Source organism: Crocuta crocuta, unplaced genomic scaffold, assembly GCF_008692635.1.
Source record: "Crocuta crocuta isolate KB4526 unplaced genomic scaffold, BGI_CrCroc_1.0 scaffold1293, whole genome shotgun sequence".
Taxonomy (NCBI): Eukaryota; Metazoa; Chordata; class Mammalia; order Carnivora; family Hyaenidae; genus Crocuta; species Crocuta crocuta.
The window spans coordinates 519,591-663,769 of NW_027531937.1; the positions used below are offsets into that span (position 1 = coordinate 519,591).

General features: G+C 40.7%; 1 protein-coding gene and 1 long non-coding RNA gene across 7 annotated transcripts; one reads left to right on the forward strand and one right to left on the reverse strand.

Annotated features, from left to right (window-relative positions):
• Nucleotides 1-15,110: 15,110 nt before the first annotated feature.
• On the reverse strand, nt 15,111-90,895 carry SESN3 (sestrin 3). 6 transcript variants are annotated; one of them, XM_077775039.1, is made up of 11 exons: nt 90,860-90,895; nt 45,725-45,790; nt 42,748-42,945; nt 41,078-41,260; nt 37,015-37,251; nt 36,296-36,470; nt 30,125-30,243; nt 29,096-29,286; nt 26,215-26,359; nt 24,437-24,576; nt 15,111-15,342 (listed from the first exon to the last, which is right to left on the reverse strand). In XM_077775039.1, the coding sequence occupies exons 3-11, from the start codon at nt 42,853-42,855 to the stop codon at nt 15,201-15,203; spliced, it is 1,440 nt and encodes a 479-aa protein (XP_077631165.1). In that variant the 5' UTR covers nt 42,856-42,945; nt 45,725-45,790; nt 90,860-90,895; the 3' UTR covers nt 15,111-15,200. The 6 variants fall into 6 exon arrangements, 4 of the variants coding, with proteins under 4 accessions (XP_077631165.1, XP_077631161.1, XP_077631163.1 ...); XM_077775035.1 differs by lacking the exon at nt 90,860-90,895 and adding an exon at nt 89,481-89,645; XR_013337790.1 differs by lacking the exons at nt 24,437-24,576; nt 90,860-90,895 and adding exons at nt 21,959-24,379; nt 89,481-89,645 and having other exon boundaries at nt 15,269-15,342.
• Nucleotides 90,280-92,925, forward strand: LOC144240661 (uncharacterized). Its single transcript, XR_013337792.1, has 2 exons — nt 90,280-90,623; nt 92,711-92,925. It is a non-coding gene; the product is annotated as an uncharacterized LOC144240661 (long non-coding RNA).
• The last annotated feature ends 51,254 nt before the right edge of the window (nt 92,926-144,179 follow it).

Here is a 144,179-nt window from a genome sequence, read left to right on the forward strand (position 1 = left end):
AAGCGGGCCAGGGAGGGCGGGGTGCGTGCGGTTAGCTGGCAGGCTCTGACAGAGGCTGAGGGAAGACCTTCCCCGTTTTCCGAAATCCCCTCAGATTCCAATTCAGGTAGCATATGAAAGCGCCTACTGTGTGCCAGGCACTCCACCGCACAGCGCCTTGGTGGAGGAAGCCCTAGCTTGGGAGCTATTACCTCCCACTGGAATTCCCCCTCTCTCCCTGTGGATTTCCTCTTACCAAAGTGCATCTTCTTTATAGCACTTGCCACTCTACGATTCAATGCTTGAACAGTCACTTTGGCCATTCAACACATATTTATAGAGTGCCCACTATGTGCCGGTAAATGATTCCTTGCTGAGCTTGTAGTCAGACAATAGGCAATACATATGACAGCGAAATCCTATCTGTTGGAAGGGGGCCGATTATATAGGGCTTGGCAGGCATTCTGCAACATAGGCCTTCATGTGAGTGAAATGGGGAGCCATTCCTGGGTTTTGAGCAGCAGGTGGACATCTGCCTTTCACAAGGTTCACATTGGTTGCTATGTTGAGAATGGACAGTGGGAGATAATGAAGCAAAATGGAGGCCCCAGTAATGAGCCAGGTGAGAAGGGTGTTCTCTCAGGCCAGTGGGGAGTGCTGGAGGTGGAGAGAAGTGGTCACACAGTGGGTGTGCATTTCAAACTAGAGTAAAAAGGATTCTTGGGGCTCCTGAGTGGCTCAGTCAGTTGAACCTCCAACTCTTTCTTGATTTCACCTCAGGTCATGATCCGAGGGTCGTGGGATCGAGCCCTGTGATGGACTCTGCACTGGGCATGGAGCCTGCTTGGGATTCTCTCTTGAGCTCTCTGCCCCTCTCCCCTACTCACTCTCTTTCTCTAAAATAAGGGTTGTTGGTGTTTTTTTTTTAATCTTTAAAAAAAAAGATTCTTGTCTGATGGTGGACATAGAGCTGCCACTGACCGAGACTGGAAGACTGTGGAGAAAGGCACAGAAGAGCTAAAGTTTGAGACACATCCAGTTTGAGGTGTCTTCTAGAAGATCTAGTGGAGAGGTTGTCTAGAGAAGGCTGGGCTGGAGATAGGAATGTGGGCTGTCAGGGTACATAGAGGTGGCACTGAGAGGCATGGGTCTGGAGAGATCCAGAAAGAGTGACTAGGATGCGGGAGTGTAAGCACTGAGCCCGGGGCTGCCGACAGGCACGGCTGTTCCCTTTGCTTGTTGTAGTTCCCATGATCCTCTCTTCTTCACAGCTCCATCAGTATCTATCTGCTTACAGAGCATCTGATTCTTACATGTAAGACCCACCCAAACATGATTCCTACTTTATAAGATTGCTGTCTGGAAAAGTTAAATGAGGTGACAAAAGTGAAAATGCCTTACAAAATAGTAGGCACTTAGTATATGTTTTTAAACGTAGGCTTGATTATCTCATTCTTATTTATAACTTGGGTTTTTATGAACGTCACAGTCTGTTACTTGATGGTATCTTCACAATTCCTGATGCCTGCAGGGAAAACATTGTTACTCTCAGTTTATAGATGAGGAAAGTGGGCTTGGTGAGGTTAAAGAACTTCCTAAAGGTGAACATCTAATAGTAACACCAGTGGCTAATGTATTTGAGCACGTCTGGGGGTGGGGTGGGGGGGGGCACTGTGTTAACTCTCTTGCTTGTGTCTTGCAAAGGCGCTCTTAGGAGGATATTATTATCCTTGTTTGCAAATGAGGAACCTAAGCATAGAAAGGGTGGTTAACTTAGCCAAGGTCACATGCTGAGTGGGTGGCAGAGCCTGGGTCGTGAAGCAGACCTCCCTCTGATCCTGACCTGAATGTTCTTTTTCCAACCTTGTGGTTTCCCTTCCTCCACATCCTAGACTCCTGCCGGGGCTGAGCCTCACCACAGGCAAAGTGAGTGGCTACCTTCTAGCTTTGAAGCTAGCAAGATTTTCTCTCCTTACACTTCTCTCCTACCAAGCCCACTGCAGGATCTGAAAGTTCAGTCACTCTTTGGGAACTTTCTAGAGCAAGAGGGGTCAAAGCATTTTGGTTCATGGCTCCCTCTCTCTGGAATGCCCTTTCCCTTGCTCTCTTCACGGTGAGCATTTCCTACGTGTTCTTGCAAATTCTGGTGCACTCCTATGTGCTTTCCCAAACCCAGCGCATATGTCTCTTCCACCGAGAGGTCTTCCCTGCTTGCAGCAGACAGAGTTAGTCACTACTTAGTTCATACGACACTTTGTTCATACCTCTGTTGTAGCAAGGGTCACAACAAATGGACAGTGTCCTGTGGATTTGACTGATGCCACTGTATAAGATGACGATTTCCTCCAGGAAAACTTATTTTTCATGTCTTCATATCTACGTGGTGTTTGCTTCATGAATACATAAGTGAATACATATGTCACTATCAAATAATAACCAATAATCACTATTAAAGCAATTTTATGGGTATTAAATACTGTTTTAGAGATGAGGAGAAGCTCAAAGAAGTGACTTGCCCAAAGTCACTCAGCTAATTACGTATTGAAGGCTGAGCTCCAGAGAGATGATGACGTTAGGTTGTGCCTCACGAAGTCTCTGATACCTGGGGACCTGCTTTTTCCACTGCCATCCAAGGTCACTGAATTCTCCCCCAAATGATCCTGCAGGTGGCAACAGAGGCCAAGGAAAGGTGTGGTGTCTTGGAGGGAACCCCTTGTTTAGGGGTGTGTGTGAGGAAGGCAGAGCCCCCACCCCCCACGCCAAAGGCAGGGGCGAGGTGACCTGAAGAAGTCCAGGCAAGGGAGAGCATCTTATGCCTCCATCACTTGTAACTCGGAGAGAAATTGTTTAGACTCATAAAATTGACATGAAGAAAAAGAACTATTAAAATAAAAGGATATCAAAAGGCGAAATGAAACTTTGTCTCTGGATGGAACAGCCACGTGATCTGTCCCGAGTGACAGAGGTGGAAAGTGGCAGCGAGGAGGGTCGGTCTCTGCACCCGTTGCCATTTGTCATCTGCAGAGCAGGCTTCTGCCTGATGGCTGAGCAGAGAAGCTAGGTGTGTGTACAGGGCCAGAATTTATAGTGCGCTCTGTCCCCAACTCTGCCCTAAGAAATATTTTTACCAAGGCTCACTAAAAAGCAGAGGAAACCTCATCAGGTTTGCCAGGGAAACGAACCTCTGATCAATTGCGAGAGCCCACGTGGGGTAGCGGGGAATTGTACAAGTCCAAGCAGTGTGGGCCAGTGGGGGAAATGGAACAAGGTGACATTTCACCCTTGTGTTCAAAATAATCGAGCAAGTGACACGGCTTTAGCAGCCGTGAATGTGGAAAAGAACAGGGCTGGGGCCTTGTGATAACAACTCATGTTTGTCCAGCACCTGTCGGGCCTTTCCACCATCTCTTTACCCCTCACGACACATTATGAGGTGCTGATGGGGAAACTGAGGCTGGGAGAATCCTGCCTAATTAAGTGGTGGAGCTACAGTGTGAATTGTCTTTCTCTAACTCTTGGGTAACTTTTTTGTCTTTGCTCCACATGTCTAACCAGGCTGTGGGTTCTTCTTCTTCTTCTTAAGCATTTATTTTGAGATCGTGTGTACGTGCACACACAAGCAGGGGAGGGGCAGAGAAGGGGAGAGAATCCCAAGCAGATCTACCTGAGCCAAAGCCAAGAGTCGAACCCTGAACCCACCCAGCCACCCAGGCGCCTCTGGGTGTTCTGCCCGTTCCTTCTTCAGAACCTCTGTCCCTCCTGTCCAGCCATCTGCCCAGTGAGGGGAGCCGATTATCGATCTCTTTTGGGGGATCTTCTACAGCCTCCACATTTGATCTCATCCTCTCTTTCCTCCCAATAATTGGATATACACCACATGAGTACGGTGGCCAGATTTAGCCAAAACCACAACCACGATCCTTGGCTAAGTTTGAATTATAGAAAAGCAGTGACTACTTTTATTGTATGGGGCATACTTGCATTAAAAATATTTTTGTTGTACACCTGAAATTCAAATTTTACTAGGCCTCGGTATTTGATCTGCCAACCGTACATGTGAGTGAGAGTTCTGAAACACCGTTTCCATCATTCTGAAAACACCCAATTTTCCTGTTACCCATTGGGTGAGGACCACAAACTCAAGTTCCTACAGGGCCTGGGAGAGGGGAACAGAAATGTATGAATTTGGTGCTCAATAGGAGGAATGGGGTCTGGAGTGAAATTGAAAATTGAAGAGCAAAAATTTCCCCACCCCAAATATTCAAATTCAGATTTTGAAAATATATAATAAATCCCTATTAAAGCAAAAAGCAAACACACACACACACATCCACGGCTTTCAGAGTCTGGCATCCCATCTGGAACCCGGGCTAATCCAAACCACTCGGCGTGGTGTTGGGGGCCCCTGGTTGAGCATTCTGTGCCCCTCCCCCACCTCCCCTCTGTGCCCCCTCGTCACGGCTCACCTCACCCCTTGCCATCTCACCCTTGCTGGTCCTGCTGGCCACCCAGGCCCACTGAGGTCTTTCCCTTTTCATGGTCAAAGGGACCATGGTTAAGGGGACCATGAAAAGGACCCCTCTCTGCCCACGGACATCTTTAGCGGCCACCTCACTTTCTCTCCAACACCCCAAAGAAAAGACAGGAAGTGACTTTGAAAGGCCCATACCCTGTGCCAAGTCCTTTCTGTGCCGATCTTTGCTTGTTTTGGGCCCCCTCTCCGTGGCGAGATGATGAATCACTCAAAGGGCGGCACCCCGCGGCAGACCCCTTCAGATCCCACACTCAGTTTTAGTACAACGATGTGCTCAGCGTATAGCTGCCAGTGGGGCCAGGAGTGTGCGCGCTGGTGAACCCAGTCATTGCAGATGGAAGCCAAAGCCCACACCAGTGTTTCCCCCGCCCCCACACTTCCTTACCGCCTCCCATGTCCTCTCCCGGTTGTGGTTGTAAACAGTTTTCAAATCTGGGGCTTCAGCACATGTTTAAGCTTTGGCTGAAAAATCCATTTTTTGCAGAGCTGATGAGGACGTGAATCTGAAAGGTGTCTGGTTTTCTGGGCCTCGGTCCTGCTGGATAGTTTTGCTTTATTAGAAAATAAGCCATAGCACCTTCAAAGGTGTCTGCTTGTGTGCACTGAACTGAGCCAGGCATGGAGTTTTGAAAGGAATGCCACTTAATCTTGGCAAAGCCACACCTTTTGTTTCTAAGGCAGAGTGGGGGCAGGGGGGGAGGCGCCCAGGAACGTGGATGACTCAGGGCAAAAGACCAGTTGGCCCCATTTCTGAGGAGAAAGGAAAGAATCCTGGAGATATGCAATTTAGACCCTAAACTGGGGGGCAAGAAAAGGGACAAGCACCCTCATGGCAGCCTTTCCGTCTTGCTAACTGCAAGGATTTTACCCAAGTCCTCTCTCTCAGGACTGCTTGTCTTCACCACTACATTCTGTCTGAGGAGCGAGCATGGGGCTATACCCCAGAGAGAGACCTTTCTGGAAGCCCCATTGCCTTTTGAATTTTGTCATTACTCTTTTCTTTAAAAACAGAATCCCTGGGTGCCTGGGTGGCTCAGTTGGTTAAGCATCCAACTTCGGCTCAGGTCATGATCTCATAGTTCAAGAGTTCGAGCCCCACAATGGGCTCTGTGCTGACAGCTCAGAGCCTAGAGTCTGCTTCAGATTCTGTCTCCCTCTCTCTCTCTCTCTCTCTGCCCTTACCCCCCTGATGCTCTGTCTCTCTCTCTCTCAAAAATAAATAAATGTTTAAAAATAAAATAAAATAAAAACCGAATCCCTTCCTTTCAATGGGAAAAGGTGTCACTGCAAATACTATGTCTCTGTTTATAATTAGGCTCCAGACTTCTCTCCATGGGGAAAAAGAAAAGCTTTTTTTTAAAAAAAAAATTGGATGAACTAGAAGTTCTTTATTATACATCAACTTCAAAGAGACTGTACTTGGTCCCTTGGACAGGACTCAGAGTGGAATTTCCCAATCAGAAATCAGGGACAGAAAGAAAAAGAGACCAGGACACATGGGTGAATTTTCTTGGATTAGTGGTTTTTCCTTTAGTATTCTATTTTTGTCTTGCNGAGCCTGGGGTGGGGGTGGGGAGCACAAATGAATGGAACACAGTCCCCTCCCCCACCCCTCCTGACACGGAAGAGAAGGGCCCAGGCACCCTGCACCAGGGAGAAGCAGCATAGTGTGGTGGCCATGGCCCCCACTCTGCAGTCAGAAGGCCAGGGTTTGTGCGCTGGCTTTGCGGCCTCTAGGCTGCGTGGCACTGGGCAAGTTAATGAACATTTCTGTGCCTCACATTTTGTATCTAAAACAGAGTTAATTATAAAACCTACATTATAGGGTTCCTGAGGTTATTTGATGGGTTTACAAAGTTAAGGGACTTAAGCACATTGCTGGGGCTTGGGCTTATTACTCTCAGTCAGGTGTGGAGGAAGTGTGTGGGAGGGCGGAGGAAGGTGCAGCTAGCTGACTGCTGGCCTGAAGCTCTGGAGGCTTCAAAGACCTGGGGACATTTGATTTGCACCTGAAAAGCAAGTAGGAGCTGGGGAGACAAAGGTGAAGGGCGGGAGACCAGTTGGTCTCTGTGGTCAGAGGCAGGGGAGAAGGTGGGGGCTGTAAGAAGAAGGGGAGGCCAGTGTGGCTACAGTCAAGGCCTTGTGCCCGGCTTGGGGAGGTGGGAAGTGCACAAGGAGGAAGGTGGAGAGGCGGGACCAGGCAAAAAGGCCAGGAGTTCTAGTTAATAGGGCATTCATTCATTCAGGTAAACCACATTGACCAGATGCGGTGTACTCTTAAGTGTTGAGTCAACACTGGCATCATAATTCTTACTATTAGCATCAAGTCCTTTACAGGCGTTATCTTACTGAATCCTCAAAACATCCCTGGGTCCTAAGTTCTCTCATGCCCCCACTCAAGAAGACCTTGAAGGAAGGTGGAAGTTGTGGAATCGGCCCAAGGTCACCGAAGTGGGGGCAGAGCCAGTAGGTGGCAGAGCTGGGCTTTGAATTTGGGTCTGGGGGTGGGGGCTGGTGGCTCAGTCAGGTCAGCATCCAACTTGGGCTCAGGTCATAATACTGCAGTTGGAGAGTTCGAGCCCCGCATTGGGCTTGCTGCTGTCAGGGGGGGAGGCTATGGATCCTCCGTCCCTTCTCTCTCTGCTCCTCCCTGCTCTCTTTCTCTCAAAAATAAATAAACATTTGAATCTGGGTTTGAGGTCAGAGCCTAAGGACTCCCTTCTCTGTGACTTGGTACTTTCTCATAGTGTTTAAAGTTGCTGCCTTACAAGGGTGCCTCTCGTTTGCCTTGGTTAAGTGGGATTGTATATGACTACTACTGTACCATTTACTTTGCAAAGAATTAGATTAAAGGAATCTAATAAAGCAGTCTGACAGAGACCTTGGGTGAAGAAATATACCTTTAGTCTGGGGTGTATTTCGGGCAGCCTGGGCAGGGGAAGTCTTGGGCTGTATCACCAAGGCCATCCGAATGCGCTCACCACCAAAATCACCATGGCAACCCCAGTTAGCATTTCTTCGCTGACTGCTTGGCAGGGCTGAGTGGTACCTGATACCCTCTCGGTCACATTACTCTGAACAAGGGCTTGACTCCCTCAGGGGTCAGTGTGGGCCAGGTTGTACATGTCCCCAGGCTGTGGACAAGAGCCCAATCATCTTCCACCAGGAGCAGGGCCTGTGGTACCTTCTCTCCACCCATTTATGGCCGGCCAGGCATTTATTCTGGGTCAAATCTGCCAGTTCTGTACCCTTCTTTTGGGAGACACTGGTCAAAGACAATCAGTGGGTTCCCATGGGTCCTCAGCTCCTCCTGGCAGTTGCTGGGGAGGAAAGAATGGGTTCCAGTGGGGAAGCAGACAATGGGCACCAGGGAGCACCCCCCGTTCCCTGTTCCCTGTGCACTGGTATCTTCAATCCAGGAGTTTCAGAAATCAACGTGAATCCTGGGGCATATTTACCCCAGACCAGCGGGCCCCCATTAGCATCTAGCATCCCGGTGGAGAGGAGCTGATCTGTAGAATGTCCCCTCCTCCAGCAACCTTTCCCTGCCCCACGATTCACCTTTATTCCCTGTCTTTCCCTTTACAACACTTATTGCAATTTGTAGTTCTATCATTTTGTGGACTGTGAAGTCCCTGTGGGCAGGGAGAGTATCTATTTATCCCCTGTTTTGTGGCTCCCACTAAGAACAGGTGGCCCACGTGGCCTTTCTGCCTGCGTCTCTGAGAGTTCCTTTGCTACCTCCTTCCCTGGCACAGTGTCTTCTCGCCCTGGGCTCCAGGCTGGCTTTCAGGTCACCTTCATCCCTCCCTCTTCTTCCTAAGCCATCCCACCTAGGAGCAGAGCTTCAGCTCACCCACGTGACATCTTTGTGTGCCTTAAAGGCACCCCAGATCCCCAGTGACCAAGGCAAAGACACATGGTCTCTTCCCTAGGACTCAGCCCCTTTCCGGTGTTGTCTGAGTGAGTGGCTCCATCAGGCGGCATCTGGGTCCAGGCAAAGACCTGGGAGTCATCCTGACACCGTCTTATTGTTTATCCCTGTGCCCCTCTCTGTCTGATCGCTGCTCCTCCTCACGTGTCCCGAATTGCATCTATTTGTCATCCTCTCTGCAACGCCCACCCCACTGGGTGCTACCTGCTCCTCGTACTGCTCTGCCTGCCTCCTTAACCAGGCTTCACACTTCTATTCTGGGCCCCTCCATGCTCCGTGCTCCCGCCAGAATGTTCCTGAAATGCAAATCCAATAATGTTGCTATCATTCCTCCCTCCTCCACACACATAGTTTAAAACTCTGCTGTAGCTTTTGTTGCTCTTATAATTAAAGGCAACAGCTCAGGCCATAGCAGATGGACTCGGAAGATGTACTCTGGGAGTGGTCTCTTGTGGACCCTCTCCCCAGCCTGGCCTTAGTGTGTGTGTGGCGAGTAGGGGGTGGGAACCGCGCTCTGGCAGATCCTCTTCTTCTTCTTTTATTTTTTTAATGTATACATTTTATTTTTGAGAGAGCATGAGTAGGGGGAGGGGTGGAGAGAGACGGGGCAGAGGATCTGAGGCAGGTGCAGTACTGACAGCAGTGAGCAGAAGCAGGGCTCGAACTCAAGAACCACCTGAACTGAAGTCAGACGCTCAATCCACTGAGCTACCCAGGCGTCCCTGGCAGGTGCCTCCCCTAGACGGTGTCCCGTCGAATGCTGCAGCCTGGTTACCCCTCCTGGCCTCCATAAGGACAGTGCACCTCCTGGCTACGGCAGGGGTGGGGCGGGAAGGTGTGCCTGCTCCTTCCCTTCCTCCCTCCAGCGCTGGCCTGCCCACCAGGGAAGCCCGGGCCACAGTTTAGCTGTGTGCTCTCTTTTAGAGCGGAGTTGAATAGCAATCTGTAAGTTTCCCTAAACTCCACAAGACAAGTATAAATTCCTCCGAGTGGTCTCTGTGAAGGGAGCTGGGACTCAAGCCCAGTCCTTTCTAAAGAAAGAACCCTCCCTCTCGGCTCTTTCACAGCCCGTAGCAGGGCTGGAGGGAGGGTCACAAAGAAGACTGGGGTCACCCCTGTTGCCAGTCCTGAATACATGGGGCATCCTTTCACTTTGGGATACGGGGTCACTTTACCTTCTCCTGAGTCCTTTTCGGGGCTACAGGCAGAATTGATAGAAGGAGTTACAGAATCCTGTTTTGCATAGCAGGGGCTCAGTGGAAGGTGTCAGTTAGAATCTACTATTCTACGATGAGAAGGGGCATATTCCTTTTGGGGAAGTCAGGCTGGTACAGCTCTGAGCAGCTAGAGGCTCCACAGAACCCAGGAAGCAGACAGGCTGTACCAGCTACCTCGCCTCCATCACCACCACTTCTGGTGCCTGAAGTCAGGGTGCAGGAGACCTTTGAAGCCCCAAACCTCCCCCTCCCCTGCTCACCTCCCAGCATCTCAGTCAGCTCCTGGACCCCATCTGGTTTCCCAGTCCTATACTGAGCACAGAGAGTATAGGCAATCAGGGTGGATTTAAGGCCTTGTAACTCTGTGGATAATATTGTCTAAGGGGACTTGCTCCCAAGAGCTACATGATTCTCAAAAGGAGGATTTTGAGGGATGGTGTTGAGTGCATAAAAATTTGTGTGCAGAGCTCATCAAAAGGGAAACTATATGTGCTCTTACCTTCCAGTCTAATCCAGAAAATCTGGGTGTTTCCAGGAATGTTTATTTTTAAGGCACTTGCCTGTAGATTTTGATGCTCCGAGGGAAGGTTTGGGAACCACAGTTTAGACTGCAATCTAGCATAGTCCATTTAATTTTTAAAGGTTCCCCCTATGTCTTATTTTCATGGGTGTATTTCATTCTTACCACAAAGTTACAGGAAGAAGGGCGATGACAGAGGACACTATGTACCTGATGCCCGATCCGTGTAAATACACATATAGACACAGAAATTTAGATACATAGAAATACAGTTATAAAAATGTGGAGAACTCTAGAGTGACTTCAATATGCAATAGCACTCTGCTCGGAAATGAGCTGGGCACTTGCCTTCTTTACCTAGGGGTCCCATGAGATGGGTGTGTGTTTCCCTGTTCACCTTCCCAGCGCTTCTGAGATCTCACCGGAAGGATGTGGTCTTAGAAGCAGCTGGGAATTCCTTTCCACCTGCAGGTCGATGCGGTACATCGAGGCTGCAAGTTTTTCCCCCATTAGGAAGAAATCTATTCGGTGGGACGTGTTATAATTCCGCCCACTGGTTCTCAAAATGTGCCGGACACTGGAATCACCAGGAGAGATGTCAAAGCCAAATGTCCTGGATGCAACTCAAACCAATTCCATCAAAATCTCAGGGTGGGGGATCGTTCTCACATACCAGTATTTTCCAAGTCCCCAGGTGGTTCTTGGTACATCAGAATTGAGAACTATTAATTTGGCCTACACTCCACCGGAGAGAGGAATAAAAGCATAGCAGGAACCTTCACTGCAATGCCAGGAGAAGAAGATTTCTTTTCCTTGTACCTACCCCCATTCATGATTTCATGATTACTTTGTATCCACTTCTTCTTCTGTGGTCGATTTCCTTTCTTCTTTCTCTGTAGTGTGTACCTGTATTGTAGTTTTAGTACATTTGGAACTGTAAAGTTCTAAAATTTTTTAATTTTTTTTTTGAGAGTGAGAGAGAAGAGAGAGCACAAGCAGGGGAGGGGAGAGAGAGAGAGAGAGAGAAAGAGAGAGAGAGGAGAGAGAGAGAGAGGAGAGAGAGAGAGAGGAGAGAGAGAGAGAGAGAGAGAGGAGAGAATCTCAAGCAGGCTCCATGCTGTCAGCACCGAGCCCAACATGGGGCTCCATCCCATGACCCTGGGATCATGACCTGACCTGAAATCAAGAGTCAGATGCTTAACTGACTGGGCATTATGGGCGCCCTACAACTGTAAAATTCTTATAACACAACCATTTTCTTTCCAGGTGTATGTGGCCCCCGGTTACCTGAGATTTTAAAAACGGAGGTTCCTGGTCTCTGGCGCATACTCACTGAATCAGAATTGCTGGGAGTGGTTCCATGAATCTGGATTTTTAAAAAGCTCCTCAGTGATTCTTATCCTCTGAAGTTTGGACATCTCTGCCCTGAACTCACCAGTCCAGGTATGAGTGCAGTCATGCTTAAGGGCCCAAAATATTGAGGGTGAGGACCTAAGAACAAGCTTAATAGGAATGTAATATATTTCAGTCTCGCAAAGATAGACATTCTGAGGACAGGGATGAGCAAAGGGCTGATTATTAAGTTTCTAACTACATTGACTCTAGAGATCTAAATGAAAATCCCTAAGACTTTTCTCAAGGGAGTCTCTCCTAATAAACTGAGATCTGAGAAAGAAATATCCCAATGCGGATTCTGTATGGAATGCAGTACTGACCGCATCCAGCATTTACATGACACCAGTTACCTATCTCCACAACAGTGCTATCTAACATTCAACCATAGAACCTCAGTAGTGCAACAAGAAATAGTGAGTTATGCTCATGTGTCTGGGCCACCTGGGTGATTCTGCTTATCTGGACTGAGCTCGGTGATCAGTTGTAGGTCGGCTACTGACTACTGATCTTGGGTGAGTTTCTCTACCCAAGGACTTGGCCAGAGCATCTGGAAGGAGTCACCTTGCTGCAGGTGTCTCATCCCCCAGCAGGCTGGCCCCAGGCACAGCAGGATTCTGAGAGAGAGCAGAAGCATGCAAGGTTTCTTAGAACCTAGGTCTGCAACTTGTACAATGTCACTTCTGCCACACTGTTGGCCAAGTCAAGTCACAAGAGGAACCCAGATTTAAGAAAAATAGGCTCTACCCCTTGATGAGAGAAGGTGTCAAGTCACATTTCAAAGGTTGTGGCTGCTGGAAGGACATTCATTGTTGCATTTATGCAAACAACCTACCTAAACTTTGTTTAGCTAATACATAGCCGGAAGGCACAAAGTTCCCTTCTGACAGCTCTTGGGTGGGTCCCCGGCATCAGAAAGGTCTTGCGTGGGAAGGGAAGGCCTTGCATGTCCACAGTGTGGTTTCCAGTGTCTCTTTCCAGTACAGTGAGAGTCTGCTGTACATCACCGTGCGGGATGTGCAAAAATATTCAGGAATTATTCAAGATCCTCAGGAAACCTCCCAAAGATGGCATCCCAGCTACCTGCTTCCACGAGGCCCTGAAATTCTGGTCAGGCTCTGGTTGTTAAGGAGATGCGTGGTTTCGAAGTGGGACACGTCCATTCCTGCGCTAAAGACCTACTGAAAACGGCTTTCATCTCCTTTTCCAAATAAGTAAATACATTTTAAGACTAACCTTTAAGACCCTGCACAGTCTGAGCAAATGACACTTTCCAAATTCATCTTCTAATGCAAAGCCCTACCCTCACGGCCCGAACCTGGCGCTCAGGGGCTCTCTCTGTCCTCCCGGCCTGAAGGTGCCATTCTGCAATCTGCAAATCCAAATCTTAGCAATTCTACAAGTGCCTATTAGACCTTCACTCCTAACACCAAGTGGAATGTGATACTTTCCCCTTTACTTGGCGTAGAAGAAACAGAAGAGCGACTCAAGCTAGACAAACCTGAGTGTGGTTCCATCATTCACCTCTTTGGCCTTACACAAGTCACTTCATTTTCCTCAGCCTATTTTTTAATTTTTTTAAATTCTTTAAACTGGGGGAAATACCAGTTGCAGAGTGATTATAATAAAAATTAAGTCTTCTAAGTTCCTAACATTTAGAGGAGGTTCTTGGTAAATGATAGCTATTTTTATGACCCCATGCGACAAACTATGACCTTATTCTTTTCCATGATGTCTAATGTCGCTATCTTACCTTCTTCCTACCCACACTTCCCCTTTCTTAAGGACAGCGGCTATGTCCTTCTTAATACGGTGATCTGCATTCTACAGTTGAGCAAACAGAGAACCCACGGAATTAAGTTACCTGTTCAAGGCCAGATAGCCAGCAACGGTGGCATTGAGATTTGAATTTATTCTGGGATGTTTTCTAAATTCCTGTCTCGTACAGCCTTGTATGTGTAGTGGTCACTACTGGTTGTACGCACCTACTGCAAAGGCGGATCGTTCTGGGATCCTGCCACGAGCACTCGGAGCGGCCCCAGAGTCAGAAGCTGGAAGCCAGCAGTCCAGGGCCCCGAGTCACTCTCCCCCATTGCACCTGGCCAGTACTTGCATGCAACCGGCCGCAGCAGCAGGGCGGGAGGGAGTGAGCAAGAGACCACCGTGACTGTGCAATGGTGTAGAAGAGGCGTGCACTAATCCTCTATGCAAGGGAAGGAGAGAGTCCGTGGGTGGTGGAAGGTTGTGTAACCCAGGGCCGTTTTCCTAAATTTCCCCCTGAATCGAAGATGAAAGATTTGTTAGTGTTCATTTTAGGAGCACGCTGGTGCCAAAGAGGGAGTATTAACAAGTCCGGCCTCAACTTCCTTTGAAAGAGTTCTGTGGACAGGTTTGGCTCACCTGGGTTTTGACACAGGTCAAGGATGTGAGATTAGGGAGAAGAGACATTTTCTGCCACGGCCTCTTTTCTCCATCCATAGTGGGAAAGGTGCATTAGAAACTATGAGTTTGAAATGGTAACTTCCACCAAATAGAATAGTCCTAAGAGTAAAAATGCAATACATTAAAAACATTTTTTTTTAAGCTTATTTATTTATTTACAGAGAGAGACAGAGAGAGCAAGCAGGAGAGGGGCAGACAGAGAGGGGGAGAGAGAAGCCCAAGCAGGCTCCACACTGTCAGCATGAAGCCTGATGTGGGGCTTGAAGACACGAACTGTGAGATCACGACTGGAGCTGAAACCACGAGTTGGACGCTTAATGGACTGAGCCACCCAGGAGCCCCCAAAATGCAATACATTCTTAAGCTTTCCTGAGTCTTTTTTAGGATTAGGCTTGCGGGTCTCTTGGGAGAAATTTTTAGCTTTTAAATTTACAGCTACTGATTTGATATAATTGGTCTGAGAACCTTCTCCTTGGGGACTATCTTTTAAATAGAAGTGCCCCTACAGGACTGGAGAGGAAAAAAAAAAAACACCTTATTTTTTTAAAACTAAAAAAAGTTGCAAGTTACCAGGAGAGGAAAGTTCTCTAACCTCTTGTTTGGAACATGGACTATCCTTTCACTTTTCAGTAAAATCTCATGGTGATGGTACTTCCATCATCAAGCAAGAAGTACAGGCTGAATAAAAGGTGGGGAAGGTCAGTATAAAAAGCGTTATTAGAGGGGCGCCTGGGTGGCTCAGTCCGTTGAGCGTCTGACTTTGGCTCAGGTCATGATCTCATGGTTCGTGGGTCTGAGCCCTGCGCTGGGCTCTGTGCTGACAGCTCAGAGTCTGCAGCCTGCTTCAGATGCTGTGTCTCCCCGTCTCTCTGCCCCTCCCCCACTCATGCTCTGTCTCTCAAAAAAAAAAAAATTTAAAAAGTGATTATTAGAAAGATGACTTCAGATCCTCACTGTGCCTTTTCCAGGTGCCAACTCTTGGGCAGGCAAAACTGAGGCCCAACTTCCTCATCTGCAAAATGGACACAACGGCTCTTTCCAAAGTTACCTGGAGACATAAATGAGATCGTGTATGTGAAAGGACCAAGCGCACACAGGAACATCGACTTTTATTTCACTTTTAAAAATGGTTCAGGGGCGCCTGGGTGGCTTAGTTGGTTAAGTGTCCGACTTTCGCTTGGGTCATGATCTCGCCGTTCGTGGGTTCGAGCCCCGCGTCGGGCTCTGTGCTGGCTGCCAGCTCAAAGCCTGGAGCCTGTTTCGGAGTCTGTATCTCCCTCTCTCTGGCCCTCCCCTGCTCACGCTGTCTCTCTCTCGCTCTCTCCTAGAAATAAATAAAAATATTTTTTAAAAAATGGTTCAGGGTTGTTAATAAATTCTCAGGAAACCAGCGTCCAAAGGGGGGATTTTTGAGTTGAGGGAGGCCATGGGGGAGGGCCAGGCTGCTGGCTGAGTTGGCCGGATGTGCCCTCCCCGTGCCCTCCCCCGGAGGTTGCATATTACTGAAAGAGACAGACTCTAATCAGCAAGGAGGTGGTTTCTGCCCAACTTCCCTTACAGCTGGACACGAGGCACAAAGGGAGAGCTCTCGCCTTTGATACGGATTTTTATGTAATCAGCATAAATCAAAATTAGGACTTGCCTTGGGAAAACCTTACATGAAAGACTTTACGCGTCCTCTGTATCTTTCCAAAAGCCTATCTTACATTTCTACTTGGGACCTTACCATCAATTCCCGTTACACATTATAACCTCCCCTTCCCCATCTCTTCTCCTCCTCATTTCGCTGTTCAAACTCACTACTGTACGTATATTTCAAATACGTGGCTACATTCCACCTACTTCTCAAATAACCATGTCAAGAAGGTATTATTCCCCTCAGACTGTGGTGTGGAAATCACGGATCACAGAGATTAAATTACTTCTAGGGCCACAAAGCTAGTATTGGAATGTGAAGAAAAAGTTCCGAAGCCGGGCTCTGACCCCAGGTTCAATGCTCTGTTCTCATTCTACATTACTGTTTTGGCTCATAAGAGACAATGGTGAAATTAATTTGCCTCCTGCTGCGATCACAACTGATATTTTATACTTTTTCAGGAGTGGGGAGGGACAGGAAGGGCAAGGCAACGGATCTGAAGTGGGCTCACTGCAAGAACCATGATGGGGTTCTTGAAGTCATGAACTGGGAGATCATGGCCTGAGCCGAAGACAGACGGTCAACTGACTGAGCCACCCAGGTGCCCTTCTCCAATGACATTTTAAAAGGCAACAGGAATTATATATTTTGCACAAAGTACGCTATTGCAATATTCCATTAATACAGTATCAAGTGATAATAACTGTCACCAGAAATCTGTGGGTCAGGAATTAGGGGAAAAAATGACTCACTGTTGTGATGTCTTTTTGAATGCACGTCTTAATAATTGAGCAGAAACAAACCTAGGCAAGAATGCTACTCCAATATAAATGTAAATATATATAAAAGCAAATAATCAGGGATCGGTTTTGCCAATTTTATTGAACCAATAAAATTCCTACTAATAACAATGAAATAAATTTCTGCAAGTATAAATGTGATACAGTTTAACAAAACCCATTGTTCTGTACCTATAAATAGATTTTCAAAATGTCATAAAAAGTGCAGTTATGAATTGTTGTTAACATGTTAATACACAGTTCCTTTATTTCAAACGTGTTTGTCTTGACTCACTAACAGTTCCTTCTGCATCTGTTCAAATAATATTACCCATCCCTCCAAAAAAAAAAAGCCATTAAAGCACTAGAATATTACACATAAACTGATCCATTCAGGTCAGCTTTAGTCAGAATTGTAAAATCAGCAACATAAGAAAAATAAAACCTACTTATACATACAAAAAGCTTTCATGGGTTCTATAATCTCCTTAACTGCTGACTCTGTGGAGGGCATAATAGTTGAAAAGGCTTATATGGTTAACTACCTTAGACTACTACATCTAGAGCAGGATCTGGGTTGCCGGAACAAGTTTAAAGTGGCTGTTTATCAAGTTTGCTATCTTCAGAATTGAAACTATAAATATGAGACCGCTGTTGGACGCTGAAAACTGCGTGAATCCTAAATTGCATCAATGATCTATTTGATAAAAGCTTATTCTAATTGAAAACCTTATATAGTAAGAGACTGATATATATAGCAGTCTTAAAGATCATGTCATCTGCCTCACATTAGTCCAAAGTCACGTGCTTTGTAAAAAAAAAAAAAATTACAGTAACAAAGCACAGGACTACAAAGGCAAAACATCACAGCTTCTGATTACACTGAATAAAAAGTACCAAAGAACGCAAAAGATAATTCTGTATTAATACTGATGAATTAAAGAACTATAATAGACGTTTCACAGCATGCTACATATATCGCTCACAACTTAAGGATAAAATGATGTCTAAAATTGAAAGTCAAGAAGTTGGCAATCTGATTTCATGTGCAATTCAGCTACAAAGTCTTAATATATACATTCACTATGTAGCTGCCCTGCAGAATCAGGATTTAAAAAAAAAAGAGAGATTTCAAGTTCAAATCCTATTTCATAAGCTAAAGGATACATCCAGTTCTTCCATGACCAGGAAAGTTATTTTCAGGTTCGAAGGAGCTAATCCAAGAAGCAAGGCCATGTTCCAAGTTGACCTGACAAGGTTCTTCTTCACCTTGCTCAAACTGTGCATGTGGATGGGACTATTCTATTAGCATGGAGCAGATGCCGAACTGGCTTGGTTTGCTTCCTGTGTCTGTATTATTTTGAGTTGAAAAGAGTACATACGAAGAGAAAGAGGAAGGGAAAAATCGTGTTTTCTTTCCAGAGAAGATATATGGATGCAAAGAAAATATGTGCACTAGATAGAGTTTGGATCACTTTCCTTGACAAACAAGTACCAGTGAACTCTTGCCTTTTATTTTAGAGAACCAGTGAAATTCAGAAAGGAGAAAATAGTCTCTCAACATTGCAAAGGAAACGACTTGGCTACCTAACTGATAGGTTTCCTTTATCCTACCTTTGGATCCTTCCTAAGAAGATTTGAAAGTCAGTGGAAAAATCTGTAAAGACTGATTAAGAAAGAGATCTGCTAAATGTCATAATGCGTACACTTGGATAATCAGAATTCATGAACAATACTTTAGCATTAAATACCAGAGATTCTCTCTCCCTTTGATAATCTTTCTGTGGAAATTATACATTCATTTCTAAGAGGTTAAGCTGAGGGGTGCAAGAAAATAGACTGTCTTAGCAAAATTTATATACCAAAAATTGTATTTATCATACTTAGACTCACTAATGTTTGATGCTGTCCTGTAAGCTATAAGTAACATGGGGTGTTTGTTCTAAAGGCTATTTTATAATATGCATATCATTATTTCCAACATTTCCACAAGCACTAAAAAAAATCAGATCTTCCTTCTCCCCACCCCCCACCCCCGTCCCTGTATTTTCTCTTTGTCAGTTCTGTAGTTCATGGTGGTGCAGTCAGAATTCATTTAAGCTAGAATGACCACTTCATGACATATGATTTAGTAAGAACCATCCCTTCGGTGTCTATTATTAAGTCTTATTTCTCAATGAGGCATCGATTCACTCCTAGGAACTTTAAAGGCATTTACTAGACTCTGCCATCAGGTCGGCTTGTTTATGAACGGAATGTAGAGCATTCCAATGCCAAACGCCACCACAGACTGTATTAGTCTACACCTCCAAACAGGGTGGCTCGCTGCCGGGTCAGACAGCCATCTGTAGATGAACATGCCCCATGTTAGATACCGGACAGAGTTGTCAGCCGTGAACAGAGTGCACACTGGCTGGAGAGGAAGAACGGCCACTTCACCCTCTTCTGCGCACTTGTGCCTTAAGGACACGGTCTGGAAATAACCTGAACTGCAGCCAAGGGGATAAAGACTACAAAGGCAGTGTGCTCCCTTTTCACCCCATAGTACCTTTCTCCCCCATGGGGAGCAGGGTAGGAATGGGGACTAGAAGCCTAGTCTAATCCAGGAAAGCTTGTTCAAACCCTTATGTACCCAACTGTGGTATTTTATCTATATAATATATCAAATGGGCTTCTGCAATCCAATGGGACCACCTAAACGCCCTTTATCATACGTTCTTCTCTTAGAAATGTGTTTCAAGGCCCAAGTAACAACAATAAAACAAATATCTGAAACACCACCCAAGGATGTGCCAGAAGTTTCCTGTTCCCCCGAGGGGTTACACATGAATCTGGATTGCTAGAGAATTTTAAATTTACATTCAAATGACTTGGACTAACACCAGTATTTATTACCTACTATAGATCCAGGTTAGGGTGGTAGCTCAATCAATCACTTTACAGTCCTGCTAAATGCTAAATTCTGCATGGTAGAAATAGTTCCATTTCTGTATCATGTATAAATATAAAGACTTCTACTTTGATAGAAGGCTAAAATCTTCTAAGACTTATTAAAATATGGAAGTAGCATTACTGAACAGCAGAGAGTGAATCCATGAAAAGGTTGGATACTCTGAATTTACAGGCTCTTTGGGGATGAGGTAGAGGCAGCTGGGACAGGGTAGAGGAGTATGGGGTGGACAGGATTACACTCGGTGCTGCATAATATCTGCTAGGGTGTCTAGGGCGAAGGTTAGCCAACATGTAGCTGGATGACTGAGGGATTTAGGGGAGCGGGGACAAAGTCCTGTTCTGAATGAGTGGAGAAAAAGGAACTCAGAAAAGTAAATGCTGGTGACTATCAGCAGGTGGCTGGTGATGTTTGGTTTGGATTGTGAAAAGGCCTTCAGACAAGATGGGCCGAGGGAAGAGGAAGACGGCAAGCATGTAGAGGTTGAGGCACTTGGGGGAAAGAAAGCAGGCAGGAGAGGGTGGACTGAATGCAGATGGGAACTCCCACACGGGAATGTTCCCTTATATTAGGTGTGCGATGCTGAGGATGGCCACACTCAAATGTTCCCCGCGTTCACTGGAAACCTTCTCCTTCCTCACAGGGCTCTGCCTCCACCTCTAGGATCCATTTCACCCCAGCGATTTTTGTTCTAGGTCTCATCTGAGCAGACAGTGCTAACTAAGCCAAATTAGCGTGGAAATAGGCTCCACACACAGGGGACATTTCAGTTCTGCAGACTGAGGGGGATATAGTCATGTTACAGTACTGCTTTGAGGAAAGACAACGTCCTTTGATTCTCGGTCTCCGGAGGGATACGAGAGAAACAGATTAAAATGACGGCCACGGAGAATAGGTTCTGATTATACAAAGTAGGTAACTTAACACTCAAGCCGAACTGAGGGGCCCCGTGTCTTTCAGGGTGCTGCTGCATATACTAAAAAAATTTCATACACTATTCACACAACATTACTGTTGCACGCTTTTTACTCCATGCAAGACTGTCTATTTGCATAAAAGAAGAAAAAGAAGAGAAGAGCTTAAGGTTTTGCTTTCCAGAGGGAAGGTTTAGAATTGTCTCCAAAACACAACACAACACAACACAAAAACCTCATTTTACTACCACAGTGCAAATCATTCTCATAACATGCACTGAAATTAATTTTTGTCCCTGATGAACCAGATTTACGAGTTTAAAAAATCTTACCTTCACACATGCATGCACTCTGCACTAAAGTGGTGAACTATTTTTAAGTATAGATCTTTAACTTTTTTGCTGATCATTTTATTTTGCTGCGGCCTAATAATCTAGGATTTGGGATTAAAAAGAAAAAAGCCACCAAAACTCTGTAAGGTGGAAAAGGAAAAAGTTGCTCTGGAATAATGTGGTTTAGTTTTTAGAAGAATTTAAAATCCATACAGGACTTCATAACACAATGAAAATAGGGGCTCTGGTTCAAATATGATTTTAATATAAAGCTTCCACTGAGTTCACTGTTTTAAAACAGCCCTGTGTTGCTCTGCCATTGTTTGGGTTTAAAGCCATTACGAAAGGCCAAGGCCATGGCCCAGATTCCACATTAGCCATCTTTTATTGTGAAAGTACCCTGGATGGGACAAAGATTCTTCCTGAGACTGAGACAACATGCTTGGTTCAAAAAGGTAAAGAAGGTAAGGAGTGGTGTCATCTCAGCAAGCCTCGTTTCCTCTGATTATCAAGGGTCCATCTGAGGAGACCTAAGCTTGAGGGGGCAGCTGCCTGGCCACCTCCATGGTCAAGGGATGGGTTTACAGATCAGATTGATGTTCAGTTGGTAGAATATTTTAAGGTATTTCCTAAGGTGATCTGAGAAATTAAGAATCACAAGTGAAGCCGGGAAGTAAATAGACATCACCAGGCAGATCATCAGTGGCGTGTTAGACGGATTTCAACATAATAAGCAAGGAAGTTAGAGAATTCACAGTCACATGTGCTGTTTTTCCAAGTACACTTGCACATTTTAAGTTTGGCACAACGTGAGCCCCAAGGTGGAGGTTAGCGTATCGTATAATCACATCGTTACACTAATTGAACCAGATATCTCTTTGAAAAATATCACATTTTAATATAAAAAGCTATACTATAAATTACTACATAGTAAATTCAATACTCTGAAAAAACACCACCCTGGAAAACCGCATCAGAATTTCAAGTCTGCATTAGACAAAGTTCACAGCAAACTTGCTGTAAAATGGTACTCGTGTTGTGCGTGCTGCATCTCAGTAGGTGCTCCAGCACCTTCGGAAGTCAATTTTTCTAGGCTGGTTCACTGAGGTTCATAAATACACTGTTTTGTTTTTGTTTATCGTTCCAAGTCGACTTATGTTCCTGATTACTGATGAGAGAGGCCAATGCTGAGCTAAAAAGAAACTCTGCTAGAAAAGAGATCTAGTAAAGGCACTAATATTTCCAAACCCCAAACTCCAACTACTTCCATTTCTGGAGTAAAAAAAAAAAAAAAAAGACAAAAACTAAGTGGCCATTTTCATTACTTACACCTTGTTCCCCTTTTGGTCTAAAGCTCATATGGTTTTTGTGTGAGAATTTCTCCTCCTTTTCCATTTATAAAGATCCTTTTTTATCCTGCAATACAGGTCACCTGCGCAACAGTAGAGGGTTATTAACTGAAAGGAATGTAGTTAAAAAACAAAACAAAACAAAACAAAAAACCACAAACGTCAAGAATAAAAGATATCCTCAACTCAGAAGTTCTAAGGTTAGGGAAGTCAAATGAGCATTTATGTTATCACCTGTGTTTTGTCACTTTCCTAAATACCTTCCTTGCAGTCAATAGACATACCTGTATGATGTGATGCTGAATAAAGTCAACATATGGTATATGCAATAAACAGAAGAGATCTGGCATGGATTCTTTGAATGGTTATCTTTAAATAAACCACCCTGTCTTAAAAAATATTAGTAATTTTTTCCTCACATGGAAGATTTCAAACAAGATCCTGGAACCTAAAAAGGCAGAACCACCTTATGTTAGTAGGTTTGCAGTCATCTTTCTATTGTCTTATCTGGGACAAACTCTAAAAGAAAGCAACCTAATGGATTGTACCAGAAAAGGATAGTGAACGGGAAGAGAAAGTGACTTAACAAAACAATCACCCAAGATCCTTTCATGAGAGAAAAAGTCCTATATAACAATTCAGTCAGTCTTCAATGAAATCTTTGTGGGAACTCTAGCAGAGAATTTTGACTCTATTATCTACCATGAGAAAATGGAGTCGTTTTTTAAAAAATTAGCAGATGTGTGAAAATTCAAGTCACCCTTAATTAACCAAAAAGTGTTTAAGCTGTGCGGTCGTGTCCTACTGGGTAGTTGTAAGCATCTCTTAGGCACTTCACTGGTTCATTAACACAATACAAATTAAAGCTAGAAACACATAATGTTGTGCTCTGTAAAGATAGTCTAATCAGGCAACACAGACCAATGCAAAAATGTGACTTTTTGGATGCTTCTTCCTCCCCTAAGACTTGATAGCTTTTTTAAACCAGTTGTCCAAAGAGATTCTTTTTTTTTCTGGGGAAGGGGGTGCTTTGGCATTAGGAAAAGAACATTGTTCAACCCCAGTAAGGCAAAAGCCTTGTGCAATAAAGAAATTCGAACAAAATTTCTTTATGGCTCTGTTTACAAGGACACTTCTGCAATGACATAATGGGGGGAAAGTTCAGCTGAGTATTTTTTCCCAACATATTGCACTTTTTTTGTTGTTGCTGTTCAATCACATTAATGCATAGAAACACACTTGTTACCTCTGAATATTCAACTGCTCAGCCTATTAGAAGAAAAATCATGGGAAAGAAGTTCTAAAAGCCTACCAGGAAAAAATACAAGTATATTAACCTTCCTCTGCTTACTGCGATATAGAAAGCGCTATGAGAAAAGAAAAATGTGCAAAGAAACTTTTTTGGTCAGTCCTGTGTGGGTACAGGCTTGCATGTGCCAACTGAATGAGCGGTGAGCAGCTCTGTGAGCGCTGAGGACTTAGATGAGTTAGGACTGTCAGTGACAGAAAGGATTGTGCATAATTCTGCTTTTAATATACACATCTGATATGGAAAACAGAAACTTCTGTTTCAGAAGAGAAAGAAAAGAGCTGAATTTGGCATTTCAGTAGCATGCTTTAGAATTCATCATGATTAATTTCACATTAAATTATGGACAATGGCTGTATCACATTTCACGTTATCGCCAATAGCAGTAAAAAAAAAAAAAACAAACCCAAACAAACAAACAAACAAAACCACAAACAGTGCCTGACAAATAATCTCCTGGGGACACAGATAATGTGTCCTGTGAGCAGCTTAGTTCAACAGCGCATGCTTTTCCTCCACCAGATTTAGGACACAACGTTAAAAGTTTAGAATGGCCAGAAGAGGTCATTCTTTGCTGAATTCCAATATCTGAAAAACAACTGCTTGAGCAGATTGTAAGCGCTTTTCCTTATTACAAAAAAAAAAATAATAAAAGAAACAAAAAGACAAAAAACAGGAAAGAAAAGAATACACATACATACAAACCCAAAAGCACTGAAGTTAAGCATTAATAAACCAGGTTCGTGATTTATGATCAGTATCCAAAACTCCAACTATAAAACAATGCCAAGTAGTGCTCCTCAGTATTATCTTTGCAATCGTTAGTAATGTTAAGCATCAAGAAAAATAAAACACATCATTGCACATTACAGCCGCCAGAGAGAACGGCTAGACTTTGACACTAGAGAACTGATTAACTTTGATGCTCATCACAAACAGCTTCTGATGGATACTCTTGTGTGAAAAGGTCTTTACACACAGGTGATGTTTTCGCTGGGTGATACTTCAGGTCAAATGCCGAGTTATGGCACGAAGGGCGTAAAGGAGTTCAGCTTGCATCCGTGCTTCCATTAAAAGCAAATTTACGTGAACCTAGAAATGACAATGCTAGCAACTTAGTGGCCATTACAAACAACTGAAAAAACTTACATTTTCTTTCTTTTTTTTTTTTCTTTTAAACATATGGGACATTCACAAAGGTTTGTCCTGTGTATACAGACACATGTACGAACACACGTCTCGGCAGATCTATGCATGTAAACGATGTAACATTCATAACAAAACTGTGTCTACGGAAAAGAAACGGATCTTGTGAGTGGCAAAAATGACCTCTACAAGTCTTTGCAATACCAAGCATTATGTCAGAATGTACATGATGTGTAAAGCTAAACAGTCTCCTGGATTACCAAATAACATAGTGTTCAATTTTTTAACAAACTGCAACTTTCCTGTAAGTTATACCTTTCCTCCAGTTTTATGTGGCTAAAAATCAGCTCTACTGTTCTTAGAGTCTATGTTCGGTCCTTGGAAGGCCTTTAAAAACGTTTCTTCCTGTGTACTTGGAAAGATACTGAAGTGAAAACCTGAAGCTTAAGGCAGTTTGTGATAACTGTCTGGTCTTTGTTAGATATGGGTAGCATCCCTGGAATCTTTCAGATACAAGCCCCTAAGTTTTGGGGGAGATATACCTTAACTGATCGATTAAAATTAATACCTATGTATTTTTCGAAACGTACTACAGAGAAATGTGTTTTGATATTATATTTATTATGATAACATTCTACAGTTTAGATATACTGTTAGATAGATTCTCTTGACCAGTAAAGGGAATTTCTAGATACAACCTAGTAAAGTAATGCAAATATATAAATAGGACATAAAGATCTATGAAGAAGACATGCTGGCAGTAAAATGGGTTATTTATCCTATGTATGACTGACTCTTAAGACTTCATAGAATCTGTTAGGTATGGAGGCCATAACATTCTCTGTCAAGGTCACAGAATTCATTAGCGAATCAGAACCCTAAATGGATTTTTTGACTTGCAAAAGCTTGGAAATTGTGGTGTAAATGGAAAATCCACGGACTTAAAGGTCAAAAAGACCTAGGATTTAAGGCCAGCTCTATTACAGTGTTGTTAAAGATCCTAACATTTATTAGGCCTTACATAATGATTCCTATATATTTCATCCAAAGAAATATTCTTACATCAGGGTATATATATTTGGCTCAAAGGTCCTGCATTATTGTCAAAATACAAAATTACCAAGTTGGAATAAGAAACTATTGCCTAAGAGGTTAACTCTAATGGCCGGAGTTACTCTCTAAATGGATAAACCTCTGGGTGTGGCACAATCATACCTGACACATCTCAGTAGTTTTGATTTTTATTAGTCACTAGACTGGTAGACATCTTCCTAAATGTACTTCAAAACTATCAATATTCATGGGGCACCTGGGTGGCTCAGTCAGTTAAGCATCTGACTTCAGCTCAGATCATGATATCGAGTTCGAGCCCTGCATCAGGCTCTGTGTGACAGCTCAGAGCCTGGAGCCTACTTCGGATTCTGGGTCTCCCTCTCTTTCTACCCCTATCCTGCTCACACTCCGTCTCTCTCTTTTTCTCTCTCTCCCTCAAAAATAAACAAACATTCAAAAAATTAAAAAAAAAAAACCTATCAATATTCAGATCCAATCTTTCAAAGGCTGATGCTACACTTTTACTGCACATACCACACTGGATAAAACATACCACAAAAATTTGGTTAATATTCAATAAACCTGATTTAAAAACATTGTTAAAGTATAGCCACATGACACCACTTCCTTTTCTTTAATGGCACTGATTTATTAACTTTTTCATAATCATTCCTAATTATATTGGACACGTGTCTAAGGTATATAGAATGTTTAGTCATGAAACACACCTTTTCTGAGTGCTTGAACTGACGCCAGTAACTATCATACATGCGCTTGGTAGTTCTCTCAGGATAGCAGGTCACGGTCTTAATGTAAACCTTCAGGCTTCGTTCAAGTAGTTGATTAACTTCTCCATAATCATAGTCATCATACCTATGAGCAGGAAGACAACAATTTTAGAATGACAAAATCAAAACTTCTGATTTCTCGGTTTGTCTCAAGAGACGTTTATTGTCTAGCAGTTAAATACCAAACCCTCATCAGCTAATTGTTCTAACAAATATTTACTGAGCGCCTATTATGTGCCATGTACTTCGCGTGTTCTCTTCTAGGTACTGGAGAGACACTGATGAATAGAATAAACAAAAAAAAAATCCCTGGTCTCATGGAAATGAAGTCCTATTGGAGAAAAAAGAGGAAAAAAAAAAAAAAAGACAAGCATATAATGTCAGGTGGTGATAACTGCTATGGAGAGAAAAGAAAATTGGAGGCTGTGATAGGAGGAGCTGCTGATTTTGGGGAGGGTGGCCGACATCTGAGCAAAGGCCAGGAGGAACAGGAGCACATGTAAAGCCGCAAGGCAGGAGCCAGGATCAGATAGGAAACGAGCACCGAGCATGAGAAGCAGCTGTCCAGAGATCACAGGGAACCTCGCCAAGAGTGGTTTTGTTGGTGTGGTACCCAAGTGCGTTCGAGGGGGAATGGGGGAGGAGAAAATGGTGACAGTAGATATACAACGCTTTTTGAAAGAGATGTGCTGTGCATGGGAGCAGAAAAATGAGGCAGCAGCCAGAAGGAAAAGAAGGATGTAGAAAGGATTTTGTTTTTAAAGGTCAGAGAAGTAACAGCATTGTTTATTTATACTGGTGGGAACGATCCAATAAACAGGGTAAAGAGGATGTGCAGGAGAGAGAAGGAAGAATTTTTACTTTTTAAAAAACATGTTTATATGTTTATTTATTTCTGAGAGACAGAGCATGAGCAGGGGAGGGGCAGAGAGAGAGGGAGACATAGAATCCAAGGCAGGCTCCAGGCTCTGAGCTCTCCGCACAGAGCCAGATGCGGGGCTCACACCCACAAACCATGAGACCATGACCTGAGCTAAAGTCAGATGGTTAACCGACTGAGCCACCCAGGCACCCTGAATTTTTACTATTGGTTACAGTTGACATACAATACTGTATTAGTTATAGGTGTATGACACAGTGATTCAACATTAACATATTTCCCAAAACGCTCGCCACAAATGTAGTTACCATCTGCCACCATACAGGTTATTACGATCCTACTGACTGGATTCCTTGTGCTGAACATTACATCATCATGACTTACTGACTCTAGAACTGCAAGTTTTACCTCTTCATTCCCTTCACCTATTCTGTCCTTCCCTCCAACCCCACCCCCCAGCCCCCCTCCCACCATCAGTTTGTTTTCTGTAGCAGTCCGTTTCTGGTTCTTTGCTTTGTTTTTTAGATTCCACATGTAAGTGAAATCATATGGTATTTGTTTTTCTCTGACTTATTTCACTTAGTAGCATACCCTCTGAGTCCATCCCTGTGGTCACAAATGGCAAGACCTTATTTTTTATGGCTGAGTAATATTTCATTGTGTGTATATACCGCATCTCCTTTATCCTAGGATAGGGATGCTAAATGAGAGGAGATGGGATTTCGTGGCCAAGTGCACAGGGCCACAGACAGTTCATCCATAATATGAGAGAAGAGACAGCAGAGTAAATGGGCACAGAGGCAGACAGGAGGGTAAATGCAGTAGTGGGAGGTTGTGGGATTTCTCTTCTATGTTTTCAGCTCATTTTTAACTCAAACATATGCTTAGTTAAAAATAAGTATTCAAAAATGTTATATGAGCCTTTTTTGGTAGCACCCAACAGATAAATATAATCACCATAAGATTTGTTATTTATTGTCTTCAATATAATATATCATAATTGAATTGTTAGTATTTGTGTTTCTTAATTAGGTAGGTACAATATATGTGTTTCAAAATGTGATGGTTCTGTGATAATTTATTGCCTGGAATGATAAGTGAGCAAACAGCACAGCTATTATTTACCATCCTAATAGTGTCTTCTAGGTAGAATGCTTTCCTATTAGGAGATGTTTCAGGAAATTTTTTTTTTTTTAAATTAAAACTATAGAAGACACTTTGCTTAACAAACTGAATTCTAATTCCACACCATAAAGGCTTTCTGATACTGTATCAGAAAGGATATAGTAGAGTCAAATTGAGTGTATTCATGACTGCGAATCTTCTCTTTCTGCAAATCTATCTCCATAAACGCCTTCAAAACTCAGCTCAAAAAGGCACATTCTCCCAAAAAAGCTTTCCTGATTAGACCATTCAGTCTCACTTGCTCATTTACTCACTGTTCTCTCCATGCCAATTTTCCAAATTTAGAGGCCATTAATTTATACTGACTGATACTTTCATTTCAGTGTTCTCATGTGAGCTTTATGAGGATACAATCTATCCTAGTTTTATTTAGACCCTAATTACACCTCCTTTAAAAATAAATAAACAAACCAACATTTATTACACTGAGCTAAAGGGACACAATAGATGGTTTTTTAACTGTCTAATTCTTACAGGAAGGACTCTTAAATTGAGTCTGATCCTATCCTAGCCCCCAATGATTACTGATCTTTTTCCCTCCTCAATACATTCTTATTACTGTATTTACAGGTATATGCTAAAATTCCCAACAAAGAAAACAGTTTTTCTCTAAGATGAAGGCAATTTTTAAAAATCAGATGTCTACAGGTAATATTTTCTCCCCAGTACTGTATAACATTGAAGAGGACCGAAGCAAGACTCAGGTCAGAATTTTCACTTAGGAATGGTTAAAACTGTCTTTGAGAACGAACATACCTGATTCCAAACATACAGTGAACATAGTTAAACAAAGCTCTGCGCAGCATGGTGGTGTCAACATCCTCGTGGGTGGCCATAGTGTTATAGGTGAGACTGTAGACCATGCGGAACTTCTCATCAAGAAGGTGTCCAATGTCAGAATAAAGTCTGTTCACCAGGGAGAACCCATGATTTTCCCAGGTATAGTCCTAAAGGAGGAAGTCATATCCAGTTACAAAACGGTCATTCTGTGTTTAAACTCTGTATGTTTATTAAATATAATTACCGATGCAAGGACATGAAAACATTTTACATCTAATTCTAAGTTGATAGCTTTCCTGAGAACCTTTCATAGCAGTCTGTAGATGAGACTGCCAGGTAGTCTCCTCAGTGGGGACCACAGTCAGACATGTTGGGATGAACTCTGGCCACCTCCTGGGGTCAGCTAGTACGCAAGCTACACCCGTACCTGGAAGAACGCCTTCCAGAATATTGGAATATTCCTATGTGACTAAAGCTGCTCGGTGACACGCACGATCAGCAGATCACGTGGACAGGTGCTACGGAGTCTGTCTTAATTCAAACTTACACTCTCGTTAGGAGCCACATCACTACGGTGGCTCCATTTTCTAGGGATGGGAGCAGGCTGGCGCTGGAGCCCAGAGCTACCAGTGTGTGATCTTATTACGAAATGCCATTTTATTATAAATGGAACTTTATCACTTGATTTCCTCCCTGCTCCTCTCCAAGAAAAAAAAAGTGGTATGAACATTATACAATTACCATGTAACAATGCAAGTAACTGAAGACAGATTCCTTCTGCTTTCTTAGAGGGGGAAATTTTATTATTTCAATAATAAAATAATAATCTGTCTACTGGGAGATCAAATTAGACTAGGCTAAAAACTAGGTTACGTGAAAAGATTTACAGACTCTATCAAAATGACCATTAATTTCTTTAGAAGTCAATGGATTTACGTTTCAGCATTTCACAGTTAAGAGGACAGTGTTTATTCTCTAGTTCCTCTGAATGAAGGCATCTTCTACCTGAGCTCGGAATGTTGGCAAATGCTCTTCTCCTCGTCTGGCAAAGTCCTCATACCCAAAACCGGGATCTTCAATATATCGGGAGACATCAGATGTTATAATCATGTCATCTTCAAAATCTAAGGGCAATAATGAACATTTTAGTATAAAGGAAACTGTGTATAGAACAATGGAACTGCTCCATTTCCCTCCACTTTTTAGTTTTTCCATGGATTTCTGAAGTGACAATATTGGCTTTATGGCTTAAGTTTTGAATACAATTTCATTACCACACAGTGGCAATTAACATGTAAGTGTAGTTGTCTGGGCAAGAAAATGGCCACAGTAAAATATCTAAGCAATAGTTAGCAAAGGATCAATACACTGGTTTTGCTAGCGCAGGCCTTTGAGTATAAAGCTTAAACATTATTTGAACTTGTGCAGGATGAAATGGGAAAGAGAGGAGATAAAGGTAAAAGACCAGTTCAGTGGAGTTTAAAGTTAAGGCAGACATTGTTAAAATTCAATGGTGCTTCATCTGCATGTGTTCATAGTGAAAATTAGTGCAATGTAGTTCATTTTCAGCTCACCGGCCGGCATTCAGGGAGAGGGGCTGGGAAGGGAACTCAGCAGGGAGGAAAGTGGCCTTTTGGGTACCACTGTTGTCATTCTTAGTTGACTTGGGTGCTAAAATAGGAAGGTTCAGTTTGGGAAAATCCACTGAGTTTTAAAAAGGCATACAACATAGGAAGTAAACAATGTGTTGAGAAGACTGTGATTAGAATATGATAAACGTGGCATGGAGGAAGATAGGAAGACTATAATAATCATTAAGACAGCTGGCTGCCGCATACTTGATAAGAGTAAAAATTTACCAGTGAAAAATTTTTATTTTATTTTTTAAAGTTGACTTATTTTGAGAGAGAGAGGAGGGGGGCAAGAGAGAAGCCCAAGCAATCTCCACACCATCAGCACGGAGCCTGATGCAGGGCTTGAACCCACAGACCAGGAGATCATGACCTGAACCAAAGTCAAGAGCTGGACGCCCAACCGAGTGGTTGGAGCCCAGGAGCCCACTGCTGAAAAATTTTAAATGCCCAATGTTAATTTGGTTTAAAAAGAATTCTCTCCTAACTCACCTTTTTTTTAAGTTAGTCCATCTTTATAATTACTTTTTTTCTGATTTCAACCACTGAAAGAGAATGACCTCCCTTTATTTACTACCTTCTACTCTTGAAAGTGAACATATTGTTTTCAAAATAAGAGAAAAAATACTCCTTCTATGCAAAGACCAATATTTTCTTACTAAGTTATTTTAATCAGTATCAAAGAAGTCTAATAAGTAATTAATAAACAAATATTAAATAGCTCCTAAAATAATTTGATGTCATAAAAAACTAATTCTTAACTGGACGGTCTCAAGAAATTTAAATAAACAAGTGCAATTATAGCAATTCATCCAGAAGACATGGTAAATTAGTAGTGCCTTCATTATTTATAATCTCTGTTGCTTTGTAAAAATCCTAGCAATAATGGCACGAGAGATCAAGCACCCAGGCTACCCAACTTTGGAAATGTTACAATTCTTACCTAATTTCTTTAAAAAATTTTTTTAATGTTTATTTATTTTGAGGGAGACAGAGCGTGAACAGAGGAGGAGCAGAGAGAGAGGGAGACACAGAATCTGAAGCAGGCTCCAGGCTCTGAGCTGTCAGCACAGAGCCCAACACGGGGCTTGAACCCACAAACCATGAAATCATGACCTGAGCCCACGTCAGATACTTAACGGATTGAGCCACCCAGGTGCCCATTACCTAACTTCTTTATTATACCTAATGAGAAGAGACTGGCATTTGCTGAGGATCTATTATAAACCGGGTACTATGCTATGTACTTAATATCTATTTTTTTTTTGTTTCATTAATGCAAAAAGAAAGATCTCCAATATCTCCTTAAGAAACAAGTAAACTAACTGTTAAGTTACTAATACCACTGTCAGTACTGAGTATCAATAAGAAATACCATGTGGATTCATTTAGGAGGATGTGGAAAACTTGGAAACACTGTACTACTTAATCTGATCTGAAGCTTTTAAGTGACTGTCTGTTTTCTAAAGCGCAATCTCAGGCTTATCCTTAGCCTAACCCACAACTACTGCGTTGTCTCCTCCCGTTGCACAATTCTGTTTGGGTAAATGGAAACACTTTGAAAATGGCATTTTTGATTCTTTATCTCATAACATTTATGAACGGCATTATCAGGCTTTCCTTAATTCAGCCCATCACATACTAATCAATAGAAATGAAGCAAAAAATTGAAAATGCGGCAGTTATCACTGCAGTGCTAAGAAAATGAGGTATTTTGTGGGTTGTGAAGTAAAATCAAACCAAGAGCAGTGAGTGATAACTAAAGTCTGTAAAACAGTTTCTCTCTTGACGTGATCTTTCTACCCACGCTGGGTAGAAACCAGTTGGGTTTCATTTGGCAAATACCGATACTGAAGTTGACTATTAAACAGCTGGCTCGTTTGATGCTGATGTTAGTTCTTGTTCTGTTCATACGCATTTTTAAGTTGTCGTATGACTTTTAAATTTCTTTAAATAAACAACAATGAGTAACTAACCAAATACGATAGAATCTATCCTACAATCAATATTCACTTACTCATTTTAAAATTGGGAGTCGGGGCACCTGGGTGGCTCAGTCAGTTAAATGTCTCTTGACTTCGGCTCCGGTCATGATCTCATGGTTCGTGGGTTCAAGACCTGTGTCAGGCTCTTCAGTGACCGTGTGGAGCCTGCTTGGGGTTCTCTCTCTCTGGGTCTCTCCCTCTCTGTCCCTCCCCTGCTCTCTCTCTCTCTCAAAATAAATAAATAAACTTAAAACAGTAAATAAATAGATAAAATTAGAGTCAATCAAAACCTGTTTTCTAGACGATTTCATCCACAGAAAGAAATGTACAAAGGTCTTCGAACTACAAATGCTTTTTTCTAAATTTATTTCAGGAAGTTAAAATTAGTACTCTGATCAACAAATCTAAAACTCCCAATTTTAACTCTATCTAAAAAAATATTTCAAGGTCTAGACTCAAAGGAAACATGTTGCACATGGGCTACATTCATCTGCCCCTAGCAGAACAGAAAACAGTAGCAGGATGGCTTTCTAACTTGAGAAACGAAAAAAGAATAAAAGCTAGTTAACTCGGTTACCAAGCTATAGAATACTACCTCTGTAGAACATTTTAAACATTTTCTTCAAAAGGCTTGAAAAGCTGTTCTTAGAATTTCCACATGGGAGTCTGGAATGCTTTATCACATTGGTCAAACCAAGAAATTCATTATAGAAAAAATATAAATTTCTATTTCCATTGTAAAACATGGTTAAGGTTATAAAAATGACTCAGTGAGCCACCGTATGGAGTCCCTTTGCTGTTCCATTTGTGGGACCAGCAAATGTAGTATTGGGAATGGTTAAGAGTAAATGGCAAACTGATTTCTTTCCCTGAATGATTTACAAAGGATACAGCCTCTCCTGTCAAAATTAGAACATAATCTCTGGCTAGGATTTAAGACTTGCTAGTTAAAATTCACTGTAGAAGGCAGGAGTCCCTGCTCAAGGGTCCAAGAAGGTAGAGGCTGGGGTCCAAAATATATTTTCAATATTAAAAACAAAACTGACTAAAAGAAATAAAATATTTTTATCCTTCAAGCTCTAGTGATGTTAAGAGAAGCTCTTAAAAATTAATGTCTATTAATTAATAATTAATTAATAATAATAATTAATAAAAATGTTTACATTTTAAAATATTGGTTTACCCAGAAAGTTCACCCTAGGCTTATGATTTTCCTTTATCCCATGTATTCTCTCTGGATGGTTTTTATAAACAACTCTTTAAACTCCCAGTTACATGCCTATAATTTCCAAAATTTCATCCTGAGTTTAAAACCCTCTCCTTGGGGCGCCTGAGTGGCGCAGTCGGTTAAGCATCTGACTCTTGATTTCTACTCAGGTCATGATCTCATGGTTCATGGGTTCAAACCTTGCCTTGGGCTCTGTGCTGACAGTATGAGCCTGCTTGGGATTCTCTTCTCTCTCTCTCTCTCTCTGCCCCTCCCCTACTTGTGTGTGCACACACGCTCTATCTCAAAATAAATAAATAAACTTGAAAAAATTTTTAAAAATACAAATAAAACCCTTTCCCGACCTTCAGACTATCTGCCAGCCCCTTGTTACTCCAGGTGTGGTTTGCAGACTGGTAGCACTGAGGTCACTTGAGGGGATGATAGAAATATGGCCTGCTCAGGTCCTAGACCAGACTGACTGAATCAAAATCTCATTTCAACAAGATTCCCCCAGGGACTCACATGCAGTGAAGGTCTGAGAAGCAGTGTACTAGACATCTCTAGACCTCTTAGCTCAAAATGTCCTAAATATGGCAGATTGCATGCTCCTGAAGGTTAGAAAGGTCATCGTGATTAAGGCTCTGTTTACGTAACAAGCTTATGTGATTACCTACATCATCATCTATGCCCGAACACCACAGAACCACTTGTTCCTGTGCCCGGCATCCTGTTTCCTTACCATCATGCCCTGGCACAGTTGACGGTTTGCCACTAACCCCCTTGCACTCAGGTCTCTAAGTCTTAGAGCCAAGTGGCTGGAGGAAGTCTCGAAGAGCCCCAATCTGTGCACATTCCTCTCCCACCAACACTGGATTCAGGGTCCTCTTCTAGGCTCCTATACTGTTCACGTTCTGCTACATAATGAATTTGTTTCTCTCCCATGAGCACTGAGAGCGCCCAAGGGCAGGAATCGTGTCCTATTTGGCCTGAAAGCCTTAGCGTCCAGTACCATGCGGAGATCATCTAGGAAGCTCAAGGCATGTTTGTAGAATGGCTATTAAGCTAATAACCAAAACACCAAGTTTCTTTACTTGGGATTTCCTGCTGCTTAGAAGCTCTAAGAAACCAGAACTTAATATACTCAATTTGGTGGATAAAATCTTTCATAAAAAAGATCATCAGGGGAGATGATAAAAAGGGGTTTTTGCTCTTCCTGGCAAAACTTCTGAGGACTACTGGTCGGTGCCATGTTAATATTAACAAACAAGTTATGGCCAAATCAGTTACCCTTGGAATTTATGAGACTGGCCTAAAGACTAAAAATTTTTTGAGGTACCTGGGTGGCTCAGTTGGTTAAGCGTCCGACTTCAGCTCAGGTCATGATCCCATGGTTCGTGGGTTCAAGCCCTGCGTCAGGCTGTGTGCTGACAGCTAGCTCAGAGCCTGGAGCCTGTTTCAGATTCTATATCTCCCTTTGTCTGACCCTCCCCTGCCTACGCTCTCTCTCTCAGAAATAAATAAAACATTAAAAAATTTTTTTAAAAAGACCAAAAATTTTCTAAATCAATGGAACTCTATTTTTAAAGGGTTAGGTAGATTGATGACTCTGAACGGTTTCAGCTTTCTAACGAGTCAATGCTATTTTAATAACATTTACTATGTGGCATTCAATATCTTTTTTAGTCAGAACTGAAAAGTGTAATTCAAAATCTCTTAGAGTATTAGGGAAAAAAGTACATTTTCAAGACTAGAACAAAGATGCCTAGCTTTTAATACAGAATGAATTCCCCCTTTTAAAACAGAATGAATTCCTCCAAATATAAGAATATGACCTAAATAATACATTTTTATTAAATTCTGAAGATTTCTCCAAAGAAATCTTGCAAAGGCAAGTCCAATGTAATTTTAGAACTAATGTGGAAAATTAACAGTGCAAGAACAATCCTCCCACATACTCCCCCACACACACAAAAGGCAGAGATATATTATAAAAATGTTTTCTATTGAAACAGGATTTCACTTATCACTTGAAAACATCACAAAAGTGGAGTGAATTAGGTATCTCTAACTTCCTAAGCAACTGTTCTGCTTTGAGTAACACTGCACGCAGGACAGAGCGTGTACTGTCAGAACCGGAAGTTCCTGTCAACTGGACCTGGGGCGCACTGAGAGATCCACGAACCTAACAGGAGAGCACCAGCATTCGGGCAGGGTGGAGGAGGAGGCCTAAATAAGAGGCACATGGTCGTAGAGTTGCTTCTACATGTCTGTATGAAAAATACTGAAGGTGGTCTGTCAGGGATATTAACAACTCAAAGGCAAAGACGNTGCGGGGGAAGGAGAAGCACACCTGAATGAGGAAATGAATGAAAAGTATCTCCAGAGACCACAAAAAGACTTTCTTTCTTCTCCTTCTCAAAGCGAGTGGTCATTTCTTCCTGAGATGCCTCTTCATCTTCCCTTTCTTCATGAAGCCTTTTCATTCTTTCCATTAAGGCCTCCAGCTCGCTTAGAGAATCTACAATCTGGAGCCAGGTAAGATAATGTTGGGTGTTATTAAAAATTATTTTAGTACATGTCTCTGTCTCCCAATGTCACCTTATTATGTACAGTGGCACGGGCACAGTTTAGGTGGGTTTCTCACTAACTCCAAAGAAAATCAAATGATAGATTCAAACATTTTCAGAAGTATGATGTTTCTGCTTCAGTTGTAAACACAGAAAATGTATAAATATAGATATATTTAGTCTAGAATTCTAGCATTTGGTACATATTAAATTATAGTTAATTTTTAAAAATGAGGCAGCCTTATGATTTGTCATAGTATCTATTTGCTTTAAAAGCCTCTTCAAGGCAATTCAGAACTTAATGTACAGGTTACATTTTTACAGTAAGAAAAACTGTACAAAAATATTTCACGTATATCCTGTATAGTCCAACAATGAATTCTTTTTTTTTTTTAATTAAAAAAAGTTTTTCTTTTTTGACAATGAATTCTATCTAGATGTTTTTAACGTTGGGAAATTTAAAGGCAAAACAGTAAAGAAAAACAAAGTTCAGGAAACTGACCCCGAAGTTGCTGCCTGTAAGGGATGCATTCTCTATGTTGTTGTCATTAGCAAGATCACAAACACAGAAATTGTTGACTGATATTAGCCTGAATCCATTGGAGATTTCTGGATCTCTCTCTGGATTGATGCCACTCCCAAAAACAAAGCTTGCCAAAGCGTGATAATGTGTCAGTAGGACCACAGCATGTACCAGTTCGGGCAGAGACCAATTATTTTCTCCAGTTTTGACAAGTTTCTGAAATGAGAAAGCAAATCAGAGTAAAAATGAAAATCACATAATGATGCAAAGCAATTTTAGAAAAAAAGAAAAGTCCACCAAATTTTTATGTCCATTTATAGCAATCAAACACAAAACTCCCCTCTAAAAATGTTTCATATAATAAAGAGATGCCTTTGGCCAAACAATATTGCATTAAACTGTCAAACCTAACAATATAATTTTGTGGCAGATTCTTCTAAATCCCTTATATGTTCAATGGAACTTCTGCTTCCAAAACACTATGTTGTTTTCATGAGATATTTCAGAGAATCAAAGATCACTGAAGCTAGAAGAGACTTTAGGGATGATCTCGCAAAACCATTCATTTTAAGGTTTTTAGGTAAAGACTCTTCCCTTAAAAGTCACACAAAAAAAACCCAATTCAGTAAGTCAACTTTGTTAGTCGTCTTTTAGATATCTTTCCTGATGGAGAAAGGCCCTAAGGCAGATGACAGAAACCATACCTCACTTCTGAATAAGAACTTCAAACGTTTCAGAGCACTGTTTCCTATGTTATTTTACTTGATCCTCCAGCTGAATGATGGACTCACCAGTGAAGCCATTAAAAACAGTGATGCCTCCAGCCCCATTTTCTCCCAGGGCCAATTCACCCATCAATCCATCGGGGATTCTTTCCCATCAGGATTCTCCTCTCTTGCTTGGGGCACATGTGTGTGTCCTGCTGCTCCTCACACATCTATACTTTTATTTAATTTTGCTCACTTCACAGGCAACCCCCCACCAACACCTCTTTTGCTTTACTCTCCATAAACCACACACACATAGATACACACACGCACACGAAATTTAACCAAAGGCTAAGGGAAAAGAAAAGGAAGAATGAATCATATTCTAATCCTAATACAGCTTTTATGTATTTTCTTTTATTTTTATAAGTGTAATTATATAATCAGAATACATCTATTTTTCAGGCCCAACATTTTGACATGTTCAATTTTCACAAGACTACCTTGTCTTAACATTAAGCATGGGCCATATATTTCATAGCAGGGAAATATGGAACTACTTCTCCATCTTCTAATATCCTGTCAGATATTCAAATTGCTTCAATATTTTGTGTGTGCGTATCTGTTATTATAAACAGCATCTTCATGCTATAGCTGTGTTCATATTCTAGAAACAACCCTTAATAGGATTTTTAGGGTAACTGTAATTTTAAGACTTTTGACAATTCTGCCAAAGAGCCTTCCAAAAGGATCGGTAGAATTTACAAGGCCTTTGTCAGTCTTCTCCAAGAATTATTAAACCTGAAAGGACAGAACAGCCAACACTCATCATCTTGAATTTCTCATCTCACATTCAGTTCTATTTCTTTAATTCATTAGAATCTGCTTTTTAAAGCAAGCTCCTGAAGCTACTTTCACTAAGGGCACATATGACCTCCAACAGGGCTATTTCTTTTTAGTACTTATCTCACATGATCTCTGTAGAATTTATATTTTCCTTACTTCCTCTCTTGAAATGAACCTCCCTTGACTTCAACAATTTCACTAATTTGTTTTGCGCCCTTGCTACCCTGAGATGCATGTTTCTCCCAACTCCTCCCAGCCCCCTTCTCTTCCTGATTGCCTCTGAAATGTTGGCTTGAGTCTCTTCTACTCATGATCTTCTTTCCTTGTGCAGTATCTCCCTAGAAGGATCGTTCATTCCATCAACTTGATCTTCGCTTATATGTAAGTAACTGATTTTATCTCTAATCCATCCTTTATCCTGAGTCACAGACCTGTATTTCTCTCAGTAACTTGACATCTCTATAGACTTCACAATCTTCCTTTCTCGGGGCGGTGTATGCTGTCCCACTCATGGCATTGCCTCTTGCCCAGCGAGGAAGGTAGAAACCTTACTTTTTCTCTCATCACACCCAGCTCATCCATCCTCACATTCTATGAGTCACCAAGCCCTGCTTCTTCTCATGCAGACTGCTTACCAACAGTCTGATCGCTCCTCTTTATCTCTCCATGGCTTAAAAAAAAATTATGTCTCAAGAGGACTACGGCAACAGCTTTATGACTGGCTCCCTGTGTCTAGCCTGTACCATTTGTCACTTATCTTCTGCACCACCAGCTACATCCACTCATATTACAACTCAGCTCAAGAACCTTTAATGGTGCTTAATTTTTTATCATACCGATTCCCAAAATCTTTTGATCACATACGCTTCTGACAGTAACAGTTGGAGGGCCCAGTCCTTGAGAATATGTACATTTACGTATAAATTAATACTAAAAGATACTTATAAAGTACATTTTATATAGATTAGTTTTACACATGTACTGTGATACTAGTAAAATATACAAGTAGATAAATTTATTACGGTGAGAAGACATGTGTACACAGGTGCGCGCTCACACACAATTTACTAACATTTTGAAGGATTGCCTTGTGCACCCGCGAGGTGACATAACATAACTGGAGACACAGCTTTCTGAGGATAGAACATAAATTCTTTAGAACAAGATCCACTGCGTCATAACAACATGCTCCCAATTCTTTTCCTATGTCCACCTCACACAGCCTGCCCTTCATTCAGTAACCTGAAGCTGTTACCTGCTTTTCCAACATAAAATGTTTCCCACTCTGTTGTCTCTGGAATACTCTCCTCTACCCGAAAATTCCCACTTACTCTCCAAGACCTATCTCAAATGTTACCTCTTTCACGCAGCTTCCTGATCCCTTTCCTTTTAGTGATACCTTCATACACTCCAGTGCTGTGATCATTGTCATTACCTCTCTTTCTTTCTTCCCCTAGATTCCAAGCATGTTTAAGGGCAGGGTCTACCTTTTTAGACCCACCAAACCACATGGCACCAGGTCGTTAACACAGGACCTAAAAATGATTAATTCTTCTATCTAAGTAACATATTATCGAATCAGAACATAAACTTCAGGACAGCATTATGTTTTCACATGTTCCCAGACAGATATTCAAAAGCTAAGAGTAGAAAGATTGACAGAAGCTCAATTTGGTTTGAGTGGGCAAATAATTAACAAAAATGTAGTCTAATAGGAGTATCCAAAAAACTAGGGACATTTCTATACATTAGAAGCAGAGATTTCAAATACCTAAGACTTCTCTGATAGTAATTTAGATGACAGCTGCCACGTCTTGAATGGTTACCAAGTGACAAGCACAGTGCCAGGATATGGTGTAATGGCCTCACTCTAGCTTCTTTCCGCTACCAAGTGCTCTAGTCAATTACAACTCTATTTCTCATCTAAGCTTGCTCTTCCAGGGAGCATTTAAGTGTTGGCACCAGTTGGCAAATACTTTGTATCTGCAAAACTGTATTTTGCAAATCTTAAAATCATGAAATGTAAGAACTGAAAAAGGGCTAAGAACTCATTTAATCTAGGTCCCTCATTTTACAGATGGGGGAACTGAGGCCCACAGAAGCTAATTTACGAAAGGTCACAAGCATGTGAGAACCTAGGTATCCTAAACTGTCAGTTTATTTTCTTTGTTCCACCTCTTGCTTGAAAACAGAAATCAACTTTTCTCATAGCCACTCACTAAAGTACCCTACAGATAACTATTGATTATCTAAAGAGGCTTATTCATCTGCACCTAAATTAAACTACAGACTTCCTTACATTTATCTCTTCTACATATTGGTATACTATTTTTAAGTTTCTAACGTGCAAGTATTTAAAACTAAGTCTTAACCAAACCTCCCCTCCAAAAACAAAACAGAAACAAAAGCAAAAAAAAAAAAAAAAAAAAAACCCCGCNGCCCGTAGTTAGAATTATTAGTAAACTTTCTTACAACCCAGCACTCAGTACCTGAATGTGCTCTTTTGTGATGAGCCAGGGTCGGTGCGCTAGCAGCTTATTTATTTCATTAAGATTCTTCAGTCTTTGCGGTACGTATTCCAAACCATTCAACCACTCAGCAATCCCTCCTGTCTTTAAAAATTCATCCACGTGCATGTTTATTAAGTAAGAACACTGATGTCTAGCTGCAGCCTAAAACACAAAAAGAGTTAGTTGACAGAACTATCATGGAAGAAGTCTTATTCATTATTTCTAAACAAATAATTTATTTGGAGTTTAATAATTTTAATACCAATAATTCTTTTTTTTTACAGATTCCTCCTCTTTCTAAAACTTCTATCATAATACTGCCATAGTTTCCTGAATCAATACACGAGGCTGATATCTGTATAAATGAACAATTGTCACCTGAAAGCAATTACTTCTTCATCCAGAAGCTGGTACACATCAACCTAGAATCCACTTTCTAGCTGTGTCAATAAAATACATGTCCGTTTCATTATGGTAAGTGACACAGGCTATATTCTATCTGAGACACAGTAAAAGCTCACTAACTTGTATTCCCCCTACTCAGAAGGTAGGCTAATTTGGGTGCCTCTCTTACCCCCGTATGATCACTGTGATTTCAGCCTTATCTGTGCACATCAGCCCTACTGAGATAAGCCTGAAGCTGGCGGACACTCTTCCTTCCCATGCAGTCAAAATCAGCCTTGACACCGCCAATCTGGGAAATTGACGCAAAGCAGACTTTTCACAACTCTCTTCCCCAGGGCTGCCTCTCAGTATTGTTTGCTCGTTCTGTTTTCTGTATCTTGTTTATCTCTTAGTTTGTGATCATTCTAAATCTATCTTCGGCCCTTACTGACATCAGAACTGTAAGCTGGAATTACAGTCTTGGGCGTGTTCATCAGTCAACAGAACACAGAATGCTGCCCTTTTCTTGTTTAAAACTGCAGGGAGTGCAGAAACGAGATCATCATGTTAAAGCTGAGAGAAGCTAACCTGCTAATTCCCCAGCTGTTCTCCTATACTCTCTCAACAAATGGCACTTGGGCCATGTCCCTCCTCTTTTTCTCCAGTGACAGTCCAACTGTAACACTGCTTCTTTCTACCCTTCTCTCTCCTGCTGCCCACCATCCCAGTTTATAATTCTCTCCCCGACCCCACTGAAACATGAACTAGTTAACTAATCTGTACCAAGCACTGTACTGGCAGTGTTAGAATTCATTTAAGAATTCTCTTGGTAACCACTGTCTCCACTGGTGTGGATACTTCACTCTCCTTTGGCCACATTAGTGATATTCTTCACGTATTAAAGGACTAAACAGGATGTCACAAACAACCTATTTGATATTCATAATAAAAACAAGGTCTCAGGAGCAAAAACAAAACTTGTGGGCTATTAGGGCTATTATTGGACCCTGCAAGCCTCATTAATAAGAGCCTAAACGGATATTTAAATGAGAAATATTCAGCACATGAAGATGTTGAAAGCATTCAAAATGTAGCCAAGAGACGGTATCCGAAAAGCCACGGGCTTCTTCAATGCTTATTTCTACAAAATGATCCATAGCTCTGCACACACGGACACACACACACTAGTAGCATGGAGACGGAGTGGGTGAGGATGACGGCCCACGAATCAGGAGAGGAATCAGGAGACGGGGACCCAACCGCACCATTATTGCGATGTAGTGCCGGTGTGGCAGAGGAAGGGGGCCGTCCATGCGCAGCATGTAGAACTGACTCCGCAGGAAAGACTCCAGGTACTGAGTGTGCAAACTCATGACCTGTGTGATGTTGTCCAGGCGACCGGATGTAGAATATTCTTCCACCAGAAAGTTAGTACGTTCATCCACTGTGTTTGCTTGGACAACCTTAACAGCCAAGAAACACACAAAATGATTACTGAGAACTCACATATCTTTTGTTTACCGAAATGATGCCACTATTGAAGCAAAGGAATGTTCCTTTGATATGAACAGACACTGAAATTATGCAGTTGCTCAGACTAAAAACAGAAATTAAAAAAAAAAAAAAAGCACCACTCATTTTTGGCTCTGGGACCACCATTTATTAAACAACAAATGTCAAATTATCAAACATTATACACACGGCTATGAGGCTGGAGAAAAGAAGCTTCCATCTGCTGTGCCAGGCACATAAGGCAAAATTTGCCTGGCCACTATTATACCAATTTGTGGTGAGGCAAAAGCAGCGGCATTTGATTCCTGTATTTACAATTTTATCTCAACAGCCTATAAAGATACTTAATAATATTATCTTAAGACAAATATTTTCAGTCTGATCTTTTGCCTGTTTTCCTTCAACATAAAATAAAAAGCTTTCTGAAGTTTTTTTAGGGACAAAGGAAAACACAATAATTTGTAGGAAAGTGTTAATTGAAAAATTAATAAGGACATTAGAATATGGTCATTCCTATTTTCAGCCTATTGTATTAATTACTACAAACAAGGTTAGTTATTAAAATGGACATAAAAAGAGCTTTCTCAAGAATAGATAATTCTATATAGCTTTATACATGATGACAGTTTGGGCATCACACCAAGAATTGGCTGTGAAGGTGCTAAGAGCTTATTAGCACCTTGTAGAAGGACCCAGCTCTGTGGGAATTAATGGACATGAGATGAATATTTCTATGATTGGTTCATTATGTATTGATATTTCAGAATTAGAGTTCTAGACTTAAGAATATATTCCTCATTTTAGATTCAAAATGAAAATTCGAGCTCATGAACCGAGTTAACAGCCCAGCACGGTCTGGAATCCAGATTTTTCTAAAGTCCAGAAAGACCCATACTGTGATTAGAAACTCTGTTTACTCTTTAGGGCTGGCTTCACAGTCTCTTCTGAAAAATAAGTACGAATTACACAAAGGCACTATTGACTGAGGAAAATGTAATCCCAAAGGAAATACAATGTTTGACAAGTCTGAACTGTGAAGAAATGTTAATTACAATGGCATAAAAAAGCAATTTCAGTTCAGCTAGTTATAAAAGCCACATACACTTTCATTTGCCCATTTCCCCACATTTTGTCAACTGCAGGGACCAAGTGATGTGAACAACAGTAGGATCTGGGTCAACCACGTGTCATTAAAAAGAGAAGATTTGTTGGTTTTGTTTTGCTTTCCCCAGCAGAGTTTCTTTTGTTTAACTGATGCCGAAGATATTAAGAGATGCAATAGGTCCTGAAAGCAGTGGTAGCTTCTGCAAACCAGATGACCTTCAGATACATAGCGTGAGCACAGCTGTTTCTGGAAGTCTTTATGTATATGAGGCAATCACTCTGCCAAGAGCAGCCCCTATGCTGTCCCAAGAAAATGGGCATCAGCACAGCTGTTTTTCTAATGTCTGGTCACCGTTAAGATCAGCTAGAGATGCTGAGTTCTCCAAACAGTACTGTTAACTTTCCTTTAACTTCCATCCAAATGGTAAGGTCACTAAAAAAGTAAAATGAAGATGAAGAAAAACTGACACTGGCAATGACCTGACATATATTCTTCTCTTCTGTTTGGACAATGCCCCACAGATAAGAGGTGCTCTGTAAATTGTTTTTGACTACTTTTAGAACAACACAGGAATAACGCTGGTGCTCTAGGATGAATGTTTTTGCAGTAAATAGTCAATTCGTATATACAATCGTATTCAAGTTAACAACTCCGTCAAACAGAGAAAAACTCCTCAATCAGTGGTTCTTAAACTTTTCTTAGCCTAAGTTTATATCTGAGAGGCATCTGGGAATCTAGGAAGTCCTGTACATTGCTATGATCTTTCACAGAGATGTATATCCACAAAACAGGCACAAATCTTCTACTGGTTGTAATTTCCTTTGCATTATATTTTACAACCTCTCTTTCTTGCATTTACCATCTTGACTCTCCACACTCACCAAAGGTACAGCTTATACAGATTGTATTGACATTCTGCCCGGAAACTTAGAACCAAAACAAACAAACAAAAGAGTAATTGCTAATGATGTTAACAGCATGTTTGGTTTAATAGGTTTAGTTGGGAAACTCATATTGTCATTTCAAAATATTTATTTTCTTAACATTTATATAACCTATAATCACCATGAAACAATGGCCATCTGAAAACCCAAAAGCCTTCAGGTTCATATTAAACTTAATAAAAAAAAAATTTCGTTACTGTTAGCAGCTTTGTTCAGAAAAGTTGTATCTGAAATCAAATATGGTAAAATTTAATTTTTCTAATGTTTAGTACAACTAACTCTAAAATAAAAAGGCAGATTCTTTTACACATAAACTTTTAAGTGACATTCAAAAGAAAATCTCTCTGTGGTTCTCTGACATATAAATAAGAAACAAGAGCAAAACACAGGTTTACTTCCATATTAAAAATGGAGAAGGGGCGCCTGGATGGCTCATTCGGTTGAGCGTCCAACTCTTAATCTTGGCTCAGATCATGATCTCACAGTTAGTGAGTTCGAGCCCCATGCTGGGCTCTGTGCTGACAGTGTGGAGCCTGCTTAGGAGTCTCTCTCTCTATCTCTCCCTCCTCCCCAATAAAAAAAACTCATAAAAACATTTTAAAAAATGGAAATATTCTTTGATAAAACTAAGTTGCCTTTTTGTGTGTCACATTTAATGTATTTTAACACAGATAAACTTACTTCCTTCTCTGGAATAAAGGCACTTGGTCCTCTTGTCAAGGGTTGAGATACTCTGATTCTTTTATCCTGTTTTTAAAAGAAAAGTTTTATGTATTAATGATAACTTTTTAAGGAAAGTTAAATTGGTACAAATTTATTGCTGAGGTACTCAAGCAAATTGAATAAATAAATAGAATTATGTAAAATCAAAAATAAGAAATTAAGTCTCAGATCACAGAAAACCCAGCAATTGCACTACTGAGTATTTACCCAAAGAATACAAGAACACTAATTCAGAGGGAGGCATGCACCCCAATGTTTATAGCACCAGTATTTACAATAGCCAAGAAGATATGGAAGCAGCCCCAGTGTCTATCCATTGATGAATGGACAAAAAAGAAGTGAGATATCTCATTGTGTGTATGTATATGTTTATATACATGTATATATACAATACATGGAATACACTGGATACAATGGAATAGCATTCAGCCATAAAAAAGAACGAAGTCTTGGCATTTGCAACACCATGAATAGACCCAAAGAGTACAATGCTAAGCTAAATAAATCAGTTAGAGAAAGACAAATAGCAGATGATTCCACTCATATATGGAATTTAAGAAACAAAACAAAACATGCAAAAGGAAAAAAAATTAGAGAGAGAGAGATAAAACAAGACACACTCTTAACTATAGAGAACAGGTGATGGAGATTAAGGACGGCACTTGAGATGAGCACTGGGTGATGTATGGAAGAGCTGAATCACTACAGTGTACACCTGAAACTAATATGAAAACCGTATTTAACTAACTGGAATCAAAATAAAAACTTAGAAAGAAAGATAATGGGGCAAGCTCATACCCCAGTGCCGGATACACAGTAGGCTTCTGAAATTTTATTTCCCTCTGTCATATGTAATAGCACCAGAGACTTTTAGCCTATTTTTGATATGACTGAAAACTGTCAATCTCCCTCATAAAATCATATCTAATATTAATTACACTAGCGCAGTGTTACACCTCAATCAAATCTACAGGAAAGGTTGAATACAGAGGATTACTTGCAACTCCTCAAAGCAATGACCTGACCTTTGTTTTTTTTTTTTCCTGAGTAAAATAGGAACAAACAGATCCAAGATAAAGTTTTGAGGCTTTAAGAAAAAATGTGACACTTGGAGAAGTGGAGGTTCACTTAATCCAAGAAATGGAGACTATAGCAATGCTTAGTGCTCCACCTGCTACTCTGCTGAGAAGGAACCGTAGACTGCCAATGTCATGTCTCAGTGCTAGAGGTTTTCTAGTTTAAATGTTTTTGCTGTTAAAAACATTTTTAATTAAAAATATATTTTGGATATCCCTGTTTAAGTGTGATATCCACAAAGCCACAAATAGTTCAATCAGGTAGTAACTTCTCTGCAGGCATGCTGAAGAGCAGAAATAGTCAGAGGGAGGCACTCAAGTCTTTAGAAGTCCTCAGCCAGGAGGAGAGAGACTAGAGCCACTTAATTTTCTATAATAAAAGCAATATTCTAAAGTTCTAAAAAAGAAGCCCTCTACAACCATAACTATGCTTACACCATACACAAAATGTCTCAATATGGATTAAAGGTTTGACTGTAAGGGTGCCTGGGTGGCTTAGTTAGTTGAGCATCTGACTCTAGATTTTGGCTCAGATCATGATCCCAGGGTTGTGGTACTGAGCTCCCTCTTTCTCTGCCTCTCCCCTGATTGCAGGAGCGCTCTCTCTCAAAAATGAATAATAAACTTAAAAAAAAAATAGAACTACCATATGATCTAGCCATCCTACTTCTGTGTATTTATCTGAAGAAAATGGAAACACTAATGTGGAAATATATATACACCTCTATGTTTATTGCAGCATTATAATACAATGATCAAGACACAGAAATAATCTAAGTATTCATGAATGGGTGAATGAATAAAGAAGATGTAAAATACTGTATACAACAATGAAATACCCTTCAGCCATAAAAAAGGAACCTTTCCATTTGTGACAACATGAATAGACCTTGAGGGTATTATGCCAAGAGGCATAACTTAGATAAAGATAAATACTGTATGATTTCACTACATGTGGAATCTAAATGATAAAACAAATGAACACACAAAACCAAACTCCTAGATAGAGAAAATCAATTGGTGACTACCAGAGGGGAGAAGGGTGGAGAGGTGGGCAAAGTGGTGAAGAAGATAAAGAGGTACTAACTTCTAGTTATAAAACGAGTAAGTCACAGGGATGCAATGTGCAGCATGGTGACTACGGTCAATAATATCATATAGCAAATTGGAAAGTTGCTAAGAAAGTAATTCTTAAAATGTTCTCATCACAAGGCCAAAAAATGTGGGACTCTGCATGGTAACAGATGGTAAGTAGACTTTTGCAATGTATGTGAGCATCAAATCATTTTGTTGTACACCTGAAACTAACATAAGGTATGTCAAGTGTACTTCAATACAAACCAAAGAGGGACTATGCCATGGTTGGCAAAGATGACAAAGACTGTGTGGGAAACCAAACATGAGAACAGAGGTCTACTGGGAAGGAGGATTAAGCTTTAGGTGCCCCTAGGTCCTCCTCAGGAAACTTCTAAACTGAGGAATCCACTCTAAACAGTTCCTTATCCAAGGATGGCAATATCTATTTCATGCGACTCATCTCCTGGCCACAGCAGACTAGACCAATCAACACAGAGGCTTCACGTGCAGCCTATGGGTGCCTTGATGGAAACATTCTGCCCAAACAGAACTGAGGGTAATCAGCTGGTAAGATCTCTAGGTAAGATCCTAGAGTTACTAGACGTGGATGAAAGTAATGCACTCTAACAGAGAGAAGAGCAACGAAATAGCACTCAGAAGCAGAGGCAGAGAACACAATAAGGAAGCATTAGAATAGGCAACAGTAGTTACCTGCTTTGAAGGAGAACAGCACTAGAGCTTCTATGGAGTCACTAGAGGAAGTCAAGTCTAATCGTGGGCTCTCCTATGTCTTTTTCTGCCTCCTCCTGCCCTCTCTGTCCCTCCATGAGGTAACCAGAAACTTTTTTTATTCCTTACAATCAGAGAGCCTACCAAACACAAAGTAGTTAATCAAATCCCTTACTTCAATAAGCAGCAGTTACAAAACAAACTGGCAAAAGTAGACGGCTAGGCATTCAATGAGTTTTTGAGAAGCTAATCAGATACTGGGATAGGCCAGGGCCTACAGGAAAAGTGAAACAAAAAGGGTCCCTGCCCTCATGAGCCTGGCACACAATCCCCATCAATTTTCAGAATTGTATCGGAATAAATATGTTAAATAATGATCATCTAAACCTGCTCAAGTTTCCGAAAGGCATCTAGTTGTATTTATCTAGTAATGCAAATATATCTCAGCCTACTGGTCAAATACACTAGAGGACTCCATGTAAAAAGGAGTAATTTAGAATTTTTAATATTGGTATTTCCTGTCTACATCAACCACAATCTAGTTTTATGCAGAAAAATAATTTAAAAGAAAATAACAGAATTCTTCCCTCTGCTAGCTTCTGTAAGTTATAGAAAACAAAATTTCAAATACTCTCTTTATAATACAGCCTAATTCAGTCTTATGTGAAAAGCAATTTCCTTGATGACTAATCATTTCAAATGAAAAAGCAGTTAAGAGGACCAATCACAGATTTGAAGAGGAAAATGCCAGTGGAGAGATGAGTGGAGGTTTTTATGTCGTTTATAAATAATATGTAAAATTCAAAGAAAATATAGGGAAGGAAAAATAAACTAAAAGCATACAAAGGGACTTTGGGAGACAAAGAATGCTTTATTACTAATATGACTGGTTTATAAAAATCACTATGTGAGACATTTATCGAGTGGATTTGTCTCTACATGTGTGAAATTGTTATTTTGCCCACAAAATATTTTCTGGAACAGCAGATGTTTAAATCAGAAATATATCTTCATTACATATGGAACTGCACACTGCTGCACTTAAAAAGAATGTAGCATCTCTTAGTTTTGGCCAACTGCTAAGAAGCAGCTGAAAACTTCATTCGCTCACTTAGTCAGCACACATGCATTGAGCATTTACAATGTGCTAGGCACAACGGGGACAGAACACAAGGGTTAGACTGGCAGAAACGCATACAGCTCCGGCATATGACAGATCTCAGAGCAGGTACATACACACCGTGATGTGGGAAGACGTCATTTTAGTAATTACCACTTAGTCACTTCCCTTTTGTTGAACATTAAGTTATGCACCGCTTTCACTATTATAAATAATGCTATGATGAGTATCTTTTTACAAAGAGATTTGAGAGCAGATTTTGTGGTATTTAGGACAGGTTCTTTAGGAGGAATTGTGGATGTGGATTTACTGGGTTTGAGATCATAAATATCTTTAAAGTTCTGGCTGCGTACTGCAAAGATGCTAACAAAAATGTTTTACGAAATGGAGCCTGGGTGGCGGTCTGCTAAGCTGACAGGCCCTGCACTCACAGTGTGGAGCCTGCTTGACACTCTCCCCCCACTCTGCCCCTCCCTGCTCACGCTCTAGTTTTGTCAAAAATAAAGTTTATATCACAACAACAACAAACGTCCAGGACTGACTTCCTACCTCATTCATACCCCGATGAACTTTTCTGAAGTCCCCAGACCTGTGTTGCCTTGTAAGGTGGTCATCAGCCACATGACTACATCTAAATTAATTAAAACTAAAGTTAAAAGTATGGTTCCTCAATCATGCCAGTCACATTTCACGTGCCCATGGCTACTGTAAAGGACAGTGCAGACATTCCTGTGTGCCAAGCCAGAAGGTTCTACCAGATAGCACTGCTCTAGACTCTTCATTTTTTTTTTTAAATCACATCTTAAGATTTTTAAGGTCTTTTTGAAATGAAAAATGATTTCTCTGCTGAGCTATCTGTTTGATGATCACACCTCCTCAATCCCATAACCAAGCATTTTAACATAATGGCAGAAATGCTCTTAACCAAATTAAGAGTGAATCCAGATAAGGACAATTCAGCAAAAACCAACAAACAAAATTGGTCAGTTCCAAGAATCGTTGTCTCAATTTCTGTTTATATTACATACAGTCTCCAGAAAACTAAAAATTGTTTCTCCCTTTCAAAAAATTTTGTTTCAAAAGACACACATGACATCGTATCTACCCTCTTAACAAATCAGGTACAGTATTGTGAACTGTAAGTACAATGTTATACGACAGACGTCTAGGACTTTTTTTCTCTTGCATAACTGAAACTTTATACCCAATGAACAGCTCCGCTTTTCCCTCACTGCACCCCACCCCCCCAGCCCTTGGCAACCACTACTTTTGTGCTTTTCATGTAAGCACGCTCTTCAGATCCCAGCTGAGATGCTTACATAATGGCCAGCTTTCTTGCCTCCTTGCACAATTCAGATCTGTCTCCTGTCCAATTCCACCCTTGGTTGCTTCTGTAATGCTGGATCACCTGATCTACCTAGTCTTTGACCAATTTTACACTTTTCCTAGACATCCCCTGCATTTCTTTCATGACTATTTATTCTCTCAAGTGAGTATTCTTTTCCAGGGTTACATCTTCCTTACATCAAACAAAATTTACTGAACGGTGTGACAGCCACTGAAATGGGGAGAAGACAGTGGAGAGAAAAGGGCATGTTGAATGAAAATGAACAAGCCATCCAACTGACTCCTGAGTCTTGTACCTGGCTCAGAGCTAGCTCTTCTCTGCCCTTCAGTGTGGCTTTGGGGCATCCTGAACCCAAGTAGTTTGTACTATTTTCACCTTAAAACCAAGTTTGAAACTAATCTTCTATGCCAAACCCACTATCCCTTCTCACTTTCCTGTCTGAGTTATAAAATCACTGCAACGCACCAGTAGCCCTGGCTCCGATTCAGGGTTATCTTTGACACTTAATCCTAGGAGTCTGCATTCAAACACTCGCCAAATCTAACTGCCTTTTCCCAACAAAATCTTTAAGTCATCCTCTCCACAGACCCTCCTCAGCCATTAAGAGTTGAGAAATAGTTTCCTCTCACAAATGAGAATAATGTCACTTCGAGGTCTTAGCCTTCCCTCTTATCGGGAGGCTTTGAGAACACAGCACATAAAAAATGCAAAGCACAGGGCACCTGGGGGGTGCAGCCAGTTAAGCATCTGACTCTTGATTTCAGTTCAGGTCATGATCTCATAGTTTGTGAGTTCGAGCCCTGTGTCCAACCTGGCATCGAGCCCCACACTGACAGTACCGGCACAGAGCCTGCTTGGGATTCTCTGTCTCTCTTTCTCTTTCTCAAAAATAAACATCTTTTAAAAATGCAAAGCATTGGGGCGCCTGGGTGGCTCAGTTGGTTAAGCATCCGACTTCGGTTCAGGTCATGATCTCACGGTTCGTGGGTTCGAGCCCTGCATCAGGCTCTGTGCTGACAGCTAGCTCAGAGCTTGGAGCCTGTTTCAGATTCTGTATCTCCCTCTCTCTGACCCTCCCCTGCTCATGCTGTCTCTCTTTCTCTCTCTCTCAGAAATAAATAAAACATTAAAAATATTTTAAAAATGCAAAGCACAATACAAAATAAGGTCTTACTTTTATTTTTCTTCTGCCGATTTTCCCTAATGTAAAACAAAACAAAACACCCAAACTAGAATAGCTACATTTTCTCAACAGATGCTGCTCTAGAAGAAGAATTAATGGGTTGTTCTAGAAGTGAAAGTCACCTGCAACTGCATTAATTTTGAGAACGGTGCCACATTTTCCTCTTTCTAAGTATAAAGCTAGTATCTTATTCTGCAGAAACAAATGTTGTTCGTACTAGCGACTCTTGTGCGATGACCTTGTTGTTTCTATGAACATCTAAAATCCCAGGGCACCTGTCTGGCTCAGTTGGTGGAGCATGTGACTCATGATCTTGGGGTTGTGGGTTTGAGCCTCATGTTGGGTGTAAAAAAATAAACAAATGTAAAGGACAATCTAAAATCCCCAAACAAGCCCTTAAGGGTTTTGAAGCTGAACTGTCCATTACAGCAGCCACTAGTCACACGTGGCAATTTAATTTAAATTTAAGTTAACATTAAGTAAAGTTAAAAATTTAGTGCCTTAATTGCACTGGTCACATCTGAGGGTGTACAACAGTCACACGTTGCTAATGAGTGTCACGCTGTACAATGCCAATCTAGATTTTTCTAATCATCGCCAAAGGGTCTATGGTACAGCATTGCTGCATAGCATCAATTAGCCCTGATTTTAGCAACTGGGATGTTGCAAAAATACAAACTGGTTAAAATTTCAGGCATGAACATAAGCATTAATAAACACATATCACGTGTTACAGTCACTTTATGGAAATCAAAGTTGACTTGCATATTAAAACTGGAAAACCAAAAAATTAACTATAACAGCAGAAAAGTCAGAAGATCCCATTCTCTGGAGTCTTAATGTGATGACAGTGTTCAAATTGCTAAATAAAAAGAAGAAAGGCTCTAAAATAGTGACTTTAGTGTTAAAAAATCAAAGGGTACAGAAAATTTTAAGAAACTTTAGACAACCGTAAATATAATTTGCTTTGCTTTCAAATGCCTTAGCAGTCACAGGGTTTGTTTACATTTTTTCCACAAAACTCTGTAATTTCAATCAAGGGCAAAAAACCGAGTTTATAACAGGAACTGATATTCTCTCTCTCAGTTCTATGTGTTTTAAGATTGTTTTACAAGGGTTTTAAGGTCAAGAATGCTACCAGAAGGAAAGTTTTTTTTCCCCAGGTATGTCACTATAGCTGAAAGAAACTATGCTTGACATTCATCAGCAGATATTATGCTTATTAAGTAATAATCTGCTACAAAACACTGAAAGGATGAAGATTAATTATATTTAGAAAGCTTCTTTTGACTGTAACAGCCAAGCAGTTTACCAGATAATTTTATATATATAAATCAATCCCAACAGGAAATTAAGATACTTAGAAGTTAGGAATTTTTAAAATTATGAGTGTTTAGAGGCAATCAACAAATTGGCCCTAAAAAGCCAATAACCCAGGGAATTAATTTCTGCACTTCCTGCTCCTAAATACTTTCAATTAATTTTTACCTATCTCACCAGTTTATAATGGAAAAGCAAAACACATACACATTCTATTTATTAAAATGTAAAAACCGCTTATGACTTTATCTCTATAGGACAGCAAAATACTGAGTAATATGTACAATTAATTTTTTACATAGAGACACTTAAAGAAGACACTTTTTATTTTTAATATCTTCAACATATAAAAATTATGGCAGGAGCACCTGGATGGCTCATTCGGTTAAGTGCCCAACTCTTNGCGGGGCTCGAACCCACGAACCGCGAGATCATGACCCAAGCGAAAGTCGGACGCTTAACCGACTAAGCCACCCAGGCGCCCCTAAGTGCCCAACTCTTGATCTCAGCTCAGGTCATGTCTCACAGTCTGTGAGATCGAGCCCTGCATCAGGCTCACACTGACAGCCAGAGCCTGCTTGGGATTCTTTGTCTCCCTCTTCCTTTCTCTCTCCCAAAATAAATAAATAAACTTAATACAAAATTTAAAAATTATGGCAAAACAGAGACTTGACTCTCCAGAGCATGCTAATCCCATAGTTTTTAAAGATATCCTGAGAAGGTAGTTTAATTCCCTTAATGTTATTCTTTTAACACATGACAGTGACAAAAACATCTTACATATGACACACATGCCCCAAACAAAGTTTTTAAGTGTGACTGTAATTATCAATACAAATAGTACATTTTGGTTGTTGAATCTCTTTTCTTTACAGACGTTTCACTTTGGCACAAACCACTGCAAAAAGGGCAGAGATGGGACAGGTGGCTCGATGCTATGAAATAATGCTGATGCCATCTTTTTATTCCTTGGCAGACAATTTCAGGAATAATGGCTGACTTTATAGAAACTGATGACATTACAGATTTCAGAGGAAAAGGGCAAATGGAGAGGAAGAGAGGCAAAAACTCTCTCTGTTCATACCTTAATGAGGACAGAACAGGCTTCAAGATGAACTATAATAGACTGGTAATTTTACAGTCAACTCAAATTTAAATTTCTGTAATGACCTGGAATATACCTTATGTTCCCACCACTCCAAATGGTCTAAAAGACAATTTAACAACATTGTGACTTCTCCTACATTAGATTAAAATATGTATTAGCCTTCATGATATTGCAGTAATGGAGATCTAAGGTTATTTTGTGAGAAAAGATATGGAAGCAGAAAATGGCAATGGCATCAAGGGGGGAAATCCCACCAACATCTCTCCTATTCCTTGGAGCTAGGGGTGGTGCAAAGAACCACTGGGCATCAGGAGCCCAGGCAGGCATCGTAGGGTGTTGCAGAAATGCAATGACACTCCAAAGAACACTTCAGATGCCCCTTCACAGGTGGGGTATCCTGCCTCATTCTCAGGGCTTGGGCCCAAGAGTGGACTCCTTTGATCTGATCTAGTAAAACAAAGCCTATCAAGCCCTTCCAGCAACAGTAGCTCCAACCCTGGGTAGAATCACTGGAAGAACAATGCAAAGACCTTGGTGACTGTGAACTTCAGCATTAACAACACACATGATCAAAATTTTAACTTGCAGTCTCATAACACTTCCACCAAAAGCAACGCACTCATCAAGTGCATTTGTCTCGGTGATGTCTTTACCTCCTCCTGCCCTTACTAAGCTGTCCGCTCCAGGTGGGCACAGAAAGTGCTTTGTTCATCTTTGAGGATTTCATCTTAATACAGAATATGGTGTGAGGGAAACGTCTGGCTCATTTCTGGAAGTTTGATGTAATAAGGATCATTTAAATAGCAGTATTTATCTATTTCATTTTTCAAAAAAGGAGCTCCAAGAAATAATGAGACACCATGATTGAGCAATTCTCATTTAAAAAATTAAAAACCTTGGTATGCCAAAGTAGTAGGACCCATTTGGTAAATCTGTTTTACCAACTGTGGGCCTAAAGACAGACAGACTCACATTATTATTACTATTCTTAAACTATTAAGAACTATTATTACTCATCTAGTATTATTTATTACTAGCAGAAGTCAGTAATAAAGTAGCAGATGTATTTAAGTATGCAAAGATGAATACGTCTCATCTCACCAATAATTAAACACATATATCCAGCTAATAAGTTAAATCTGCACTGCAGAATAGCTGAATTTCTAAATGAAAAAATTTCTGAATGTTGGCTAGTACAAAATCTCTTAAATTTTACTCATTAGAACACACGGTGAACACTTGTGCAAAGTGCAGGCAAATTTTTCTATTTTCATACTGACTACAGAATAGCAAACTTGTAAAAAATAAAGGACCCCTAGCAAGCACCCTGTACAACCACAGAGTGGCACAAATTTACAAAGGTGGAAATATTAAAAATAAATCTGAAGCTAGGACAGTCTTTAAACTGTACAAGTAACATCATACTACTAGGTAATCCTTTAAATTGGAAGTAAATCTAAAAATCGTGTTCATGTCCAAGGCCATCCAGAGGTGAGCAACAAAGAGCACACTTCCTTTTCCATGCTCCATGTAATGCCACAGAGTAGCATAAATCTATTAAGTTAGATTCGCCTATGAATTAAAAATCAGTAGTTCTAATATGGCAAGTCTTTTCTGTATTCTGTGGAACTTAGATATATTTGAACCAGCATTCCCTAAGACACTGCCTTCCCTTTTTTATGTCTATTGAAACACTACCCATCCCTTGAGGCATTAAGACCCGGCTCAAATGCTGTCTCTTTTGGGCACCCCTCCATTCCTACCAATTCCCAAACCTTGCTATGAATTTAAACTTGCTCTTCTTAAGATTCACAATTTTGTTCCTCTTATAGCTACTAATGTATATCATTATCTTATTACTCCTCTCAAACAATAAATAAGCGCCTTAAAGAGCAGGATCAATTTCTGATGCAACATCTGTAGTTTTACAGCATAACAACATGAAAATAATAGTACTCATTCATTTGTTGAACTGAACTAAGGAGACAGGAGTCTGGTACAGGCTCTTCCATCCTTTTTCTCTTCCTTCAACAGGGCAAGAGCATCCTGTGGACTTGAGGCCATTCTCTGTATTCTTATTGAGAAACAAGAAGTTAAACAAATAAACACAGTCCTGGATATCAATCCATTACCTTCCTTGTACCCTCTAGGTTCCCTATGTGACACTTTTCCCATTTATTTATTTCTGAGAGAGAGAAAGACAGCATGAGCAGGGCAGGGTCAGAGAGAGAGGGAGACACAGAATCTGAAGACAGGCTCCAGGCTCTGAGCTGTCAGCACAGAGCCCGACGCAGGGCTTGAACTCATGAACCATGAGATCATGACCTGAGCCAAAGTTGGATGCTTAACTGACTGAGCCATCCAGGTGCCCCTGTTTATTTTCTTATACTGATAAAACAAGCAATATCTGCAATTTCCTATGATTTGTAATATTTTCCAGAAATCAGGAATAATAGTATTACATACTATGACACTAATCTTGAACAACAAAGGCTCCTGTGTAAGTTTTTCAGTGTTGAACACTTTTTTTAAGGGATGCAGAACTATGAAACATATGTGTTGAATATGCTATTAAAAGTTTGGGCTAAAGCCCATGAAAATGGGAGAGAGAGAGGCATCTGGGTGGCTCAGTCAGTTGACACCTGGGTGGGCTCAGTCAGTTGAGGATCCAACTCTTGATTTCAGCTCAGGTCATGATCCCGAAGTCATGGGATTGAGCTTTGTATGGAGCCTGCTTGAGATACTCTCTCTCCCTCTCTCTCTCTCTCTCAAAAAAAAAAAAGTAAATAAAATAAATTAAAATATAAAAGATATCTTTAAAAAAAAGAAAATGAAAAGAGAACTATTACTCTTTGTATCTGAGACAATGTGAATCTGCAATAACTACTGAACTCAATACTTCCCCATTAACATATAGACAATATGCTTTTCTACCACTGATTATAGGATTGCTCCCCAAGTCCCTCAAAAGTATGAAGAGCTTTACTTCTCTACAGTTTTTAAAGTTTTGTATTGTGTAATAATAAAAACTCTTCTTGATTTTAGAAAGATTTACTACTAAAATTATGTCCTAATTAGATTAAAGGAAATTAAAATTGGGAATTTTAGAAAGTAAGACTTCTATTAGAGACAGTTACACTTGCATAATATTCTGATAATAATCAGTATATGGTCAATAGTACTAGTCTTTTGGAGAAACAAAAAATAATACGCTGTGAATGTAGTTCCCTTGATGTATGAGGGAAACAAAGTTGTTGTTGTTTTTAATGTTCGCTTATTTATTTTGAGAGAGAGCAAGCGGGGGAGGAGCAGACAGAGAAGGAGAGAGAATCCCAATCAGGCTCTACGCTGTCAGCACAGAGCCTGACAATGGGGTCAATCCCACAAACCACGAGATCACGACCTGAGCTGAAACTAAGAGTCAGATGCTTAATCTACTGAGCCACCCAGGTGCCCCAACTATTTAACACATAGTTTTAAATCAAACTTCTATACTCAGCATCCACTGCCTAGGTTGTAAGAAAATCAAAAGGCCTTTATGTTAGCCTACTGGAACACAAAATGCCAGGCCAGTTTCCAGATCTTTCAAGCCACAGTGACTAACAAAATTCAGATCACTTGCTTAGCTTAGAGGAATCAAAGGAAGAAAACATTACAGTTGATGTCTAGAGATTCACAAAAAGTAAGCATTTTAACTATTTGAAAACCAATACTCCTTTACACACCGAATAGTCAAAAATAGCAAGAACTCATGCTGTACTTTGAATTGAGAAAATACCTTTCACCCAGCCTTCCAGGAACAACAGCTGAGGCAATGAAAATCAATGCTTGATTTTACACTGAATTACATTCAACTTCAGTTTTAATGAAATTTAAAAGAAAAACAGAAGTTTTTGCTTAGTTTTCAAAAGAACTGTTATGCTTTAATTTTTGCCCTGAATAGAAAATCTGATCTGTAAATTCTCATTAACTGCATTTCTGTTCTAAGTTGTTGACCCCTAAGTCTATAAACAGAGGACTATGAAACTGTGCTTTAATATACACAAGGGAGGCTTAACACCTATCGTAATTTCAATGAAAACCATTCATCATTATGCTCATTTAAATGGATGGTTCACAAACTTTCTGATGTCAGGACCTCTTTAGGTTAAAATGATCGACCTCAAACATAAGTAATATCTATCAATAATCAAAATTTAAGAAATTAAACCAAAGAACATTTCCAAAATTTATTTATCTACATTTAAAAGTAAAAGCAGAAGTAAGAAACCCATTACATATTAACACAAATGAGTTTTTTGGAAACTGTAAACAACAACAACAACAACGAAATTACTGTGAAGAGAAGCGTTATTTTGCATTTGTGCAAATATCTGGCTTAATTAAAAAGAACTGGAGGGGTGCCTGGGTGGCTCAGTCGGTTGGGCGGTGGATTTCGACTCCTGTCATGATCTCAACAGCTTGTGGGTTTGAACCCCACACCAGGCTCTGCGCTGACAGCTTGGAGCCTGGACAGCTGGCTTCAGATTCTGTGTCTCCCTCTATTTCCATACCTCCCCTGCTCACACACTCTCTCTCTCTCTCTCAGAAAATAAACACTAAAAAAATTAAAAAAAAAAAAAAGAACTGGAGTCTTATGTTTGCTTCTTCATTCAAAATGTTGGTATCTGGTGCGGTGGTCATACAACATGAGTAAAATCTGGCCTCACCAAGATGTAGTTGTAAAAATGGAGGCATATTTTAATAGCCTTTCCACATAATTTTGCATTTTCTTGGGTACTACACTAAAACTGGACAAATAGTGGTTTTTAAAAGTTTGTTGCAATGTGGAATCTGAAGCCTTATCAATAAACTTTTTACTCCGTTACATTAAAAGCCATTGGCTTATCTTGTACTTTGAATTGATCATTTACCCATTTATGCTTCCGTAATGTTAACTACTGGTCATTTAGAAAGTATTGGCTCCCTGAGCTTTGTGGGTTTTTATAATATCGACACATTTAATACAACATTAAAAATAATATTTGTTAATACCACCACCAGTCACATCAGAAACATGTGCAAGTACTGAGAAGTGGTCAAGCTCACTCACGGTAATGGATACCAGTTTTCTAAAACTCTTTTCTCATGAAAGCTCAAATTTGATCATTGGCAATAAATCCTGTTAGTTGTTCACCTTAAAGTGGCAGGCTCACTTTTTTGATTTTTGTGAAAATGTCCACCAGATACTCAAGTCTGAAACCAAGGTTATCAGTCATCCTTTCATGTAAAAATGGTGTTCAATAAAATGATGAGTTTGGCTCACAACTCAGTTACACTTGTTTTGCCTTGAAACAGCCACCATGCTCTGGCAAGCCGGAGAGCTTTGCGCACATTCTCTGTGCTGAAACAGAGACTTAGAAAAGTAAGTATTCATAGGTTGTGACTAAATAAAATGTATAATCTCTACTGTCTCATCATGATTATTCTTGAGTGAAACTGACTTCTCTACCGTGAATACAGGGTGGTGAGGAAAACAAGGGGTTACCATTGCTGCGTGATGTCACTGCTCTGTCTTGTGCTAAGATCTAGAGGTCCACACACCGCACTTTGGGAACCACTGATTGAAATAAATGTTCTCAATACACTCTTGTCTCGCTTTTAATTATGTGTCCTTATAAATGGTTTCAGTCACTCACAAAAGGATTGCTACATTTAACCTTCATATTAAGACAAAGTATTAAGAAATCCTTAAGAACAATTATGATTTGTTTTCCTCTTCACTACATGGTCACAGAACTTCTATGGAAGAGTTCATTTTCTTATTTGTAAAATGTTCAATCACAAATGACCAAACAGACCCTGTGGATGAAGCACAATTTAGGAGGGGTGCCTCCTCTACCATATAGTAAAATATATTTCTATAAGTAAGATTTATGTTGACATATGAACACATTCACAAACCAATGAACTCTCCTAATTACGACTCAAAATCCAGAAGCAATAATAAAAATCGGTAATTCGACCATACATGCACATACACTATGCATGTGTACACACACACACACAGACACAAACACACACACACACGCCTTTTGCATGTTACAAAATTACCTAAAGTGAAATCAGATGGCAATTACGTACAATTTTACACAGATAATAGTTAATTCTCTAATAGTATAATGAGCTCCTAAAAATCAAGAGGAAAAAACCAAAACCAAATTAAAAAATGGACAAAGAATGGGCATTAAGAGAAGAAATTATTCATAAAAGAGAAAAGCGAATAAATTTCTTACATCAGATTTGGCAAAAATTCAAGTTAGGCAACATATTATTTATTGACGACACTAAGGGAACAGTCACTCTCAAAACTTATGGGAATGCCAAAATCAAACAATTCTCATGGACAGGACTTTGTCAATGTCTGTTAAAATTACATATGCATTTATCCTTTGACCCAGCAATCTCACTTCTAAGAATCTATCCCATTGATACAGCCATAAAAAAGGATTAGGAAAATGTGTTTGTACGAAAAGTAACTTGAACCTGAATCTAATCAAGCATTGAGTCCAAACTTCAGATTAACAGGAAATAGAGGGTTAGAGGCACACTTAAAAGACAAGACGAAACACAGAAAAATATCCAGATTATGAAATACTTATAGGACAACTGATCAACTGTTTAAAGGCATGAGAAACAATAACAGGAAAAGAGGAGAGACTACTTTTTTTTCCTTTCATAGTTTATTGTCAAGTAAGTTTGCATATAACACCCAGTGCCCATCCCCACAAGTGCCCTCTTGCATGCCCATCACCCCCTTCCCCACCCCCATCAGCCCTCAGTTTGTTCTCAGTATCAAGAGTCTGAGGAGAGACTACTCTTAAGTGAGACTTCAAAGACATAGCTTTGGTGGACCTAATTCGGAAAAAGTCCATTCTAAAGACATGAAACAACAGGAGGAAATTGAATATGATGAAATATTACATGATATCAAGCAATTATTGCCAATGTTGTTAGGTGTGACATCCCCACTGTAGTTATATAAGAATGTATTCATATATTTTAGAATACCCTTGCTATGTTAGTATGCAAGGATAAAAGAAAATGGGTTTTGAGATTAAATTACTTCAGCCACAATATCAACACCAGATTGATGAAAAGTGGCAAAATCTCACCAATACTGAATTTGGTGATGGCTTTTGGAGGTTCAGTGTGCTATTTTTTTCTGCTTTCGTACAGCTTGACATTTTTATGATAATTTTCTTAACGGTGCCTAGCAGTACACCTGACATGTAATAGGCATTTAGTAAATAGCAATTATTAAAACAAAGTTGTGGTAATTTATAATACAACTTAAAGAAGAAAAAAATGTGTTACGTATACTTAAACTTACTAAGATTAAAGTTAAACATTTTAACTTTTATAAAGAACTATTAATTTGTTCAACAGATGTTTTCTTTTTAACAGGCTGTCATTTGGAAGGGCTTGGGCTGAGTACTGGGAGTACAAAGTAAAGCGTAAGTGCTGACCTCAAGGAAACATCAGGTAAATAAATATGGATGTACAATTACAATAGACGTTAGGAGCCATAGCGGAGATGACCAAAGGAACAGTTAGTTAGCTCTGCCTGCAAGAGGGTGGATCAAAAAAGCTTTCCCGATGGGATACATTTCTAAGAAGGAATAGAAATGTTTCAGGCCACCTAGAAAACAGATGGGTATATGTGGGTATATATAGGTACAACATCCCAGGTAAAAGGAACAGAAAATGTAAAGTCATGACATGGCTGGGGAACTGTATGCTGTTCTACATTATCCGAGGGATTCTCTGAGGGAATAAGGTTAGAGACATAGGCAAGAGTCAGACCATGAATGCCATACCAAAGAGTTTAGGATGTAAATAACAGATGATATTAAACAGATTATATTTATCTTTTAAGAAAACATTTCTGACATCGATTCAGAAAATGGACTGGTGTAGGGGAGGCTGGAGAACAGAACGTGTGTTAGAGGACTACTATGATTTCTAGGAGAGAAGACTTGAGTTAAGCAAGAGGATTGAGAAAAGGCATTCTGGGGAGAGCTACGTAGGAGACAGAGTAAATGGAATGGATTGGCTGACTGGATACGAGAGGAGATAGTGAAAGAAGTCTAGGCTGTCTCACAGAATGACGAATTGGAAGCCTAGATAGATGGATAACGGTCACAACAATGGATAAAAAAAGAAATCGAGAGAAGGAGGCATCTTGGATTTAGGTTGACTCTAACAATCCTGAGATATAAGTTTAGAAGATAAATGTACAGAAGGATATGTGTTTCATGGAGATGAGACTGCTGGCAAGAGTGAAGTGTTTAATTATTTTCATCCACACTTAAAGACCCGCACTTCCAGGATGCCTGGGTGGCACAGTCGGTTGAGCGTCCGACTCCTGATTTTGGTTCAGGTCATGACCCCAGGGTCCTGAGATCAAGCCCCACACTGGGCTCTGTAGTGAGTGTGGACTCTGCTTGAGATTCTCTCTCCCCCTGCTCGTGTGCCCTCTCTCTCTAAAATAAAATTTAAAAATAAAACATTAAAGGCATACACTTCCTCATGCAGAACACTCTAACATTTAATAGCAACTTCACACTAGGTTATCTTACTACCGGTTCACAAAGTCTGTTTTGGGGATGAATACGTGTTCCATTTCTACCACCACTATCCCATTTTAATACATCATTATATCCCCAGCTATCGGCAAAAGGGGGACAGTAGAAAGAAGAAGGTAAAGTTTTCAATATTCTGGCCTTTATGTAGCTTTTCAGTATTTGTTTTCCAAGTGCTCCTGACATGAGCACTTCACTTCAGCTACCCTGGTGTGCTGACTCCCAAACACTCCTTGGCACATTTCTTTTCTTTTTAAAAATTTTTAACATTTACTCATTTTTGAGAAACAGAGAGAGACAGAACATGAGTGGAGGAGGGTCAGAGAATGAGGGAGACACAGAATCCGAAGCAGGCTCCAGGCTCTGAGCTGTCAGCACAGAGCCCGATGCAGGGCTCGAACCCACAGAGTGCAAGATAATGACCAGAGCTGAAGTTAGAGGCTCAACTGACTGAGCCACCCAGGCACCCCTGCATATTCCTGTGCTTTTTGTTCCTTTGTCCTTGAACATCTAGGTGGAATGCCACATTCCTTCTTCATATTTTAAAAAAAAAAAAACTTTAATGTTAATTTTTGAGAGAGAGAGAGACAGAGCACAAGTGGGGAAGGAGAACGGTGGGGTGGGGGGGCAGCAGAGGATCTCAAGCAAGCTTCGTGCTGACAGCAGAGAGCCCAATGAGGGCCTGAACTCGCGAACTGTGAGATCACGACTAAGCCGAAGTCAGATGCTTAACTGACTGAGCCACCTAGGCACTGCCTTCATATTTTTTTTAAGTTTATTTATTTAAACAGAGAGAGTACAAGCAGGGGACGGCCAGAGAAAGAGGAAGAATCCCAAGCAGGCTCTGCACTGTCAGTGCATAGTCCAATGTGGGGCTCGATCCCATGAACCGTGAGGTCATGACCAGAGCTGAAATCAAGTATTGACACTTAACTGACTGAGCCACTGACACTTAACTGACTGAGGGGCACAGAGGTGCCCCTCTTCTTCCTATTAAAGTGTTGCTAACTTCTCTCATAAGGCCTAACTCAGTTCCTACATTCTGTACATTGAGTCATTCAAACCAATAGTGACTTGTATGCTCTTCTGGGTTCTCGCTTAAATGACACCTGATCATACCTTTAAAGGGCTTTTCCTTCTCTTTCACTAACATAATTCTAACAGAAGTGTTCTAGGGGTGAGCCTGGGTGGCTCAGTTGGTTAAGTGTCTGACTACCAACTTCAGCTCAGATCATAATCTCACATTTGTGGGACTGAGCCCCATGTCAGGGTCTGCACTGACAGTGCAGAATGATTTTCTATCTCAATCTCTCTCTCTGCCCTCCCTCCACTCACGTGCTCTCTCTCAAAATAAATAAATAAACTTAAAAAATTTAAAAAGTAAAAGAAATGTTCCATCTTGATAATCTATTCAAATCTGATGCTCAATAAATGTTGACTGGTCATATAACATCTCTATAAATTACTGGGACTATTACACATTTAATGATATTAAGCAGCTAGTTTTGGACAATAACCACCTTAAACAATTATTGTCATCATAGACTCATGCTACTTCTAACACACACACACACACACACACACACACACACACCTGAGTAGAATTATTCCACATCCAAATGTTTTAAATTTGTTTTGGCAACAAAATTCTCAGAGTGTCGTTTGGATTTAAAGAGCTGTAATTATGTTACAATTAAAATCTCTGAAAAGTTATCTTCTAATTATCAAAAAGACTTTCTTCAATGTATTATTCTTCTGNTCCTTCTATGGAACTAATTTAACTTATTTTAACTAAGGACAGCCTCTTCCTAAGGCTTGAGTGTTAGAAGACTAAATCCCTAGTTTTTTAGTTAACTCAGAAAAAAGATGATCCATACGATCTAAGTTTTACTAATTTTCAAGCACTGAAAGGGCATAGACTAGGAACCAGAGTATCGCATTCAAATCAACCAACCAACCAATCAGTATGCACTACCTGAATTCTTCACTGTTCAATAGCTTACGTAATTGCTCTTTTAAGACTATAAAAAGTAGAAAAGCTACCTAAAGGAATTTACAAACTAGCTGGTGCAATTAGACATAGATACCTCAAACAATAATAAACAGAATAGTATGTAGCTAAAAGCTATAGGCAAAGTGATATAATGAAAAAGGTTACAAAAAACCTGGGTTCTTTCCCCTTCTTAAGCACTGAGAGACCTTGATCAGTTTCCAGGGCATCAATTTTCCCATTTGAAAAATGAAAGAGATGATCTCTAAGGGCCTTTTTGTATTCACATTCTCTGGTTTTACAGAATGCCATGAGCAACTCTAAAAGCCGAAAGAAAAAAGAGTTTTCAGAAGCAAAATAACCAAAATACTTTAAAATTAGCTTCTCATTGATTTTACTATTCTAAAACAAACATCATATTTTAAATAACCATTTTACTTAATCTATTAATAAGTGGATAAATTCAGATTTTGAATTTTTGGTAAAATGTTATAAAACATTTTATAGAACTATAAATAGAAAATAACCCATGTTATAGATATACTATGTAATTTATGTATTCTTATAATGCAATGACTCACTTTAAATATATCTAAGAACCTTTCTAATGTTCTCTACTCTATGTTCTGTGTAAATGATCCAGTTAAGAAAACATACTCTTAAAAAAACCTTAAAATAAAAAAAAATCTACTTCTTGTAAAGGGGAGGGTCAAAGAGAGAAGGAGATACAGAATCTGAACAGGCTTCAGTCTCTGAACTAGTTGTCACCTTAGAGCCCGACGCGAGCCTCGAACCCATGACCCATCTGAGATCATGACCTGAGCTGAAGTCGGACGCTTAACTGACTGAGCCACCCAGGCACACCACAAATAATTTTTCAAAGCCCTCATAATGATGTATGGTCTTGTTCTCAGATATTTCTATTTAAAAATGTATTGTAGGGACGCCTGGTGGCTCAGTAGGTTAAGCATCCAATTTTGGCACAGGTCATGATCTCATGGTTCGTGAGTTCGAGCCCCGCATCAAGCTCTCTGTCGTCAGCACAGTGCCCACTTCATATCCTCTGTCACCTCCCTCCTCTACTCCTCCCTCAGGCACATGTACTGTCTCTCTCTCTCACACACACAAATAAATAAACATTTAAAAGAATAATGTATTGTAGAATCTTAGCTTCACCGTTAAGGATTACTCACTGAGTCCATTTTCCATAATTTACTTTTTAGGGAATTCACATAATCTTAACCAGTCTTCAAATTCAGGTATTTCTTCACTAGAATGCAGTATCCCCCAATACATTTTTTTTTCTCTTCTAAAGGAAGAGTCATATGACCATCAGTAAGTCAAAAATGTATACAACTATCAGAGTATATAGGTTGGCTACTAGGTCAATGTCCCTCCCTCAAGTGGCTGGCCGGTGCTAGCTACTGGCTGGGGTGTCATGCTCTCCTCCACATGGGCTGCTTTTGCTTCCTTCCAGTATGGCAGTTGGGTTCCAAAAAGCAGCATCCAAATGGCAAAGGCTGAAGCTACAGATCTTCCCCATGGGTTTTTATTGCTAGCCCTTCAAAGCCTAGTTTTACTTTCTAAAGCAAAGACTTCTAGTTTTCTTAGTCACACCCCAGACTATCTTTGCTCCAAGATGAGTGTATTAGAATGGGAACAACATGGTTCCTTCAGCACAATTATGAATGGTATGAAATTACATTTCTAAACCAATAGAACTAGTCCAGGGATAGTTTTTAGAGCAGTTAAAGACTAATCAAATGCTGGGGCACCTAGGTGGCTCAGTCGGTTAAGTGTCCAACTTCAGCTCAGGTCATGATCCTGTGGCTCATGGCTCATGAGTTCAAGCCCTGTGTCAGGCTCTGTGCTGATAGCTCAGGGCCTGAAGCTTGCTTTGGATTCTCTCTCTCCCTCTCTTTCTGCCATTCCCCCTGCTTGTGCTCTGTCTCTCTCTCTCAAAAATAAACATTTAAAAATAAATTAAATAAATGAACAAAGACTAATCAAATGGTGATTTTAAATTATGACCAAGAGCAGAAGTGAAGTTACCAAAGTTAAATCACTCTTCCTCATAATGTGAATAAAATTATTTTTAATAACAGTTTGATTATACATCTGATTATTTAACAAGCAAAATTTAGTTGCTAAATATTTAAATACTTTTAACATACTAAACAGGCTTTTGCACTTCAGAGAGCCAATAGTTTCTTTTGTATTTTGTTAATGTTATTATTTGATCTTTGAGAAAAGCATGAATGTTTCAAATAAGAATGTTACATGGAACAGAGGCCATGGTTTAATTTCATTCATAAGCACTGAAGTCACATTTACTTCTATAGTGACAAAACACAAAATACAGATTTTTCAGTCTTGAATGGCAATATTCCACTACACTATAAGGCTTTGGTGTCCTTCTCCACAAAAGCTAACAAACTCTTTTCCCCAGAAAATGTGCTTTGTCTAATTTAGAGAACGACAGTGCTTTTCTTATTACAAAAAGAGAAACAAGTGTTTAAAAAAATATACATTTTTTTAAAAAAATATACATTTCCCCAGAGAAACATTAGTAACAGTAATCCAGTAGCATCCAAGCAGCAGGTAAATATTTAATCTCTCCAAGCCTGAATTTATTCCTTCATAAAGTGAGGATGGTATCTCAACTTTGTGAGATTGTTATGAAAACGGAATGAGATAAGCTATGAAGAAAAAGCCCAGTGCTGGGTCAGGAATACAGTGGGCACAAAATGAAAAGTAGCCCTATATTCAAATTTTAAATAGAACTTCTTATAAGATTTACTAATTTCTCTTCATTCTGGATTATGTTTTCCTAAGACCCTCCTGCATTAAGAAATGAATTAACTTTAAAAAAAAAAGAAAAAGAAAAAAGAAATGAATTAACTTAGTGCTATATCCCCCCACCCCCACTTCTGAGTTACAAAGCAGTGGAAAGAGGATGATGAGAAACCAGATGGACCGCTCTAACAACAGAGGAGTATGGGTGGAGCTCATGACACGAGCGCACTGAGGAAGAGGGCAGATGTGTGAGGTACGTGCGTGTGTCTGGTGTTCCTAGGTAGCTCAGATCAGATGGGTGCACTGCTCTGAATATACCTAGTGCTTCTCACAGACGAAACCGTGCAGAGTAAATACAAAATTCACCGTTATGCTCAAATCATTCTGTAACCCATGAACTGGAACAGATTTGCAGAAGTGTTCTAGCAGAACTGACAGCATGTTGCATTCCAGCACTACATCACTTAAACACAACTCTTACGGGGGCACCTGAGCGACTCGGTCAGTTACGCGTCTGCCTCTTGGTTTTGGCTTAGATCATCATCTCAGTTTCTCAGTTCGAGCCCACATGGGGCTGTCAGCATGGAGCCTGCTTGGTATTCTCTCCCTCTCTCTCCGCCCCTCCCCCATCTCAAAAATAAACAAACTTAAAAAAAACACAGAAAGACTAAAGAAATTTATTATCATTATCCCACTATATCAGACTCAAACACATTGAAGTTTAAATTGTTTCATGTAAAAAAAAGGTTCACTTGACAAAGTTCACAGGCAAGATGAAGAGAATGAGAGGACTCAAATGTGGAAAATCGGCTTTTAAATGGGTCATATAGTTTATTGTAAATAATACTCTATAAAAATACTTCTCTTACTTACATCAAAGATTTGGCCCTATTTTTTAAAAGGACAAAAACAGTTAATTTAGGCACTTTATAATTAGATTTCCATTATTTGAAAACCAAACTTACAGGAAAAGATAACCGATTTTATCAAGAATATTGAGATGCCCTGACACCATTAGAATAAAAAATAGGATATATATCTCAGATAATAACCAATTGCTTCTTGGTGTACAATAAAGTATGTTTATAAAACACTAGGGATAATCAACTGACACATCAAGTCTGTAAATTCGAAGGTTGCAATCACACAAACCAGCAAAATTTCTATCAACCAAAAGATATCTTATATATTTATAAAAAATATAACTTACTCTTAGAAATATTAGCCTTTAGAAATGAAGACTAGTAGACCATTCCTGCTCTGCTAGATAAAATAAAATCCAAATTATCTTACTATTTTTCTGCTTTCAATGGCTCTCCGAAGAAGAAACCAAAACTATCATCTCTCTTGGTAAGAACAATATGTAGCAATTCTCAATCAAGAAATACAAATGTATTTAACTATATTAGAGTTTATAGACTTGTGAAAGGAAATGAAACAAAATCATCAGGGCACTTAGATGAAAACTCATTGGCAATTAGTAATAAAAATACTGAGTTAGTAATAAAAATATATATTATTAGTCAATAATATATATGAAAAATATATATTTCTATATGCTTTTCTTTTTTTTTTGGATACTGAGAATTTCCATCTAGGTTGAGGGAAAGCAAACATATAAGAAAACAGTTGAGGGTATGGTTGTCATAGTTTTAAGCAAGTTACTCTGTGTACTTGATAACTTCATCCCATGAAATGGGGCTGTTAATAGTAGCTACCTCAAAGGGTAGGATGGTGTAAAGTCTAAAATTAAGGCTCAATTATCATGTGCTGCCTTGACATCTAATAAAATAAGGAAGATCTCAAATGGCCTAACTACAAATTCCTATCCCCACACTGTTCACGTGGATAAGGTCCCCTCCTCACCAAATGGACCAGGTACAATTTCTGCTTATTCCCAAGTGGCAGGTTTCAGTTCCCTACCAGCCTAGGAAAGTATTCAAACAAGCCAATCACAGATTCCCACAGGAACCAGAGTGTAGCTCAACCTCTTGATACTACAAAGCCTTTTTCCCACAGCCCTTGGTTGTTCCCTCCTGAGGGCAACCTCCATGTGGCCCCGTGTGATGTATAGTGTTTTCTTCCTTTGGGCGGTGAGTATATATAACCAATTGCTGATCTCACCTGTCCAGTGTTTTGTGTGTCTGGTTATCTGCATGACCCAGAGCTGGGAATCTCTCCCTCATCTAAGGGGTAAATAGCAAGCTATTGAACAAGCAGTGAGAATAATTATATGAGTGGATGAATACCTGTAAACTTCTTAAAACAGTGCCATATTACCAACTACATATTTGCTATTACTGGAATTAGGCAATGCTGAGTTCTCAAAGCACAATGTAACTAGTCGAAATGTTTAAACGTTATATCAAACAAGTTAAAGGAAAGATTTATCATAGACTGGATTTACAAAACTATTAATTGGCGCACAGGAGTCCCTTAATTCAATATTTTGCTCAACAAATGACCCAGACAATTAAAAATGGAAAACAGAATTGGAAAATATAGCCACTTAAGTGAAAAACCCTCATTAACAAAATAATTGGTTATAGATACTCTTTAATGAGTAGATGATCATTTTCAAGAATTTAGATTGAAACAATCATTAAAACTACAGTCACCAAGATCATATCACTCTGCCTTGAAAATTAATAAAAGTATTTAATATTTGACTATCCTTTTCCACACATTGTATTTAGATGATTGACGTTTAATTCATGCCTTCGCGATTGCTACAGACAAGCAATAATTGATGAATATCTATAACAAGCCATATACGTTTTCCATTTTTACCTTCTTTCATACTTATCTAAAAAATATATTTCTCTCCAACCATACAGCAAGGTCTCTAAAACCTAGGTTATACTATGTATACCCTCTTATTTTCAAAAATGCTGGAATATAAGTATTAATTAAGTAACTGTAAATTATTTCATAAAATAACCATCTTTTCTTATCTTCAGGCCCTAATAAGTAACACCTCTAGATTAATATAGAGTGTTCAAGTTAAATAATTGATAAATTCCTAGAACTTATAACAGTAAGTCTTATCTACCACATGGTAAAAAGGTAGAGCAATACAACTACAGCTATGTTCTGAATCCAAAATTAAAGAGAAAAACTAATTTTCTGTTTAAATATTAGTAAGTAAATCAAGTTCCTAAAGAGAAATCCTAGAATGACTGATAGGATAACAGAAAGCTACAATACCTTCATTCCTTTCCAGATTGTGTACATCTCTGTTTACAGAACTGAGTTCTGATTAAGCCCTACCCACACATTATTATTCCCTTGGCAATTTACCCACAGCTACTATGGAGATCTATTAAATCTATGAGCTTTTGTTTTGGTCTCAATGGGCCTTTAATTTACCATCTCACTTGGATTTACGATCGGCACTATCCTTCCATTAAATTATTTCTTCTATGTATTATTTCAAAATGGTAATAGCTCTTAAAATTTCATGAAATACATGTTTATTGTGAAAGCAAATGAACAAAAGACAACGAAGGGAAGTAAATGGTAAAAGTCGTTGCCAGTAATCCCATCAGAGAGGGATTGATATTATTAATTTTGGAGTCTAACTCTTCTGTATCTCTTTACCTTTTTAAAAATGAAAATGAAAAATAAATAAACATGAAAAATTTCACATCCTTAAAAAAAAGCCTTTTCCACTCAATAACCTATTGTGGACATTAGTTCACTTCAATACATAGATCTAATCCTAAGAGCAGTACTCCTTGCACTTAGGTCACATATTTGTTTCATGAATTCCCGTGTTACAAATAACCTCAGACTATTAAGCATTTACTGATGATACTTTAAAGGTGAGACATGATTCAACTGGAAATTAACCCTATATACTGAGATAAGGGTAGTCAAGAAGGAAATATAGAAAAGATGAAAGATTACAAATGGTAATGTGGTCTTATTCTTTAGCCCCTAGGAAACAGCACTCTCACTCACCTTTACTGCAAGGTAGGTGACCCAACAGTGAGAATCAAATCTTAAGTGGGTGTAGACGCAAGAAGGAACAGGCAGGCAGGCAGCGTGCCAGCAAATCTTTTAAACAGAAGTGATCCAGAGACTCAAAATTATAGGGAGCAGTTAGGGGGGGAAATATAGGCATAAAGTGTTGATCTGTAATCTCGTCAGTGCTTCCAGGGTACCCCAGAGAACTCTATTTAAATATAATCAAGAACGACCCATAATTTAGTATTTTTATTCTTCATGAGAATAAAAATTACAATTAGAGCTAGGCAACCCCCTTATCTCCCCATAGGTAGAGGCCCCAATCCTAAACTTACATCCGAGCTTCTCAAGTTTTCCATTAATCTGAAGATAATGATTATCACTCATTAATTAAGGAAGGAATGGTGTAGCATTTTGAAATGCTCAGATAAAAAGTGCTATGTAAAAAAAGAGATATGTTATGCTAGCTTAATCAGACATGCAGTAGCTGACAGGAAATATTCTCATACCTCACTTTCGCTGCACTGCTATTTTAGACCATGAAAATGCCTCTCTAAATTTCCTTTTTTATGAGTCTCAAAGTCAAAAGCTGACTGCCCATTGCCATGGAGACAGTTCTATTTAAGGTACTATATTAGTCCTTTCCTCACAGAAGGATAGAAAAGTGGTCAATACAAAAGCATCACTCTCCATGGGACAGAATCAAGTAATTACATATGCTTCTGGGGCAGCTAACACATAAGGGAATTTGGGAATGGGGTCGGGGGGATTTAATACAATCCATTCTTTGTCCTGAGTTAGATCAACACAGGTTAGATTTTACTACTCAGCTAGAGACAATAAGAGAAAAACTCCCATGACCCCGAAATTATATGCAACAAAATAAGAAAATAAAATTATTCACATTCACTATCCTAGACAGAACTGCAACTGGTCAAAACAATGTTTCCTCTCAACCTTTCAACTGAGCAATCTTTTATCCTTTTGATTTATATAGAGCCCACATATAATATATAGTGCTTAAGTTTCCTTTGTGTTACTTTTCAGACTTCCTGATTCGGCTTTCTGACACCCTGTGTGTAATGGAACAGTAAGCTACCAGTTTACAGATAAAAAAAGAATATCTGTAATTTACATGCATATTTAAATTTGTCTAAAAGACTCAAAACAATAATCAAACAAACAAACATTTTTCAATCCTAAACCTATCTTTAGGACAAACATTGTCACTTCTCCTTCTGTTTAAGGAGAACAAAACGTCCAGCATGATCTTCTCCATGAAAGCTTAAAACATCAATCTTCTGTGAGATAAAAATAATCTGAGATGGTGAGGCCCGTCAAAGTCTATCAATGCAGGTGCTAAAACATTTATTTTTATGGAAACAAGCAACTCCAAAAGATATTTTCATTTGATTTCAGTCATAAAATAGCTTCCAAAACCCACCTCTCTTTTTCTCCAGAAGCTAAAGTTCAGAATTCAGGAACGAGAATATGACACTAGATTTCTTTAGGTGAGAGCATATTGTACCAGGTGGTCTCAAATCTATAGTTTTTAAACAGGCAAAGGAATCCTTTTGATTCTACAGCTGGTCCTACCTTTACTATCTGTAAAGAGTAGAGGTTTAGTATTGATTTAATCTGAAACAATTCCCTCTTTTTACCATATTTCTCAATTAATAATGCATACTGAAAATAAAAGGGACACACACAATTCTGATTTGTCTAAGTGTCTGATCATAAACCAGGGTTTGCAATCCTTAGGAGTACGTCAGGATCACCTGGAGAGACTGCTAAAATACAGATGGACAGGCCTCACCTCCAACATTCCTGATTCAGCAGCTCTGGGGTGGGGTCCAAAATAGTGCATTTCTAGCAATCTCCCAGGTGATGCTGATGCTTCCAGGCTCACACTTCAAGAACCATTGCCCTAGACATTAAACAAGCTTATTAACTTACAGAATTGTTATTCTGTTTAATAAATGACTTCAATCTTCCCCGAAATGAACCATTTTACATACAACAGTAGCTTCAGTCTGGGGATTGGAAGGGGAGAGTCAATCCTAGCAATTTGGAAAGGATATTAATTCAATCAAAACCAAGATTATTCCTATAACTTGCTATCCAGTGGTTAGGTAACTGCTGGGGTTACAAAGACTTTGAGGAAAACACACCTTTGACCATCAGAAAATGGCCTGTGTCTCCTGTGAATCATCTGGTCTTGAAAAGCAACTATCTACTATAAACTTGTGCAAAGGTATTTAGTATTTGAATATAAATTTCTTTTAGAAACAACCGTAAACCAATTATGCATTACATATGTTCCAGAAAAGGTATGTATCAAGTTTCTGTGAGTCCAGTCTAGACTTCCAATGGACTTACATTTTCATTTTAGAAATCCTTCATCTGGGACAGATCTACAACTGGCAGCACACTGGATTTTGGTTTTCAAGTGCTCTAGAGCTCTGTCAAATAGTTAATCATCCAGAAACACTAAAAGGCATTAAAATGACTATAACAATTGAATAAAAAGAAGTGGTTTTTTTACAATAACAAAATCCTCCTCTACTATTTTATGATCATGAAAATGCATACCTGTTACTGACAAAGTGATGGACAAGTCAGAAGTATGAGAGGACAAACTACTTCATTTTTATGACATCAGAGTACCTTTCATAAATGGTAACACAGTGGTTTGTTAAGAGCTATAACTGTTGAATGCAGTCACGACAGATTCAAATTTTAGTGGCCCTCTAAAACAAAAGATGCAACACCTGCCAGCACTTAGATGGCAGGATTCTGAGTTTCTTACTCAGTTTTTTAAAAAATTCTACTGCTTCTATAAATACCTGCAGTGAAAAGGAGTTGTCATCAAGGTATTCATTAGTTATCAATTCTTTCCATTTGCCACTGTGGCAAATATGTTCTCGGCAACAGCTTTAATAAAGACCATTAGTAAAGGAAACAAAAGAAAAATGCACAGATGTACTTACCTTTTAAAAGCTTACCATCAATTAAAAGTAAAATATTTTCCATTTATGGCTGCTTTTGTATAATAGGATCTGTTGGTTTTTTTTTTAAACTAACTGCATCAGTCCTAAAATGTATATGGAAACACAACAAGATCCCAAATAGCCAAAGCTATCTTGAGAAAAAGAGCAAAGGTCACACTCCCTGGTGCCATATATTACAAAGCTATAGTAATCAAAGTAGTATAGTACTGGCATAAAAACAGATACATAGATCAACAGAACAGAATAGAGAACGCAGAAATAAACCCAAACATATATGGTCAATTAATTTAACACAAAGGAGGCAAGAACATACAACGGGGAAGGGCAATCTCTTCAATAACTGGTTGGGAAAACCGGACAATCACATACGCAAGGAAGAAACTGGACCACGATCTTAACCCATGCACAAAAAATCAGCTCAAAATGGATTAAGGACTTGAATGTAAAATCAGAAACCATGTAATTCCTAGAAGAAAACAAGGGTGGTAAGCACCTGGGCATCCATCTTGGTGCTGTTTGTCTGTTTGTTTGTTTATCTGACTCCAAAGGCAAAAGGAACAAGAGCAAAAATGGTACTACATCAAACTAAAAAGCTTCTGCACAGCGAGGAAACCTTCAACAAAATAAAAAAGCAACCTATTGAATGAGAAAAAATATTTGCAAATCATATATCTGAGGAGTTAATATTGAAAACATAAAGAACTCATACAGTAACAAAAAAACACCAAACAATCCAAATTAAAAAATGGGCAGAGCATCTAGAGAGACATTTTTCCAAAGACATCCAGATGGCCAATACGCACATGAAAAGATGCTAAACATCACTAATCATCAGGGAAATGCAAATCAAAGCCACAGTGAGGTATCTCACACCTATAAGAATGGCCATTATCAAAAGGACAGGAAATAACAAGTGTTGGTGAGGATGTGAAGAAAGGGAACCCTTGTATACGGCTGGTGGGAATGTAAATTGGTATAGCCACTATGGAAAACGGTATAAAGGCTCCTCACAAAATTAAAAAGAGAACTACCACATGACTCAGCAATTCCATTTCTGGATACTTATCATAAGAGAACAAAAAGCCTAATCTAAAAAGATATATGCACCTCTATCTTCACTGCAGCATTATTTACAACAGCCAAGATACGGAAATAACCTAAATGCCCATCAGTGGATGAATGGACAAAGATGCGGTATACATACACAATGGAATACCACTCAGCCATGGAAGCAAATGAAATCTTGTCATTTACAACCGCAAGGATAGACTTTGATGGTATTATGCTATGTGAAATAAGTCAGACAGGGGAAGACAAATACTGTATGGTTTCACTTAAGTGTGGAAACAAAAAAAAATAAAGGAACACACAGGACAAAATCAAACTCATATATACAGAGAATGGATTGGTGGAGAGGGGAGATATAGAGGGAAGGAAAGTGGAGGGGTGGGCAAAATTGGTGAAGGGGACCAAGAGACACAAATTTCCAGGTATAAAACAAGTAAGTAGTGACGATGTAATATACATACAGCAGGGTGACTACAGTCAATAATATTGTATAGCAAAACTGAAAGTTTCTAAGAAAGTAAATCTTAATGGTTCTCATCACAAGAGAAAAATTGGGTTAACTCTGCATGGTGACAGGCGGTAACTAGATCTATTGTGGTCATCGTTTTGCAATGTATATAAATGTCGAATCATTATGCTGTACACCTGCAACTAATATATGTCAATTATACTTAAAACAAAACCATGGGCCTCAAATTCGTGGTTACTTCATAATATAAAAGAGAAAAAGATAAGAATGCTCAACCATATCTATTACTTGGGTTATGTACATTTCTCACATATATAATCATAACAATATGCAATCATAACAGGAGTTGGTCAAAAGAACTTCCTATCAGATCTAGTTTGAAGCCCACAATATTAAAATGCATCGCTGTCAATCTTCATTACAATGAAAGTTCTGGACTGGATAAGGTCTAAATCTTGCATTTTGTACTGACTGCATCATTGCTTTGGATATCATTAGACCTCAACCATGGTAAAACATCACATACTGATGCTTTTACAAATGGTCAACCCTGACAAATGGTGCCATATTATATTCACTGACTAAATAATGTGAAAATTTTAAAGCTCATCGCCCTAAAAAGTATTCTGAATAATTGATGGTTTTCCATTTTTAAATTATTGACAGCTATCACTTCTGTTCACCAGAGGTGGGGTTTGTTTCCATCGAATCACCCTCCCCTCACACACACAGCCCACATCTGCATTCAGGTACTACCCCTGTCGGCTCTGGAGTGTGTTTTACTTTTCATTTGCCGTAGGACACATTTCTTGACGGCCACTATGATAATGGTGGAAGAAGGTAGTTAGGGAATAAGACAATGAGTTCAACATTTTAACATTTACTACAGAAATAGTACTAAGCTTCTTGCTCTGCCTATCTGCATTCCTAAGAAATATCTATGCAAATATCATATGTCCTCTTTACCCAAGACCTCAAGGACAATATGAATGACTCAGCTCTGAAATCCTAACATGGGGACTCTGACCGGCACAAAACACATTCAGACTCTTAAGAAACTAGTTTTGCACTATGGCATAATCAATCCAAACCATTTGTATAAAATTAGGTTTCAAAAAACTCTCAAAATGCAACTGTAATTAAAATGTGTCTGTAATACATACTGGTTCTACTACTAAAAACCAAACAAGGTGTGACAAGTTGTTACTTCAAAAGAGGTGAAAAAGCACTCTGTGTTTATAAGTGCTAAATGGCTTGACACACGTGCTTTCTAGTGTGTTTAGTATCTACAGATTTTTAGAAGTTTTACTTTGGGCCCATCTGCACTTATCCGGGTACTAAATAGACAGGACATTCTAATTAGATGTTTTTTGTAAATGCAGTGTTTATTACAAAGTTGGTGTTTGATTAATCTTTTTTTTAATGTTTATTCGTTTTTGAGAAATATAGAGCATTAGCAGAGGAGGGGCACAGAGGGAGGGAGACACAGAATCTGAAACAGGCTCCAGGCTCTGAGCTGTCAGCACAGAGCCCAACGCGGGGCTTGAACCCACGAATCGTGAGATCATCACCCGACCTGAAGTCAGACGCTTAACAGACTGAGCCAGCCAGGCGCCCCTGATTAATTTTATACATTTAGAATAATATAGAAATTTTTTAAATAGGTACTATTACTCCCTGTATGTTAGTATGAGCTGGCGCAATTCAGATGATGTCAAATTCCCTGCACCATCCTTTACACCAGAAGGTCACCAAGCTAGCCTGCTGGCTAAACCCAGCCTGCTATCTCTTTTTGTACCGTCTGGGTTTTATATTTTTAAATAATTGAAAAAAAAAAACCACACACAAGAACATTCTTTACATGTGAAAATATAGTTAAAATTAATAGTTAATAAAGTCAATAAAGTCAAAATTGCAGTGTCCATAAACAAAGTGACCTCCATTCTGTAATGAGTTACCTACTGCTCTCGCAATACAAGGACAGGGCTGAGTAGCTGTCACACAGAGAACTACTGAGGCCTTACTTTAGGCTCGCAAACCTAAGCTGTTTACTATCTAGTCCTTTACAGAAAAAAAAAAAAATCTGCCAAACACTGTTCTATACCATCTGTCAAATGCGGGGCATGACCTTGAAGTTCTCTTTATGGGATCCAGATGTATGTTGCAACTCATCACACAGCTTCGGCAAGAGTCCTGATGTCATCACTGTCTGTGTGTTCAGTACCTAACAGGTAGGAGCTGAATGAATAAGCATAAAATATTCATATAGTATGCGAGTGGTTTATAAATGTTAACAGCCTTTACATTTCATGCCTGCTTAAGAGTATGAAGGTCATGAAGGGGTAATAACATCGAGATACAGAATAAGCATAAAATCGCAATGTATATATTTTTACCAAAAAAAAGAGAATTCTTTCTACATACTTATTTACCTAAACATGTATTTTCCCTCACTTTAAGGGCATTAAATACTAAGTAATTCTCTTGCATAAGAGAACCCTTACGAATTCATGCTAATCTTGGGTGTTCAACAATGCACTTTGCCTCAAGAATATTAAAACCTAGACCTCGTAGTTATCTTAACAGTTACATAATACAAAACAATACCTTAGAAGATTATTAACTATATAGGTTATACTGTATTTCAAAAAATAAGACTACAACAAATATTCTTTCCCTCACCTGAGAATTCACTAATTTCAACTAACACACAAAAATGTTTATATAAAAGAATTCAAATATTACTTGGGGTTTAGAGCTAAGGCACCATTAGCTTAGGTGACTTTTGTTTTAATTCTTTTTGGTGGAGTAAATTGGCTGGGTTTGTCTTCTTTATCACATTATAAACCTGAAAATAAGATATACAAGTTAAGCTCCTAATTTCATATAAAAAGGAAACTTGCTGAGGTATTAAAATTGATTTTCTTGGGGGGCACCTGGGTGGTTCAGTCGGTTAAGTGCCTGACTCTTGGTTTTGGCTCAGGTCATCATCTCACTGTTCATGAGTTTAAGTCCCACATCTGGCTCTGTGCTGACAGTGCGGAGCCTGCTTGGTTCTCTCTCTCCCTCTCTCTCTGCCCTTCCCCTGCTCGTGTTTTCTCTCTCCTTCTCTCTCAAAATAAACAAATTAAAAAAAATAAATAAATAAAATTGATTTTTTTTCATTTATATAACCTTAAAGACAAAATGAGTAATAAAGACTATGCCACCCAGCTTAAAATGTGCCAACCTGGGGCAGAGCCTTAGTAAACACAAAGCACACAAGGATAAGCCAGCTTGATGCTGGGCCCTTGGTTACCCCAACACCTGATTATACACCAATTTGTATCCTCTTCTTTTCAATCATTACTTGAATATTGGATAGAGCTGCATTAACAGAATGTTCCTTTAACGTAATAACCAAACATATTCTCAGAATGAACATACTAAAAGCTATTTTTTTGTCAAAATCATTTGCCCGTTTTAGTGTTAAGTATACCAAGGTTAGGGAAGCCTCCAGTGAGTCAGTTACTTAGATTTCGGAATCTATTTTCCCCTGGAAACAATGTTCTACCTAGTGGTTACGTTTCCAAGAGAATCAGTAAATGCCTATTGAATATATCTGTAATATTAATAGTACTTAACTAGGTCTCTTTCTGTGTTTCTATGGGAAACTCTCAAGAGTTCTAATTTATGAATAGCAGAACCGAACCACATCTTCCCACAAACTCCTCTCCCCAACATACACCTTTGGTTAAGACTGGAAACTCTTCTGTAGGTCTTCTGTAGATGTAGAGCACAGAATGCGGGTGGGGAAGCCACTGGAAGGACAGCATTCCCAGGGCCCTTTGCTTCCTTTCACCATCATTTTGGCCTTACCACAGAAAGCTCAGATGAATGGTGGAAATGAGCATTCACCTTATCTCTTATCTTCATAAATAACTCTTTTACCATAAAATATTACCAAATGCTGAGAACATTTCTTAGAGGTCCTATTCAAGAGACAAAACACTTAAAATATTTCTTGACGGTGTTTCTTGTCAGATATTTGAACAGTATTGAGCGAATCAACATTACTGAACTAATGACTGACTGACTGGCTAAAGAAACAGGTCACATAATTAACAACAGATTTACAGAGATAGAAGAGTTAACTAGATAGGGCCAAACTGTCAATGAGAACTTCAATTTGTTTCTCAGCTGATGTAATCTTTTAGAGAAATTTGCATATCTGATGTAAAAATAAAGTAGTAGAAAATATCTGAATTTGAAATCCCTCTTATTAATCCCTTAAGTAACCAAGTCCTATTAAGTTTCATTAAAATTTTACATCTCCTAAGAGTTGTTAACATGAAGAAAATGTGGAACGTAAAGACATGTAGTGCTTACACCTGTAAGATGAGCCAGGCTTTGGAGTTAGACCTGTTTTCAAATCCTGAGTCTGCCACCTCTCGGTACTACGACCTTGATCAAATAACTAAAGCTCTCTGAGCCCTAATCTCTTCATCCCTAAAATGTGAGTAATAATTCTTTATAGGTTCATTGTGACGATTAAACAGGACACACATGCTGTTTATTTTCAATATTTAGTACAGTCTATGGCACATAGGTGCTATTCAAAAGATGCTAGTATCATTATTGCTATTATAAAATGCATTTCAAAACTAGGAGTTACAATCTCAGATAATCACCATCATCTTCCACAAAATCCAGCTTCAGTCAGTTATGAGGTTAATTTTAGCCTTCTCGATATTCAGCCTCTATCTACTAGAAAGAGAGATTTCATTTCTTCAAGTCACTAGTTTCATCTTTGCAATAGGGGAGATGTAAAAATAAAATATGTATCTAGAAATGAGAACATTTTGCCCCCTTACAAGTTGCTATTAATTAGTAGAAAAAAGTTAAGTCTTACTCAAATAGATTATTTTGTATCTTAAGAAAAGCTGGTGCAAGAAAGAATATGGCCCTCAATCCGCCATTTTTATACTTGGTCAAACTTACGTATGTATGGTATGTTCAATACATGTTTCATGAAATGGAAGGTAAAATGCCTGTTACTCCTTATTAGAAGCTTTGAGCAACAAAATGTAGGTTTCTTCCAACCCACCATTAAATATTGGATAATACTGATGTGTCCCACAGGGGACAGTCAATACCCTGGCCCACGGACCAGTAAGTGACTCACCTCTGCGTGTATCTAAAGAGTAAAGGCTAACTAAGGGGCAATCCAGGCCTAGGACCAGTTCTCTGGTTCAGTTACCAAGGGATTGCCTGCTGGCCAAGGACATCACAGCTGGCTTGGGAGATTTCCAAAATAAAGGACTTGGGGGAAGTAGAAGAGGAAAAGCCCTGAGCAGGATAATATGTGAAAAGAACCTTAGGAGATGGCCTACAGAGAACATTGTAAGTTTGAAGGTATGTCCTAAGTACTCCAAAACGGTCATCCCTTACAAAACACTAGCACAATCCAGGAGATAGAACAGGTGTCCATATCAAAGCAATGGCCTTTTTCTGTTTCTCAAAAGGACCAATGGCTAATGCCCATGTCCTGACCCTCTTAGTGAACTTGACATTCGTGCTCCCTATCAGAACTCCCTCCAAAAAGTAGATAGATATTTCGCTGAAAGACTCCCATGGTTGCAAAGATGATTTTATCATGAAAATCATCTGAACTTGTTCTGAACTTCTCAAAGTGTCCCTATAAACAGAGAGAACAAAGTAGGGCTGTAAAGAACAGACACATCAGACAAATATCAAACATATTTTGGAAAAAGAGGAAAGTCTTCACTTTATCATGATTCTATGTATCCAATATAAGTATGCGACCAATATTTATAAGAGCAATAGATCTCTAAATCAAAATTCTACTTTGCTAAAAATAAACTTTCTATTAACCACATCCCATGTAAGAGGGAATGTAGTAGCAGAAAGATATATGTAAATTGTTCCCTGTGATTTAGTGTGTGAAGTGTGATCAATGGACAGAATGGCAGTCGAGATAGAAGTAAAACGGTTTAAAGATTAGGAAACGCTTTCGAGATGCTGTAAGAGTTTTGAAGAAAATTTCTGAAAGACAAGCAGGAATTCTACATGTTAACAGTAGAATTTGATGGTATGGGATATGTATTTTTAAATAGTTTATACCGCATCTACTTCTATGTTTAACATAACTGTGGGACACGGGACTAACCATTTGGCTTTGCCGTGTATTTACTGTATATGGTGCATTCCACCTCCTCCCCCATCCCCACCCCCACACCATAGTGATATCTAAGAACAGTTCAGATACCAGTTGTCACTTATGGGTGTCATCAGATCTAATCAGGTAAATTGATCCTTATGCAGGTGCCTTGGTGACTACATTGAACTGAGCTTGTGTGGACAGGGTAACCACCCGCACCCCCTACACACAAATAGAAAACGCCTCTATCTTTGGGGATTGCAGTATTTAGGAACTCCTACATTCAGGGCCGTCCTGTCTCCTGTGGTGGTGTTCATTTCTTCATTCTAGCAATGCTTGTTATCAGCAGCCTGCACGATACTTTTCTGATTCTTTCTGGTCTCTTCTTTGGTTGCTTCTCCCACATGTCTCAGTTTTCAAGAAAAAAGGCTAACCTGGCTACTCAGAGCCTTTTTTTTTTTTCCTTTTCAGCCCCAAACGAACCAATTAGAGCACAATGGACATAATCTTTGGATCTGACCATTCTTCAGCCATTGCATAGAACTTAGAATATTCCTTAAGAGCCAAAGAGATGCGTGTTTCCCCCCCTCCCCGGTTTCTACCAGATGCTGACAAAAAGTAAAGATTACTTCTAGTCAGACCCAGTCTCACTATGGTAGTAGAGAAGACTCTAGAATGTCACTGAAAAGGTGCCAGGCAGCATGTGCAAATGATCCCCACACAGAATAGAGGCTGGCCTTATCCACATTTTCTGTCAATGGTATTAGCCTTTTATTTTTGCCATAGGCTCCTGAGAATTGCATTTATATGTACCGCACATTTATATGAACTCTGGCTCAGCAGTTCTCAAATGTTTTGGTCTCAGAACTCCTTCACTCTTAAAAATTACTGAGGACGCTGAAGAGCTTTTGTTGTTGTGTGGGTTATAACTGCCAATGTTTACTGTATTAGAAGTTAAAACTGAGAAAATGTTAAATGTTCATTCACTTAAAATAATAAAACCATTACATGATAACATAAGGCACATATTTTTATGAAAATAACTTTATTTTCCAAAACAAAAAAACACTGAGCAGAGCGACATTTACGTTTGTGCAAATCTCTTTAGTGTCTGTTTAATATAAGACAGCTGAATTTCATGGCTGATTTCTGCATGCAATCTGTTGCAATGTTTTGACTGAAGTATGTGAGGAAAATCTGGCCTGACACAGATAAGAAGTTGAGAAATGCAAGAGTTAACTGAATCTTCTTTGATAGCACACCAAAACTCCACGAGCAGAGCTTCTTGTTAGTTACAACGTGGAATCAGAAACCCTACCAGTAAACTTAACTTTCTACACCCTCATATATGAAAATCTAGCCTGCACTTTTTTTTTTTAATGGCTCTATTACTCATGTATGACGTTGATACCCATTTGCTCCAAAATGCAAAAAGTGATCCTGAAAATTCAGGAACACCTGACAACATTCATTGCTAGTAATAAAAAGAATGGTCAGATGGGAGTGTTGTGGGGACCCATTGGCACTCACAGATGCAGAAGCTGGAAGTGAGGATGGTCCCTGGCAGCTTCAATACTGCAGGGGACAATTAGAATAGAGTTTTATTATAGAAGCAGTTCTAAGAATTAAATGGACTTTTTTATGACAGAGGTCACGGCACTTAAATTTTCTGTTTGTGAGAAACAGCTGACATCATGCGAAAGCACTCGAAAAACTGTGAAAGTCTAGAAAAACTGAAGTTAGAACCCAGTACTTTCAAAAGGGAAAAAAGGGATAAGAGAGAAGATGAAAAGATTAAGACACCTTTACTCCCATAACTCTTCTCCTAAATCAGAATTATTAAACATTCTTTGTGTTACCCTGGATTTGCCCCAGCTTCTGTTAAATAAGATCATCTTTGACTCATAGTCTTTTCAAACTAAATGCTAAGTCCCCTCATCTGCTGAAGTGCCCAAAAGGCAATTTCATTTTATTTAATTATCAGAAAAAATAAAAGCAAAGTGCACTGGATCGCTGTTTAAGAGGGGGTGGGGTAGGTACAAATAGAATTATGCAAATCAAAAATCAGTAGGTTGATCATTCTAACTATGCAAATCTACAATCAGGAGGTTGATCATTACTTCTCATTTATAGACACTAATTAAAAAGGACAGAAAAGTGAAGACTAACCAAATCAGTCAGTATGTACTGAAATAGACAGCGACAACTCACCAAGAGCTACAGTATCCTGGGAACATAAATAGGCTCATGTTTTTCTTGGATTTAGAGTTGTACTTTATGGTTTACAAAGTACGTGAATGCACATTACCTCTCCCGCGCTAGGCAGCAACCTCTAAGTCAAGTAGAGATTGTCTACATTTTGCAGAGGAAACTAGCCTTCCAGGAATTTAATTTGCCCCAAATGACAAGACCTCCCTATGAGCACATCTTGTGGCTTCTAGCATCACTGCTTTAGCAGTTATGTTTTGGCAGTTTTACTTATTGGGTGGTGGGGAGATGGGAGAAAGCAGCAGAATCCCTTCTACAAATGAACTTTTTTGGGGGGCACCTGGGTGGCTCAGTAGGTTAAGCATCCGACTTCGGCTCAGTTCATGATCTCACAGTTCGTGGGTTCGAGCCCCACATTGGGCTCTGTGCTGACAGCCAGCTCAGAGCCTGGAGCCTGCTTCAGATTCTGTGTCTCCCTTTCTCTCTGACCTTCTCCTGCTCACTCTGTCTCTCTCTCTCTTTCTCTCTCTCTCTCTCAGAAATAAATAACACATTTAAAAAATTTTTAAAAAAAGAACTTTCAATTGGACCTGAACTACCAAACATATAAACATACAAAACAATGAATCTTAATGTGCTTTAGCTATAAAGTAACAAGTACTGATAACAATGCCTTTGTGTTCTCACAAGCAAAAATATGAGCAAATATGTGTGGGAAGGATTTTCTTTTATTTTCAAGACCAAAGCCTTCATAACCAATGAGAATCTTTCTTATCAATATCATATTAATCAAAAAGTTCAAAGACATGTACAAAGGTAGCAGAACAAGTTTTCATTCAAGGCCTGCACGAGAATAATCCTGTAACAAAAGATAACCTTTCAAACAATTTGTTAAAATTTGGGAAAACATATTTTTGAGTAGCTGTATTTTTAAGTTCTAACTTAAAAATAATTTTAAATGTACCAAAAAACGTAATCCAACATTTCACTTTTGAACACTGAAGCATCCTAGGGCTCCCCAAAAAGCAGTGTGAAAACCACTGCCTAATGGTTTGCTGTCATATATTCACTGCTTGATCTCTGCCTACTTCACTTAAGATAAAATAAAAACTGTTTTCTAATAAAAAATGTATGTGTAAGAAACCTGATTAACCAAGGCAGACCATAGCTACCAAATCAGTCAAAGCACTTATATTCTATTAATTGACAATTTTAATTACAAAAATGAGGTTCATACAGTTCCATCTAATAGTCCCCATTTTATTTTCAGTCTTTTCACTTAAAAACCCATCAAAAGTTGTCAAAATATATGTGATTATAAACAAAGCAGGAAAATGCAGTAAAGATCTAAGACGAGAACTACCTAAACACATGAAGAATTTTTAAATGTTAAATCTTCTAACTTATAGTTTTATTCACTTCAGTAGTGCTAGCTGCTCAATACTCAAAGAACATTGTAATATGCCCCCTTTCACTCATCAAAAAATGAGTGGACTTGACAGTTACCTACCTTAATGCAGTTTGCTACTTCACTTTAAAATTTATCTAGGCGTCACTGGAATTTCTTCAAGTAAAATGTATTACACTTCAAAACTCATTAACTTTCCCAAAGTAAGTATAAGTAGAAGCAATTCCTCTTTTAGTAAAAGCTTTATTGAATTATTTCACTGATAACAGAACAAGTTAGACCTTATAGTTATAGATGTGAGGATAGTTTTTTTGTTTGTTTGTTCATATGTTTTCCTATCTGGGAAATATATTGTTTTTACTGACCTAAGATACCAAATTAGGTATATTCAATACTTTAAGAAGTCTATTTTCAAAGACACTGAATCAGAATTGCAAAGGCACTTCTGATAATAAATGTTGACTCTCATACAATATGTAACTCAATTTTCAGACACTGGGTTAAACCAAGTTATTCCATTTGAAGAATCCAGTGCTTTTGAAGTTCCCCCCAAATCCAACACATTGCAACAAATTAAGCTACTTTAAAGAAAAAGCTTCATGCCACATAAAAGGTGACTCTTTCCCCATCATTAATGAGGATTATAACTGCAAAGAGTAATACACACTGGAGCTTCATTCCTCATTATGAACTGCACTGAACTAAAATTCAGTATGCTATGACTCACTTGGTCATTAGTGAACACTTCATTAAGTGGAAAACACAAGATAAATTTTTTAAAAATCACATTTTGAGAGTTACAGATGAATTTTAAAGTCATATACTTTCTATCAAAAAGAGAATCATCTCTTTATTAGAAATAAACTCTTACATGCTATTTTTAGAGTGACAAAGAATTTAAAATGCTAAGCACTTGATATCTTTTAAGAGCACTTAAGAACAGCACTCTTTAAAAGCTACAAATGTTGCCAAGTCATGTCATAACTGGCTCAAACAATCCCATTTCCATCTAAAGTTATTTCATGCTACTGCATGAATCAATATTAAATACCTTGGAGTTACTAAAAACTGGAATATTGGCAGAGGTACAAATATGAAAATGGTGAATACCCACTTTCCTTATAACTCTTTCTTTTAATAATGACTAGAAATGAGGATGTTCTTTCTAGGTAAATAGTAATAGTTTCTTAAAAGCTAAGTGAAGGAAATAAAGAATGCTAGCAAAGTGTGATGGATCCATAACCATGGTTCTCTTAAAAGAAAAACTAGATTCTGAAGCCTAATATCACCTCCAAACATTTTATTGGCCTACCAAATTGCCAGAGCCATTAAAAAAAAAAGTCAAAGTCAATACAGTTCTTTTGTTCCTTATTCAGTTAAAAAAAAAAAATAACTAGCTGTTCTTTTAACCAGGCGTGAGCTTACGTAAATGTGTCTCAAACAACAAATTGTTTTGTGTTAAAAACATAACTTACCACTTCTGAAGTTAGCAAATAACAATAATTTTTTAAAGCTAGGTTCTGATGACATCTGACCCTGAAGTGAAAGAGTTAACATTCAACTAAGCTGATCTGCACTTCTGATCCATTACATTTCTCACAAGCAGCCCTACAATGAGTTGAGCAAGTATCAACTGTAATTCGATCCCAGAGTTTATGGAAAAAAAATAACTGCACATACTCAACATGCACATTTAATAAAAATCTGTTTCAAGAGAAAAATATCCAATAAACACAATTTAAGGCATATTTAACTGTTCGATTAACTTCAAATCTGCAATCTCTTTGATTTCTTCATGATCTCAAATAAAATAGTGNGGAGCCCTACTGCAGGGAAAAGAGGCTTGAAAAACAACTTTGATTGGCACTTGGCCTGACCCACAGAGAAGGAAAAACAGTTTTTGGACAAAGAGCGCAAATATTTGAGCTTGCTTACTTACATGCTTTCTTTCTATTTTTAATATATAAATAACAATCCCAATTGAACTGTATTTAGAGAAATTGACTAAAAACGGTGCCGTATTCCTCTGAGTCTTTCAGTCCCGATGCATTTGCACAGCTCAGCAATTTTAATTCATTTGTACTGGACAAACAGAAGCACCTCAACTAATGTTTCCACTTGATGAAATGCAAAAATAGAGTTTGGAGAAAAATAAACTGATTATAATACTACCCAGCGGAGGCTGTTAAAGTCCGATTAAAAGCTTTTCTCGGTCTAAAGCGACATCTTTTCACTCCCCTCCCCCACCCCTCAACGGAGTGATTAAGCCAAGTAAGCTAAACAATTCTGGAGTAAACTTTCTATCAGTCACTCTGGGGAGCAATAAGCTGATTGCACTTCTGATTTTTTTGGACTTACAGGGGGCGTGGGGGGGGGGCTGCTAAGGAGTGATAACCTATGTCCACCTCCGTCTCCTCCTCCCCCAACCCCGGAGGAACTGTAAGGTCGAACAGCATTTCCCATGGGCATAAAGTTCAAGCTGCTTTACCAGTTCCTTTCAACACTGAACTACAGACACAAGACTACCGTCAAAAGAATGTAAAACGGGGGATGTTAAGGGAGAACGCGCAAGGAAGGCAAAAGCGACCGAATAAACAAAAACAACCCCCGCCAAGAGTTAGCCACAGCAAAGACGGAGCCAGGTTCCTGAAGCCCAGCTCAGGCCGTTCCGATTTCACACCGACTTCCATCAACAGCACCGGGAAGAGGATCGAACCGCTCCCTCTCTTCCTCCCTCCGCCCGAGGAGCAGGCCGGAGGTGGCAAGGCAGGGAGGTGAGCCGAAAAACAGGCTACTGGCAGCAAAAAGAAAATCGGGGGGGAAAAAAAAAACCCCAACCCCTCGGGACGAGCATCTGTCCCGGCGGAGATAAAAAGCAGCAGTGCAAACCTCCACCCTCAACCCACGCCCCCTTCTTCGGTCTCGGCGTGGGGAAGGTGCCCCGGGATCCCTCTGAGCCTCGCCCCAACAGTGCGCCCCCGGGCCGAGCAGCCCGAGCCCGGTCGGCAGGAAGCGCCCCTCTCGGGCTGGACCCCAGGCCGAGCCCGTACCTTCCGCAGCACTTTCCGGCAGTTGGTACAGAGCAGGTAGTTGGCGGCGGCCGACGGGCTGCTGCCGCCCCGGTTCATCTTGGCTGCGGGCGCCGAGGGCGAAGACGCACGGCGGGCCCGGGGCTGGTATCACAGTGGCCGCCGCGCCGCTGCGGGGCCGCGGCCGCAGCGNGCGGCCCCGCCCCCGCCTCCCCACCACCTTCACCACCTCCACGTTCGGGGACCGCCCCCTCCCGCCAATCGGACAGCCCCGGCCACGCCCCTGGGCCTCTAGCCCGCAGCCAATGAGCAACTAGAGCCCGGTTGGGAGCTGCGCCGGCCAATCACAGACGCTGAGGACGCCTTGAATCTCCGGGCAAGTTAAGTTTATCTCCGAGGCTTGGAACTGGAGAGAGATGGCGGGTTAGTTAGAGAGTGGGGTGGGAGGGAATAGTTTGTGGTGGCCCACCAATAGGTGGAAGGGGGTGTGTCGGATGCAAATTATCCCTGGAAACCCAGCCCCTCCCCGAAGACTGGCCACGCCCCCTTCTCTAGGTCCCTGCAGAAATGGTGAGGAGGAGAGCGAGGTAAATCGCTGGGAGCTAGAGCCTCACTAGAGGGTCTAAGACTGAGCTAAATATTTGCTGATTTCTTGAGAAATGTTAGGAACGGGAGGGGGCGGTCGGTAAAACGTTCATATTGTCAGGGCAGTTATTAGGCTTTCTCTCAGCCAAAATCTTAGCTGTAAAGAAGACTGCAGTCACGTAGCACTTGGCACCCAGGGATCTCAAAGAACTTTATGCATCATTTATCTTGATCCTTGTTTTGCAAAAGACCAATTACCTAAGGCTTGGGCTGGGCGTAGGGATAGATGTTTGAGCTAGATTTACACCATTAATCGAGGTGGGGGGGGAGGGACACAAAACCTCTGGTTTAGCGGTTTCCTCCTCCTCCTGAAGCACCTTCTCGCAATTCTCTCAGCAATGAAAGTTCCTTTATTCGTCCAGCACGAAAGGGCCAAAGAAACAGGGTTATCCTCTCACCCAACAGTCCTTTTGGGGGCAGTTCATCAGAAACATGCAGAGCATAGAGCCTTGCTTGGAAGGAAGAACAAATCGTCTGTAAACTATTGGGCTGGACTTGCCTCTTCCAAAGCTAAAAATGGTGAGTCAGGATTTTGGCGTCCACGCTCTAGGGAGAGAAGGCACATGTAAATGGGGAAAGCTCTGGCTGGAAGAGAGTGGGGGGACAGGCAAAGAGGGGAGCCAGGTCTCTTGAGGAGGCCAGCAACACGCCTGCGGGTCGATGCGGGTTCCCGACGCGAGACGCCCGGAAACCTGCTCCCCAGTGAGAACAAAGGCAGGCGCCGAGCGAGAACCTGATTGGTGCCGGGTCCTCACCGGTGTCCTCCCGGCCCCGGAGACAACTTGCTTCACCCACTGGCGCAGAGCTTCGTGCTCACTGGAGCCCAAGCTCCCCACCCGGCCTTGGCCGTGACCGCACAGGACTGTGCGTTATGACATCACCTGTTTTCGCTCTTTAGAACATGATCTGTATTCTCAGCTTCTCCTTTTTGTAAAGGTCTCTAGTGTACCAGGATTTGGGAAGGCTTGCAGTCCGCAGAATGAATCTGGAGATGATGTAAAAGAACGGTTTCACTGGTTTGCATTTCTTTCTTCTCTTCCTTTTCTTTTTAATTAACACACACACACACACACACACACACACACACACAGAGCCTGGTTTCCTTAGGGATTCAGAGTGGTGTTGTAATGCAAAATCAGAAAGGTACACTTGGAGGAGCTAGCAAGTTTAGCATATCAAAGCTTTTAGACCAAATTGTGTGGTTAAAACTGTCAGTCTTATTTTTCAACAGCTGCCTCCTCTGTCCCTTTTAGAGACCAACACACATAAACCAAGTCTACACAAGGAACAAAGGAAGTGGAAACCTGCCAGTGTCAGGTTGAAATACACTGAAATTGACTGGAAAACCCCTGAAGGGCCTGACTTATGTGGTTGGGTAAATGTGTTGATCCATTTAACTAGTGATAGCTAAAAGTCACTTGGTGCTGTTGTAGACAGCATAGCCTAGAATAGCAGTGGTGTGGGGAAGGTGCTTAACAATCAGAAGAAACTGTAAAAGCAAGAACATTAAGGAAGCAGAGAAATTACCATGGGCTCTCCTGTGCAGAGAACCAAGAAATCTAGGGAGAAAGTTAGCAAGGCAGTTTTCCTAAGAACTGAAACACATATGTGTCCCTGTTTAGTGGTAAATTTCTTGGGCTATATTCCTGGCTGGTTCTCCCTTGTAAAGCAGATTTTATGTGAATGCATTTTAAAGGCTAGGAGATACTGAAAGCTGAAGTGAGTTTTTGTGCAGAGGTTGAATTTTCTCAAATAATATTTTAGATTCAAATTGTTTTCTATCGTATTCTTCTTAAGCCTATTGTAGTTAAAATCCTTTCACAATGAAGTTCTTTAAGCCCTTCAGTAACTAAATTCCCCAGAAAGGATGGCCAAGAGAGTGGGGCCTACACAATTAGACCCTCCGACAAAGATTGCTAAAGGGAGGTTTTAAAAGAATGCCTTCACCGATGCACAGTCAGATTCCTGTATGTGACCAAAAGATGGTTGTCTCCACCAAACTCCTCCAAACTTTCATAACAGTAATTGCCCAGATGGCCATTTATTTGGCATTTAACCATGTACTGCATTGTGACATTTCTGACATCAAACTCTTACATATGTGTCTACATTTTATCCCCTGAAATCTTCAATCTAGTAATTCCTCAGCACACAACCACCACCCTTTCTTCTGGTCCTCACCTCCCACACACTCTCATCATGCTTGTTCTTTTCTCTCCTCATGTTAACATTCGACTCCTGATTCCTTCCTTTCTCTTCCATTCCTTACCTGGTCTCCCTTCCTTTTCTAGTCAGAAAAGCCAGTTATTGTAAAGAGAATGCGACTCAAAGGGTAAGTGACTTGTGAATCTGGATCACACTTCTAACAGGGAAGAAAACAAAAGTCAGTTCTTCAGATTTCACACAGAACAAGGAGAAACCCCTTCCCTTTTGTTGTGTGGTATGTATAGAATAAAAAAGAACCTCAGAAAAGTTAAGACATTGGTGAAAATTACAACCAACAATGGGAAGTACTTTTTAACTTTTTCATAACAGAATTAGGATGATACTTTATTAAATGTTTTACGTTGTTTTTATTTTTATTTTTTGCTTATTTATTTTGAAAGAGTGCACAGGATGGGGCGAGAGAGACAGTGAGACAGAGAGAGAGAGAGAGACAAAGAATCCCAGACAGCTCTGCACCGTCAGCGCAAAGCTCAAACCCAGAAACCATGAGATCATGACCTGAGCCAAAACGGAGAGTCAGACGTTCAACCGACTGAGCCACTGGGGCGCCCCTATTTACATTGTTTTAAAAATAAATTTTTTGCTTGTTTTATAACACTCTTTTAAGATGTGATTTCTTTTTCATTTAGTGCTTAAAATCACATGGCTTGAATGTTCTGTAACTTAGTTAGCCATTTCTCCATTATTGAACATGGAAGCTGTTTCCAGTTTTTCATGGTTATGAATAATGCTATGATAAGCTTCCTCATACCTAAGTTTCTCTGATTCCTGGATATGGAACTTCTAACTGAAAGGATGTGAATATGTTTTAAGGGTCCTGTTACCATTTGCTAAAATATTGTGTGGAAAGGTTTAACCAATTTACACTCCTCTTCCAGTGAATGAGAACACAGGAGAGAGAATCATTTGAAAAGTTTTCAGATTGAAAATCTGAACCACCATTCTCCTACATAAGGCCCATAAATAGTCCACTTACCTCTATCTCTAATGCTTTCCACGCCCTTCTGCCTGGTGATTTTCATCGCCTGTTGAAAGATCTCCTGGTAGAGTCAAGCACTTGTCAAAGTGTCCATGCTCTCACCCTCATATCTCTTCTTTAGCACCGATCTCAGCATTGAGATGATTGGCTTAAATTCTATTTCTCATTAGACTGTGAACACCTTCAGGGTGGGGATGAAGTTACCGTTGCTTTATTCTCAATTCCTAGCTCAACCCAAAGAGAAATGCTTTGAAAATCCTGGAGAAAAATAGTGAGTTTTCACTCTTACGAATGAACGTAAATACACCTTACATTCTTCTGGGGCATCTTTTGAATCTCTAATACTAGCTGTAGCATCTTATAAAATGGCCCTAATAAATATTTGTGAATTGAACAGTTCACAAAACTATTGCTATGGAGCAGATAGATCGAATTCATGTCCTTATCTATCACTGGTTCCTTCTCTGATATTGAACATAATGATTATTATGGCTGGGGCTTGCTATCTCTTATACATTGGAAGTTCTTGCCACAAACTAAGAGTGTAGGAAGAGTTGGGGGCAACTTTTTATGTTCAGTAATTTTGAAAGAAATTATCCTGTTCATAACATGCTGTGACTTTTGGACTTGACCTTGTTTACTTCTCTAGATATTCTCCTACTGACCTAAGAACTGGGCCCCTTTATAGTTCCTAAATAAGGATTCAATTGAAAAAATCAATTACTAAAGATATTTTTAAAATTCCATTTCTTGAGACAATAGGTCATTTTCTAACATTTTGCCTGCTCAGACTTCTCTTTCCTTCTCCCCGGGGGCATCCAAAGCATTTGGATAGCAGAAAATGCTGCATTATTTACAAATTTGCAAATACTGTGATTTGTTTCCTGCACAAAGGAATTTGCACTTCACACAATTGTAAATTGATTGCTCCCTTTGAGCTGTTAATTAGACCCCTGCTATTTTTTCCTAGGGCCCAAGACCAATGCTACACTGAAGGAGAAATTAAGAGGATCTGATCCAAAAAGGGCACTGCTTTAGTGCCCATTTCATCCCACACCCTGAATCACCCACCTCCACCAAGAGAATTCTTACCAAAGCTCATTTTTCAAAGAACAGATATTCTACCAAGATCCAAATTTCCATCAGTCCTCTCTTGTAATTCCCATTTCAGAGTTTCCTGCATTTAACCCCCTTCGGAGCAGACTGCCAGGCAGAGGCCTACAGATGTGGGATTTGTTGTTGCGTGTTTGGCCTGCACTATGTTAGCCCGCACAGTGCTTTTAAAAAAATTGAATTTCTTTAAAATTTTTACAGTTTAGGAGATTTTACGCCAAACGTCTAGCTTTCTAGCTTCTCTTGAAAAATTGTCTGATCTGGTCCCCCATCCTAGGCCCATGCCACATGACAACCATTTACTGGAGCCCAGTATCTGCTTTTCGGGTTTGGGTGTGCGCTCTCTACTTTACCAAGGTCTCTGTCACTCTCTGGGGGTTACATTTTGCCACTTGATTTACATGATCTTATTGACATTTGTAGGGCTTTGCAACTTCAATAGACTTTCTTCAGCATCTAAATCACTGATCTGCTAATTGTCATTCTTTACTTTATCACAGAATATGAATCACAAATAAAGTGGCTATCTCTAAGGGACAGTGAAAGTTGAGGACAGAATCAGATGCAGGGAGTATCATGATGTACAGCCTTGACTCTCTCTCTCTCTCTCTCTCACACACACACACACACACACACACACACACACACATACACACACTCTCTCTCTCTCTTTCTCCCTCTCTCTCTCTCTCAATCACCCATCTCCACCTAGAAAATTCTTATCAAAGCTCATTTTTCAAAGAACAAATATTCCACTAAGATCCAAATGTGTGTGTGGGGTGTGTGTGTGTGTGTGTGTGTGTGTGTGTGTACCATGAGATTATATATAAATCCCACAAGGTGGAGAACGGTCGTCAAAGAAGGGGTTACTATATCTTTAATGCAGCTAACCCCACTCCTTATTCTAATTCTAACCACGTACCCATTCTAATGGTCACTTTAGGGGGAAGGAACCACAAGAATTGTGGCAATAGTAGGTCATTGAGGGGGTTTCCTTGATGGGCATTATCATGCAGAAACTCCAAACCCTGGCCCTGGAACCAAGCTTGGATTTGAGTCCTGACTTTGCCCCTTACCAGACATATGGCCTTGGGCAAATTGTTTAATTTCTCTATACTTTAGTTTCTCAAGCGTAAGATGAAGTAATAATGCTACTTATCTTAACAGGTGATTGTAAAGATTGAATGAGATAATGCACTAACTATAGTGCTCAACAAAGTGTCTAGAACATTGTAAGCCCTTAAAAAATGTTTGCTGCTGGACACACAACACAAAGGACCTTATATTCTCTGCAAACTGTGACCTTACTTTAGTTACTTCACCATTCTCTGTACAAATTTTTGTTCTGAAAATGAGGATATTAATATTAGCTTAATCATAGAGGTGTTTTGAGTATTAAATGAGCTATATGTGAAACACTTTAAAACAATGTCTAACATATAAGAAATGCTATGTAAGGGTTTACTATTATCACATACTGCAGTCAAGAGATTTTATTTTGATTCTTTTTTTTTTTTGGCAGAGATATTTGATTTTTTTAGGTACTTCTCAAAAGTAAGATAATGTGAGTAAAAATAGCAATGGACAAAAAATCAGGAGACCTCGGGTTCAGTTCAGTACTGCTGTGAACCATGGGATATGGTTGGGCCTCAGTTTCCCCATCTGTTAAACATGAGAGGTGATTAGTATGGCTGGGGCCTAATCCAGGTAGGGAGACTGAAGCTTATATTATGAGAATTTTTTTAAAGAAAAAAATATAAAATTATAGATGCAAAATTAGCTATGAAAATGAACACTTACTTAAAATCAGTAACAAAATCACAACAAATTTTTAGAGTGAAATACCATAAACATCAGAAAATCCAAATAAATGTTTATCAGTTAACTACCTGATATCACCCTTTATTACTTTTTTCCTACATTTTGGGGGCTGACTTCCTTCTCATACGACAATGGTTTTTGTAATATTGTCTTCTCCAGAGAGAGTAAAAAGATAATTTTATCTTTTCTCTATCATCCATTGCCAGTGCTCAATGCCGTAAGACAGATATGCATCATGAAACAGCCTCTAATCCTACATCTTTGTGACATGGTGCCAGTTAATTAGCTCGGTGGGCCCTGGAAGAATTCCTAGAATCCATCCTTATACTGGAACAACTCAAAAGAACAGCCACCCCCTGAAATGACTGTGATCCACATGTACACAGGCATAACCCAGTATACCCAGCCTAAAGGTATCTCCATTTCAGCTGCTCCTAACCAGATCAACAAAAATACCCATGGCTGCCCCAGTTCCTCCAGCATGAGGGGGAAGTTTGAAGGAAGTAAATCGGGCTGCAGAGCCTTAGTCGTTACCAATAATGGTTAAAATAGCTTGCTTTTGGGGCACCTGGATGGCTCAGTCCATTGAATGTCTGACTCTTGATTTTGGCTCAGGTTATGATCTCACGGTTTGTAAGAACGAGCCCTACTTAAGGCTCCACACTGGCAGTGTGGAGCCTGCTTGGGATTTTCTCTCTCTCTCCCTCTTACTCTCCCTCTCTCTCTCTGCCCCTTCCCTGCTTGTGCTCTCTCTTTCCTTCAAAATAAATAAATAAGCTTTAAAGAATACCTTACTTTTGATATTTAATTAAAAATATAATCATGTGAACACATTGCTTGGACCTCTCCCAGGGCCTTGGAAGGAGCCAATGCCAGCAATGAACCCTAAAGCATAAACTTTATTTTATTTATGGTTAATTCATGCTGGAGTAGAAAATTACAGAGATCTTTTCAAGCTCTAAAATTTTATGGATCTGTTTTGTCTTAGTCTTTCCATGAGAATCTAGTGTAAAACGGATAAAGGAGAAGTGAGGAGAATTTCTTCAAGTAGGCAGAGAGAAAGTAAAAGTAGTTTTACTCTTAAAAATTGCCAGAGTTGTGTTGGTTTTCCTTTGTTCACTCAGGGATTATTTCTCCTTGTTAACCTGCTTGTCTCCTTGATATTCCAAAATCACTCCCAAATTCTCAATATCCTTCTTTCAGAGATGAGAAGACTCAGATAAAGGAATATTTTATATATTTTAAAGCAAGATTATTGTAAAATATGCTGTCTAGATGTTAAAAGGGAAAGTGGGTGGAGAAAATAGAAAAATCTACAGGACAGTAAGGAAGTTTGGGAGTAGGGTCTAATTAACAGTACAGAGGAGATATAATCTATAGACTCAGAAGTCTTAAATGCCATAGTATTCTGTTGTGAGGTATTTGCAAGGGTCAACACGCAGGACAGAAGGGGCCCTTAGAAAGGAATAGTCTACACTTCAACTTTCAGGCCCTCAGAAGGCAGCTGTGGTACATAAGGACTTGGAGCATCTTCAGGGACGAGTCTTATTCAACTGTAATTCAGGTGCTTAGAACCTAAGAGGTGCTCAGAAAAGCTTGTTGGATGCCATGATGGGATATATTAGGGTTTGTTAACTAGAAAGCAACTGAGCGAGTTACTTTTACCCACAAAAGTTCTCAAGTTATCTTAAAATTGTCAGAATGTTTTATTTTCATGCAAAGGTAAAATTTCCTTGTTAGTAAGAAGAAACTTTCAACATTTGTTTGAATGGTGACAACAAAGACAGCAATTTCAATGTAAAATGTTGGCTTGAGATGATGCTTTTTAAAATTTTTTTTAACGTTTTATTTATTTTTTTTGAAAGAGAAAGAGAGAGACTGCGGAGGGTCAGAGAGAAAGGGTGAGCAGGGAGGGTCAGAGAGAGAGAGATACAGAATCTGAAGCAGACTCCAGAGACTGACACGGGGCATGAACCCACAAACTGTGAGATCATGACCTGAGCCGAAGTCGGACGCTTAACCGGCTGAGCCACCCAGGCGCCCCGAGATGATGCTTTCCTGTGTGAACTGTAAGCCTGGAATGCCAAGAGGAACGTATGAGGTTCTAGAAGTCTGCAAGTTTGGATAGTCTGCTCTAAAATATATGCTGTCCAGATATTCCCTTAGCCACTCATTTATTTATGGGGCCTTTACCAAGTAGTAAGTCCTGGTGATAAAAATAGCAAAAGACGTGTTTATAATGTAATAGTGAGACGGAGGTGTAATCTCTGGGTTGGTATAGAAAGAATAGAAAATGTAGAGTAGAGGGTAGAAAGGATTATTAGTAGAGAGCTCAGAAAGACCTTTATGCATTTATGCCTGTAATTGGATAGCTCATTGTGGTAGAGGCATAGGATGCAGAATTTTTGCTGTGTCTCCATGCAATTTATAGTGTCAACAGGAAGGTAGGACTCACCCTTGTAAGTATTAGAGAACAAAGCAGAGCAGTATATGATGAAATCACCTCTGAATTCCATGTTCATTACTTAATTCAGTCTTGCATTCATGCGTTCATTCACTCAGCATATGTTTGCAGAACACCTACCATGCGCCAGGAACTTGGCTACTCTCAGAAACAAAGCGATGAATGGAGAGTCAGGGTCAAACAGAACTTATAAGCAGAAGATGGACCTCAAACAAGTAATACCACTGTGTAGTGAGTATTTTAGACAGGACAACACAGAGAATATACAGCAGGGGGCTCTAAACTGGTTTAGGCCTCCCCAGGGAAGTGAAATGTACACCCACGCACCAGGCTGTCCCCTAGTTTCTGACAATGACTTCCATGTCTTCCATCCAGTAGGTCCTTTCCATTTGCAATGCTCCAAGCTCTAATTCCGCCTTTTAATAGAGTTCATGTTCCAGTTATGAAACTCCTAGGCATCCTGTTACATTACAGCAGATACACTTTCACATGAGGAGCGATCCCTCCTTTCTTTTTGAAGAGGCATTATTCCTATTAAAAAGTCACCAGAATTTGAACCTCCTTTTCCTGATTAAAGACTATCACTTAACATTATTTCACACATAACATTTCCCACTTAGTCCACCATTCTGCTGAGTCCTGCTTGTGTATGTACAAATTCTATGCATGCCCCACTTCTAATAAGTACATCTTTATCATCTCTCCTAAGATGTATAGTTTTTGAAGATAATACTCATATCTCTCATCTACATTCTGCAATCCCCATAATACATGCTAACAGTCTCATCATAACAGTGATAGTAATAGAAACCATTACTACCACTTACTGAGCGCTTACTATGTGACAGGCATGTTGCAGTAACCTGTGCAGGTTTATCTTGCCTAAATATTTGTTTATTTTAAATAATACTTTAAACTTTATCTTGCCTACATATTTACAAAACCCCTATGAAGTGGTTCTTATTATATCCATTTAACAAATGATTTATGGGGACTGGTAGTTTTGTCAAAGTCACACAGATTTTATAAGACAGAGCTGTGATTTGAATCCATATTTGCTTGATGCCAGGGCTTATAGTGCTATGCAATCATGTCTTGGCATTATACAATCAGTCATTATTATAAATATTCGTTGAACTAATTCTCTGTATTAGGTTACCAAATGGTGAGGTAGATCTCCCAACACTCACCAAATGTAGTTTGGGCACCTCTGTTGATTGGATTCCTATAGAAACAAATGCCATGGGAGTAGGCAAAGGAGTATCTATGATCCCTATTCCAATATTTTATTGTCTACTGGCATGTTACTCTAAAATAAAACAATGGAGTGATCCTGGAAAATGAAAAATACTTTTGTTGGCACTCTAAGTTGAAATTCCAAATACTCTGATACATAAGTCTAAAGATTCCTAGTCATTTGGTCAGTCACGGCCATTGAGTGGTAGATGTAATTAATGGAGACAAAGGAGATAAAGTTGAGGGAAAGGAGAGAGGAAAGAAGATGGTGCTGTCACGCTCACATGCCACTCCAAAAATAGCCCAGGTCTACAGTGATTAGTTAAGCTTAGCTCCTCTCAGAAGGAATATGGATAAATTGGTTTCCCCATAATCTGCCAGCAAACTAGAGATATCTGTCTCAGCCTGTCCCATCCATATCCTCCTCTTTCCACTTCGGGCCTCATTCTAAATAGTCATGCTCTTATGCTATGTGTTTGTCCCTCTTCTCAGATGAGTGGACCAGGGGTAGACATTTGATTTGAAGGCACCCATTCTGTAACTGGGCCAGCCATCTGTATAGACTAGCTTAAAATGATAACTGGGGCCAATCAGATGCTTCTCTTGGAGATTTGGCATTGTGAAACTAAGATGCTAAGCCAGTTGGCAGCAAAGTCAGATTGTAAGAGGATGCCGTGAACCATATGCAAGCTCAAACTTTGAAGGATCAGAACAGATAGAGAGTGAATGTTGAGGAAGCCATAGTAACACACAGAAAGAAAGCAAAGACACTAAGACACTAGTAGAGATGCCTTCAGTGCTGGTGTGTTTCCTGTTCAGTCCTTCCCGCATATTGTAATAATTCCCTTCCCCCATCTAACCTCCTCCCACCACCAATTTTTTGAAGTAACTTGAACGCACCTCTCTTTCTTTCAACAAAAAAAGACTGACTGAAACAGTCTTCCTTCATTTCCATGTCAAGCACTAACTATTACTTTTAGTTCTCATTAGTAAATGGATGTGAAAGTCAGACAGCCCAAAAGAAAGAACTAGAACTCACTGGGCCAGAAAACCCCATGTTAGTTTTTGCACATAAAAAATTCTTTCAGCCTACGTTTCATTAAGAAAGTCTGCTCTGCACAAACCTCAAACTTTTTAGAAACTTTTTTGTGTTCCTAGTTGGAGAATGGAGATCAGTAATCTATTACCCAAACTGCTTTTCCCCTTCAGGTTTAATGCCAAAGTGATTCCAGACTGCCTATGCCAGTAACTGCCTGTGAAGAAAACTTTGGGAGGCAAAATGCTTTCTCCTTACCACACTCTATCCTTCATTCAGACTTAATGCCGGCCAGCCCGGTTTAATGATTTTCTAGAGTTTTTGTACTACAGAGATTTTTTTTAAGTAAAACTAAACAGAAACGAAAGTTCAATTTTTTCAAAAGTTTCCAAGAACTAAGTAGTCGAGAAAAAGATAAAGTGAATGAGGGTGACTTTGTGTTAGTCTGCAGGTTAAAAATTGCTGTGACGGTCTTTATGGGGTACAAAGGGGACCAGGCATATACGAGGAAGTCATTTTGTTTTGAAATATAAACTACATATAAGTGTTTTCATTTGATTCAATTTGCCAGATATGGAATGTTCCTAACTAACTGAGCTGTTTCTGTAGAGCCAATCGCTAGCCTTGGTAGATCTGGGCTTTTCTTGGTTTCCATTCCTGTTCCTCATATCCTTGCCTGTGCAGGAACCACTCCTTTCTCTTCCTAAGGTCTCTCTCTCTCTCTCTCTCTCTCTCCCTCCCTCCACTACTCCTTTCTCTTTCTAAGGTCTCTCTGTCTCTCTCCTTTATATTGGGATCATTCTGCATTCAGCAACCCTTGAACTGTTCTCTATCTCCTAGGTAAATAGTGCTTAGGATAGGCTAAACCCCTGGAAAATGAAGGAGGTACTTCACTTTATCAATGAGGATCATCATTGCAGGTGTGCCTTGCCACACCTTCGAAAACTTTGTGGATGGGAAAGAAAAGGAAATGGCGCTTCTCCCTGGGCTGTATGGGAAGGGTTGTGGTTGTGCTGGACTTGCTGTTGATGACATCACTCTGCTGTTATTTCCGTGTGTACCAAACTTGTCACTGCATTTCCTATGTCTCTGAGAAAGCATGAACATCCAGAGATTCACATGTCTGTGGGGAGTTAGAATGCCAAGGAGTGGAAGCAAATGAAAAACCTTCACATAAGTATATAAATATATACCTTTATATAGGAAAATATAAGGATATAAATTTAGCTGTGTCCTGAAATATATTGCCTAAGAGCTCTGTAAGAGCAACACATGAAAAAGTGCTCAACATCACTCATCATCAGAGAAATACAAATTAAAACCATAATGAGATACCACCTCACAGCAGTCAGAACGACTAAAATTAACAACTCAGACAACGACAGATGCTGGCGAGGATGCGGAGAAAAAGGAACCCTCTTGCACTGCTGGTGGGAATTCCAACTGGTGCAGCCACTCTGGAAAACAGTATGGAGGTTCCTCAAAAAATTAAAAATGGAACTACCCTACAATCCAGCAATTGCACTACTAAGTATTTATCCAAAGGATGCAGGTGTGCTGTTTTGAAGGGGTACATTCTCCCCAGTGTGTATAGCAGCGCTATCAACAATAGCCAAAGTATAGGAGGAGCCCAAATGTCCACCAACTGATGAATGGATAAAGAAGATGTGGTATATATATACATGCAATGGAGTATTCCTTGGCAATGAAAAAAGACTGAAATGTTGCCATTTGCAGCAATGTAGATGGAACTATTGAGTATTATGCTAACCAAAATTAGTCCGGCAGAGAAAGACAAGTATCATATGACTTCATTAAAATGTGGAATTTAAGGTACAAAATGGAAGCAAAAATAATGTAAAAAGGGAGGGGGACAAAACATGATAGACTCTTAAAAGGAGAGAATAAATGGTTGCTGGAGGGGTTGTGGGTGGAGGGATGGGCCAAATGGATGAGGGGCATTAAGGAGGACACTTGTTGGGATGAGCACTGGGTGCTACATGTAGGGGATGAATCACTGGATTCTACTCTGGAAATCATTATTGCACTACATGCTAATTAACTTGGATATAAACTTTAAAAATTAAAAAATAAAAAGAGTTCTGCAAGGACAAAGTCGAAAACATTTTGTTCTATCATGACATTGTATAATCTAGCCACTGTTCAGCAACTCTTCAAATTTCATTTTTTAGTATTGAACTTTAGAAGGTATTTTGAGGGTTAAATGAAAAATGTATGTCAAGAGCATAGAACAGTGTTCCTCCTATTATGAGCACTCAGCAGATGTTAGCTGTTGTGATTTTTAAAAGGTTTCATACAACAATCATACTTTTTTCCAAGAGGAATTGAAGTTTACTTGAATTTTAATGTTCTGGGTTCCCTCATACCATTTGCCACTTCTTGTTTTGATTTAAAAGGGCCTCAAGTACTTGATAACATGCAAGGTTTATCATTAAGCATCTTTATTGCACTTGTGTTTGCAAAGAACATTTTTGTTTTCCATTAGCCTATCCAATCGCATTCCAAGATAGAGAACTCCATGTCAGAGATAACGTCGAATAATGAAGCACCTAAGAGCTTGAAGAAGTGAGGTGTACTCCTCATTCTAACCGCTCTCTGGGTGCAGAAAGATTTTTTTCTCCTGAACTTGGGCTTGTACATGTATATACGTGAGTGCGCGCGCACACACACACACACGTGTGTGTATGTACCTTTATGTGTCTTGTACTCAATGCTTTCTTTTTGCTAAGCTAGAGATAGCCAGTCATACTTAACTTAAGGTTTGAACTGAAGAATGGCAGTTTGACAGCTCAGGAAAAGGAAATATTATATCCATTTAAGAGCTAGAATTCTAAGATAGAGGGCCTGGGCATACTTTAAGAGTTTTGCTTACTAGCCAATAGCTGAGGACCCAGTTTTAGTCTGCAGGAGGCAATTACCTTTTGTGATATGAACAAAATCATGAAAGATAATATACCTGATGGATTCTGCATGACTCAAGCAAGGGCCTAACCATATTTATAGGTCCTTTTTTTTTTTTTTTAAAACATAAGTCTGGGCCGTGAGGGTCTTCTGGGAGGTGTAATGGGCAAGATAAATATAAAGCATGGACCAAGCCGTCAGTTCTGCCTTTGCCTTTTAAAATTGCCCTCTGTTTATAGAAGCTTATTTGTGAGTCTGCCTTGGTCATCAGGCAAAATATCTTATTTGTTTCCTGGTTGTTTATAAAACCAAGGACCCAGGCTACAGGATATTTATACTGTTGCCTATCAAAGCATTCACTGGGAGAGGAGATGAAGTCATCTGCCAAAAATACTGTGGCTTGCACATTATGGGTGCACGTAAGAAAGGTCACTGCACTAACAGGTCAAAAGGAAATGATTTTGTTCTCTTAAGCAAATAACACAACTCACTGAATTTCACCTTCTTTGGATGTGGCGAACATAACTGTTGCTTTTTCACTGTAGTTCTTAGCCTATTGCACAGTCACGTCCAGGTGTAAAAGGCCTGAAGTGAAAGCTGAGTTAGATCCTCCTGATAACGTGAAGAAGAGTGCTTCCCCTTTTCCAAAGAACTGTGGAGCATATTTACCAGACAAAGAGAAGGCTGTCGATGTGGAGGGCAACAAAAATGGATAAGATTTTTCTAGGTAGAAAAGGCAAAGAAGGGAAGGCAGATGGTTGGGTGTCTTGGTACCATAGTTTCCGTAGCCCTGGTGCTACCCAAAGTAGCTTCAGGATGGAAGGCCAGTAGTCTGGTCCCCTAGACAGGACAAGCAGCTGAGGTCAAGGGAGGCTGTAGCCCCAACGTGCCGTCTCCTGAGCCAGGTCAGCACCACCTCAACACTGCTGTCTCTGCCCTGTGGCTTCAGGGCTATGGCAACATCATTCTACCTGTATTCTGAGTGAGATCAGGTGAATTGCCCAGAGCCCACGGATCCCAGCAACATGTTAGCGACATTGACTTTGGGTCACCACCGCTTCTGGGGCTCCAGGAGCAGATTGAACAAGATTACATGACTTCAAAGCCTTTAATGTCTTTTGCCTTTCGCCCTGTCCCTTACCTGACCTACTTCCAGTTTTTCACCTTCTAGTCTCCTATTCCTTTTATGAATCTGCATCTTCTCCACATTGGCAGCCATATTCCCTGCTCCGTTAAAACTACAGCAAACTGCTAAAAGGCCTTTGCTCTCTTGTTCACATTCTCCTCACCCAAAATACCCTGAAGGCAAAGTAAAAGAGCTTAAAAACATTTTGCAGTGAAAAACCAAGGGATGGCCTATCTAATCATGGCCTATTTACCACCTGATACAGTTCTTGCTCCTGCCAGAGGGAAGTTATAGGTGGGATTGTGTCCAGACACACTTTGGCTTTTCTGCGTTTAGTGCTGTCTGTGCTGTCAACTACTGTTTAGGCAAATGAAGAGTGCTAATGGGGGCTTTGGTGACATTCACTTGAATGGAAACTTGCAGGTTACCTCTGTTCCTGTCCGCCAATAGAATCTCAACCCTAGCCATGTTCATCCAAAAGAAAAGATCAATTTCACTGTAAGCTCTCGGAGGGCACACATCTATGCCTGGGCTCTATGCATTCATGTATCCTAGGAGGAGGGAATGGAGACTGTCCCAGTATTGGTGCTCAATAACTCTGTTCAGACAAATTCCTACTTGATGAAGTTATGCTTTAGAAATATAGTTCAATAAATAGCACAATATCAAATCTATAGCAGAGTAGATTTTGTTATGCCAATCAAAATACACAGAAAAACTGGTCATTGTATCCATCGTGGGGCTTTGAATGAACATGAGCTTCTGAGTGTTGTAACTGTGTCTCAGAGTACAGAGTTAGGAACAGAGTGGAAATACAATAGATCTTAAGGAAGCTCTCAAAATGAATAGTAATTACTAAAAGGAAAATTTATCTTTTTTTTATTTCTTAATTAAAAAAATTTTTTTAGCATTTATTCAGTTTTGAGAGACAGAGAATGAGTGGGGAAGGGGCAGAAAGAGAGGGAGACACAGAATCTGAAACAGGATCTGAGCCATCAGCACAGAGCCTGATGTGGGGCTCGAACCCACAAACTGTGAGATCATGACCTGAGCTGAAGTAGGATGCTTAACTGACTGAGCCTCCCAGGCGCCTCAGAAAATTTATCTTTTAAATTACATAAAGGTGAAATTGATAGAGTTCCCTGCTTATCTGAAACACTTCTTTTTGGGATTTTAATATTGTTATTCCAAACAAGGGGAGGGGATTTAAACTAGCTAAATTCCTTCTTAATCTGAAGTTATGAAGTTGTGATCATAAGCGATGAAAAATTATACAAAATAAATAAAACTGAGGATTTTTCTCTTTTTGGAATGGACTTAACCCTAGAACAAAGGCTCTTAACCTTGTTGTGCAGCCTTGTGTCTTTGGACTCCCTAAGACTGCACAAAAATTTTGCATATATGCATTTTTCCCCTGAGGAACAAGGACCGGTATTTTTCATCAGGTTCCTAGGAAGGTTTGAGACCCCAATAGCCTCATAAGCCACTGAATTTATATAATGTTTTAGATTGTATGCTTTTGAGCCTTAGCAGAACACTTTCCAGTGTCAGGCACTATGCTAAACATTTTGTATGTATTACCTAATTTAACCCTAACTTCACAATACTGTTGCTTTTCTGAGAAGAAGTTCACTTTCTCAGAGTCTTACAGCCAACCCGTGGGGAAGCTGGGATACCAACCCAGGCTGAACCAGAATGCTATGCTTTGGTTTATCATATAGAGCTACCTTCGTTTTCAGTAGACAGAACATTTGCCAAGAAACAGAGCCATTTCATCCTTAGCCATCATTTCCCCTTTAAATCATCCTTAATATTTGTATCGTAACTGCTTTCTAAGCATCTGAGAGCTTCTCCACATGTGAGCAGCATACCTCCGTGGAACCTTCTGAAGTCTTCTAAAACACAGAAGCAACCTTTTCGAGACCGCTCCCCTGGTTTTTTCCATTGCACAACTAGGCTGCAGTAAACATCATTTTGTCTTAATTGTCTACTCTAGACTCAAGTCTGGCCACATGGCACAAATGGACAACCCATACATTTGGAGAGAATCCAAAGAATCCATCCCAAGCACTGAATGGTCCTGGCACTGTTCCAAAGTTTTACTAGCCTTTCCACAAATTGTGATTCCAGACACGTTTATACCTTGGTCCCCAGGATAATGGAAGCCACAAAAGAAACAAATTAAAATGTCAGCCCAGCTGGGCCCACAGTGTGGGCCAGCAATTACAATGGAGCCCCTTGCCTCTTAGATCACCTGAGTGTAGCACATCTGTGCTTCCTGTGAAAGGGATAACAAAATAATCCAGAGTCCTTTCCTAGATGTTCCTTAACTCTGTGTAAGTACAGCGTGCTACTTATGAGCAGCTAAGATTTCAATAAGCAACAGGAAAAAACGTTTAAATCAGGTGAAAGGCAGAGAACAGAATTCTGGTAAGCTTTGTAATTCAGCTACCACTGCCATCATGCGGGACCCAACGAACTTGAACTGTATGACGGAGGCTAGAGAGACAAGTAAAATAGAGCATTGTTATTCTCTGGTCTAATGAATTCTTACCAGGTTAGTAACATGTGCGTTGAATTGTTGGGGAGTTTTTAATAACCAGTGGTGGTCAACCAAATGTATATTATGTGCACATGGACTATTGAATGCAATTATACATTTTGTAGTAGGAACAAAGATTTGGACCTTGGTGGCTCACTGCGGTTTTTTGTCTCCCTGCTCTTATTATTCTGTTGGGCGACTCGTCTGCAGTCTTAGTCTGGGAAATCGTCTTCTCCTTCACTCTCAGCCCTGTCCCTGTCTTTCTCCCTCAGGTGCCCTAGGTCCAACATTGGCAGATGATTCCCTGTTCTACCAGAAAACCGCCTTCCTGGGGCCATGGGCTTTGTTCAGCCACAGTCTCAGCTGGACCCGTCACAGGAGAGTGGAGTGGGAGGATGTCCTTCCCTTGCTTTGGGAGAAGTGAGCTGGAGCTATATGGGACATTGTGCTAAAGCCAGCACGGGGCCTGGGGGTGGGGCAGAGGGAGCCGGCGGTGGGAGGAGAAAGAGGGGCTTCTAGTGACACCATCGGACGCAGTAAATCACCCACGACTTATTTTTTTTCTGTCATTTGTCACCAACATAACTCTCACTGGCCCAGAGACTTAGTAATGTCATGTAGAAGAAAGAGGTGGTGTAGATGTCTCCTAGAGTAGAGAGAGAGAAATTTGGTACATCTTGGTCTTGTTAGGAAATTCATCACTTTATTGGAATGAGATCTCTGCCTTTGACACAGCGTTCAAGCTCCTGGTACTGCAGATGACTCAGAATGCAGGTAATCTCTCTTCTAGTTGAGAGCTCCACATCTTGAGCCATTCATTCATTCAATAAATATTTATCAAGCACCTACTAAATGCCGACACATCTTTTCTCCACGCTTTATGTTTAGGCCATTTTTTGACTCATATTCTCATATTATGTGGGCTTTGGACCAGTACTGGTGTTCCTTCCTTAGGAGGACTCCACTGTGTCAAAAGATACCCCTTAAAATATGGCGTTTGGAGCAGAGCACGGTAACACCCATTCATTCGTGTTCTACATTCTTTAAGTGTCAGCCATGTGCCAGGTATAAAGGGAACAGGGATGAATGAGACACAGTTCTGTGCTCAGAGGACTCACTGCCAGGAAGGAGATGGTTGCCCTGCAAATAAGCTGGAACAGCACAGGTTGCTCAGACCCAAATGAGGCAGCGGCCAGTTCTCCTTGAGAGGGGAATCCTGGAAATGTTCCTCGTACAGAGGAAGAGTGTGGACTTTCTTTCTTTCTTTCTTGAAAGTTTATTTTATTTTATTTTATTTTTTTTGAGAGAGCATTATCACGAGAGGGGCAGAGAGAGAGAGGAGGACAGAGGATCCGAAGCTGGCTCCTTGCAGAGCCCTATGCAGGGCTCGAACCCACGAACCATGAGATCATGACCTGAGCCAAAGTCAAGCGCGCAACTGATTGAGCCACTCAGGTGCCCCAGGAGTGTGGATTTCTGACAGGCAGATGGAGCTGAAGGGGGTATTCCAAAGGAAGTCAGTGGTCCGAGCAAAGGTAGAAAGGGATGAAATAGCCTGGTGAGTTCAAGGATCTGCAACGGCTTTGAGAGGGCAGGCGTGTGGGATGTTAAATGGTGATACAGAAGAGGTAGGACCAGAAAGGTAGGCAGGGTTAAGCCTTGAACGGCATACCCAGAAGCTTCTTTTGTTCCTTTGTTTGTTTGTTTGTTTCCTACAAGGTGGCAAGGAGTCTCTAAAGCTTTGAAAAGAAGGGGAAAAACATGATTGGGTTCACACTGCAGAAAGACACTTTGAAGGTGCGTGTCCCAGGAGCTGGACCGCTAGGATCCCCAGGCAGGAAGACCAGCTCGGGGACCAGACCATCTGAGTGAGAGGTGCAAGGGGAGTCCACAAAGACAACAGAGGTGAGGATGGGAAGAAGAGGGTGTTGCATAGGCTGTTCTGCAGAACCTGGCTATGCAAAGTGGATCAGAAGACCGGTAATACCAGCTTCATCTGGAAGAAATGCAGGGTCTCAGGCCCCACCCCAGACCTCCTGAATCGGATCTGCAGATTGACAGGATCTCCTAGGTCAGTCATCCTAGACACTAAAGTTTAACACACACTGGCCTGGATATTTGGGATCCAGTGGTGAAGGCACAGGACAGCCAATGCCCCTGCCCTCACGGAGCTCACGCTATAGCAAGGGAGGCAGATTTTCAACAATACTTCCGTGGCTAACGTTGAAAGAGGCCTGCAGAAAGTGCTAGAAAGGGGACGCATTGGGAACTGGAAGAAAGCGCAATAGAGTAGTCCAGTCTCAGCTGTGGTTCAGGGGAGGGCTCCCTGAGCAACTTCAAGCAATATGCCGTACTGAATCGGGAGAAACAGGTGAAAAACATGTGTGTGAGGCGGAGCGGGATGAGGGGCCCGAGGGAGGAGTCTTCATGCAGAGTCCAGCACTCGGTCTTGGTTTTGGAGGAAGTGAAAAAGCTGGAGCGGTGTGTGAGCAAGAAGAATCCTGCCAAGCGGGACTGGACTTAGCAGGTCAGATGGGCATCGGGTCAGACTTCTAAGTCATGCGAAGGATCCTGATTTTGATTATCAGCTTAAGAAAACAGGAGGACAAAACCCAGAGCAGTACCAGGAAGGCTGCATGTAAGAGGAGAGTTTGTAGCTTTTCCGGGTGGTTCTGACCACAACCCATTCTTTAGCGGAGTCCATTGCTTTAAGCTTTTTTACTTTTGACCGCGTTTAAGAAAGTTCAACAGAGCTCCTACTCTGCGTCAGGCTCTACGGTAGACAAAGGAGGGATATTAAAATATTTAAGATGTGATCCCTGCCCTTAAGATTATTACAGTTTAATAATGACATTTTGTTTCGTTAAAGAAGCTTGGAGTCAAACCAAGAAGAACTTCCAGTTAATCGTTCTCTATGGCTTCTCACATAGGCTGCTTCAGAGCCAGTTCTCTCTCCTCCTGTTTTTATATATTTGGTTTTTTAATACAAATTTTTACATTTTTCTTGGTATCAGGCCATCCGCCCAGGCTGCTAGATCTTTTCGAATCTTGCTTTTTAAGTCGTCAATTTACTAGCGCTCTCTCCCAACTTTATGCCATATGCAGATCTGATAAACATGTCTTCTTTTTGCTAATTTGAGATCCTACTTTTAAAATTGGTGACAGGTCTCAGAGGGACCTGAAGCCCCCTAGCATGGCAGTATTTAGAGTTTCCGTTCTGGGTGATTATTGATTGATTCATCAATGCATGTTGGATACCACATGGTATTATTATCCTGGGAAGTGTCTTCCTACCTTGTAGCCTGAGATAAGTGCACTACTGATGGGAACTCAGGGCCCCTATGAATCCCCACGTCACAGTACTTGTGACATTGTATTTTACTTTTGTTGCCTACCTGACTGTCTGTATGGGAGGCTGATTTACCATCAGCGGATTCCGCCTACCGAGCACCGGCATATTACGTGTGGTGGACACTCAGTCCACAGTTGTTCAAGAGCTTAGCCTGCATAATTTTTCATAGGCTTGCAGAAATTGGACAGAACAGCCAGGCAATTTGATACATTTCCAAGACAGAAATATAAAGTTTAGTCCTTGAGACATTTCCCAGGTCTCCACAATTGAGTAACGCAGGCTCACGTTCATTCCCCGGAGTCGGCGCCACAGCCTCATGTGCTTTGCTCTCTAGCAACATTTTCTGATATTTTGTGAAGGTTTTTGGTCTCTGGAGTTTATTCTACAGATTCTGCAAGTGATGCGGTGAGACCAGGTGGAAAGAAATGTGTAACTCCTTCTATGCATTACCAATCCCCAATTTCATCTACAGACCATATCAGAAGGGCTGGATTCTGCCCAAAGGGCTCTAATTAACAAACATATCAAAAGCAATAAAAGCCACAATTTATTTGGCAAAGCTCATGAACAACACCCAAAGTCCTTCCTTGTGATGTTAAGCTTCTAGATATATTTGTAGTTTTTCGTGCTCTCCCTGCATATTTCACATTAAAAAAATTTTTTTTAACGTTTATTTATGTTTGAGAGACAGCATGAGCAGGGGAGGGGCAGAGAGAGAGGGAGACACAGAATCCAAGGCAGGCTGCAGGCTTCGAGCTGTCAGCACAGGGTCGGACACGGGGCTGGAACCCACGAACCATGAGATGACCTGAGCCAAAGTCGGCCGCTTAACCAACTGAGCCACTGAGGCGTCCTTACATTTTTTTCCTTTAACGAGACTATGGGTACCACAGGCACTCATTCTTGAAATGTGTTTTCCTGAATCCCTCACTGCCTTGATTTTTTTCCTTATTGCATCTGAATTTTTGTTTCTTCAGCAAAAATACACAGTGACGTTTATTGGAACGTCCTACATCTCAGGTCTGTGATATGGGCTTCATGGGCCTCATCTTCTTTAAGCCTCATCTATGAGAAGTACCTCCATGGCTGTACTTGATTAATAAAAAAAAAAAAATGAAGGAGATGGAGGAGCTTAAATGATCCACACGTTTACATTGGTTTCTGCCCTTCCTCTCAGTCAGCTGGTGTGTTGCAGAGTTGAGGTTTGCATGAGGCCTGATTCCAGGGCTTGAATTCGTAACCTAGTCCATGTGATTTTGCGAAAGACCTGAAGACTTAGGGTGCCAGGCTGGAAGTGCCCTTTGAGATTATCGAGCTCGGAAAATGATGTATGTTTCGCGATCTGGTTTGCTCTGTCACTTTCTGGGCAAAATGAATCATCCAATAGGGAATGGAAGGCAGGGAACAGAAGTTGAGTGGATTAGGAGAAAGGGGCTGATCTGGTTCCTGGGATCCCAGGAGAGAGCTTTCATGCCTGGGGCTTTGGAACGAGATGGTTTCTGTACACATTTCTTAGCCTACATGAATGCGTTTCTTCATCAAAAAAAAATATTTGTGTCAGTGAGGTCGGGAACTAATTTTAGTTTTAAGTGCCACCAACCAGCTATGTGGCCATAGGGATTTTTCTTTTCCTTGAACATTTACTGAGAGCTAACTCTGTGCCTTTTTTAAGACAGACATTTCCAGCAAGGGGACCGTAGGGGTAAAGGTGTGGTGTGTTCACTCAACAGAGAGGAGAGGATTGGTTGTGGAGACTGCCTAGGGTCCCTCTGGAGGGTTCGTGAGACCACGATTCTATTTTTCAATATGAAAAATTATTTGTTGCCTTGAAATAACACAGAAAGAGAAGAATCAGCACGTTTGTACTTCCACAGGCAGTGAGAACATGGACGCCTGAGCAGTGTAAAACGAAGCAGTTTCAGGTACAGTGTCTTGCTGAAATTGAAAGTGACCTGTAAATACATAAGTCACACACAGGAGTCATGAAACGTGAGGACTGAGAGGGACACACAGCCCCACAATGTCCCCAAAGGGGGAAAAGGTAACTGTTGAGAGAATGACAGAAGCATGCAAAGTACCTGAGATCAACTACGTAAATTGTGACGCCTAAGTCACAGTACTATGTTTTGGGGCTGCAGTCACAAAGATCAAGACAGGAAATAAACACCTACAATTCCATGTCTGAGTCATCCATGCCTCTCACTCCCTCATTCCTTCCTCCAACATTTTAGCTTCCAAAGTTGTGGAAGGATTTTTGTCTCATTTTAAAATGAAGATGAGTGAGGGGGTATTGCCTAAGCAAACCAGATGTGGCGGGCTCCAAGGAGTTACTCCATGGGTTTTTGCTCTGCTTATCTACCAATTACTTAGGGAGGTCAAAATATTTCAAATGTGTCTTAACAGTTTAAGAGAGGAAGGGGTTGGAGCAATGAACGAGATGAAAGCAAAGCCCGCCAGGCAAGATGAAAGCCAAGCAAATGGTGGTTGATCAGCCCTGCGGGAGATCAACCAGAGAAATCCAGGGTCTCCTCAGGGAGGAGGAGGAGCCCAACCTTCCACCGCAGAAATGCCTCTGCCATCTAAGTTACTGAGCTGGGTAAGGAGTCTGCTATTTCTGCTCTGTCAAAGTCATTCTATTAAAACTTAAAATAAGCCTGCAACGAGAGAATCCTACCCCTTATAGAAGCCTTATGTAATACATGCAAATGTGCATCTGAATTATTAGCCTGCTATTTTTTCCCCTGAAAGCTTCACTTAATAAGTAAAAGCTTGTGAAAGCCTAGAGATTTCTAAAATAAATTTGTACCTAAGAACATCCCTGAAGAAAACCTGAAGAACGCTGTCTTGAGAGCTTGCAAGAGGTTTAGAGAAGAAAAGACCCTGTACAGAGAATGAGGGGTGCAGGGTCCTGGCACGGGGTTACCCACTTACTTCGGACTGACCCTTGCAAGCCACTTAAGTCCCCCTAGGCTGAAGGATGTCTGAACAGGAAACATTCAGAAACAGGAGTCAGGACTCCTGGATGTGAGTCCCAGCTTTGTCATTTCTGACTATCTGGCCGGCAAAGAATGTAATATTGGGGGGCTTGTTTCCTTACTTATTACATGGAGGAAGTAATATACTCAGTTCATAGAGCTGTTGTGAGGGGCAAAGGAGACGGAACATAGAAAGTGCTTTGCAAACTGTAAAGGGCTATTGCTCAGTTGGCCTTTGCCATTCACTTCCCCCATTTATCAATGCCTCACAGAATACCGTGAGAAGAAATGAGAGCTGGGAAGGCATTTATTGCAGAAAGCCCGAAGTGCTATTTCACAATTCACAGTAGCAAGTAAGAACATACTTCAATTCTGTTGATAAAGGCAAACATAAACTAATCGGAAAGCCAGCCTCACCTGGGAGGTGTATACAACATCTACCGTCTACACTCAAAGGAGAAAGGTATTCTAGAGGGGGTTGTGGTTAGGTGGCTTGGAGGAGAGAGTGCCACACAAAAGCCTTTGCTACATTATGGGGTGCGGTGAGGGGTGGTGGGGGAGGCACACAAAAGAGGCATAAGATGATTGAAACTATCACCCAAGAAGGAGAGCATTCTATTTGAGCTACAATCTGATTTCGCTGTTGAGTACAATGTCCCCTTCACAAGAGTCTGAAGTCAGGATCGAGGGCTCTGCAGCAGTTTTCCACCCAGCAACAGGATGATGTCAGCGGCCAGGAGAGTGGCCAATCAGCAGGCAGAATGAATCAGAGCGTGCTGGGATTTTGCTCAACGGTTCCCTAGCAAAGCAAACTCAGCTCTGAAGTGCAGAGGCTATTTGCACTTCCTCTGCACTTGAAGCTGAGACTGAATGGCTCCTTAGCTGAAAGGGTACCAATGGGTGTGCAAGCAGTTAAGATTATTTGCATCCAAACAGTCGGTCCTGTGGGTAATAAGAGTCATATCTATGCAAGGTTGTTGGGTTTTTATTTTTTTTGCCTCAAAAATTTCAGCATTAATAAATACTTTAAATGCTTGATTTATATGTTGTGGCTTATAACTGTTTGAAACCTGTTTAGTTGCATGCATTATGTGCTGCTGGGCAGTTCTTGGCACATGAACTACATATAAAGTTCAGTACTGTACCTTATACAGTTTGAACTTGCATCTGAGGTTTCAAGCCTTCTCTCTAATGACAAGCAGTCTGGAAGCCAACAGCTGTTTCATTTCTGGGTCAAAGGCTCCAGTTCTCTAATTTCACTGAAATGTGTTTTGTGTATGCTTTAAAAATAAGTCTAAGTGGGAAGGTTATGATGTGACTTGTAGATACTGCCTCATGGTGAGGGAGGGTAGACCTCTGTAGTCGTTCTAAGAACCTGCTGTTACCATCTGACATTTTGTCAGGTTTTCTGACCTTAGCAGGAGGTGCCAGCAGTACCGGAAAAGGGCAGAAAGGGTTAAACCTACCCAGCTGGCATCCCAAGCTATTACACTTCCCAGGCAGGTTTCTCACCTATCTGGCCTGCACCGAGAGACCACAGGCAGTCTGTCTGTCTCTCCTGCGAGTGGCGAAAACACATCTTTCCAGCAGAAAAAGATGTAACAAAGAGGGAGTGATTTTCCATTGCGTCTTCCTGCGGAGTGGTTGGTAGACATCAGGAAGCCCACAGACCACCAGGTACTAGGCCAGAGCTGCAGCCCGCATCACTCTCCCCTGACAGCTTGCATCGTGGCTGAAAGCCTCATTTTCCTTGTTCCTGAAATGAAAACATTTCTGAAATGTTTCTGAAAGCCAGCTGATTTGGGCTAGAGACAAGGCCTTTCTGAAATACTGAGGAGACTGAATTTGGGAATATACTTTGGAAGGAAGCTGACTTAATATGTTCAAACATTGATGACGTGCTGGAGGAGGGCGTGCAAGCTCGTCCGGTTTGCAAGGTTTGCAACCCGGCTTCACTACCTACCGACCCGCACTCTCCGTGCCTTGGGCCAGATCTCCATTCCCCAGGTGCAACCCCGGGGGTCACTGCTGAGCTCCGAGGATGGCTATGAAGATAAAGATAAGCAGTCTCTCCTCCTGCACAGGCAAAACACAGTGCAGCCACTCAATAATTCATAGACCCTTCACTCCCTTTACACTGGAAATAAACAACTTGTTGGCAAATAGAAATCCCAGAGGGACCCGCTTTCACAAACACCGAAGGATTTGTAATTAGCATGTAAAAGGATTGCTTCCAAGCCTTGAAAGCAGGTTGTCCTTTACAGGCTCTTAGGCCGACTTGAGAAGCCTTGTTTACACTCTGGCATTAATTTGCTCAGCAAATCCTTACTGCTAGGGCAAAATTAAATTTTGTTCACGCTCTGTTTGAATGACCCCAAGCTCCAAATGAAGGTGCTTTAGTGTGATCTCAGTTTTACTTTTCTGGAAAGCCTGGAGGGAATGCAGTGAGCCTTCGAATGCTTCTCTAAAGCCCTGGCGCTCTGCAAGAAAGGTGTAGCCGTGAGGTAGCTGAAAGTATCCTGTTCTCAGCCGTCCACTTCTTCATCTGAACATCCTTCAAGGGGACGTGCTCCCTAGTGCCCGGAGTTGAGAAAAGCTTTTTGCAGCTGGGGCAGACTGGGAGTCTGTGGGGATGTGAAAGCCCCAGGGCAGGTTAGAGGTCAGAGCCACTGCCCAGAGGAGGAAACAGGAGGAAGTGGGGGGAGAGCATTTCCTGGGCAAGACCAAATCAGCTATTTTAGACTCCGGTTTCTCATTTCTCATTAGTCAGCAGTCAAGAAGACTACAGAATGGTAATATTCTATGATTTCCGCGGGACCTTTCCCCTGAAAAATGCATTTGCTATGGAAGATGAAATGTCGTTGATACTCTGTTCATCCAAGGCTTGCTAATTGCACCGTGGAGAAGGAATTGAGAAGCTGCCATCTTCCCACTCTACAGCCAGATAAACTGACAGCATGCGGGCAAGCTCAGGGACCCCGTGAGAGACCACCTTGCACGAGGATGGCAGGATGCAGAGGCTGACTGGGGAAACGCTGAAGGAGACCGAGATCCCCTCACACAGCCTCCCTTATTCCAATCACTTCAAATCCAAGTGGATTTACCTTGACTGGAGTCAAGACCTGCCTAGTTTTGAGTGACTCAACCTCCACATATAGGTCCTCATAGATCTTTACCTGTATTTAGGCAAGGGAAGCCAGAGTATTCTAAGAGAATGCCATTTTGTTTCAAGACAGCTTGATACGGTGTCATGGGTTGAAATGAATTTTGGCCTCCCCGCCCCCACACTCCCCACTGAGAATAAAAAAAGAAGGTACTGAAGTCCTAAGTCCCTCAGTCGCCCCCAAGTACCTCAGGATGTGAACTTGTTGAGAATAGATTTGCTGCGGATGTAACCAGTGAAGACGGGGTCGTACTGGAGTAGTGCGGGTCCCCTACCAAGTATAACTGGGGCCTTATAAGAAGGTGACAGTCTGGAGACAGACAGGAAGAGGGAGAATGCCACGTGAAGAGAATTGGAATGATGCAGCCATGGGCCAAGAAACACCAAAGACTGGCAGCAAACCACCAGAAGCTAGGAGGAGGCAAGGAAGGTTTCCCCCAGAAGATTCAGAGGAAACACGGCCCCTCTGGCCCCTTCAGACGTTAGCCTCCACGCCTGTGAGGCCATACACTTCTGTTGTTTTAAGCAGCCACCTAATCTGTGGTGTTTTGTTATAAGCAGCGCCGGCAAACCAGTATGTATGACTATAACCAAAATTTCTGGGGTCACACCGGCTCCGGTGAAGCTGGCAGTTGTGTGATCTTGGGCAGGTTACTTGACCTCTCTGGTAGAAAGTTTCCTATCTGTGAAACGGGGGTAATGTAGGTGACTCCAAAGAGTCCAAAAATCCTTTGAGGATATGCAGTTATCTCCTGCTTTGTATAGCTTTTCTTCCTCCCATCTAGTTCTTGAATCCTTCCCCATCTCGCCATCTGCACTTGCCCTTAAGGTTCAGGGCCCAGTTATTTCTTGCCCAGGAAATTGCAAAACCGTTCTCCCCTTCAACCTATATATATAACACAAGGGTCTGAAGGATCTTGGTAGGTACAGATCTGATACTGTCAGTCCCCTGCATGCCCCTTCTACAGCCTGATGCTGCCCACAGAACACTGTTGGAACTTTTCAGCCTGGCATGAGGCTCTTCATGTCAGCACGAAGCCTCACCCTCAGGCCTGCCTCCCACCATCCCCTGCCTAGTTCCCTTCATCTGCACACTTGACATATTCTAGCCACATTGCTGTCTCCTAACCACGCCTTGAACTTCCCTATTCTAAAATCCTGTGGCCATCTATTCCCCCGGGGACTTACCCCTACCCTTTTATTTCCCACAAGACCATGAACAATTTGAAGGTAGGAACTGTGGGTTTTTCACTGTTTTTTTTTTTTTCTCCACCATATACATCACCTAGCACTTTGCTTAGCATAGAGTTTAAGAGCTTGATGAGTATGAATTGAAGTGAGGAATCTTTTATTCTTCCAAACCCATTTCAAAGTTTTGTTGTTATTGTGTGGGTTTTTTGGTTTGTTTTTCAGTTTTTGTTTTCTTGATTTTTTTACCTATGTGAACGCTTGAATTAGGAGCTCCCTTGTAGCCCCCATTGCACAGCCACAAGGTTATTATAATTGACTCCCTATCCGCAGTTTCTCTTTCCACGGTTTCGGTTATCCGTGGTTACACCGCCCTCTGGAAGCAGACGATCCTTGCAACCTATTGCCCATAGTAGCCGAATGCTATGTCATGGAGCCTGCGTCACTCCCTTCCTCTCCTCACTAGGCATCTGATCATCTTACATCATCTCAAGAAGAAGGGTGAGTACAACACAATAGGATATTTGGGGGGAACGACCACATTCTCCTAACTTTTATTACAGTATATTGTCACAGTTGTTCTATTTTACTGTTAGTTATTGTTGTTAATCTCTTACTATATCTAATGTATAAATTAAACTTTATGATAGGTGTGTATGTACAGAAAAAAACATAGTGTATCTAGGTTTCATTACTATCCATGTTTCAGGCACCCACCGGGGCGGGGGGATCTCAGATTGCATCCTTTGCCCATGAGGGGGGGACACTGTATATCAGTTCTCTATGAATTGTCTTGCATCATACATGGTGCTTTGCACACAAATACTAAATAAATGATTGTGGACTAAATAGACAAATAAGTAATGGACACACTATACTATAAGTGTTTGTGTGCCTTTTTTTATTTAGTGTGAAACTGTCTGCAAAGTAGAAAAGTTTAACCCTAATTTGATGGACTTTTCTTATTTCAGCTGATTGTGACCCCAGCAGTTTGGTTCAGTTGGTCAGTACATGTGCCAATGATTGGCTTCTTATAGAGTGCTGCCCTTATTTAGGGTTAGGCACAGTTAGCTCCCAAGCCCCAGGTGGCAGCGGGAAGTTCTGCAGGGCAAGGTCTACCCCCGGGATTACAGGGGGACAGAGTGAAAGAGCATGAGGGCTTGGCATAAACTCACCATGAGAGCGGCTGGGGCTGGATAGTAACTAGAAATGAGCCATATACAAGGTGTGCCTGACCTTTGGTATGCATCTCTGCTTTGGTACGCCCCTTTCCTTCTTCTCCATGGTTAAGTTTGGCCGCCCAAGGCCCTGGGTGAGGGTGGAGGAAGTGAAGCTTCCTGGAAAGTTCCACACACACTCCTCTCCAGGTTGGTCTTTGTAGCAAAGGGGTCTCAGTGCACGGCGTCAGCTGCCAGGCTTAGTTGTACCCCCAGATTAGGTGAGGCATCCTCTGAATTGTGATGATAGGTAGGTAGACAGGTAGATAGATAGATAGAGATTATATGAAGTGCATATGTATATCTATCTATCTATGATAAAAGTGAATTGTCATAACTCTGTAAGGTAGATGTTATCATCCCCATTTCCCAGACTCGGGCACTGAGGCGATATGTTCAGGACACACAGCTAGCAAGTGGTAAGGCATGAATTTAAGTCAGGTCTCTTTGACTTCACAAACTTAGCTCTTTCCCTGTCTATTGTAGTTTATCAGGTTAATAAATTAATTAAGTAACTAAACAGAATTTATTTAACACCTACTGTATGCCAGTTCCAGTTGAAGTTCTGAGGGTGATGTGGCAAACAAGACAGATCAAGTCCCTTACAAGACAGGTAAAGGACAGGGTGTAATTGGCAGCTCCTGACACAGCCCCTAATAACCTTCGCCTTCTGGTAATTACGTCCTTGTGTGATCAATTAAGTGGGAACTGGACCCAGTGACTCGCTTCTAATAGAATATGGGAAAGGTGAAGAGATGTCATTTCTGAGAATGACAAAATGACAAAAATACATTTTAAAGTGCTTTGAAGTATTTTATGCATATGGGACTCAGTGAGATGCACATGTTACTGAAGTAACATTACTACGTTAATTTACCTTAAGTTCTGTTAGCCAGCAATTAGCCCTAGAGACAAAGCTTGGGTTTAAAAAATATTTTGTAAAAAGAAGCACTTCAGCTGTTGATACAGCATGTGTTTAACTTCCTTGAGCCAAGGGACCAACAGATTTTATACCTTCCCCCCAATTTTGTTTAATGTCCCTGTCTAGGTCATTCTAAGCCCTCAATTCATACAGTGGGCCCATTTTGATGTTCTCCAATAACCCAGACTCCTGAAAGCTAGATGTATTAAACGCCTGACCTTGACTTTTAGAGGTACTAAAAGGCAACATTAAGGCTTTCAGGGAGCATTTTTGCATTTTCTAAGCTATAAAGAAATATGAGATGAGAAATTTCTTCAATTAGACCAGGCCTGAACAAGGGTTTAAAAATTAAACATTTATGAATAACAAATATACAAAAGAAGTATAACCTCACTAGAAATAAAAAAATACAAAGGCCATGATGAGATTTAAGTTTTCACCTTTCAAGTTGGAAAATCTGGTTCTTAACCCATAGAGGGTTCAGTAAAATGCAGTCTCAAGCAGCTTATGTAGGATCATCTACTGGACAGTCTTTCAAGTGCAGCAGTTGCCTACATGTGTCAAGATTCTTCTTTAAAAAAATTTGTTTTAATGTTTATTTATTTTTGCAACAGAGAGAGAGAGAGAGAGACAGAGAGACAGAGTATGAGCAGGGGTTGGGGGTGGGGCTCAGAGAGAGAGGGAGACACAAAATCCAAAGCAGGCTCCAGGCTCTCTGAGCTGTCAGCACAGAGCCTGATGTGGGGCTTGAACTCACAAACCATGAGTTCATGACCTGAGCTGAAGTTGGACACTTAACCAAACTGAGCCACCCAGACACCCATGGAAGCATTTATTTCAATAAGGGACATGGAGACAACCTAAATGGCCAAAATAGAGAGTTGATTAAATTAATTATAGAATATACATTTGGTGGAATATTTTTCTGCCCTTGTGATGAGACTTTAGATGAATTTTTAGCAACAAAAGTACAAAGTACAGACAAAGATTGAGCCACTGAACTGGATAGACCACGATCTTCAATCTGCCTTCTAGAAGGCAACTACATAGCTATACACTGGAAAGAATAATTGACATGAAATACTCCAAAATGCAAATATTGGTTGTCTAAGTGACTTGTTTCTCTTCTTACCTGTTATATATTTAGTAAGTTTTCTACAATAAACTTGCTTTAAATTTACAGTTAGGAAAATAACAATACAAATATTTTAACAATAATTTTTCAAATCTGAGCCTACAAAATTTGGACCGCTAAACTGTGACTATGTATCAAACTGAAAGTTTACAGTAAAACAAGCAAATGAACAACACTGTTTTGGCTTCCCCAAATGTTCAGAATCATGCTAGTTTCTCTCCTTTTATTGCTTGTAAACCAGGTAAATCGGTTTGGAGAAGCATGCCATGGGGAATAATGGTGATGACCATAGTCTCTAGAGCCAGGATTTGTTTGTTTACAAAGGCTCTGACATTTGACAGCTGAGTGACCTTTGGCAAATTATTTAACCTCTTGGAGTTTGTTTCCTCATCTGTAAAAGGTAAACATTAATAGTATCAATCTCATAGGAAGGTTGCATCTATTGAATGAAAATAATATACATGAAGAATTAGCAGTGCTCAGGTATTCAGTCGGTTAAGTGCCTGACTTTGGCTCAGGTCATGATCTTGTGGTTCGTGGGTTCGAGCCTCGCATCAGGCTCTCTGCTGTCCGCATGGAGCCTGCTTTGGATCCTCTGTCTCCCTCTCTCTGCCCCTCCCTCTCTCTCTCAAAAATAAATAAACATTAAAAATATATGCCTGGCACATGGTGAGTGGTACTCATGTTTGCTACTGTCATATGATTTCTAACCAAGTAGAGTTCTGTTTATTATCAAAGGTCTGGAATCTAAACTCTCTCCCTTCTCTTCACAAGCCAAAAGGAGCATTTTGACAGTAAGGCTTTGGCATTATTTGGATATCCGTGGATGCATGATTTATAGAGGAAATGACAAAGATGATGAATTGAAAGAATTTAGATGAGCTGAATCTTAAATGTCATGGCCTTTGAAAGCAAGCACTTGGAAAGGTACTTTATTATGGGCACTTGGAATTCTCTTGCCTTTGAATTGTCCAAAATGGTATGAAGCTCTTCATTCACAGAGGAGTTCTCTCAGTGTTAATGGAGAAACAGAAAAAGCTTGAGAGTTTCGGGCCCCTGGGAAAAAGAAAGATCTTTGAACACTGAGTGGACATTTGAGGTCTAGATCCTGTTCTTCCTCAGCCAGGAAGTCTCTCTTGGTCTGCACAGCAAAACCAATTCTTCTGTCTACTAAAGTCCCTGACCCCTTTTCCTAGAGCCCCTTGGTTCTATCTTGCATCATGATTATTGTGTGTATATCAACATAGATCTTAAATTTCATGTTTATTTTCCAGCTACACCTAGCATAGTAGAACCTCAAATTTTTTGAATAAATTAAATAATAAATTACATAGATATTTAGAGCTGGGACAAGATCTTAAGGATGCCTACTTTAGAGCCAAAGACCCAGAGGTATGGAGAGAAGAGCCATAATTTGTATTCAAAAAGATCTCAGTTGTTTTTTTTTTAATGTTTATTTTTGAGAGAGAGGGAAGGAGAGGGAGAGAGACAGAGCACGAGCAGGGGAGGGGTAGAGAGAGAGACGGAGATACAGAATTTGAGGCAGACTCCAGGCTCTGAGCTGTCAACACAGAGACCAACACGGGGCTTGAACTCATGAACTGCGAGGTCATGACCTGAGCCGAAGTGCGAAACTTAACTAATTGAGCCACCCAGGTGCCCCAAAGAGACCTAGGGACTTAATGAAGCTTTAACACTCAAGCTGTACAATCTTGGGAACTTTCTAACCTTTCTAATAACCATTGTCCTTATTTGTAATCATGAGGATAATGATAGCTATCTCACAGAACTGATGATTGGGTATAGAAAGATAATGAACTTGAGAGTAGTTGTCACTCAGTAACACATGTAAAAAACATTCCTCAAAGCCACATAGCTCGGCAGCTGCTAATGCCACTGCACTGTACTCGTTTCTTTTTCTTTGATCAACTTTTAGGTTTGCCCAAATACTATGGCTGTATTTGAGGATCTGTTATAGGAGGAGAGTGAGGAGAGGAAGTCAGATTTGCTGAGAGTCAGCTATGTACTGGACAACTCCACTCCGAGATTTACTACAGCTTTTCAAGCTATTCTTGACGGCAAAGCCCATGGGTGGAAAGCCAAGTGAGCCGACTTGCCATTCTTACATTTCATGCACTCTTTTTTTAATGTTTTTTAAAATTTATTTCTAAGAGAGAGACAGCACGAACAGGGGAGGGTCAGAGAGAGAGGGAGACACAGAATTTGAAGCAGCCTCCAGGCTCTGAGCTAGCCGTCAGCACAGAGCCCGATGCAGGGCCTGAACTCACGAACCATGAGATCATGACCTGAGCTGAAGTGGGATGCTTAACTGACCGAGCCACCCAGGTGCCCCACTTTTCACACACTCTTGAGTGTTTTCTTGAAATCTAGCTCACTTTATGCGCCTTTATTCAGACCCCAAAATATCTGGAGATAGCAGATCAGATCACTGGATGAAAAGCTTTAGGAAGTGAGAGTAACATTCACCTATGTGGAATGATTGGAACTTCTGGATATTTGAAACTCCCTCTATATATTATGAAATTTTCAGAGGTAAAGGGCTAAAATGACCTACAGTCTTTCTGTGAATCCCGTACATGTTTCATGTAGCACAATAACCTGTAGTGATAGACAATGTACCACAGCCAACTTCCTGAAAAGTAGAGTAACTCAGCCGTATGACTGGCCCATCAGTGGCTTTTACAAATTCTAGACAACCCCTGCCTCCAAAAAGCAAGAGTTCTCAAGCAAGAATAACGATGCATCCCAGATGTAATCTAACTCTTCTGATCTCTGTTTTACAGAAAAGTGTAACCCAACAAGTGGATTTTCTGTTTTGGAGGAAAGAAACATTAGTGGGGACCTACCACGTATCAACACTGTGTTCAGTACTCTGCCACGTTATCCTAATTTTTCTTCACAGAATCAAACCCAATCATTTCATTCCTGTGACACAGCAGCTATAAAGCAGTCTATTTACTGGCAGGATGCTGCACGCAACGCAGGTCTTAAGTAGAAAGGAATCAAAATTTTTGGTTTTGAAACTGCAGGGCCAACGTTCTTTTGGCAACACTGTACGTCTCATATTCAATTATTTTCAGAGTGATTTAAAAAGAAAAATTATTTAATCTTATTCAGCAGACAGTTGTTGAACAAGGAGGGTGTTCAAGATATAGAATAGTCAGTAGAGACATACATGTGAAAGACAGTGTTGTTTTTTTTTTTTCTCAGAGAGTTCACTCGACAGTGCCTGATTTTAAGGACTCTGAATCTGTCTCTAAGGTCAACTGATTCCATTAGGATCTGGTTAATAAAGGGATGATATTGAATAAATCATACCAAATCTCAGTAGAGACATCTATGTTGAAATACTGAGAATTTTTAGAATGTAATTTATAAGCTAATCATTGACACCGTGTCCAGAGAATGGAAACATTGTGAGTAACTTGAAGTGTTAGGTATGTGGGGTGTGGCAATCTTGCGAAGAGGTTAAGCTGTCCCTACATGTGACATTGTGAACCCTGAGTTGCTCTTCTAATAACATGACCTTTGGAGAAGGGAACTGCTGGAATCATGTTTTTCTAAATGTAGCAATGGAACTCATTGAAATTCACGGAGAAAATGTTGATAATGTATATCGAAAGAGGTGTGCAAAGTTTTGGCAATGAAGTCTGGTTTCAGGGATATTGTACCTGTAGAAGACTAGCAAAATGAAACTGTGGGTTACATGTTTTACTCTTGTTGGCATTAAGATGCTTGCCCCAAACCTTACGGTGGTCTAACACAGTCGTCCATAGAGAGTATGTCTTTGGAGACCGGTAGAGTGGGGTTCACATTCCAGCTTTCTCATGAACTTACTCTCTTGTGCTCATCTAGGTTCTTTAGGCTTCATGAGCTATGGTTTCCTCAAATGTAGTAATAGTCCCTACTTCCTAGCATTGTTGTGAGGTTAAGATAAAATGTTTTCTGTTAAACACTTAGCAGAGTTCCCAACAAAGAATAAATAATAAATGGCTGTCATTTTATTTGTTTTTTTTTTTTTAAATGTTTTATTTATTTCTAGGAGAGAGAGAGAGACAGCGTGAGCAGGGGAGGGTCAGAGAGAGAAGGAGTCACAGACCGAAACAGGCTCCAGGCTCCGAGCTGGCAGTCAGCACAGAGCCCGACGCGGGGCTCGAACCCACGAACCGCGAGATCATGACCTAAGCGAAAGTCGGACGCTCAACCGACTAAGCCACCCAGGCGCCCCGGCTGTCATTTTAAATAAATATTAGCTAATGGGAAAGTTGGCCTAGGAATAATAAGAGTTGAAATATTTACAATACTTTATGTGTGTATATATATATATACATAGAGAGAGAGAGAGAGAACATATGAGCTTGGGAGGGGGGCAGTGGGGGAGAGAGAAGGGAGAGAGAATCGCAAGCAGTCTCCACGCACAGCGTGGAGCCCAACATAGGGCTCAATCCCACAACCCTGGGATTATGACCTGCACCAAAATCAAAACAGTCGGTTTTTCAACCGACTGAGCCACCCAGGCTCCCCTGCGTCTTTCCTTTTAAACAATTCTGGAGATTGTTTATACAGAATGTGATCTCCACGAGAACAGGGACTTTGTCTCATCACCTCACTATCCCCTGTACCTAGAACAGTTTCTGGCCCATAGCGAGCAGTCGATTAATATTTGTTGAATAAATGAATTCGCTCAATCAGTCACTCACCTTGTAGTGTCTACTGCTAAGTTCTATAAACATTGTGAGGGATGAATAGCGCAGGTTTCTCTCCAAGTATATTATTTTGAATGAGGGGAGAGGAATGTATGCACAGAAAATGGCAATGCAAGTAGTTCTTTGAATAAAGTTAGAACTTTAAGCTGGGAAATCAGAGGAGGAAGAGGGACATGGGAACATAAGAGAAATACTACCAGGAGGAGTGGTATTTGAATTGAGCTTAAATCGATATGGAGGGGCACCTGGGTGGCTCAGTCGGTTAAGCGTCCGACTTCGGCTCGGGTCATGATCTCACGGTTCGTGGGTTCGAGCCCCGCGTCGGGCTCTGTGCTGACAGCTAGCTCAGAGCCTGAAGTCTGCTTCAGATTCTGTGTCTTCCTCTCTCTCTGACCCTCCCCTGTTCACGCTGTCTCTGTCTCTCTCGGAAATAAATAAAACATTAAAAATTAAAAAAAAAGAATTCTGTTATTANGAGAGTAGGGAATGGAGATGGTATTTCTGGGAATGAAACATCACAATCAAAGTCCTGGAGGCAAGAAAGAACCAGGTATGTTTGGGGACAAGGAGAAGTACAATTTTACTAAAAAATAGACTCGAAGGAAACTTAAGGACAGGCACTATGTTTCTGGAACATTTTGCATGGAGACCAGAAGCCCATCCAAGGTTCAGTAAACAAGCTGTGAGTCACTGCAATGGAGGGTGGGAAATGAGCATCCAGAAGGCCCAGGGAGAAGATTTTTAGCCACAGGAAGGAGAGGACTCGGCTTTGGAATTAGCTACAGACAAGGATGAAGCATGGGATTGATTAGAGTGTTGTTTCCAAACCTACCCACCAGCAGTATTGGGAGGATTTCACCAGATTCTAGGAAATTAGAAATTTGGAACCCTGGGTTTATTGGCTTGGGACCTTGACTCTAAATAAAGGATGTTGGTGTTTCCATTACATGAGTCCCTTTATTAGGAAAAGTGCGCAGTCCCAAAGAACATCTGCATAACACAGAGTGGCATCTGGCAGGTGGCATTCGGCCCCATCCATACCTCCTAATTTTGGCTCTTAGAACTGATGGAAATCCTGTGTCAATTCTGCACCACCAAAGAACGCACAGAACTGAGCTACACCATACAAACTTTGGATCTTTTTACGTGTCTGAAATTTCTATATAAGATCAACTTCCAAAAAAAAAAAAAAAAAGATCAACTTCCAGATGATTCCCTCCTGCCGGGATTAGGGGACAGCAATAATAACAGTTAATCTTTATTGACAAGACACTGCGTTATCTCATTTTTTTTAAAGGTTCTATATTTTTGAGTAGTCTCTACGCCCAATGTGGGGCTTAAATTTACAACCCTGAGATCAAGAGTCGCATGCTCTCCCGACAGAGCCAGCCAGGCACCCCTGTATTATCTCAATTGAATCTTCAAAACAACCCGGCGGGGTAGCTTCTATTACCCTCACCATTATCTATTTGAGAAAATAAAGTTCTGTGAGGTTTATATTCCTGACGTAGTAAAACACAGAGCTTGGGCTCAAAGCCAGGCCTGTTTGCTAAGTTAATTGCATTTCGATACAATCATAGAAAACTTTTTTTTTTTTTTAAAGATTAAAGAAACTTTGGTTTGATAGGTACTAAGAACTGAGGGAAAACGCAAAACTTTCTACAATTTAGGGAGAGTCTCAGAATGCATAAGGGGCAGAGATCCAAGGTTAGCAAGTGGCGCGGAGAGAATTACAAACCTGACAGCTCCTGCTTTGTCTCCTAAGGCGACCACAGCTCCCCCTCCCACCCCCAACCCCCCACAGTCGGTAGAAGTCGTGGTTTCAGACTAGCTTCACGGCCTCTCTGACAAAGGGCAGGTATTTTACATGAAATCCACACCAGGCACTGGTCCCTTGTCCGTGGCCACAGGAACAAGTGTTGTCAGACCTTCCGGAGTCCAAGCAAGCAATGCCAGAATTCTGGGCAGCCACCTTGCCCAGGACTCTGTTCTCATTCTAATTAATCATTAAGCCTGGAGAGTTGCAGTGACCCGACAGGAGCCTAAGCCTGGTGCAGGACACGGGAGCTGACACTTGCCACACCCAGCTTGGTACCCTTCCCAGAGTCAGTTCTGCACCCCAGCTCAGGTCCGCAGGCACCTCTGGAGTTGGGGGGTGGGAGTGGGGGCAGCAAGCTGCTCCTGTGGATTCTGTGGCTCCCAGGAATGGGAAATCCAGGAGGAAACTGGGAAGGCAAAATGGACTTAGTTCCAAGATTTCCTCCTCTGAAATAAAGTCAGTGTTGTGGAGTAAAGTGGAGGCAAGACCCTCCACTCTGACAAAGGGAAATACACCCATACCGTTCTCTGTTGTGATGTGGAAATTCAAGCTGGCCTCGAGATTCTTCCTGAGGGTTTGGTGGTATCTGCTTCACAAACCTGAGACTCTTCCTAATATAAATATCCTCCCCCCCGCCCGGAGACTCTGTCTCAATTTGGCCTGATAGCTGGAGTGCGTAGGGGCCCCCAGACAGCGAAAGTGAAACATGAGGGTGGAAGGGAAGTGGCTCAGCAGACCCTGCTCAGTCAACACTTGCATTTGGGGCAAGAGCAAAACAAAGCAAAATGGAAAGCGGATCTCGGACCAGTCTGCCAGCTGAGAGCTGCCTCACTAGGATAAACAATTGGATAAGTGCTCAGACTCCGAGGTGCATCCAGGAATGGCAATCTGTTCATCATCCCCCTGTCTAAAATGGCTTCCCTTTGCTCTGAGGAGAGAGATGAGTGTGTCTGACGTGCCTACAAGGCCCACAATCTGGGTCTGTCCTCTCTGTCATTGGGCCGTAGCCACGTTGGCGCTCGCTCAGTTCCAGGAACGTGCCAGCACCAAGCTCCATGTTATACCCGGCCTTAGGTTGCACGTACTGTCCTCCCTTCCTGCACGGTTATCGACAGCCCCACCCTGACCCCATCCCACAACACAACACAACAAAACAAAATAAAACACATCTCCCCTTCTCTCTGAAAAAGAATGTTCTCTCCTTGAGTGCAGGGACCGTGTCATTCTTTTTTCACACTCCATCCCCATGCCTAGAATAGTGCCTGGCATGTAGACAGTGCTCAATAAATATTTGAATGAATGAATGGCGCCAGATTGTGTCAACCAGTCACAGTTACATCTCATAGTATTGTTATGTTGGACAAACAGTATAAACACAAAGACTGGTTATATAGCATACTTCCACAATATATTGCAAACTAGATGCCAATCAATAAACAATTTACACCTACAGGGTGCCAAGTGCCATGTTGAGTGCTTTCAACTTGACAGTTGAACAATTCTCTGAGTGCAAAAGCTTCTGAGAGCAGCCTTAATGGGGGGGGGGGGGTGTTGGTGGGGAGGAGAATCTAAGGAAAGTGCCTGCTGTAGCTTTTCCACACACGAGCGAGGAATTGCAATGGTCTGTGTGACATTTTTAACTCAGGCAGTTCACTAGCTCATGGACATAGAATATCTTTGAGTCAACACTCAGTTGACAGTTTGTTGAGAAATTACTGGATTCTCTTGTGAAAGAGTAAGGAGTGAGACAAGTCTGGAGGAACTGAGAGTCTGATCCCCAGACCCATCGAAGCTCAGGCTGCAATAAATGCTATGTTTCTGGCTTCAATGCGCCCCCCCCGCCCCCAGTCCTGCTGGGCAGCCTGTCCCTTCTGGGGGCAAAGCATCCCCTTTCATTCACCTCTGTGTCTTTCCCAAACCTTCACCCTTCTTATGCCCTCTCCCACTGGAGGGTGTAACCCTCCTCTCTCTGACTCCATTCTCCCATCCTCCACAGGTGGCCGCAGCTCCTATTTGAAGAAATGGGAGGCCGGAAGCCTAAAATGCCTCAGAGGCCTCTGTATCACTACAGACTTATCCTCATTTCTTCACAATTTTACTTTCTACTAATTTTGGAAGATTCAGAGACTGAAGTTTTGGAGATTGAAAGTGATTTCTTTCATTCCAGGGTCCTTTCAGACATTAGGCCCTGATCAGTTAGTAGGGCATGAAATCACCTTGGTGGGTGTTCATGAAATAAACCAGAGCAGACGAGAAAATCTCAGGGTATGTAACACGCAGTAAGGGTGTATATTGTCTCCTAAATTTTCTTTTACATCTATGATTGGGTGTATATCTTTGTGTGTGTACTGGCTCTTGAGTGAGATGTATTTCTTATAGTGCATTGTGCTTATTAAGAGCATTATCCTATTCAAGGCCATGCTCCCCACATTTTTACATTTCCACAGCCGTCCCATTTCTTCCACCATTTTCTATTTCTCTACATAGTCAACCTCTTACTTTCTAGTGACATTATTTTTGTAAGGATTTTATTTTTAAGTAATCTCGACATCCAACATGGGGCTCGAACCCACAACCTGGAGATCAAGAGTCACAGGCTCCAGCCACTGGACCAGCTGGGCACCCCACTTTCTTGTGATTTTTAACTTTTATCTTGTAATACCGTCTAATTTTTCTAGCTTAAAATTGTATCTTTCTTTGACCTAATGTTCCCTATCTTGCTCCTCTTGATCAAGAAGCACAGTCTGAACTCACTCCTCTTCCTTTTCTTCCAAACCCCACACCACTGAAGCTGCTTTTTAAGAGCTTGTAAATGCTCTTTACATTGCTAACAGAATGAATGTTATTTTAGGCTGATATGAGTTGCATTTTTGTGTCTATTTGTCATTGTTGGCCATTCCCTTGAAACTGTCAACATTGTAGATTTCTTTCCTGCCATTCTGGCCCCTTTGAAAATTCTTCTTCCTGCTCCTTAAGCTTGAGTATTCCTTGGGGTGCCAATTCACCTTCTGATCTTTTCCCTTCATATGTTTTTCTGGCTTCTTCTCCTCCCCATCACTCAATGACTGCCAAATCTATATGCCCGGTCCATCACTCTCCTCTGAGATTTGTTTGCTTGGTATCAAGATGTCTGCTAGGTTTACTTCATTCTCCCACAACATATCCCAAGCTGAGTTCATCATTGCCTTTAAGTCTGCCAGCTCCTACCTTTTGTTTCATCAGGCTGTTCCCTGTGTCTGAAATACTCTTCCCTGTCTTATTCACCTGGCTTACCCTCCTGTGTCTTGGAAAGTCAGTTCAGGTGTCATCTCTTTGAGGAAGCCACAGTGTGCTGAAAGTTCTGTGTCACTGATAGATTCCTAAACATTTACTACACTGTGCCAATATGATTTGTGTGTCTGTCTTTCCATTAGATTCTAAGCACTTTAAGGGCAGGGAAGTTTAAACCATTTTCACATTCCTGGTACCTAACATATGCATCTGGCACATTATAAGTGTCCAATAACTGTTGTCATAATTGAAAATCAGAAATTATCATGTGAATTCATACTGTAAACAGGCCTTCAGGTCATTTTCAATGAAGTAGATAGAGGCTGATGTACCCTATCCATTAACTTTCCCGTATTGGCTAAATAGTTGTTCTGTCTTTTTTTTAATTTTAATAAGTTTATATTATTTTAGAGTGAGAGAGAGTAAGTGCATGCATATGCAGGGAAGGAGGGGCAGAATGAGAGGGAGAGAGAGAATCTTAAGCAGGCCCCACACTCAGTGCAGAGCTCCACTTGGGCTCAATCCCAGCACCATGAGATCATGACCTAAGCCCAAATCAAAAGTCAGATGCCTTCCAGATGGTCAACAGACATGTGAAAAAATGCTCAACATCACTCATCATCAGGGGAATACAAATCAAAACCACAATGAGATACCGCCTCACAACTGTCAGAATGGTTAAAATTAACAACTCAGGCAATGACAGATGTTGGTGAGGATATGGAGAAAGAGGAACCCTCTAGCACTGCTGGTGGGAAAGCAAACTGGTTCAGCCACCCCTGAAAAGAGTATGGAGGTTCCTCAAAAAGTTAAAAATAAGGGTGCCTGGGTGGCTCAGTCGGTTAAGCGTCCGATTTCGGCTCAGGTCTTGAGTTCATGGTTCATGGGTTCGAGCCCCGTGTCAGGCTCTGTGCTGAGAGCCTGGAGCTCAGAGCCTGGAGCCTGTCTTCGGATTCTGTGTCTCCCTCTCTCTCTCTGATCCTCCCCTGCTCATGCTGTCTCCCTCTCTCTCTCTCTCTCTCTCAAAAATAAATAAAACATTAAAAAATTTTTTAAGTTAAAAATAGAACTACCCTACAATCCAGTAATTGCACCACTAGGTATTTATCCAAAGAATGCAGGTGTGCTGTTTCAAAGGGGCACATGCACCCCATTGGTTATAGTAGCACTGTCAACAATAGCCAAAGATGGAATGAGCCCAAATGTCTGTCAACTGATGAATGGATAAAGAAGATGTGGTACACACACACACATACACACACACGCACACACACACTGGAATATTACTCGGCAATCAAAAAGAATGAAATGTTGCCATTTGCAACAATGTGGATGGAACTAGAGTGTATTATGCTAAGCAAAATTAGGCAGAGAAAGAAAAATATCATATGACTTCACTCATATGTGGAATTTAAGAAACAAAACAGATGAATGGAAAGGAAGGGAAGACAAAACATAAGAGACTTAAATAAAGAGAACAAACTGAGGGTTGCTGGAGGGGTTGTGGGTGGAGGGATGAACTAAATGTGTGATGGGCATTAAGGAGGGCACTTGTTGGGATGAGCACAGGGTGTTATATGTAGTGGATGAATCACTGGATTCTAACTCCTGAAATCATTATTGCACTATATACTAACTAACTTGGATGTAATTTAAAAAAAAAAAAGTCAGATGCTAACTGACTGAGACACCCAGACACCCCATATAATTGTTCTGCTTTTTAAATATCTTTGTGCAGTGTAGACCTGGAAATAGATGCAAAGAGGAAATTTGATATAGGAAATTAGGACTCTGTTAGTTAGCTGTTAAATAAACAAATGACTTAGAGAATTAGATATTACTTACCTCATCTAACTAAGTTATTGAATATCCCAAAGAGAAGGAAGTGGAGTTGTGGTCAAATTTGTTCAGAACCTAATTAAAGAAACCTTTTAAAACTGTACCACACCCATTACTGGATATAATCACATTCCTAAATTGTAATTGAGCCTAGTTTATACTATTTTTCATGACAGCCTTGTAACAGCTATCATGTCTCTCATCTAACCTTATAACCAAATTGCTACTGTCTATTTATGTTAACCTGTAAAGCCACTCAGAGATTCTTTTTGGTGGGTTCCTCTTCTTCCTTTAATAACTTTGCATCTTTGGTGTTCATCTGTCATTCGTTGTTGAAATCCAGGGAATTGAGAAATTGATGTCAGGGTGAATTTGGGAACCAGGTTCAGATATATTTCTTCTCTCAGCCTCTTAGAAGTGGGGTGTGTTGGGGGTGGGGAGAATGCAGCTAAGATTAGTCTATGTGATTATTACTATAAACTGCTTCACAAATACTTGAATTGATGAGAGCACGCTCTACTGATTTCATTAGTTCTAATAATGTGCACAGTGAATAGTGATTTAATTTCTCCCACATGAGCTGACATGTGGGATCAGAGGGCCCTTGATATATTGAAAATGCCATTGTGTCATGATTTGAATTTATGGTGATTTAAACCTTACATGTTTCCTCTCATGGGCTCATACATGGGCTCAAAAATAAGATAAAGAAAACCCTTCTGTAGTCCAGTCCTTAAAAATATTACTATTTTTCCATTTTAGAATAGCCCTGTGTTATTTACAAAGAGTTTTATACACACTATTTAATTTAATTTTCAAAACAACCCTCATGATTACTCTTGATTTATAAATGTCCAAATTAAAACTCAGAGAAGTTAGTAAGGCCTGGGTGGCTCACTTGATTAGGTGTCTGACTCTCAATTTCAGCTCAGGTCATGATCTCATGGTTCATGGGATTGAGCCCATGTTGGGCTCCATGCTGACTGCATGGGACCTGGTTGAGATGCTCTCTTTCCTTCTTTCTCTGTTGCTCACTCTCTTGCTCTCTCTCTCTCTTAAAATAAAGAAATGATCTTAAAAAAATAAATTTGCAAACAAAACAAAATAAAACCACCTCAGAGAGGTTAGAGTGACTTGTCCAAAGTCACGCAACCTGTGTCAGAGACACAATCTTATTTGAAAGCCAGAATTTTCAGCAAAGGGCTTTGGAAATTCCTTCCAAGTCTAGTCCAATCAAATACTGGTTTTAGAGTAGAGTATTCTGAAATCCTAAATCTACTAATAGCTATTATGCAAGAATAGTTAGTTTTTTCTTTCTGATTTCTGGTTATCATAAAATATTTCTTGAAATAATGTTCTTCTAATGCTTTGGTTATTTCCTGACTTTCTCTGTAGATAGTGATCGTGTAGAAATGTCCTTTTGGGGAGGTTGGAGTGACTTTGGTTGTGTTCACTTTGTCCCAACCCAATGATAAAACATTTCTAATCATCTGTCTCTAAGTCTCTCATACAGTCAAAAAATGTTAGAACTGGAAGAGTAAGAGACCATATGATTCCAGCTATGGGAAAGCCATACCATCCATCTCCTCTTACTCTAGTACATTTCTAGGGCACTGTGTTCACAAGGATTGTGAGACTGTGCTGAGCTCAGTGAGAACAAGAGCTGTAATTCATTTGCAATGCCAACGATGAGCTCATAGTTGTACTGCGCTCATCCTGGATTTTTCTTTCTTTTGCCACTTATCTCTAATCTGTCAGAAAGTCCTATTGGTCAAGCCTATGAATCTGATTGCATTTCACTTTTTCTACTGTTAGTATCTATATTGGTTATGATGTACTAAGTTATGCTGTGGTGACAAATAACTCCCCAGATCTCTGTGGCTTGAACAGCAAATGTCTACCTCTCACTTGGGCACATTTGCATCTGCAGAGAGATCTGCTCTACTTCTTCCTCATTCCAGGCCTAGCACTGAAATGTATCCACAATCTAGAATGATACCAGCCACAGTTACAGAGACTAAAAGAGCACAGGAAGTTCTCACCCAGCAGTCAACTCTCCAGTCTGGAAGTGATACACACCATTTCAGCCCCAAATCCATTGACCAGAACTAGTCACGTGGTGCCAGACACCTGCAAAGGGGACAAGGAAGTATAATTCTTCCATGTGTATGGAAGGTGAAGAAAACAGGTATAGATGACGGTTAGAATTCTAGTCAATACCATCCCTCAGCTGGATTCCTAAAACATCACCCTAAATAGTTTCTCTGCTTCCATTCCTGCCCCCCTCAAGTGCACTGTCCATAGGGCAGCTAGAAGATTTATTTAAAACATAAATGAGAGGGACACTTGGGTGGCTCAGTCCATTGAGCATCAGACTCTTGACTGCAGCTCAGGTCATGATCCCAGGGTTGTGGGGTTGAGCCCCACGTTGGGCTCTGTGCTGAGTGTGGAGCCTGGTTGGGATTCTTTCTATTCTCCTCTGCCCCCTCTCCCTTACTCCTGCTTTCTCTCTCTCTTTCTCTAAATAAATAAATAAATAAATAAATAAATAAATAAATAAATAAATAAATAGAATACCCCCCTCCAATTAGTTGAACAGTACAGAAGAATTCTCTTTTAGAAAAGCAACATCTATGATGTTCACAGCACCTTCTATGTTGCCATGTACTTCTTAGAACAAGAGCTCTCTTAAGACTTTCTTTTTGAATGAGGAATGGGTCAGAGCATTTTCACAGAGAGCCAGATGGAGATGGTAAGAGAGAGTCCTTATATGGTGGCTTTCTGCTCTACTCTGGTGGAAGGTCTAAGGAGGCCTGCGAAAGAAGCAAAGAGTCTGACAGCTACTGTGTGGAGTCCTCAACAAGGGTTGGGATGGTGGCCTTGTCTTCCTTACCTGGATCGTGTTTTCTGGTGCTAGCTCCACTGGCTTAGCTTTGCACAAAAGTGAAAGGGAAGCAGGGGGCGGCATATTCTCCTTCCCTACCGGACCAGGACAAAATGAGTGTCTAAGGCATACTGCTTTCTCCTTTCTTATCTCATCTTCTACCTCCGGTATCTCTAAATTGGCTTATTTTTCTGATGCTCTTTGATAGAAAGCAATCCTTCAAAATTTTGTCAGCATCTTACTTGAGCCAGTATCTTACTTCCTCAGTAGATTTTTCACATTATTCCGACTACAATGAGCACCAATAGGACATAGTTACTCATAAATATAAACAGCCTAGAGAGGGAATAAACTATAAATAAATAAGCCCTAAAATCTGATCCCTCCTTGATGTTTTCTGTTTTTCAGTGCTATTAATATCCATTCTCTGATCTCAGACTCTGGACTCTGTCTACTCTGACCAACAGCTCTTACTCTACACTTCCTGTATTGGCTGATTGGTTTGGACCTGACTTCCAACTTCTCTAGATTTATGTTGTCTGTGCACCATTTTTAGTCTTGAGTACTTCTCCAGAGTCACCACCCAGATCTTTGGTCTTGAATAATTTCCTTTCACTATGTCTATCATATTTTCCTTGTTCACATATCTTGCCTTAACATGCTTTCAATAACAATACCAATGTATTTCATAGGAGCAGACCTCAGCACAGCATAGGTTTCTAGGGGAGAAAGTTATGTTTTGTCCTATCACCACAGCCTAAAAATAAATGCCCTGAAAAATATAATCCACTTAATTTGGAAAAATTATTACAGAGGTTGTGATATCTTTCTCCAAAGTGCTTAAACTAATTTCATACACATGAATTCACATAAAGATAAAGCTGGAAGACGCCCTAGGCATTGTCTAGCTCAGTCCTCTCAAAATGCCATTGAAGAAACTGAATCCAAGAAAGATTAAGTAAAATGCCAAATATCACAAAATTAGTTTGTGGTGGGCTGGAAGCCAGGTCCCCCAGGACCAGGGCACTGAGCCCTCCACTCTACAACACTATCTTTGAGTTTCACATTATAATCATTATTTGAGATATTGATAGACAAATGTCTTTTATGAAAACAAAAATATGTGTTTGGGAATCTTTGTTTTGGGCAATTCAACTTTAAAGAATGGAATTACTTAAAATAAGGGGAAAATCCATACTTATTAATAAGACATAGTTATAAATTTTGTTTTTTATATGCCAGGATCACATTGTAATACTCCTTTTTATACTAGAGACTTTAATCAAAATCTCTTTTTTGTATTTTCTTCTTCTTTTTTCTTTTTAAAGTAGGCTCCATGTCTAATGTGGGGTTTGAACTCACAACCCCGAGATTGAGAGTCATATGCCCTGCCAATTGAGCCAGCCAGTCACCCCTGTATTTTCTTCTTTGACACTAACTCTATTGTTGCCAAGTGTAAATTAAATCTATTTTTCAATATTTCATTTATTTATTTATTCTGTGAGAGAGCACACACCTGTGCATGCATGCACATGAGTGGGGTAGGGACAGAGGAAGAGGGAGAGAGAATCTCAAGCAGACTCCACACTGTCAGCACAGAGCCCACTGTGAGACTTGATCTCATGAACCATGAAATCATGACCTGAGCCAAAATCAAAAGTCAGATGCTAAACCAATTGAGCCATCCAGGTGCCCCAAGTGCAAATCAAATTTAAATAGGGTCTGAAAATCTAAAGCATTAGTTTGATAGAAACAAAAAATACCAGTGATAGAAAGAATACAGAAATCCATAATTAAAAAAAATTTTTTAATGTTTTATTTATTTTTGATAGAGAGAGAGAGACAGCGTGAGCAGGGGAGGGTGAGAGAGAGGGAGACACAGAATCCAAAACAGGCTCCAGGCTCTGAGCTAGTTGTCAGTACAGAGCCCGACTTGGGGCTCGAACTCACTAATCGCAAGATCATGACCTGAGCCAAAGTTGAACGCTTAACTGACCGAGCCACCCAGGAGCTCCCAAAAATCCATAATTTAACTTGCATTTCTTTTTATTAATTCCATTGAAAGGATCAGAAACATCTATGAGCCACAATTTCAATATAATTCCCCATTCTGTGGGTATTATGTTTGTTTTATCATTCTAACCCACATTTAGCCTGTAATATATCTACCTACTTTTTATCCTTTCTTTGACTAGCAAAAGATTGTTAAAAATGTTTAGAAGTTCAAAGTCTCCTTCATAAAAACACAATACACCTCCAAAGGAGATGTGCTCCAGAAGCAAAGTAGTCCAAGGATCTCAAGTAAAATAAATGTCCAAATGGTCCATTTCTCCTAATTTAAAATACTTTAAATATTTTAATTATACATATTATCCACTCCAAATTCCATTTTAATCTGATCTGTAAGGCTGGAAACAAAGATGATCACTCTTCACATATACATATTTTTGTCCCATTCCTTTTTTTAAATGTTTATTTATTTTTGAGAGAGAGAGAGAGAGTATGAGCAGGGGAGGGACAGAGAGAGAGGGAGACACAGAATCTGAAGCAGGATCCAGGCTCTAGGCTGTCAGCACAGAGCCCGACGTGGGGCTGCAACTCACGAGCTGTGAGATCATGACCTGAGCCGAAGTCAGATGCTTAGCCAACTGAGCCACCCAGGTGCCTCTATCCCATTCTTGACCAGTAGAATCAGACAAAAGTCAAAATAAGGGGCTCACCTCTTCCAGTTATGATGAAAGTTGTGGATCCATTCAAGATAGCAATCTGAAAGTCTGAGGCATGGGTAAGGAATTTGAAATGCTTGGTTCTGATGAAAATGTATTATGTAGCCTTCATCAACAGATACCTGCTTTCTCTAGGTGTTAAGAATTTACTTAAAAGTCTGAAAGGTTTTTGAATGTGTCAACTCCTAAGTCTGGCTCTCATAAGAATGTGAAGGAATAGCCAGTTTGGGAAAGGAGAGACCCTACATGGTTATCTTGAATTTTAAAGACTGGACAGCATATTAGTTGCATATTCTGGCTAACTGAAGATCAGCCAGAAAATCACTTATTTCTTTTTGTCATCAAAAATGTTTCTGAAATATATGAATGAACTCCTGCATTAATGTAGTATAACATGAAGCACAGAGATTCTGGAGCTAGGTAGGATTAGGGTTTAAATCTCACCTTAACTACATAGAATGTATGTAAGCAAATTATCTAGCCTCTATCAGCTTGAGTAATTTACAGATGATAGTAACTGTCATGAAAATTGGTTGTGAGGGTACGATTAAATCAAATTTCATTTCAAGATGTGTATAACGTCTCAAAAATAGTGCACGATGCATAGTAGATAATAAAAAAATGCCTGTCTTGGGGCGCCTGGGTGGCTCAGTCCGTTGAGCATCCGACTTCAGCTCCGGTCATGATCTCATGGTTGGTGGGTTCGAGCCCCGCGTTGGGCTCTGTGCTGACAGCTAGCTCAGAGCCTGGAGCCTGCTTCAGATTCTGTGTCTCCCTCTCTCTCACCCTCCCCTGCTCACGCTGTCTCTCTCTTTCTCTCTTTCTCTCAGAAATAAATAAAACATTTAAAAAAATGCCTGTCTCAGGCTCTGCAGTTCTTTTTTTTAATTAACTAATTTTTAAAATTCAACCCCAAGTTAGTTAACATATAGTGTAATAATGATTTCTGGAATAGAATTTAGTGATTCATCAGTTACATATGACACCCCGTGCGCATCCCAATGGGCTTAATGTCCATCGCCCATTTAGTCCAGCCCCCTCCCAACACTCTTCCCGTAAACCTCAGTTTGTTCTCTGTATTTAGGAGTCTCTTATGGCTTGTCTCTCTCTCTGTTTTTATCTTATTTTTGCTTCCCTTCCCCAATGTTCATCTATCATTATTTCTTAAATTCCACATATGAGTGAAATCATATGATATTTATCTTTCTCTGACTGATTTATTTTACTTAGCATGATACACTAGTTCCATCCACATTATTGCAAATGGCAAGACTTCATTCTTTTTGACTGCTGAGTAATATTCCATTGTATGTATACGTATGTGTATATGTTTACAGACAAACCACATCTTCTTTATCCATTCATCAGTTGATGGACATTTGGACTCTTCCCATACTTTGGCTATTCGGCATTTGTTCTTGAGATGCAGAGCCTGAGACAGGGATTTTTGTGGCGGTGATTTATTAAGGGCTTGTTCTCAGTTAACAGCTGTGAGGAGTGAGTGAGAGAAACAGGATGAGGAAGAATGGATTAAGATATGTATCCCGCTGAAGGCTAGCTTTTACTTGTTCCCATGAGGAACTCTATATGGTGAATGACACCACAGAACTTTCCCCACAATGAGGCAAGAGAGATACTTTTTGGATCCCTTTATTAGTCAATCATTGGCTATAGGCCACCTCTGGAGCTAGTGTTCCGCCTGCTAAGGCTTTCTTGGAGAGATGTGCTCATCCACTAAGGGCAATTGTCAGGAGAAGGAGGCCACTGCCATCTGTTTACAGTCTCTTAAACAGCAAGGGTGGGGGCACTGGCTGATGAAGGAGATCTGGGCAGGGCATGAAGGTGTCTTCTGCGCTAAAGACAGCAGAGGCTCCATCTTATCTGTTTTTATACATCCTATTTATTCATCATTCAATCATCCATTCAGGAACTAGTTATTGTGTGGCACCTCTATACCAAACACTATTATAGGCACATGGGATACACCAGTGAGTGAAATAAAGATCATTCCCTAATGCAGTCCTGATTGCAGTGGGAGAGAAACAATGAGAAAACAGACATAAGAAATAATTACATATCATGTCATATGGTGATAAGTACTATGCTGAGTGGATAAGAAGATTGTCTCTCTCTCTTTGTCAAGTAGAATTCAATTCTTTGATTCCAGTATTTCCTAATGGATTGTCTTTTAGTCACTAAAAATGTATGGCATCTCAGAGCTTGACTCCTCACCTCAGGTCTCCCTCTGGAATCTTATAGGTACATACAGTATAGAATCATATAGGCATAGATTATTTTGTAGTAAGAAACCTTAGAGATTATGGTTCAAGATTTGTTTGAATTTGTACAGCTCTCTGACATACTATAAGTTGGCTATGATAACTTATCTATTCATCTTCTTTTTCCCCTCCAAAATTGGAACATTGACACTGTTTTAGTTGACTATGCTTTCTGGTAATTTGACTTCATTCATTTATTTGCTAATTCTATAAACAGCATTTGAGTGTCAACTGTGTGCTAAACCCTGATGAAGTGTGGGAAGGATAAGACAAGACTGTCTACCCCTAGAAGCTTACAATGCATTAGGAAAGATAAGCTGGGTACACTAATAGCTCTACCCCAGGGAAGAAAGCACTGGAACCAGGAAACTTATATACAAGGCCCACTGAAGAAGTGAGATGTCACTTGTAACCAGAAGGGTTCCAAGGAGCCATATGGCAGAAATTTCCAGCTGGGAATCAAAAGCTGAATGTGGACACTTGGGCATGCAGGTGTCGAGAGTTCTGAGTGGAGAGAACCTATCAGCCAAGATGTTGAGGCAGCAAAAGGCTACATGCATTTGTGGGATAATGAATATCTCTGGTTGGGTCTGATTCCTGAGGCAAAAATGATACATTAAAAAGATACGTTTATGACTCATTAAAGAAAGATTTGGAGGTGTTCTTGTCAAAGATCTTGTGGTAGGAAGAAACAGAAACTCACCGCAGCTAGAACACACGGGAAGACTTATTAGCCTAAAATAGGGGCCCTGCACAGAATTCAAGAAGGAGAGTTTCTCTGGGTCCCGCTGAAACTTGTGGGAAATGAGGACATTTCAGGCCCTGGACTTTTATCTCACAGGAGCTGTGAGGTCCCAGCTCTATTTCTCGTTGTTTGTCTGCTTCACTCCTCTGTTTCCCCTACTGGTTTCCTCTATTTGCTTATTTTTCTCATGGCCCAGCCCAGCATAGCCACTTGTCTCTCAAATCTGGTCATGAGCGAGGACAGTCGTCCCCAGGTCTCATCGTACAACGTTTTGAGGGAGAGACTCCCAATGGCTGCCTGTAGGCTATGTGTCCACCCGAGTCCAGTCACGGGGGCTGGGAAGGAGGCTTCACGACACGGCTGCCTGTGCAGCAAACTGTGCGGGTGTCCCGGGAAGGGACTCCAGCTGCAGGCAGGGTGAGGGTTTGTGGTGCGATGGCCTGGCTGAGTGGCCAGCCCCGTTCTGCTGGGGGCTGTGGGGGAGCCTGGGAAACCTTCTGAGTAGGAAGTTACGGTTCACTTATTTTTTTTAAAATTTTTTTGCTATAGTTGCTCTGTTCCTCGGCTTCATGAACTGCTAACAACATTGTTACCCTCTAAAATTGTGTTAACTGTGCAAACTTGAGCATTTGAAAACAATGAGCATGTGACACCAAGGCCTCCCAGAGCCTCAATTGCATTACACGCGCCTCGTCTGGGAATGTGCTCGATAGTCCCGCACTCTGCTCACTCTATTCTGTTGAAAGGGTTTGTCTCAGAGTCTCTCTCTGTGATGCCATGAGTTCCTCTGATTGCTAGTATTCCTAGACCCCAGCATTTTGCCTGGCATCTGGCACAAGTTCGGTAAACGCTCGTTTTCCCATTTCTGAAGCATTTATCTTTCCAAATTTGCTTCTCCTGTGTGTTGGATGCATGAGTCTGTATATTAGAAATGAGGTGCTGGCACTCACACAGTGATAAGTTGGAAAGTCATCAACCAACTATGCTCCTCTTGGGCTCTTTTCCTGAGAAAACAAGAAAAAAATGGAACAGGCTCTAGGAAGTTTTAGGCCTTCGGAATCAGCCGATTTGGGTTTGAATTCCAATGTGCCACTTACTGGTCGTGTGACCTGTGGTTAGTTACTTACTTCAAAAATCCTATCTCTGTTCTCCCATCAGTAAAGTGGGAATAACATGTATTATTATTTATATACATACACGTTTATGTGAGCATTAAGAGCGATATTGCATACAAGGCTCCAAGTGTTGAGTCTGATACACAAGGTACGTAGCCTTTATTGTCACCATTGTTGTTCTCAGGACTTGTTACTGTGGAAAAGCAATGATACAGTTATCTTCTTCTTCTTTTTTTTATCTTTTAAAATATTTTTATTTTATTTCTAGGAGAGAGAGAGAGAGACAGCGTGAGCAGGGGAGGGTCAGAGAGAGAGGGAGTCACAGACTGAAACAGGCTCCAGGCTCCGAGCTGGCAGTCAGCACAGAGCCCGACGCGGGGCTCGAACCCACGAACCGCGAGATCGTGACCTAAGCAAAAGTCGGACGCTTAACCGACTAAGCCACCCAGGCGCCCCGATACAGTTATCTGCTTATAAAACAGAATTCTGAGAAGATGAGAGGGGAGGATGCTATTGATAGGCATTATCACGTCATGATTTGGCACGATTAGGCAGTTTTTGTGTCTGGGTTCATGTCTGGAGCAAATTAGGCCTCAGTTTTCTCATCTGGAAAATGAGGATAGTAATAACCCCTGTGTCTGTAAGTTTTGAAGGTAATTAAATGAAAGAACTCATATAAAGTACCCAGCAGTGTGCCCAGTACCTAGAAAGTTCTCAATAAATGGTAGCTATTATTATAGCTATTGCTATTATTAGTTTCTCTCTCTTTCTCTCTGTCTCTCTCACGCACACCACGACCACCACCACCACTACCAAATCTATCAAGTATTTTGTCCTTGCTCCAGCTGATCTTTATTCCATATGGGCCAATATAGCTCTGCACTCATTAATAAGCATTACACGGAAGGGGATGAGTGTGTGTGCGTGTGTGTGTGCACACGTGCACATGCACGCAGTGTACTGTTTGCATATGCATACAGGGTGGTCACATTTAAGACCACTTTAAGATTTGAAAAATTGTTCCAGAGGCCCCGGGTAAAGACAGCAAGGAAACCACAGCGGCTAAACCCCCTCCATCCCAAGCCAAGTGTTTACCTCCCCAGCAGCACAAAGCCGCTGAAAGAGAATCACCAGAACAAAAGCAGAGACTTGGAAAGTAACTTTGAGAGATATTGGAGGGAATTGTAAAGAACCTGTTCCTTCTAATCCCAGAGCTGCTGAAACCCCAGAAAAGCTGGTGGAAATTAACCGTTT

What these genes read in the sequence shown, in the direction of transcription:
- SESN3 (XM_077775035.1), bottom strand. Translation starts at nt 89,558, where the DNA reads ATGAACCGGGGCGGCAGCAGCCCGTCGGCCGCCGCCAACTACCTGCTC. An exon ending in GGCACTACATCGCAATAATG is followed by an intron (nt 41,261 to 42,747) that starts GTGCGGTTGGGT and finishes TTTGTGTTTTAG; the next exon opens with GCTGCAGCTAGACATCAGTG. An exon ending in AAAAAAAAAAGAAAGAAAAT is followed by an intron (nt 15,343 to 24,436) that starts GTAAGTTTTTTC and finishes ATTTATTTCTAG; the next exon opens with GAGAGAGCGAGAGAGAGACA.